This window comes from Xyrauchen texanus, chromosome 29 (assembly GCF_025860055.1).
Source record: "Xyrauchen texanus isolate HMW12.3.18 chromosome 29, RBS_HiC_50CHRs, whole genome shotgun sequence".
In the NCBI taxonomy this organism is placed as follows: domain Eukaryota; kingdom Metazoa; phylum Chordata; class Actinopteri; order Cypriniformes; family Catostomidae; genus Xyrauchen; species Xyrauchen texanus.
The window spans coordinates 20,759,496-20,903,674 of NC_068304.1; the positions used below are offsets into that span (position 1 = coordinate 20,759,496).

General features: G+C 39.0%; 4 protein-coding genes across 7 annotated transcripts; all 4 read left to right on the top strand.

Annotated features, from left to right (window-relative positions):
- Positions 1-13,211: 13,211 nt before the first annotated feature.
- skor1b (SKI family transcriptional corepressor 1b) lies at positions 13,212-20,223 on the top strand. 2 transcript variants are annotated; one of them, XM_052097677.1, is made up of 8 exons: positions 13,212-13,395; positions 14,240-16,001; positions 16,565-16,661; positions 16,757-16,867; positions 16,947-17,021; positions 17,546-17,620; positions 18,885-18,959; positions 19,725-20,223. In XM_052097677.1, exons 2-8 carry the CDS (start codon positions 14,250-14,252, stop codon positions 19,820-19,822), a joined length of 2,283 nt encoding a protein of 760 aa, XP_051953637.1. In that variant the 5' UTR covers positions 13,212-13,395; positions 14,240-14,249; the 3' UTR covers positions 19,823-20,223. The 2 variants fall into 2 exon arrangements, with proteins under 2 accessions (XP_051953637.1, XP_051953638.1); XM_052097678.1 differs by having other exon boundaries at positions 19,728-20,223.
- Positions 20,224-25,684: 5,461 nt separating this feature from the next.
- Positions 25,685-67,513, top strand: LOC127622675 (E3 SUMO-protein ligase PIAS1-like). 3 transcript variants are annotated; one of them, XM_052096699.1, is made up of 14 exons: positions 25,685-25,707; positions 50,227-50,659; positions 58,139-58,223; positions 58,556-58,603; positions 59,832-59,922; positions 60,233-60,367; positions 60,500-60,605; positions 61,207-61,280; positions 61,842-62,002; positions 62,357-62,487; positions 62,671-62,860; positions 64,310-64,449; positions 64,799-64,839; positions 65,000-67,513. In XM_052096699.1, the coding sequence occupies exons 2-14, from the start codon at positions 50,230-50,232 to the stop codon at positions 65,315-65,317; spliced, it is 1,950 nt and encodes a 649-aa protein (XP_051952659.1). In that variant the 5' UTR covers positions 25,685-25,707; positions 50,227-50,229; the 3' UTR covers positions 65,318-67,513. The 3 variants fall into 3 exon arrangements, with proteins under 3 accessions (XP_051952659.1, XP_051952661.1, XP_051952660.1); XM_052096701.1 differs by having other exon boundaries at positions 62,695-62,860; XM_052096700.1 differs by lacking the exon at positions 25,685-25,707 and adding an exon at positions 38,770-38,916.
- A 19,379-nt stretch (positions 67,514-86,892) lies between these two features.
- morf4l1 (mortality factor 4 like 1) lies at positions 86,893-93,447 on the top strand. The gene is made up of 12 exons (XM_052096702.1): positions 86,893-87,051; positions 87,761-87,807; positions 88,134-88,201; positions 88,358-88,444; positions 88,734-88,814; positions 88,945-88,970; positions 89,327-89,415; positions 90,268-90,369; positions 91,072-91,160; positions 91,292-91,464; positions 92,340-92,424; positions 92,513-93,447. Exons 1-12 carry the CDS (start codon positions 87,012-87,014, stop codon positions 92,595-92,597), a joined length of 972 nt encoding a protein of 323 aa, XP_051952662.1. The 5' UTR covers positions 86,893-87,011; the 3' UTR covers positions 92,598-93,447.
- A 1,118-nt stretch (positions 93,448-94,565) lies between these two features.
- uacaa (uveal autoantigen with coiled-coil domains and ankyrin repeats a) lies at positions 94,566-122,178 on the top strand. Its single transcript, XM_052096697.1, has 16 exons — positions 94,566-94,779; positions 98,102-98,229; positions 102,533-102,621; positions 102,755-102,819; positions 106,286-106,343; positions 106,877-106,947; positions 107,079-107,185; positions 109,137-109,318; positions 110,278-110,315; positions 112,047-112,127; positions 112,242-112,269; positions 112,386-112,426; positions 115,751-116,761; positions 117,669-117,785; positions 120,885-120,950; positions 121,082-122,178. The coding sequence occupies exons 1-16, from the start codon at positions 94,744-94,746 to the stop codon at positions 121,151-121,153; spliced, it is 2,190 nt and encodes a 729-aa protein (XP_051952657.1). The 5' UTR covers positions 94,566-94,743; the 3' UTR covers positions 121,154-122,178.
- Positions 122,179-144,179: the final 22,001 nt, after the last annotated feature.

Below are 144,179 nucleotides of genomic sequence, written 5' to 3' on the forward strand. Positions count from 1 at the left end.
CTGACCAATGTCTTCATACATGCAAACTTCGGCTGTTTCTGAATATTCATACTTCCCTACTATATAGTATATCAGAATCCTCAGTATTCTTAAAAGAGTAGATGAGAAATACTCTGATGACTTACAATATCCAATATCTTCAACTAGATAACATACTATCCCCTAATGCCACGGGGGCTGCAGAGACAACAAAATCAGAATGCTGAATTTAAGAAGAAAAAGGGTGGAGAACTGTGTGTCAAGCGGCTCATTTCAAATACAACTGCTAACTAAACAAAGAAAGATCTTTGTATTTAAATTGTGCTTGTTTAACAAAACCAGAGTCAATTATGTTTGCTGTTGTTGTTGTTACTATGTGATATATTCAGGTCACCAGACAATGCCCTTGTTCCTGTATGAAGTATGCCTGGGAATATATTCATACTACTCACCCGCATGTCTAAAGAACAAAGTTTTTTTTTTCTGGCCGAGAAGTACGTTCTTCATCAAATGCAGTACATACACTGACAGTATGTGATTTGGGATGCAGACTTTATATAACCAGATATCATTATGGACCAGATTAATATGATGAAAATCTTATTTTTATTTATAGGGTGAATACCAGTATATGCTGCACTTTTTGTCATTGAGATTAATGGCAAAATGCGTGTCACTACACCTGTCTTTATTTTGGAATCTGTCTGGCTGTTACCTGTTCTCTTCAAAAACCTTTACTAACAATACATTATCTAGACTGTGATTATAACCCAGAGGAAACAATGGTTTTAACTATCTCCAAGCTCTTCATCAAGGGCAAGTCTAAATAGTGCCATTATTACTTTCTGTTACTTGTCAAGTTCTTAATATTGCACCACTGAATGTATCTGTTGAGAGAAGCAATTATTGTGCTTAAAATTGAGACATAAAGCGTGATTTAAAAAATGTATATGTTTATTGATCTTAATTAGTGCAAAGCTTGTGGTACTATAATGCAAATGTGTGTGCGTGTGTATTGGGGTACATTTATTTATTTTATGCATCAAGGGAATGTGAAACACAAGATCAAATCAATCAAATAAAATCACATAATTGTCACACTACCATGTAGGTAAAATTCTTGTGTGCAGTTCCGAGCAACATAGCAGTCATGACAGTGACGAGACATATACCGATTACAATAAACAACATACTTACACAACACAATTTACATATCAAATGTACACATACTTACACAATAATAATATACAATGTACAGTAAACAATTCACACAATATAGAATACACATACAATAAAAAATAAGAGTATATAAAAATATATATACAGTAGTTGTATTGTGGAGAATAGAATTATGACAGTCCAGTGTTAGATATAAGATTAATAAAGTGCAGTGCTGATTATTGATCGTGAGAGATCAAGTGTTCAAAAGTCTGATGGTTATCATCAAGAGATGGTTATCATGTGTTTGTTGGTTGGTGTTTGTAACAGCTGCTGTTTGTAGACCGCTGGCCTTATTTACACAAGCTGGTTGCCTTAAGCCTGACATTGGCCTGGTCATTAGAGGACCAATACCCATCTCTCCAAAGCCATTTATAGTCCGGCCCTCACATGCATAATTAATCAAATGCTAACAGGAAATTCTCATCCTCTCTCTGATATAATCTCTTCCTTTAACCAGGGTCACTGATAAAAGTTTTTAAAAAAAGACACTTATTATTGTATGTAAAAATAATTTTCATGAACTATTTTGTATTGATTACATAAAGTACTGGTTCACCACATATGGAGCAATAAGAGTCCCATCAATTAGAATGTAAGATATAGAAGATGTAAGAAGGTGTCAAGATTAGTGGTCAACCGATATTTCGCTGAGGCCGATAAATCAGCTGATATTATGACTTTGTAAAATTATCAGTATGGGCTGATAAATTTTCCCCTTTGGACGATTTTTTTTCTTGAGGGCACAGAAAATCGACATGTAAACGTCCAGTCACAGTTTGTTTTGTTGTTACGTGCATCGTGTTACAACAATAATAGACCGGTGTGCAACGCAATGTCATTTAAACAGTCCGCACTTCAGATCTGCAGCAGACATGTTTGAGCTCATAATGTTGAAGTGCTGAACTGTTTCATTATCCCTCTCTCTCCTCAACTGTTGACTGTAACTTTTCTAATGATAAAAAGAAAATATCAATCAAACTAATACAAATCTTCCTTTGAAGTACATATATTAACAGTCTCTCTTCAATAGGTCCCTGTCACTTTTCTAATGATAAAAAGCAAATATAAATAATGCTTCTATTATATACCATCTGCAAATATGTGTTAAGTGAATATTTCACTTAAACCGATGTAATTCATGTACCTCGTGAAAATCCAGCATTTTCTTCCCTTCAAGCACTCACCTAATATCTTCTTCCTATGCACGTATTATATCAGCCAGAATCAAAAACTTCAGGATCAGGATCAAAATGTCATCTGATTCACAAATCATGACAATCCAAGCAGGAGATTCAGGCCATTTAAGCTGTCAGGAAATTGCTGCTGCTTGCTGGATCAGCACAAACTCAACCAAAGTCTTTGAAACAATAAGTCAGTCCACTGTCGGCCATGTTTGGATTGCTCTCAGGAGGCTATTTCCAGTCATGACATTGCAGCTCCTATCTACTTGAATGAAGAAAGACAAAAATCTCCAAAATGGTTTGTCAAGATTACAATCAAAGAACATATTTCAAATCAGCAGTAAAATCTGACAATATTTGTATCATAAATGGAGTTTCTTTACCTGAGATTACGCTAAAACAAAATGCAATTTTTCCAGCATTTATAGCTAATGTGCATGTGCTTTCTCGAGTTGATTGACAGGGGATGTCTGTACCTAAAAGGTGATTGGCTCTTTTACCTGTAAGGCGGGAATTTCTATCTACATCCGTTGCCTGCAGTTGGGCTTTCTGATTTCTCCCATTCATTTTAATAGAAGTATAAATAGTTTTGCTAAATACTCTCTGGTGCAACCTCAAAGTAAAAGTAAGTAAATGTCTTATTCAATATGCACTGCAATTGGTTTGATACTGTATTTTTTGAGAAAATGCGATTGCTAATGTGGACATACCATCCATGGTTGCAGATCAACTGTGTGTAGTGTTATGTCCTTCTTCCTAATATATTAACAATTTCTTCATGTGCAAATAAATTACTAAAATTTGATGACTAAACAGAAATCAGAAGAAACTATCTACCATTTAAAATACAATGATATTTTAACATTTGTATCCTTTTTAAAAGTTAAGTTTTTGTGTGAATTTGAGTAAATATAGTGCTAAATAATAGTTTATTATTTTCTTTAGCAATTTTATGTGTGTTATTTACTACAATAAATTGTGTGATATCGCCACTGTATCGACCACCCTGCTCTCTGGATATCAGCATCGGCCATTAAAAATCCCATATCGGTCGACCATTATTCAAGATATAAGAATATGTTTCATTATGTAAGCACATGTGTGTATGTTTGTTTAAGTGTGTCACTTCAGCCAAACAGCATAAATTATTATTTCAACCTGGTCTCATAACAAGTTCTAATAATAGTATGAAATGGTGAAATCGTAATAAATCATACTTGTTGGCTCATACCAAACACATAACTTTTACTCCCATAGAGAAAAATAAATGAACCAACACACAATACTATTACAATTTTCCTAAGTCTTACCCCTTACTCAAACCTAAACCTAACTACAGTATCATACAGTGCCGAGGAAGAAAGAGGAACAGCAGATTTTTGAGTTATGATGATTTTTCCTAAATGCAACCCAAAACCTAAACCTAATTGTGAAGTCTAGCCCATTACCCAAACTCTAAACCTATGATTTTAATAGGAAATAACTTTAACATACCACAGAAGAAAGAAATTATCAGGTTCAGAATGAGGCGAGGAAAGCATCCTAGGTTATTTACATACATCAATCATTTTTGTATTCCATAAATAAAGATGGAACGAGTTACCAAATATGTTCATAGATGTTTCCTATCTTAAAATAAAGTGTCTTAAAGTCAAGTCATTCAATATCTTATCACCATCTAACAAAAATGATTACAAGTAAAATATGTTAACCATCCTAATAGCAGGAGTTAATTCAGTACCACTCCTACAGGGAAAGATGACGAGGAGGACGAAGAGCAGATGAGGCAGTGGCCTGGGTGCTCAGTGAGGATAGCCAATGGCATCACCCCCACACAGTTGCTCCACTCTGCATTCATATAACCCCTCTAGAGCCTTTCCATCTGTATGGAAATGCAGCCTCCACAGCTGGAATCCGGCTAAGCACTGTCCTTTTACTAATAGTTATTAACTCTGTGGACTACCACTCTGATAGACCCTGCTAAACAAGCAAGTCGCATCTTTATGGTAATGCCCTGCTATAGCATGCCAGCGCCTTGGGCGGTGCACGGGCCCAGGCGTCGGATTTCATTACTATAATTCCCATTATCAGTGGCTGAGAATCATTCTGTGATTGGCACTATTGGCTAACACGCTGAGGTGATGGAACTGCCTTACTGAGGTGGTTCTCTTTTTCTGGTATAATATTCAGCATGAGTATCTATGGCCTGCAAAAATCAATCAAAAATGAGGTCAGGAAGTGCTTTTCCAGATAATCTCTTTGAAGCTAAAGTGTGTCATTTTCTGATGCTAAAATACTTTTCCCTACCCCAGCTTAATATGCAGAGACAACTATAAGTAAGCGATTTATATGTTGATTTCTCTGAAAAGTGTAACACTCAAAACATTGCTCTATTTTTTTGAGCATCCTGTCAAGTGAGATTGCAACTTGGTCTCATTTTGAATTCTGTTACTATACTTATTGTTTTGCTACATGAGTTTTGTATGGTTCTTTTCACTTGTTCCACACAAAATGCTATCTTATATCATCCAAAAAAAAATTACTATAGCGATACATTTTAAATGTTTGTTTTACATAAGCAACTACATTTACAATTTTTTTTTGAGTATGATCAATTTGATAGCTCAATTTAAATAGCATTGCACTTGTAATGCAATGGACTGTGGGGGTTTTTCACCTCACATTTTCTTTTATAACACTATCAGTGAGGTTTAAGGTTTATGGTGGGGAGGTCAGTTGTTTTAAAACTCGATAGAGCATTAAACCAAGTTCACCCAAAAATGAAATTTCTCTCACATTTACTCACCCTTATGACATCCCAAATGTGTATACTTTCTTTCTTCTGCAGAACACATACAAAGATTTTTAGAAAAATATTTCAGCTCTGTAGGTCCATACAATGCAAGTAAATGGGTGCCAAAATTTTCAAGCTACAAAAATCACCTAAGTCAGCTTCAAAGTAATCCATAAGACTCCAGTGGTGAAATCAATGTCTTCAGAACTGATATGAAAGGTGTGGGTGAGAAACAGATCACTTTCACATTCTTCTTCTCGTGTTTTTGGTGATTCACATTCTTCGTGTATATCGCCCCCTACTGGTTAGGGAGAAGAATTTAAAGCAAAAAATGACTTAAATATTGATCTGTTTCTCACCTACACCTACAATATCACTTCTGAAAATATGGATTAGAACACTGGAGTTGTATGGATTACTTTTATGATGCATTTGTATGCTTTTTGGAGCGTCAAAATGTTGACACTTATTCACTTGCATTGTATGGACCAACAGAACTGAAATATTCTTCTAAAAATCATAATTTGTGTTCTGCAGAAGAAAGAAAGTCTTACACTTCTGGGATGGCATGAGGGTGAGTAAATGATGAGAGAATTCAAATTTTGGGGTGAACTATCCCTTTAATCTTATCTGTTAGGGAGAAAATAAAACTAGCTTTTAGCACCACATAGTGGACACTTCACCTCGAAACTAGCGCTATATGAACCCTGTAATGTAACAAATTTGGCCATAATCACATTATATTAATGAGATCAGTCTGTAAAATTGCCTCAACCTTGCCTCAGTGGCTTGAGTTTGGGACAGACTGCCTTTTTGACCAACCAATGGCAGACGAGGGAGGTGTTCAGGAAACCTGTTTAAAAAGTATAATTGTTTTTTGTATTCTGTTTAGGGACACTAGTGGCACACAAATCAAAATGTTAGGGAGTTGTTGTAAAACCAAAGAGTGATACATATAAAAACTATGAACGATGTTACTATAAAGATTTTAATCTGTGAATTAGGACTGTGTGTGTGTGTGTGCATGCATGGTCGCTTGTGTGATTGAAGAATGATTGACAGCTGTGGTTGTGTGTGAAAGGGTTCCCTTTCCTCAGGATGCCCTCACTGTCACACTGCCTTTTAGCACCTTTGTTCCCATCTTCTCTCCTGAGAGCAGGTCTCCGCAGTGGCAGATGAGGCCCTGCTTGTGACAAAAGGGTTCTCGTGCTCTTGGCTGTTGCAAAGAGACTCAGACACACATACACATATTGCAGATAACCTCTATAATCCCCTTCAATACATGATATAAATTCAAAAAGCAATTGAAATGTGTAGATTTGTGATACTCTGGCCAGATAAAAAAATGCTACACACATTTTACCACACTACCCTTTTCATAGCTGCTGTTCTTTCTGTTTCAAACACACAGCTCTCTGCCATTAAGACAAAGGTTTATGCTTTGCAGCAAGTGTGTGTGTATAAGAGCTGTTGAGGCTGACAGGCAGATTTTTAAGGGGGAAGATGAGCATAAGGCTAGGAGAGGAGTGAAGTCTTGTTTACACATTAGCAGGTTGAAGGAACTTCTGCTTTTACTCTCAAATCTCTCTTGCCACCACACCCCTGAGATTTCACGACATCTTTGCCTGTTACTGTTTCTTTCAAGTTTGTCATTCAAACACACTCACGAATACACACAGCCAAAGCCGAGTTGTGACTCTTTTGGTCTCCTGTTTGACCTATACTCACTGTATGGCATTTGAAAAACTGTTGGTGTAAAGCTAGAATAGAATAGAATAGAATAGAATAGAATAGAATAGAAGCCTTTATTTTGGTCACACATTATACATACATTTTTGCATACATACAGTGAAATGTATTTGTTTTCACATATCCCAGCTAAGCTGGGGTCAGAGTGCAGGGTCAGCCATGATATGGCGCCCCTGGAGCAGATAGGGTCAAGGGCCTTGCTCAATGGCCCAACAGTGGCATCTTGGCGGTGCTGGGGCCTACACTTTAAGGAAGCTACTGTGCTACTCTACAGCACAATCAGTTAAAAAGAGACATTATTCCCAAAATAAAAGAGCCAGTGCTGTGGAACTGACATTGGCCATGGCCAGCAGTCTGGGAGCTTTGAGCTGCATTTTACTTTCATGGGAATAAAACTATTAGTATGTAAATCTGTAAAGTCCCCATTATTATACTGACCCTTTTAGCTACCACTCTCATTCTGCCAATCTACTCCTTCCTATTTCCCCACTTAGCACTGCTTGTGCCTTTCATATGTCATATCATAATTCATACAGCCCTGTTATGTATTGTGCAAGTCAATATGCATAAACAGAATGTGGCATAGCTTGTCTACCTGTTTGTAATGTATGAGTATGGACAATCTTATGTAAATCTTTGTGCTTCTCACTCTTTCAGAAACACACACACACATACACTGCATCTCCCAACACCATCTAATGAGGTGATGACCAACCACTTGTTATAATTGCTTTAGACTCCTTTTAATTTTCAAGCTTATTAATCATATGTAGAGTTATTTAAAAATGCATAAATTAATCTTGGATTAAAAAGCCGATCAAAGCCTCAAAACAATTAAAGAGTAAGGTGAGATTTCCCCAGGGCTAGCAGTTTTATTTTAATGGAGTGTTCAGATGATTATCACAGTTTGATGTGCAGGCTGTGATTAATGTAGGAACACTTAAATGAGTTTTTCTTTCCTTCAGTCTTGTAAAGGTAAGCATGATCCACATAATGACCCTCCTGATTCATCTCTGAAAAACTTTCTCCTTTTCTTGCTGTCATCATGTAATAACAAAGGCTGAAATTTTGAGCTCTTCTGAGATTCCTTTATAATTTTTCAAGTCATGTTGACCATCACTGAATCAAGATAAATGGACATTCAAAGGAGCCAACTGTCATTACAATAATGTGTCTGGTTTGTCAGGTGCGAGGTTCAGTTTTTTCTACTTCTTCAGGATTTTCTTCATCTTAATGTTCTGAAAATTGGTCTGATTTCATGAATCATGAATTAATGAACCATGATGCGATTCCTATAATTCCAGTAACCAGCACAGGATTCTTCATTAACTTTTTTTTTTCTTTCATCTTAAAGGAAAAGATGTTTCCTGTTTAAAGCTACAAGACAAACAATGTGCATGCTAACATGATTTTAGTGTGATAAAATTACATGCTAACCTTTTCTTTGTAAAGTTATAGCCAATTTTACAACTTCGTTGCCATGACAACATAATGCTGCAAACCCTGTAATCCCGCAAAAATGATTTGAACAACTTTACAGCTCAAATAATGCACAAGTTTTAACAAAAGAGTTAATGTACGTGGTTTTATGAAATTACAAGCTTCACATTTCTGCCTTAAAACCCTCCAAAAATTGGCTCCATTCACTTCTATTGTAAATGCCACACTGTAAATTTAATTTAATTTTTTAAGAAAAAGAGGGACGAGTCACAAGTCAAAAATTCACTTTCGTGGTTGTCAACATTATGCCACAAATGCTCCTTGAGCGTAACTTCTATTGAACCTAGAATATTCCTCAAATAATGGCAAGGTTTAACAATCCCAAGTGAACTAAATAAATCCTGTTACTCTCACTTGTTTTGTTTTGTGTCTGCAATTTAAAATCTTCTAGTGGAGTCTAAGCACAGTGACCCTGTGTCAAGGGAACCAAGAGTGACAAGTTCGTTTTAAAAGCCTTGTTTGTTGTGTACCTAATTTTCTGAGTTGACAAGTAAAATTACCGTAGCTGCCAGTCACAAATGGGCAGCCCTACTACATCACCAGTTGACCCTACCCTGACCCTTACAGACATACCGGAGGAAAGAGAAAAAGCAGCTTACAAACCTATTTGTGCGAGCACACTTATCAATAATACAGCGGCCTGGGTCATGGACGTCCAGAATGGAGTTCATGCCATCTCTCATTATTAGTTTCCTAACCCGTTTGAACAGCAACACTAGTCCACGTTTCGTTGTAGCCTACTGTAAATCCACTCGTCTTCAATAAACCCCTATATGAGCACCACATTTTCAGTTTTACAAACTATTGACCCAATCTGATTAGCTGACTACGTCGCCATTCACCACCACACAACCTTGTCATTCGCTCATTTGTAGTGCAGCTGTTGCGTGTTTTTGCGTTTATATTGTGCACATCCTTCACTCTTCAGTCCACCTGGGTTGACACCACGTGCTATCCCTCATACACAATTACCGCGACGATTTTATCAATGTCCAGTAATTAAAATGTCACCGTTTAATTTTCTGGCCACACCAATCCTTTTGGAGCAATCCGCCTTTAATAAAGGATCTAATCGAAATGCTATTTCCAAGTGAAACAAAAAAAGCGTTGAAACGCTGCCCAAGTGTGGCGAGCTGGTGGGGATCGATAAAGGAGAAGAGGATTGATTTGTCCCTAAAATTAAATTTATTGGGGTCATGGTTTAATGCTGACACTTCGTAGAAATAGAGTCTTTACTCTCAAACCCGATACTGAGGCGAATTTGTAATTGTTTTAATGCTCGTATTTACATGTTTTGGCTTGTGACTTTTACAGAAAGTTGCATGTTGTCTATTTTATCCCAAGGGTTATTAACATATCCAAACATGATGTCTAGAAGGAATGAATAAAGGGTCACTGGAACCTCCCGGACGCTTTACAACAACTCAATACGATTTCTGTAATGTTCGTGTTCTTAATTGTAAGTATGCCAGCACGTTCAATCCAAAGTAATTAACCTTGAAATATTGCGTTTTTGGTGCAGGCCTATTTTATTTTCCCCCACATCGCTTCAATATTACAAAATAAAATTCAAATTTTAAAAATTAGGAAATTCCTAAAATCTAAAGTTATTAAATCTATTTATAGCTAATGTGCGGATGGATATTTCAAGCTAAACAAACTCACAAAATCGTCACATGGGCTTTTAAATGTATAACGTCACATTCGTCTTTAGTCTTGTTGGTGCGATTTAGAATTCCTAAAATTTTCTGGGAAATTCTTGACATCTGAAGTTCAAAAATATCCTTTAAGCGATGGATTAATGTACACTCACTCAAAGTTTAGCAAGCTATATGCTAAGTGTTTCTGAAGCTCATTAGATGAAATAAAGCCAGCGCTTACCACACCGTTTTGGCTTTAAATGGCCAAATCTACGAAGTAGATAAAATACTTGGAAAAGTGTGGAATCAGTGAGTAGCCTATTGAATGCAGTTACGAAAGACAAATCTAATAAAAATACAGTCAATTCAAAACAAACGTGTGACTGTTAGACTTGCTTAGCCTACTATTTTTATGATAATAGATTATAGACTAATCATTGCTTGCGGTTTAATTAGCAATTTTTTTGGAGGGACACCGACGTGCTTGTTTAATAATGAGATAACATACGGACGTCAGCGAAAAAACACACTATTATTTCTTAATTTTTTTAATTTAGGCCTATATGTATTTATTATTAGTTTGGTTATTAATTATTATTTTAAGCGATGTTGAACAACTGCGAGAATAATGAATGGTTACTCACTTCACTTTTAAATCTATATTCTTTCGCAAAAAGAAAGAAAGAAATATCACCCACCTAAATGAATTAAAGCGATGAACTTTGAGGGGCGCTGTCTGCTGTTCCCCATAAAACGCAAATCATCAGAAAATGTTTTCCTCGAAGACATCAGATTCTGCGCGCTTGCAGATGGATCCTGAACATGCAGTTTGCTCTTGATTTTGTGGTATAATGTTCTATTTGTTTTTTAAACGTAGCCTACCGCCAATAATGCATCTCAATATAACAATGTAGTTATATATACACCCACATTGGTTAGTGCAATTTTAAACTTCACGAGTGAGTCTGTCTGGAAGATATTTTTGACATTTAAAATGATGTCATGCAATTGAGATCTTAAATAAATACAATGACAGCCTGTGAATATTTAAAACATCTCAGTTATTTAAGTATTTATTAATAATAATAATAATAATAATAATAATAATATGTATTTTATACGTATTTAATTTGCCTTGTTATTACCTTAATGTAGTTTTATTTGAGTATGGAGCTTTTATTTTATCAGGGTTTTTTCACTATCATCAGTAAGGCCTATAAATACCTTGGTATTCTGAAATACTATTAAGTGTTCTTTGTTCTAGAATGAGGTCTCTAATTTAACGATTAACAAAAGGGCTAAATTAAATCTCGTGTGAGGTGTCGGATTCCCGTACCTGCCCTGAATCTAACCATGACGCATGAGTAAAAGAAATAATGGATAACAATATGGCATTCAGCTCGGTCCCTTAATAATTTAAAATAAGTGAATAATTACAGTCCAAACTGGTAATTATTGTTGGCGAGAAAGAAAGTCTCTTGCCTGTGAAAGTCAATAGCACTGGGTTGGGTCGCATTACTTCAAACTCCCTCCCTAGGTCCTCCCTCTGCTATCAATATTGCAAAAAGCGTTCGTTTTCGGATCAGAGGCATTCAAGAGTCTGTCACGAAATGTTGAACAGCTACGTCCTAGAACTGTGACGCTAAAAGATAGATAAAATTGTAAAAAAACAAAACAAAAAATCAGGTCTTTGCGTCATGCAACTGGTAATCTTGTATTCGTGTATATAAGCCTCAAACAGTGCAAGTTTGTTAGATTTGCTGGTTCATTTAGATTTGTAATGCATTTTATTGGTGGACAACACATCCATTATATGCCACTATTTAACTGGGAAAAATAAAATTTTGGATTCCATGTAAAATACAGCCTAATCTTGATTTAGCATTTTATCTGAAATATTTAAAGGTGACATGCCTTTTAAACAGATTTCAGAGCATAACGTTGTGACTACGCTTTAGTGTTTAGAATGATCCCTCTTAAAAGTAAAGTTAACCCGTGGGAACTTAAACATATGCGGTCGACAGCACCCCCCTAACCCAGACCGATCCAAATAGCCCCCGGAGACGATCATTGCTTAGCCTAAATGTCCCCCGGCGCCATGCAATTTAATAACAGTATATTGTTTATTTTTAAACAGACACTGAATTTAAATGAAAACGCTCGAAGCTATTTTCTTATTTCACCGTTGTTTATGTCATCGTTTCTTATTATTCTTATAGCTCGAATGTTCTCATACACAACCAAATTAATTATTAAACCACGTTATAAAATAAATTATCTAATTATTTGAAAATTGCATTGTATTTGGAGAGACATGTCTAACCAATAGCCTACAAACACATTGATCCTCGTCTATGAATTGATATCGTCCACATGGGCTGTGAGATAGAAGACATTGACACCTCTGCACGAGCTCACTGTAGTGTGACGGTGGTCATTGACTGGGTTGCAAATACTTAACATCATAACAGTATCCCTGAACGACTTGGCCTAGAATAGATCATTTCTGCTTTTGTTAACGTTTTGTTAATAATAGCTTTAATATGCTCCTAGACTTAATCAACTGACTCTTATAACCGCGTACACGCGGTAGCTTTTTTTGTTGTAGCCTACATGGTAAATTAGCCTTCTGATCTGTGATGAGGGGTACGATTTTTAAAAGCCCATCATGCAAGAAGTAGATTAACCAATATTTGTGAGACATCTGAGAACATTTAAACAGGTTCTGATCCATTTAAACTTACACCAACGACCCGTTTTCCTCATCACAATAATTCCCAAATTCAAAAGCACTTCCTATATAGTCCTACAGCATATCAATTCTTTGTAAATGCCACGCACGCCCCCGCACACATGCACACAAGCAATCACTTTCGTGTGTTAAAAGATCACGTGGTGAACTTTAAACGTCTCCAGGCCTCAATGACAGCACTGACTCAATGTCGTTCCCATTGGTCCCGAAGGCAAATAGTTAATGTAAATATGCTGGCGCTAAGTGGGGGTGCCTCGCCATTAGTTTAGCTGTCACTTGAACGCTGTCGAATGTCTTCAGTGGTTGTGTCGTTGAGGTCCGCACTAGCATGTGGTCACCCTCTGCGCGAACCTCAACACTAGTCGCGGGAGAGCCGAGTAGAATGCAGGTCCACCCGCTCTGATAGACCTGATAGGAAAAACCCGAAACAAACGCTCGTGGACATTTCATACCTGATCGACGGGAATCCAAGGAGTCTGATAACCTGAGCGCGCGGATAGAGGACGGATAGACGGTTTCCAATAGGCTACGCGTTTTTCATCAACACATAAAAGGCACTTCGCGTTCTTCTATAAAAAGGTGAGATTTGTCTCTTAGAAATGATTGTTTCGGTTGCTCATAATTGTTCAGCGACAGATGAAACAGAGGAAGAACTGCGTAGTTAAACAACCAAAACGCTTGTCCAAATGTCGCTTTGTTTTTAAGTTAACGCATGCGTAGCTTTTCTACAAATATACATATTATTTTTACTTATTTGAGCAGATTGTGGTGAATAGGCGTAAAACGCGCAATTCACTGGTACAGTTCTGAAAAATATGGAAAAGAGAAAAGGGGTTATGATGAAAATATCTTAATTATAGTTCGTTTGGCTTTTATTAATAGATGATTGACCTAAAGTCCATCCATAATTGGCTCATTCTAATTAATATATCGTCTTATAGTAGTTAATACACGTTTGTTAAGCTCTTTGACACAACATTTGTTTACATTTTTAAAACACTCTTTAAAAAAAAAAAAAAGAAAAAGTTGTACTGTAAACATACACAGGGTGTAAGTATAGCCTACCTAAATTAAAATGGGCCAAATACGCACCACGAGAGAATTTCGAGGCAAAAAAAAAAAAAAAAGATGATCTCATTATGTGTACAAAAATCTTTAGGCAGATAACTTGGATAATTGAAGCCTGACGTAGCGGCCATTATTTGTGCATCAAATCCAGAAAATAGTTTGCATTTTTTGAGTGTTAGTTTCTTCTTCTTGACATTAGCCTATTATTATTATTATTATTATTATTATTATTATTATTATTGTAATTGTAATTATTATTATTATGTTTATCGTTCTCAATAAAAATGCTGTTACAAGTCTTGGTCTTTGATTTACAATAGTGTCCTTAAAATGTTCTTTGTAACCTTCTTCGCAGATTTCCAGGAATGGAATCTATCCCAAATCAGCCGCCGGCTGGAAGAGACGCCAGCTGTTCGCCGAACTCTAAACAGGACCTGCAGTCTTACACTGGCCCAACACTGAAACCGAACCAAGTCAGTCAGACGTCTTTATATGGAATACCGATCGTTTCACTCGTGATTGACGGCCAGGAGAGACTTTGCCTGGCCCAAATATCCAATACTCTTTTGAAGAACTACAGTTATAACGAAATCCACAACCGGCGTGTGGCCCTGGGCATCACCTGTGTGCAGTGCACCCCGGTCCAGTTGGAAATTCTCAGGCGCGCGGGGGCAATGCCCATTTCCTCGAGACGCTGCGGAATGATCACAAAGCGAGAGGCCGAGAGGCTCTGCAAGTCATTCCTCGGCGCACACAGCCCCCCGAAATTACCAGAAAATTTCGCTTTTGACGTGTCACATGAATGCGCGTGGGGCAGCCGGGGTAATTTCATCCCAACCAGGTACAATAGCTCAAGAGCGAAATGTATTAAATGTTCCTTTTGCAACATGTATTTCTCTCCGAACAAGTTCATATTTCACTCTCATCGCATGCCGGATTCCAAGTACACACAACCCGACGCTGCGAACTTCAACTCGTGGAGGAGACACTTAAAACTGTCCGATAAAAACTCACCGGATGACGTGGCCCATGCCTGGGAAGACGTAAAAGCAATGTTCAACGGGGGCAGCCGCAAGAGGACGCTGCCAGTCGGCAGGTCTAGTAGTTCATCCCCGCTTCGTACACAAGGACCAGGAGGTCAGCCCCAGGGGGGACCATCTGAGGTGCCCCACAAATCTCTCCGTTGTGAGGATGACAGAGGGGCCGTCACCATGCCGAGCAGCATCCGTAGTTACCCTGTTATTCCAGTGCCCAGCAAAAGTTTTGGGATGTTACAGAAAATCCCACCACCACTCTTTCCACATCCATATGGGTTTCCAGCATTTGGATTGTGTCAAAAGAAAGACGACGGTGTGATGATCGGAGAGCCAAACAAAACAAACCTGTCAGGTGTGTTTTGGCCGAGCGCAAAGGACACAGCATATCCCTCCTTTCCGATGTTTTGGCCCACAGCAGGCAGCCTGGCCATGCCAACATACCACCATGCCCAACCTAAGCCTCCATCTGACGTGTTATGCGCCAGACAGAGCGATCTAGATGTGTCTGAGCAAAGTGACCGAAGCACGAGCACTCCCAAAGACAGTCTGCTTGAAAACGAACGCTGCTCCAGCACTCAGTCTACCCGGAATGAAGAGGATAAATCCGGAGACGAGAATAGGTCAACAGAAGGGATGCCAGCTACTCCTAGAAAAATAAGCTACATATCAGCATTCAGGCCAGTTGTTAAAGATGTTGAGAGCATCGCAAAACTATATGGCAACAGGGGTCCATATTCTGGTCCCCGATCTGGCTATCTTTCACCAGATTTTTTGAGTGAAAGTTCCAGCTATAGGTCAGTTTCTCCTGATGTAGACAGTGTGGACGACCCGGATGTGGATGTGGAGTCACATAAGGTACACGAAGATGACGAATGTCTGCAGCTGTCTGTGGATGACCGGCGGAGTCCCCCCGGGTCGACCGTTGAGCTAAGCGAGGGGGTTGAAGTTCAAGAACAAGAAAACAGCCAAATAATCAACATGAGGGATCTACATTCGGTCAAATCAAGCGAAACACGGCAGTCAGACTTGGAGAGCAACGGCAAGTCGTTTGAGAGCAATAAACACACGACGCGCTTTGAAGTGAGTACACCAATTCCTCTTGTTTTGTACTAATAGCAAAGATATCCTCAAATATAATTACCAATCATTTTAATATTTTCTATATCAACATATAAATCTACAATCCACTTGTAGAAAATGGAAATGTAATTATGAAACCTGTCTATTATAACAGTCTTAACCAATTGTTTAGTAAATATTGTCGATTTAATTATTTATTTATTTATTTATTTCCCTTTTATATATATATATATATATATATATATATATATATATATATATATATATATATATATATATATATATATATATATATATATATAACCTAATAATGATTACAGTTCATTTATTGCAACGATAAATTGTTGTGAAGATAATTGCTTTGCTTTTTAAATCTGCCAATGATAAGGATTTTCATAATCTTAATTCTTTAAAGATTTAGCCTATTTCATCTTAATAGCGGGGGTTCTACAATGAATTTAATGATCACATTGACATCGACCCACTAAAGCCTCGAGAGGGTATATATAAATAAATAGTAAAATTATAGATAATTGCAAATAATTGTCTGCTTAATTTCACAGGTGTATGCGCGTGAAAGAGACGAGCATGTGCATCAAATGAGCGCCTCTTATTTTGGATCAACGACCACTTACCAACGCGACTCGATCGAGCCGAATGGTAGGCTTATTTTCATTTAATTTCTTTCTTTAAAAAAATCAAAAATAATAATGCTTATTAATATGCTGTATTTCTAACTATTTATTTGCCTATAGTTAAAGACGCGCATGAAGAAGAGCCTTCGTCGACAGTGGAGGAGATGGAACCCAAAATTCATCAGGACCAAGCCATCCTCCCCGAGGAGCGCCTGAAGGGAAACAAGGATGGTAGGTGCCGTTTTCTCTTTTGCCGAAATTAAACATTAATCTGATGATTTTCATAATTATGTATTTGTTATTTGTGCAGATGAGGAAGCAATGCGAAAACCCTCCGGCAGCAGGAAATCCTTGATTGATAAAGACATAGAGAACATGGCCAAAGGTATTTTACGCTTTTTTGAATTCAGGAAAAAACAACAATCTCCACTTGGAATGCTCTTTTTTTTTTCCTTTTCTGTGAGCAGCAATTATTGTTGTAAATCACAACGAACAGACAATCATCCATTTCAATTATTAACAAAATGTAACAAGATTGCTAATTGCCAAGGGGTGTGTGCTGTTGTAACTGATCTACAAGCTTGATTATGGGACTACATGTAATGTCTAAAATACAACCCATATGCCTAAATAGATTTGAAAAAATCACATAAAATAATAAAACAATTATATTTTTCAAGTGGTATAGGCTACAAGTGTGCATTACCACAGGTCCACATATATACAAAAACAGAAGAGAAAATAGTTACAACACAAACATTCACAAATTTGTATTTTGGTACCTATGGCTTCAATGACACAGCAGTTTCTATAATAAAGGATGGTATAAACATTTAGCTTATTGTGGCAAGTGAGAGTACTTTTAATTTTTTTTTTTTTGACAATCCTCCTATTTATTTATTTTAACAGAGGAATTGCAGAAACAACTTGTGGAACAAGTTGAGCTTAGAAAAAAGTTGGAGCGTGAGTTCCAGAATCTAAAAGGTAGGGTTTTTATATGATATTCTTTTAATATATAGTTATATTCTAAAATGTAAAAATATATAGGGTGCTTTACAAAATATCAGCACAATAGCCAGTTCTCTGATAATGCTGTCAAAGTCATTTACATTGGAGTTCAATAAAACAGATGCTTTTTATTTTTTTACCAAAGCAACTTGCAATGAGTCATGCTAAAATGTCATTGATGGAAATGTAGTTTTCTGTGTTTTATTTTTATTCCTACAAACTGAATGTTCATTTTGTGACATTGCGTCATTTTATAAAATAGTCTTAATATATTTTTTGAATACATTCTGTATTTTGAATTGATCTAAATGGGTATAAATGCATTACAAATTAATAATTGTTTTATTGCAAAAGATGCCAAAAAGATTTTAACAATCATTTGGGGTTTTAAAGCTCAGTCGAATAGAGTTGCACCAGTCAAACATAATGCACATGAAGTCTGAAATTTGCTAAAATTCATGACCTGTGGAAAGATTTTGATCAGCTGAAACAGAACTGTTTAGTGTTATGTGTGATAACACTGCCCACCCCACACCTCTTAAAAATGAATAAATAACAACTTGCATACAGTGAAGTTTGGTGCAATATGCTGTGGAGCTCCTTTTCGTCAGCAAGAACTTAACATCTTTATCAAATAGAAGCATGAATAATATAGAAAAAATGCAAATATAGCAACAGAACCAAAATACTGAAGCTTGTTGAAAAGTTCAGCAAGTAAACAGAAGGTCAAATTATTCTTGATTCATGCAATGCCCATGATTTCACCCCATGATGTCATGACTGTAAAGTTGGTTGTGCACAATTTTAACTGGGACTGAAAAACAAACATGCATACGGCATGTTTTAGTTTGTTAATTTTATGAAGAATAGATAAAATATAAAAAAGTGTGACATTTCAATAATTATTAAATTGAACTATAATAAATTAGTCAAATTACAGAATTTGTTATGGGTATAAATATTTTTTTGCATATCACTGTATAATTAAATTGTTTGTAAACATTTATGTTGTATATATTGTCATAAACATATTATTATAAAAGTTTGTCATTTGTACGTTGTAAACCTTTATGTTGTATATACAGTGATGATAAACATATTATTATAAAAGTTTTTTCCGAGATAGATTTTCTTAATTTAATATGCTCAAAGTAAAACATAAATGAAAATCGCTCTAAAGCTGTACAATTCTAATGACATTAATTTCTAATATTGTATTTACTTCACTCTTTCTTCTTAGACAGTTTTCAAGACCAAATGAAAAGGGAGCTCTCATACAGGGAGGAAATGGTGCAGCAACTCCAGATCGTTCGAGGTAAGCGTTCAACATCTTATTACGTCTGTTAACATCCTTTAAAGGCTTCTGTGGTCCTTTCTAAAAAAAATACTGCATACCATACCAGATTGTGTCCAGGTGCATACCGAAACATTTTTCACTGCTGTGTAAGAGTGGCATAGACAGAGTATTGATTTAGTTTGTCAGCTTCTGAAGTGCGTGCACTTGAATGCCACAAGAGCCCATTCACAAAACAGAACCAGTTTCAAAATGTGTAGAGGAGAAGTAAAGAAACTGGCTTTTAACACCTGAGATATGCTTTATCTCTCCTGCTCAGACACTTTGTGCAGTGAGTTGGACCATGAGAGAAAGACTCGTTATACTATTCAGTAGAAATTAAAAGGTAATTGATTCTGGCAAAGGCAAGCAAATGTTAGCGTTTCAGGGGAACTAAATTACTAAAAACCTTTCACTGGGAAGTGTGGAGAAATCCTTCTGTGCAGCAGTGTGACTTAATTAAGAACCGCAAACTTAAATATTTTTGATAAGCTTTAACAGCTAGATTTGTGTTTTATTCATATAAGGTTGGTTCCATAAATGTGTGAGTAGAGCAAGAATTGAGCCATGGTGTGTTATTCAGCGTGCTTTAGTAATTATTATAAACAAGAATTCTTGTCCTTGAATGCATTTTCTGTCTTTCTTACTCCCTGTTCCTCTTTATAACCCCCACACACACACACACACATACACTAACACAATAATATTCCAATTTTGTTTTAAACCATCCATCCACTTTTTTCCCAGAAGCTCACGACGCACTTCACCATTTTTCGTGTAAGATGCTGACACCTCGTCACTGCACTGGGAACTGCACCTTCAAGCCTCCTCTTTTACCACCTTGATGAATACCCATTCAAGTCAAGAGTGATCTATAGAAAAACTGTTGTGTCAAATAAAACATACTTTTTTCTCTGCAAAACACTGTCAACCTTTAGACCTGGAATAAGCAAGTGTGTACTGTAATATTTTAGCTCTTACACTGTAATAAAGTCATTTTCATTCACAGAAGTGTTTTTAGACTCACTGTATGTACTGAATAATTTATATAAAGTTCTAGAAAATTGCATTATATTAAAAAAAATTGTCGTTCCATTATAAATATTATCATCAGCTAGAAATCACTGGTAAATGGCTATGTGCAATGCATATATTTGTAATGTATCCCGTGATACCCTTTTTGTTAGTGATATGTTAGGACACACTGTTTAAATTAGATGCTACTATGTTTTTTTATTATTTTATTTATTCCATGTCCATGTTTGCTGTATATTCTCATCTGCAACTTTGTAAATTATTGATGTAAAGCACTTTAAATTGGCAGCCCTAATTACTCAAATGTGAATTAAATGATCTTGTTTGAGAGTCAGTCGTTATTTAGTCTATTTCCATAACAATGAACCACATTTGCTTCTGTGTTATTCACAGCTCCAATTTTCCCCTGGAGAGGGTGCAGCCCAGTGAAGTGCAGGGTGTTCTTGTGGTTGTTTCATGGTACATCAGACAAATGAACTACTTTTAAGTGTTTTTAAAGAACAACGTGACCTGTATATCGGGATCTTAGTTTATTATTTAATTGAATATGACTGTATTTATGTTTACATTGTATCATTATGACAGTTTTGATCATTTCAGATATCAAAGAAGGTTAGTACTCTGCAGCTGAGAGGAAGTGAATGCAATTATACGCTTTGTCGTCTATATGCTCCTCTGAGTTTACTACTCGTTTACTTGTCCATATTGAAGGGGTGGATTTATGATTCCCCCACCCTTGTACTGTCTTAACCTTTCATTTTTATTATAACTTCATCTTTATTGATGAGTTGAATACATTTCTTAAATGTTTTTATTATTATAGAATCAATAGTTAATTGGTCTTCTTAATCAAGTGCATTTATATGTGTCATGATTGTAATCATTTATTAGTTTTATAATTTAGTGTGTATTTATTATTTGAGAGGTGACTGATGGTCTGGCCTATGCCAAGGATGCATATACATTATTCACCTATTAAGCCTGGGTTTCAAAAAGTAGATAGGCACTTATGTAGTACTTAATTTATTGATCATTGGATGGTTCAATTAATCACAAATGAAAGACCTTTTCGTTTTTTAATAGTAAATTTTGATCTTATGCTTTTTGTCTCATGCTCAAGCATGAAACACGTGTGAGTATTAAAATATTTTGATTACTGCACTGTAAAAAATATCTGTAATTTTAACGGCAAAAGACTGTAAAAATGCTACAGTATAAAAAAACATGAATTGGTTAACAAGTAGTTACCATAAAATATACATTAATTTTTTTTATATATATATATATATATTTAAAAATACAATACATTTTTTAGATGTGAAAAGTATGATTTTTCTGTATAATTAATGGAACAAATTTATATTATGTTTAACAAAAGTACTTTTTGCGTGTAAACATTTTACAGTAAATTATTGTTAAAATAACAGTGAAAAACAATAATTGGGCATTCCCAGAATTCCCTGCATGACCCATCATATTTCATTATATTTTATTGGAATAGTTATGTTTCTTCTTATTTCTAATATCAGTTATGTAATTTGGGGTGCTCTGTGTTATATTTGATGTAGTTTATTTAATGTTTATTGCATTATTTTAATTTCACACGTGTTACCATGATGGTGTTTAGTGTTTGTGTGAGTAACACTGAGCACTATTGGTGAACTTCATGTCATCATGTGCTCTTCTGTCATTTTTATGTTGATTAACAATACCTGATAAAGTAAAAAACAGATTTTTACAGTTTTAGAAGGTTAATATATTAAGTTTATCATTTAATAATATAAACGACAGTATTGCACTATACAATATACCGTAAAAACAAATGTTTTAAACTGTGAAATTTACAGGTTGTTCTTTAAATTTGTTTTGTAAAATGGTTGCCAGGTTTTTTTTTTTTTTTTTTTTACAGTGTGTCCATTAAGTGAAAGGATAGTATTTGGGGTGAAAAGCCCCCAAGTTGCAGGGGTGAGGTGAGTAGATTTGTTTCGGAAAATGTTCAAAATGGGCTCATTGACTGATCCAATCACAATGAACGTTCATTTGTTTATAGAAAACTTTTTATGAAATGCCAAATATGACTGAAATTAACAGGAAATGGTGCACCCTCTTCTAGTTATTTTGAATAAACCTTATCTTAATTTGTTACTCAAAAAATAATTTGGCATTGTCTTTAAAAACACTGCTGTTTTGATGTATCACATATTTGAAAAGGTTTCTCAAACCTCATACACACACTGGCGGCCAAAAGTTCGGAATAATGTACAGATTTAGCTGTTTCTGAAAGAAATTGGTACTTCAATTCACCAAAGTGGCATTCAACTGACCACAAAGTACAGTCAGGACAATACTGGTGTTAAAAAAGCACCATCACTGTTTGAAAAAGTCATTTTTGATCAAATCTAGACAGGCCACATTTCCAGCAGACATCACTCCAACACCTTATCCATGAGTAATCATGCTGAATTACTAATTTATTACTAGAAAATCACTTGCCATTACAACAAACACAGTTGAAAGCTATTTGGTTCATTAAATGAAGCTTAACATTGTCTTTGTGTTTGTTTTTGAGTTGCCACACTATGCAATAGACTGGCATGTCTTAAGGTCAATATTAGGTTAAAAATGGCAAAAAAGAAACAGCTTTCTATAGAAACTCAACAGTCAATCATTGTTTTGGAGTAATGAAGGCTAAACAATGCTTGAAATTGCCAAAAAACTGAAGATTTCACACAAAGGTGTACACTACAGTCTTCAAAGACAAAGGACAATTGGCCCTAACAAGGACAGAAAGAGATGTGGAAGGACAGATGTACAACTAAACAAGAGGATAAGTACATCAGAGTCTCTAGTTTGAGAAATAGACGCCTCACATGTCCTCAGCTGACAGCTTCATTGAATTCTACCCGTTCAACACCAGTTTCTTGTACAACAGTAAAGAGAAGACTCAGGTGTTCAGGCCTTGTGGGAAGAATTGCAAAGAAAAAGAAACATTTGAAACAGAAAACATAAAGAAAAGGTTTGAGTGGGCAAAGAACACAGACATTTTGGCAACAGATAATTGGAAATGAGTGTTATGGATCTTAACTCCATTGAGCTTTTGTGGGATCATCTAGACTGTAAGGTGCGTGAGAAGTGCCCGACAAGACAGACACATCTATTGCAAGTGCTACAGGAAGTGTGGGGTTAAATGTCACATGAGAATGTGGACAAACTGACAACTGGATTGCCAAAGATCTTCAAAGCTGTCATTGCTGCACATGGAGGATATTTTGATGAGAACACTTTGAAGTTCTGAAGATTTTTTTCAAATTGTAATAGTAATTTTTCACATTATAAATGTCCTGACTATATATTTTGATCAGTTGAATGCCACTTTGGTGAATAAAAGTACACATTTTCTTTCTATATGTGCTCATCATCTAGAGAGAAAGAAAAAAAAAAAGACTGAATTAGTTAATTAATTACTCAGCCTTCCGAATCTGCAAATGCATTTACAACTCAGTAAAAACGAACAGGACGAAAGTCACAATAAAAGGTGTGAGTCTGCCATCTTGTGGACACTTTTTTTATAACACGCTAAAATAAGTAGGCTATTCAACGGAATCATTTTTGACACGGTATAAAATATTCTTCGGAACTGCCTCGACCAAGCATTCAAAACGATATTGACATTACAACTTATACGCGAATCCAAATATACTTCCAATCCTATTTACCTCAAATATCCAAACAGAAACATTCTGCTTCCTATAATGACCCAAAATAGTTCATTTTGTGCCATTACATTAATTACAAAGCATGCTCCTCTTGTGGCAAGAATCATTTGAGCTTCACTTTTTCTTTATTTTTTTCTACATTAAAAATGGTCAAATGAATGGAGGTTCGTGTAAACAGAACCTCAGCAATAAGTGGTTCAGGGGTGCGTTCCTCCAAGCCTGGATGAGTCATGTGTGACTAAAACAGACTAAACAAAACGATACATGTTTACAAATTGTCCAAACAACACTAAGGTTTAGTTCAGCCCAAAATGAAAATTCTCATCATCATTTACTTAGCCTCATGCCATCCCAGATGTGTATGACTTTCTTTCATCTGCAGAACACAAATGAAGTATTAAGAAGAATATAGCTCTGCATGTCCTTACAATGCAAATAAATGGTGGCCGGAACTTTGAAGCACCAAAAAATACACATAAATGCAGAATAAAAGTAATCCATATGACTCCAGAGGGCTAATCAATGTATTCAGAAGTGATATTATAGGCGTGGATGAGAAACAGATCAATATTTTAATCAACTAGCCTATAAATTATCCTCCCTGCCCTAGGTGGTGATACTCACAAAGAATGTGAATCACCAAAAACAAAAGAATAAATATTTGAAAGTAAAAGTGGAGATTTATAGTAAAAAAAAAAAAAAAAAAAAGACTTAAATATTGATCTGTTTCTCAACCACACCTAGAAGATATCACTTCAGAAGATATTGATTAGACCTCTGGAGTCGTATGGATACTTTTGTGCTGCCTTTACCTGCTTTTTGGAGCTTCAAATTCTGGACACCATTCACTTGCATTATATGTACCTACAGAGCTGAGATATTCTTCTGAAAATCTTTCTTTGTGTATAGCAGACAAAAAGAAAGTCCTACACATCTGGAATTGCATGCGGATGAGTAAATGATGAGAGAATTTTCCTTTTTGGGTGAACTGCTTATCCTGAAAGCAACAGTTGAATATTTATGTGGAATAGAATGAACACGTTTTTTGTAGGAAAAACACTTTTATTTTTTTATTTAGTTTTTTTATTTTCTTTTATTAAATATTTCTAAATTAAATATGATGGAATTTTGTTATAACATTGAAATGTAAATCTTAAATATTATTGTTTTTTTAGTGAAGATGTTGATGCTATGAAATAAAAGGTTATTCAGAATCAAAATCAGAATGAGCTTTATTGCAAAGAATGCTTACACAAACAAGGAATTTGTACAAACAATACAGCAACAAGACAGAGATAATAATAACAATATATAGCCTATTTACGTATGTAGCTACAATATACAAATACAAATCTGTTACATACAGAAGCAAGAGAATGTAATGGCAGAAGGTATGTTGGATAAATATAAATAGACTAAGTGCGTCGTGCACATATTTATTGTGTGTGTGTGTGTGTGTGTGTGTGTGTGTGTGTGTGGCGTGTATTTATCACTTTGTGGGGGACCAAATGTCCCCATAAGGATAGTAAAACCCGAAATGTTTGACCTTGTGGGGACATTTTGTCGGTCCCCATGAGGAAAACAGCTTATAAATCATACTAAATTATGTTTTTTGAAAATGTAAAAATGCAGAAAGTTTTCTGTGAGGGTTAGGTTTAGGGGTAGGGTTAGGTTTAGGGGATAGAATATAAAGTTTGTACAGTATAAAAACAATTATGTCTATGGAAAGTCCCCATAAAACATGGAAACACAACATGTGTGTGTGTGTGTGTGTGTGTGTGTGTGTGTGTGTGTGTGTGTGTGTGTGTGTGAGTGAGAGAGAGTGAGTGAGAGAGAGAGATCACGTCTTCCGCGCGCTAATTTTTGAACTAGTGAGCGAGTAACTGAACGTTTGAACAAGCGCGCGTCCAGGTCACGTGCCAACACTCTGATCACGCCTGCGCCAGAGAAACAAGATGGCGGAGAGTGCGGAATTGAAGGTAAAGTGTAGCCCTCAATTACTTTCAATACAGCCTTTATTTAAGCTCTTTTTGGCGGTGCTTTTCATTCCACATAGTCCCTTGATTGCCAATAGACGGGTCGAAGGGCCATATTAGATTCAAAGGCGTTTTATGAATAGTTTTGAGCCCGGTTGGAGGAACAGTGTTATTGTTGTGATGGAGCCAGTTAGCTGCCAGCTAACCTGTACAGTTGTCTGCCGGTCTGCTCGTGAGAAATGATCACTCCTGGAGCAAAGTTGGGATATTAAAATTGTAATTCCTCTCTTTACGTAAGAAATGGTGTTTAAAATTTTCCATAGACCGTCTGAGCAGTCAGTTGCAGGTGTGAGGCGGCATGTGGGTGGTGCGTAGGCTGCTAACAGGCTGAAGATTCGGTGCTTTGACAGTTAGGATTACTGTTAACCGTCTATATTTATGAATACAGACCAGTGGTGTGCCTGATAGTCTAGACTTTAGAGAGTTGCCTGCTTATTAAGTGTTTTGTAAATGCTACCTTTGTATTTTGTCGTCGTAGCCGCGTATTGAACTTTCGAGTCGAGTGTATGATGCTTAAAAATGCTGTCTGTGAATGCAGAAAGTTCACCCACACACAGCCTTTTTCTTTGAGTTTTTCTGTGATTTAAGCAAATTTTGTGAAGGCAGCTTAAAGGTGGTTCCAGTTTGTGGATAAGCTGTCGGGTTATAAATCTGCCATCGAGCAGTTGATGAGACAAGACAATCCCAGTATTAACCGAAACCGAAATATTACCCGTTACTTATAAAAAAGGACGTGTTCGAAATAAACGCATACAGTTATGTAAGTTATTTGCTTAGATGTGCTGTTTACATGGGTGATGTCTCGGTTAAAGATCTGAAGTGTAAATGCACCTGTTTATCCTGCGGTGAGACAAGACGTGAAGATACTTTATTATGGTTTCTGTCATTGTTTATTTTGGGACCAAAATAGGCCCCTGAATGATGTGACTGCTCAAATTCCACACCTTTGTACTCTTGTTAAAAATCACAACATAGATCACTTGAAATATTAAACTGCCTTTGGTTTACTGTTTGCAAAGCATCTCACAGATATTTTATCAGGTGTTTATTAATTTATTATACTGTTGTGTTACTACGCATCTACAGGTTTCATTGTAGGATTCAGCATAATACTATGAACAAACATTTAATTCTGTCATTTAAACAGATTTCAGGTATAGTGTCTATCAGTGCAATTTCATTTTATTGTTAATGTTTAAGGAATATTCCAGATTCGATACAAGTTCACCTCTATCGACAGCATTTATGGCATAATGATGATTACCACAAAAAAGTAATTTTTGACTCACCCTCCTTTTCGTTTAAAATAAGAGAAAGCAAGGTTTCAGTGAGGCACTTACAATGGAAGTGAATGGGGCCCATTTGTGGAGGGTTTAATCTTTAATGGCAGATATGTGAAGCTTACTTTATAAAACCACTTACATTGGCTAATTCTTCTGTTAAAACTTGTGTATTATTTGAGCTTTAATGTTTTCACAGTAAATTGTTGTTCACAGCGTTATTTTGTCATGGTAACAATTTGTAAAATTGGATGTAATTGTTCACAGAAAAGGTTAGTAAGCTATTTTATAACACTAAAATCATGTTAACATGCATAGACTATTGTTTACATAATTTTGCGATACTTTTTAAATGTTTTGTTTTCTTGGGCTTCTTATGACATTTGGTGTGGTCTGTTACACACTAGGGTTGGAGTGGTGTACCGGTTTCACAGTATACCACAGTTTGAAAATTGACGGTTATCATACGGTACATTTGCTTATCTACGTTATTGAGATTAAAAATGCAACCGGGCGGAGAATCTCACATGCGCATCTCCTTTCCTCCTCGTCTGCCTGTCAGACTCATTTGTGTTTACTTGTGGATTATAATGTTATACTTATTTTGTGCAATCTGGCAACCATTCACGGGAGTGCGCTTTTTATATCTCTCGCTTTCCCCTTTGAATAAACTTAGCAATCTGTAGTGCAATATTCTGCTAAAGGAAAAGTGTTATATGGCCACTCTGTGTCCATTCTTGAGGCTGCTTGTGATCTTTGGTGCTACCAATTTTGCAGGTAAACCTTCTCAGTGATTAAAATAAATATAGAAGTAGATATCGGTCGGCATCATTGACACACTGAGGGGTAATCACTGACATGCGAGCAAAAGCAAGCCAGAGATGAATATGTATATGTATTATTTATTTGTGCAATTTAGAAGTCCCTTCGCACCTGTATGTTAATCTAACTCTTGCAGTAATCAGTCATGCAGCCGTTGTTATTCTGTTGTGTGCTGAAAGTCAAACCATCGAGGAGACCCACATCATGACAGTTTTAGCATGTAAACGGTTAAAGTTTTAGAAAAAAAACAAGTAAATTCGCCTGCTTTGCTACAAACATGAAAAGTTCTATAAATTAAATTTTTTTATTTTTATTAAAACAGACCCCTGATGTAGTGTTAAATTGAATAATACATTAATAGGGAAGTAGAGATGGTAAAATACATTTATAAACTCAGCCTTTATTCATTTTTGAATGCCTGATAGAAAAGTATCTACCTTTGTAGAGCAATACAATACTTTAGGCAATTGTAGAATAGTCCCATTACTCACAGATACACTTCAGAAAATTGAGTACACAACTATTTCTGGGCTTAAAAGTTACAAAAACTAAATCAATGCAGAACATTGTATCTCAAAAGTAATACAATGTGGCCCCCTATGCACTACTTAAAGCCTGATGTGGCCCCTTTACCAATTTAGTTAAAAATATTAATAATTACAGTCACCTTTACAAATTAATTTCATGATTGTACATGAGTAAAAGTATCACAAAATGTTATAGTTTCATTTTAAATAATCTAAAGGTAGAATCTATTAGACCTCATTTTATATCAACAGTGGCAGTTGCATCCGGAAAGTATTCACAGCGCTTCACTTTTCCACATTTTGTTATGTTACAGCCTTATTCCAAAATTTATTAAATTCATTATTTTCCTCAAAATTCTACAAACAACAGAACATTGTATCTCAAAAGTAATACAATGTAATGAAATAATGACAACGTGAAAGAACTTTGTTTGAAATCTTTGCAAATTTATTAAAAAGAAAAAAAGAAAAAGAAATCACATGTACATAAGTATTCACAGCCTTTTCTCAACACTTTGTTGAAGCACATTTGGCACCAATTACAGCCTCAAGTCTTTTTGAGTATGATGCTACAAGCTTGACACACCTATTTTTCGGCAGTTTCTCCCATTTTTCTTTGCAGGACCTCTCAAGCTCCATCAGGTTGGATGGGGAGTGTCGATGCACTGCCATTTTCAGATCTCTCCAGAAATGTTCAATCGGGTTCAAGTCTGGGCTCTGGCTGGGCCACTCTGAGGAATGGCTTCCGTCTGGCCACTCTACCATACATGCCTGATTGGTGGAGTGCTGCAGAGATGGTTGTTCTTCTGGAAGGTTTTCCTCTCTCCACAGAGAAACGCTGGAGCTCTGTCAGAGTGACCATCAAGTTCTTGGTCACCTCCCTGACAAAGGCCCTACTCCCCCGATCGCTCAGTTTGGCCGGGTGGCCAGGTCTAGAAAGAGTCCTGGTGGTTCCAAACTTCCATTTACGGATGATGGAGGCCATTGTGCTCATTGGGACCTTGAATGCTGCAGACATTTTTCTGTACCCTTCCCCAGATCTGTGCCTCGATACAATCCTGTCTCGGAGGTCTACACACAATTCCTTGGACCTCATGGCTTGGTTTGTTCTCTGACATGCACTGTTAACTGTGGGACCTTATATAGACAGGTTTGTGCCATTCCAAATCATGTCCAATCAACTGAATGTACCACAGATGGACTCCAATCATGTTGTAAAAACATCTCAAGTATGATCAGTGGAAACAGGATGCACCGGAGCTCAATTTTGAGTGTCATGGCAAAGGCTGTGAATAGTTGCGTACATTTGAGTATTTGTTTTTTTGAGCATCTTTCTCTGGGAGAAACCTAGGTGGGTTAAACCGCTTTCTTTTAATCCCTTAAAAAGTATAAGGAAATCTGCATTCTTGTTTACTTGATGTTTACATCATGTTTCAGAATGCCGCTTTCTGCAAAAAATTCTGGAATAATCCGCTTTCTTAAGTGCATGTATTTGTGGTCACTGTTACCCAGCTTTTTGCATTTTTTGAAGAAAAGGAGGGATAAGTCGAATTCAATTTTGGTGGTAATCAACATTATGCCACAAATGTAATAGTTCACCCAAAAATTAAAATTCTCTCATTATTCGCTTTCACTGATGTCATCCGAGATGTGTATGACTGTCTTTCTTCAACAGAACACAAGATTTTTAGACACATTTTAATGCTCTGTAGGTCCTTTATAATGTTAATAAACCGGTGTTATCAGGCTGATGGCTATTTGAAAGTCCAAATGTCACATTTAGGCACCATACAAGCAATCCACATGACTCCAGTCGATCAGTTAATGTCTTCTAAAGCAATCAGTATGTTGGTGTAAGAATAAAATCGATAATCAAAACGTTTTTTAAAACTTTTAAATGTAACACATCTGGGATGGAATCGGAGTAAGTTAATAATGAGAGTATTTACATTTTTGGGTGAACTATTACTTTAAAGCTGCACTACGGAATAGGGATGGGCACGAGTACTCGGATGTGACAGCAATGATTGATCATGAAAACAATGATTTATGGTGATCATACATGATGTGACTTCTTAATTCAAAATCCAGTGACTATTACATGACAACTAAAAACAAACATTTCAAAGAAGGAGCTTATTTTTTATTTTTGATATTATGTTGTGATTTTGAGGGGTGCATTGATTGCCAGAGACGTCTCATAGCAACAAATGTGATATACGACGCTGCAGTGCTATCGTTATGATAGTCAAAGGAGTGTAATTAAGTGTTTTGAACACCTATCTCTGCAAAACGTTTGTTAAACACACATTATTTTAATTTAATGTATGAACTTTGACTCGTTATTGGATATTAATTAATAAAAGGGAATGTTTGTTACTGACTGTAAAAGTGGCGACAAATTTGCATGACAGAACACACACCTGCATCTCGATGAAATGGGAGTTGTAGATTTCCGCACGAATTTCAATTTAGATGTCAGACAATGTATCATTCCATTGCACTTTCCCCAATTGAAAGGTGGAAATTCAGAATCTCCGAGTTGAATGGAATGCTTCATGAGTCATCACAGTAACAACAATATGCAGCATCGTGACTTTCCCCACAGGAGCAAACACTTGTAGAGACACACATACACACCCAGTTGCGTGACAGTGGACTCAACGCGCTGAAGCAATGTACAGCAGGCGAGTGTTTCAAACAGCTAGTCATAGTGCAGCTAATTCTGGAACAGAATGCAGCATCTTCAAAACTGAACTTCAACTTAACACGCATATTAAAAAAGCAATGGTTATGGCATCTCCTGTTAAGCCAACCGTGATTTGAAAATAGACAGTTCAGGCAGGCACTAATAAAACTGGTGCGTGCTTCCTAAGATTACTATGGTAACCTGATGGAAGAACAGACAGACGGGAGTTGTGCACATTCGTTCATTGAGTTGGGCAGCGAACATTCACATAATGACAAAATACGATGCAGTATATTTTGATTAGCAATCTTTTGTGCTTTTTGTTACAGATTATTTTATAACAGCCAAAAAATAAATAGACGATACACTGGAATAACAAGACACAATTCAGTAGCCAAAGATGTTTGTCAGACATGTTATTATATATACTAGGGATGTGCATCTCCAAAACTGAGGTCGATGCGATACGCATCTCGATGCATAGCCAACGATACAATACATTAAAGATACATATGAAGCAGCTACCGATGCAATACGATTCACCCCATTACGATGCAGAGTGATCCGATTTCGATTCAACACAAATGCGATTCAAGCAGTACGATGCAGTGGGAAAAAATATGATGCTATGCAATTCAATATGGTAGGCTTTTATTTCTTTGGTTCAGACAGACAGCAAATCATAAATTAACTTAAGTGCATTCTGACTTCTAATGCATGGACCTTTCACAAAAAGGCCTTTGTAGTGCAAAAAAAAAAAAAAAAAAAGATAAAATAAAACCAGATGTTCTTTTCCTATTGTGTCTTGTTACATTTTAACAGTTCACACATTTAACAGTGAAACAATTTAAGGATGCTCAGGGATAAATAATGAAGAAATGTTCCATAACTTGCCAGCAGACGAATGTGCTTTCATGTCGGTGCTTCAAGTGTTTTGTTAAATTAGTCGAATTGCCTGTATATTTTATAGCGGCATGACATATTTTACAAACTGCATGGTTTTATCAAAATCTACATCTCTCATATAACACCCAAAGTGTTTCCAAACATTGGATTTGTAATTATTTGGTGGAAGATACAGCTCTGCCTCTGACATTTTAATCTATATTCTATGTCAGGTTGGCCCACACTTTTATGCGAGATTATCTACTTTTAAATGACAAACTCAATAAGATCTACCAACTAAAAAAAATGCTTGTTGGGACTGCTGCATGTATCCCTACCCTGAATTCATCTTCTAATTAATAATAATAAAAAAGATGATGTTCAATTTTGATATCATTCAGTTTTAACACTAAACCCAAAACACTTACAGCACAATAGATTACAATAGCCAGGGCATTTACCTTATTCTGATGACTTGCACTGAATGGAATCAGACATTGCAATAATCCGGGCAGTTGCTGCTGGTAGCTTGTCTCAAACACTACTAGATTTGCAATTTCGCGCTCTGTTCTCAGAAGCCCTTGGACAGCGCAAACCTAGTTGTCATGGCAACTGAATAAACAAAAATCTCATCTGGTCAAAATTTACTCATTAAGTGCAAGTCAGACAGAAACTAAAAGAAGGAAAGACATTATATTTGTTTTTTATAAAAATTAAATGAAAACACGTTTAAATTTGTGCGATCTACCAGCATTGCCTTTGCGATCGACTGGTCGCAATGCCAACTTGTATCCGATGCACACTTTTTAAAAATTGATGCATCACATCGTTAACTTTTATGCCGATGCACTGATGCGAATCGGTGAATCTTGCCATCCCTAATATATACACAGTAGAGGTCTGCTCTAGCTTTAAAATGAAACCTGAAAGTACCCGCCCCGAACGATACTGTCAGATTCTAAGCCGGAACCTGAAATCGCTTACTATCTAATTTCTTCTCCTAGCAAGTTGGGATGTGTGAGACTAGTCGACTAAACGGTTCTGATGCTGCTAGTTGACACTGGAATATAGTCGGTTAATATTTCCGCCCATTAAACTGATCAACATTTTTACACATTTACTCTTGGCTTAATATATTTTTACAGCGGCTGCGAGACTTTTTATCAATTTTAAAACAAGATTTGATCAAGTGGTCTACACCAGATGCCGTATAGGTCACGCAAATCTGACCCATGCCTTTTTGCTTAAAGGTGAAGACCCAACCCTATGTATGTTTTGTAATATTCCCTTATCTGTCAAACATATTTTACTAGATTGTCCTGGTCTTAACACAAGTAGAATGCTCTTTTATGAAGTTACCTCGTTAAAGGACTTATTTAATGAGATTGTGCCTGAAAAGGTTTTGGATTTCTTATCATATATTAATCTTAAAAAAAATATTGTATAATATGACTTGCTATTTATATTTGTTTTGTTTTTATTGTATTTATATGATATTTGTTTTTGTAATTGAATTCTTGCCATGAAAATAGCTTTGATTGCTGACATGGCATTAAATAAAACATACTACTACAGCGGCTGCGCTTAAAAGGTTGCATATTTTAAATAGAATTAATAATACAAATATTATAAAAAAAAAAAATAGGATATCTGGAGCAGAATCCAAGTTTCATTTCACCTCAGGCTGTGCGTGCTTTTTCCCTCTTGTGGTACGCAGGAAAATGTCCTCTCGCTAGACAAGCAAGCTCAGCAAAGTACTGTAGTTATGAAATCCCTTTGGTGTTGATGCGGGAAACAGACTATGTCAACATGTTAATTTTACTCATCAAAAAATATATGCTTTAGGCAAACTATGCAATTTTATTAATCTGCTGATTAAGGAGGCCATTTTTCATTTTTTCTCTCGTAAATTTGGCTTAGCCTACATGTTAATTATTTTCAACAATGTACTGACTGTTTTAATATGTTAAGTAACTTTTACTTGGTGAATTCTGTTTAGAACAGTTGGTCCTGCACTGTTCATTCAATTTTCAATAAATATGCCTGTTAAATATTAGCTAATGTTAACGTTGACAGTGAATGTGTGTCATGTTCTATGTTTAATGCACACTGATCATAATTCAAGGCCAGCACAAATAAATGCCCCTTTTCAGTGGATTTAGCATCGGGTTTGGAATAAAATGTTATGGGCCGCATAAACATTTTTGGACAGTTTAATGAAGGTTTGTTTATTTTTAGACTAGTCGTCTTCAAACATCAGTCTTTTGTTTAAACATCAGTTAAATTAGTGATTCTGCACATCCCTACTAGCAAGTACTGTTGCTATAGGCTATATTTTATCTAAGCATATAGGCAACATTCGTAACAGTAATGAAATAGTAAACATACACAGTTCTAACAAGGCACAGCAGCCACTTAGTACACTAGTAGAAGGGAAAAAAGTAATTGACTTATTGTTTAGGCCTATTTGCTGAAACTTCACTTGGTGTAGAACAAACTGTAATAAATTGAAACAATGCAGCAGTCCCTTTTTGGTGCAGAACAATCTGGAATAATATGAAACACTGTAAGAGTACCTTCTTTGCAGCCTGAACTTGTTCAGATTGTTGAATCTTTGTGACAACTGCACTCAACAGCCCGGGTCAGGTTGCAAACCTGTAATATAGTTATGTCATTGCCCCTCGAGTACTCGACGAGTAAGTAGTCCAAATACTAAATATTTGACCAAAATGACTAAAATGCCCATCCCTACTATGGAACTGTGTGCTCTCTAGTGACATATGTGGTTGAAACCTAAAGTTGCAAGCAGCTTGTACAGGAACAGTTTCTATGCATTTTTATTACAGGTAAACTCTTATTACAGTACTCTTCTGTGCAGATGAATCTCATGATTGGAGGTTACCTGGACATTCAATATCAGACACGTGTCAACGAAACGCACGGCTGAGCACCGCGTGCACAGGCCAAGAAAATCTGTTGGGGCTGATGACGTAATTTGCATCTAGCGGTTGACCGATATGGTTTTTTTAATGCCCAATTCCGATATCCAGAGAGCAGGGTGGCTGATACAATGCCGATATATCACACATTTTAATATAGTAAATAACAAAAATGTAAAATTGCAAAAACTCTTATTTAGCACTATATTTACTAAATATCTTACAAAACTTTTACTTTTGGGTATATAGCAATTTCTTCTGATTTCCGTTTAGTCATTAAATTTAGTAATTTATTTGCACATGAAGAAATTGTTAATATATTACTTAGATGGAAATAGCAGTACACAGAGTAGTACAGCATCCATGGATGGCATGTCAACATTAGCAATCGCATTTTATCAAAAAATACACAATCAAACCAATTATACATACAGTGCATATTGAATAAGACATTTACTTATAGTCTCTCTCTCCTCAAAAGTTCCCTGTAACATTTACAGGTTTTACTCATTTAAACGGATGTAATAAACCAACCTCAAACAACTTCAGCAGATCCAGCATCTTGTGGAGCGCTCATTAATCTTCTTCTGAAGTACGTATTCCAACAGTCTCTCCTTAAGTTCCCTGTAACTTTTCTAATGTTAAAAGGCAAATATCAATAAAACTTATATTATATGCCATCTACAAATATGCAGATATCTAGTTTAAAAAGATGTCATACACGAACTTCACGAAAATACATAATTTTCTTCCCATCGAGCGCTCACCATATTCCTCTGAAGTGCATATTCTATCAACCAGAATAAAAAAAGATCAGGATCTAAAGTTCCTCTCATTCACAAATCACGACGGCCCATTTGTGACAATTCAGGTAGGCGATCCAGGCCATTTAAACTGTCAGGAGATTGTTGCTCGCGCTGGATCCGCATGAGCATTTGAGTGCAACTTCAAGGTGCGTTCAAGCTGCGTATGGTTATGATGTACTCCGTCAATTTGCTCCAGATCAGATTTTTTTTTCCCATCTGGATCTTTAAAGGGGACCTATTATGCAAAATTCACTTTTACATGGTATTTGTACATAAAAGTGAGTTGGCAGTGTGTGTGCACAACCACCCTACAATGTTAAAAGTTCACCCACTCCTCTTTCCTATATTTCTATTAATCAAAAGCAGTGTCAAAATGAATGGTTTTAGTTTCTGCTCTAACGTGACCTCACCTTAGAGCAAGCCTCGCCCACGACTAGTGACGGACTCCACCCTATTATCATAGATCCTCCCCACACACAGTCTGCCATTTTTTTCCACTCTGGAGCAGATACAGTGAGAAGAATAATGTCTCGGCTTTGTAAGCGTAACGCCTGTTTCACACATACTCCGTGTGCAGTGCGTATGCGGTGCGTATACGGTACAGGAGCAGCATGCGCTATAGTACTTTCACATATGCTGCGTTTGCAGTGCGCTACTGATCCGCAGTTTCTGTGTGCCACAAAATCAAAAATGTGTAAGTAATTATGATTTTAAATCCAAACGTTAACTTTGACATTGTTTAAGACATTGAAACAGTATGAAAATTACTTTTAATCATTGTGATTCTTTGTTTTACATGTAGTTCGAGTTGAAGAAAAGCTATCGCGCTATATCTGTTGCTAAGGAGAAGAATGAGATGCATTTGCGTTCACTCTGTCTTTTTTTAGGGTAAAAAAATTATATATGATGGCATTTTGCAACTTTTGGGACTATAATCATACTTTTTTGTTTTTCTTGACCCTGTAATTTAGTAACTGTAGAACACGTTAACTGTAATTATGCGTATATGATGAAATTATTACAGTTTCTTGACAATCTATGTCTATTTTAATGTGAACAATGCGCTGCCACTTTAATTCAGTGCGGTGCAGCACAGCAAAAATAGACTCGGTCCGTAAACCATCGCTGCACTGCTGTATACGCACCGCAACTGGAACGGATCGACGGACTGCATCCGCGTGCAGTGTAAAAGCTCTAACCTGTTAACATGGGTACGGAAAAAAATACGCACCGCATATGCACTGCAAACGGAGTATGTGTGAAATGGGCATAAGTGTTCTGTTGTTGGCTGTAAAAGTGAACACAAGATTCTTAATTTACTCCTGGCATCAGAGCCACTGAAGACGCAGTGGCGAAGTTTAGTTTTTGAAGGAAATGTGCCCCAAAACCTACAAAATATTTTGTAGGTTTGAGCAAATAATTTTACACCAGACTGCTTTGTGAATGAGTGTCAATATAAAGCAGGATTTTCAAAAAATTTGATTCTCAAGCATGGATCAGAACCAACTGTTCAAGTTCAGCTTTATATCCTGAAGATGTAAGTTTCGCACTTTGTATTTTGTGAATGTTTGCAAATCGCCTTTCTGAATGTGCTTGTTAGCTGATTCCACGGATAATGCAGCTAAAGTTACCATTGTCTCTGTTTGTATTCACGGAGACCAGATATACACTCACCTAAAGGATTATTAGGAACACCATACTAATACTGTGTTTGACCCCCTTTCGCCTTCAGAACTGCCTTAATTCTACGTGGCATTGATTCAACAAGGTGCTGAAAGCATTCTTTAGAAATGTTGGCCCATATTGATAGGATAGCATCTTGCAGTTGATGGAGATTTGTGGGATGCACATCCAGGGCACGAAGCTCTTGTTCCACCACATCCCATAGATGCTCTATTGGGTTGAGATCTGGTGACTGTGGGGGCCATTTTAGTACAGTGAACTCATTGTCATGTTCAAGAAACCAATTTGAAATGATTCGAGCTTTGTGACATGGTGCATTATCGCCATAAAGGGATGGACATGGTCAGAAACAATGCTCAGGTAGGCCGTGGCATTTAAACAATGCCCAATTGGCACGAAGGGGCCTAAAGTGTGCCAAGAAAACATCCCCCACACCATTACACCACCACCACCAGCCTGCACAGTGGTAACAAGGCATGATGGATCCATGTTCTCATTCTGTTTACGCCAAATTCTGACTCTACCATCTGAATGTCTCAACAGAAATCGAGGCTCATCAGACCAGGCAACATTTTTCCAGTCTTCAACTGTCCAATTTTGGTGAGCTCTTGCAAATTGTAGCCTCTTTTTCCTATTTGTAGTGGAGATGAGTGGTACCCGGTGGGGTCTTCTGCTGTTGTAGCCCATCCGCCTCAAGGTTGTGCGTGTTGTGGCATCACAAATGCTTTGCTGCACACCTCGGTTGTAACGAGTGGTTATTTCAGGCAAAGTTGCTCTTCTATCAGCTTGAATCAGTCGGCCCATTCTCCTCTGACCTCTAGCATCAACAAGGCATTTTCGCCCACAGGACTGCCGCATACTGGATGTTTTTCCCTTTTCACACCATTCTTTGTAAACCCTAGAAATGGTTGTGCGTGAAAATCCCAGTAACTGAGCAGATTGTGAAATACTCAGACCGGCCTGTCTGGCACCAACAACCATGCCATGCTCAAAATTGCTTAAATCACCTTTCTTTCCCATTCTGACGTTCAGTTTGGAGTTCAGGTTATTGTCTTGACCAGGACCACACCCCTAAATGCATTGAAGCAACTGCCATGTGATTGGTTGATTAGATAATTGAACTGGTGTTCCTAATAATCCTTTAGGTGAGTGTACATATATATTAGGGCTGCAACAACTAATCGATAAAATCGATAATAATCGATTATGAAAATCGTTGTCAACGAATGTCATTATCGATTAGTTGGTCTGCTTACGTCACAGGGAGCGTTTACTGATGACGTCACTTTCATGACAACAGTCACACGCGAAATGGCAGAGAGTACAAATCAATCGGCGGCAGAAAAAGTGTAGCCCCAAGTCATCTAAGGCATGGGAGCATTTTACATTAAATGCAGCAAAGAAGATCGTTACCTGCAAGTTATGCAAAGCTGAGCTTGTGTGGCATGGAAGTACCACAGTGATGCACGAACACATGAAGAGGAAACACGTTGGTGTCACGGATGAAGGTGAAACAGCACGGTAAGCAAAAACTGTATCCTCATTATATGAAGATGTGAAAATGGTATACCCGTAAAACTTCAAATAATAGCCGGGCTTTTATTTTCCCAAATCGTCGAACTGCACCGGCTTGTATTTGAGACAGGCCTTTATAATTTAGTTGAGATTTTGTTCATTGAGATGTTGTTCCTAGAGTCTCTAATCTCTAAAAATCTCCAAATGCTCCACGATGAAACTGCGGTCTTCCGACCTTTTACTATCGTGTCAATAGATTTTGATTAATATGCGCGAGGAGAGAGAGCAAGACAGCTCGTGTTGTTTGAAGACGTGAGAGAGCGGCTGCGTCGGGCTCTCTCTCTCTCTCTCTATGCTGCCTCTCTCTGCTCGTTTTAAGCCCTGTCAAGTGCAGCAGTCATTCTATTCTACATCAATCACCCGATTAAAAAGGCTTTGTCGGGAAAAAAATGCGTAGCTCTACTACGTTCACAAGCTTGTTTTCAGTCTTTCTATATTTAATTTATCAATATATTCTTATAATTCATAAAAATTAAATGAATTATATATTTGAGATGTTTTTTGGAATAGTGAATAAGAAACATGTTCGTATGAACAACACTGAACAGTGACAGTTTTCCTCTTCTTCTACATTCTACCTCTGTATAAAACAGTAACATTTGTTTGTTTGTTTATTATTTATAATTTTGATATTTCAACTAAATCTGCTGCTTAATAGTTTATATGAGCACAACTCAATATTTTGTTTTGTTTATTTATATTTTGGATATTTAAGTTTTACTGTTTAAAAACTGGACAAACTTTTGTGTTTTAAGGTTTAAAATGTCCAAATTAAAGATTATATTAGTAAAACTCAATGTGTGGCTTTTGCACTTTTTAAAGTACACTTTTACACATAAATACACTGATTTAGGGTTTTATTTTGTTACAAAAAAAAATCAAATTGAATTTAAAAAACTTTATCCGATTAATCGAAAAAATAATCGTCCGATTAATCGATTATCAAAATAATCGTTAGTTGCAGCCCTAATATATATATGTATATATTCATACTTATATATCTGAACTCCGGTATTTATGCTGTCAGTCATATTGGTTCTGACTTATTGTTGTTGTAGTATCAGAAGCATGAGCTGTAAAGGCACAGCCCTCTTCTGGAAAGGGGTGGAGAGCAGCAGCTCATTTGTATTTAAAGTGATACACGAAAACAGCATGTTTTTGATTCCACCCAAAAGAGGTATTTACAACATGGTATAATAAATGATCCGTGGGGTATTTTGAGCTGAAACTTCACAGACACATTCTGGGGACACCTGAGACTTATATTACTTCTTGGAAAAAGGGGCATAATTGGTCTCCTTTAAGGAAAAGGAAAGTCTTTCCATCACATATATATTGTATATTATCTCGATCCACTCTTCAACCATAGGTTGAAAACGGCTTTAACCATTTTCTTGTAATTCTCTTTTTGCTTGCTGCAAAGAATCATTAACCTTAGTTTCCTATAATTGTCATCCCACCCATCAAATTAAATAGTATAATGATTTACAGTTAAAGGGAAATATCCTCCTAAAACAGCTTCCAAGTTCTTTTGAATCCCCTGCCAATAGGGAATTAAAACCTGACATTCCAAAACAAATATGATAATGGTTAGCTTTGTTTGCTCCACATAATCACCAATAGCCTGCACCTTTACCCTGCTATTTCTGCTGAGATGGTGTGAAAAAAAACCTAATAAAAGTTTTCCAACTGAATTCGCTCCACATTGCTGAGCTTGTAGATTTCCATTGCGAGTTACAAATTTTTCCCCAATCTTCTCCGGAGATAGTCAATTTTCCCTCCTGCCCCCATTTTTCTTTAATGTGTAATGAATTGTCTGGTTTGGATTGAAGAAATCATCATACTTGAAATTATTTTATTACATGAATGGGTTATCTCTGCTGATAATCTTTTTAAAATTATTATTCCTCTCTCAGCTGTTTTTAATACTGATCTGATATTACAGTCAATATAATGTCTTACTTGGAAGTATCTATAGAAATCATTCTGTTGGAGCCCATATTTCTCCTTTATGGATTCAAAACTTTGAAGTCTACCCTTGCTGAAGAATGCATAATAATTTGAAATTCCTTGTCTAGCCCAGATTCAAATGTTCTGTTCTGTTTGGAGTGAAATCAGTGTTAAATGCACACTATCTTAAAATGTTTGATGTATCTCCTAAGCCACATCATTTCTCTGTCTCATGCCAAATGTTTAAGTTTGTTTAATCAACCATTCTATTCCTTAGTTTGTTATCAGCAATCAAAGTAGCTAATGGAATTCCATTCATCATTGCACTTTCTTTATCCACCCATGTTGGACAACTCCAGCAGACTAATGGTCTCAATTGGCTGCATAGCAGTATTGTCGTAAACAAGGGAGAACTGACCCACCTCTTTCCTTAATTGCAACGTTTATATCATATTCTAGGTTTTTTACCCTGCCACACAAATCTAGATATTCATTTATCCCATTCCATGAATTGTCGATTTGATATTTCTATTGAAAATGTCTAAAAGTATAATAATTTTGACTTCTTATAAATATGTTTTTTTTTTTCAATAAAGTTCTTGTTCTTTATATAGAAAAAACATTTCACTGAGTCAAAGGCTTTCTCTGCATCTAAGCTCAGCAGAGTTGCCTCCATATTGTGCTTTTAGATTCCTCTAATTACATGTAAAGTCCTTCTGATACTATCCTGAGTTTGCCTTTGACATAAAGCCAGTTTGGTCTAGATTTAATGAGGTTTGGAAGAATCTTGTCTAATCTTCTGGCTAAAATGGAGGTGAACAATTTATAATCAACGTTCAGAACACTGATTTGCCGACAATAACTGCATTCCAGTTTATTTTCCCCCTCCTTTGGAATGACTGAGATAATCTCTTCTCTCCATGAGGGTAAAATTTCCTTTTTTTTGTACTATTGCATGCTCTTAATAGAGTTGGGGCCAATTGTTCAAACATAGACTTGTACCACTCCGTGGGGCAGTTGTGGAATGGCCATTGGGAAGTTTGGGAATTATCCCTGTGGGCCAGTTGTGAAACAGGGCTGAATAGGCTGCGAAAGCTGAAATGCAAAGGTTAATTTGTTTTTTGTTTTCTCGATGAAAGTCCCTAAGAATTAGATCCAGATCCACATTTTCTCCTGGTGATCACATGAAGTTTCCCTCGTGGTTGCTTGCTTGTGGGTCACTGTGAGAGCGCATACCCTCATTTTCGTATATTCCTGCAGACTATGTAGATTTATTGGTTTTACACCTAGTTTCCATCTTACGTCCCCTTTTCTTTTTCAGTTTTGAGTAACTTTAAACATTTCAGGGGGCTTTGAATAATCTGTCTGCCGATCATAACACTGTCTAGGACCCAATTTATCCCCAATATTAATGACAGCCCTTTGCCTAAAGTCTGGGTCTGGGGAAAAATGAAATTTGAGTGCCTAATACGTCACACATAAAACTCTGAACCCTCAACCAAATTCTTGGATCTTAATACACCACTGTAAAGGGATCAATGGAAAGGAGGAGGCGAGAACCGGCTTGACGATATAAATAATAGTTTTAATGATAAACTTAAAAGACAACATAAACACACACGACGGACATGTCCGTTAACGATCTCTCTCTCCCGCACGATCCTCTGCATTCGACCTTTATCCCTTAGAGGCTTGATTAGCCTACTACGAGACTGGGTGTGTAGGATCACGACCCGGCCCCGCCCTCCGCCCTGCCACAACCACCAAAAAATTCCTGATTGGCATTGCCAGCAGGTGGGTGTTTCTTTAAGACCAAGCCTATACAATCTAGAGGGGGACCAATAGAAACAATGTCAAATCTTAAATTGCATTTTGTCTAGCCCTGCATCTCTAAATGTAGACTTGACATTTATTAGAAACCTGGCCCACACTCCCTCCTCCAATTCCAAGTTTAAATCTTTCTCCCATTATCATTTGAGAGAAGTTGAAGCTCCATCCCCCAGACTCTGAATTAGTAGGGAGTTGTACACTGATGCCTCATGACCTTTTCCAAAAGCAGTAATCACCACTCCCAGAGTATCTGCCACTTTAGGGGGGTGTATGCTACTCCCGAATGTAATACAGAGCAGGTGGTGCAGCTGTAAATACCTGAAGAATTGAGACCTGAGAATCCCAAAATGTTGAACATATTTTCAAAGGATCTCAACACTCCACTCTCAAATAGGTCACCAAGCGTATTAACCTCCCTCACAATCCACTCTGTCCAGCTTAAAGGGGACTTATTAATACATAACTTTGGGTTCAGTCATATGCTCGAGGCAACATTTAAATAAATGTCCGAATTAAACACTCTGGACACTTTTGTCCATACCGCGTGCAAATGCGAGAGAACGGGATGCAACTTAACTGCTCCGGTTAGTTTGATAGAAAGACTTTGCAATGGCGGAATAGGGACAAGAACTTCCTGTTCAATACAAAACCGGGGAGGGGCTCTCTCAGGTGGAAGCGGCCAATGAACCAAATGTCTGGGACCGAATGCATAATAATAAAACAAAATCTTGGGTAGGCCTAGCCCACCTTTGTCAATCGGCCTATGCAACTTACTGAAATGTAATCAGGGACATTTAATATTCAAAATGAAAGACTTCTGTATGCTATCAAATTGCTTTTAATAAGAGAGGAGGACATCTATAGGGAGATATTGTAGCAGGTAGTTGAATTTTGGAATACAATTAATTTTAATAGCATTAACCTTCCCAATCATAGATAAATGTAATGAAGCCCACCTGCCCACATTGCTTGAAAACCTTTTTATTAAAGGGTCAAAATTACTAAATCACACACATTTGCTGGGAATAAAATACCCAAATACTTAATGCCCTGTTTGGGCTTTGTGAAACACAAACTTTATGTCACTGTCAATACTTTTGGCCATGGCTGTGTATGACATGCTTTGTACGGAGGCATGCAGTCTCGTGGAACATGTCTTCTGAATTTTAGTTGTACAAAAGCACGTTCACCTCGAACATATATTTCAGTGATTACTATCATCATTATAATTGTTATTTTTACATTTTATAATTCTTTTATGTCTTCATTTGTTTAAGTAATTTTCCGGCTGCATGTTTAGACGGATTCTTGCCTGACGGTAAATGGAAAGGTGGTTATTTATATAGACTGTATATTATTTTTTTGATCTCTTCATTGTTTTAATTGCTTTTTCGTTTCATTTGGAGTGCAGTTTGAATTTAAAAATGTATTTGATTTAAGTTTTAGTTTTTTAAATATATTAATTTAATTTTCAATTTAAATAAAATAACTTAAGGAAGAATATTCACCGATCACTCAGCCTCGGGGTTTCCGATGTAATTGGATATTGTAATTTTTATATATAATATATATACACTGTGCATTTGGGAAGTATTCACAGCACTTCACCTTTTCCACATTTTGTTATGAACCAGCCTTATTCCAAAATTGATTAAATTCATTATTTTCCTCAAAATTCTACAAACAACACCCCATAATGACAATGTGAAAGAAGTTTGTTTGAAATCTTTGCAAAAAACACATGTACATAAGTATTCACAGCCTTTGCTCAATACTTTGATTAAGTAATACATTTGGCACCAATTACAGCCTCAAGTCTTTTTGTGTATGATGCTACAAGCTTGGCACACATATTTTTGGGCAGTTTCTCCCATTTTTCTTTGCAGGACCTCTCAAGCTCCATCAGGTTGGATGGGGAGTGTCGATGCACTGCCATTTTCAGATCTCTCCAAAGATGTTCAATCGGGTTCAAGTCTGGGCTCTGGCTGGGCCACTCAAGGACATTCACAGAGTTGTCCCATAGCCACTCCTTTGTTATCTTGGCTGTGTGCTTAGGGTCATTGTCCTGTTGCAAGATTAACCTTTCCCCCAGTCTGAGGTCCAAGCGCTCTGGAGCAGGTTTTCATCAAGGACATCTCTGTACATTTCTGCATTCACCTTTTCCTCGATCCTGACTATTCTCCCAGTTCCTGCCGCTGAAAAACATCCCCACAGCATGATGCTTCCACCACCATGCTTCACTGTAGGGATGGTATTGTCCAGGTGATGAGCGGTGCCTGGTTTACTCCAGACATAACGCTTGCCGTTCAGGCCAAAGAGTTCAATCTTTGTTTCATTAGACCAGAGAATTTTGTTCTGTCTACAGACAATTCCTTGGACTTCATGGCTTGGTTTGTGCTCTGGCGTGCACTGTTAACTGTGGGACCTTATATAGACAGGTGTGTGCCTTTCCAAATTATGTCCAATCAACTAAATGTACCACAGGTGGACTCCAATCAAGTTGTAGAAACAGCTCAAGGATGATCAGTGGAAACAGGAAACATGTGATTTTTATTTTTTTTTATATTATTTTATTTATAAATTTGCAAAGATTTCAAACAAACTTCTTTCACGTTGTCATTATGGGTTATTGTTTGTAGAATTTTGAGGAAAATAATTTATTTAATCCATTTTGGAATAAGACTGTAACATAACAAAATGTGGAAAAAGTGAAGCACTGTGTGTATGCATGAATGTATGTGTGTATGGATGGATGGATGGATGGATGGATGGATGGATAGATATCGTGAAGGAGGTAACAAAGCAAATGTATTCACACACTTGACGTTTTTTCCCAGACAACAAAACCGGTAGAGAATGTAAGGAAGTAGGTTAGTTTCCAAATAGATGTTGGCCTTCATAACTCTTGTAAAGGCATCTTTCAATAAGTTTAACACGCATTTTAGTTGCACTGAATCATTTCCAGTTTCATAGAATTTTTAGTTAAAATAAATCAATAATAAAGTTCAAAGTTTGAAATCAAGGTGTATTGCTTTATTGTGTTGGCTTAACCCTAACCCTGCTTAATTAAAATTACCCCATAGTACCACCTAGTGTCCAACCAGCAGTTATACTGGTGTTCATCAGTTTCCTGTGTTTTTTTTAATTTTTTTCTGTTACCAACCGATTAATCAAAACCTGGCCAACCAAGGCTCTTCTCATTGACTATTAGGGAGCAGCCCTAGTAGTTTGTTTTATAGAAATCATGTTACATCTTAACATTGTAGTGACATTACATTTACACATTTTACACTTCGTTTTACCTGAGGTTACCATGGTCTTGTAACATATACATACCACTGTTAAAACTATAAAAACTATGGTACATTTTCAAAAGTGCAAATGCAAAATAGTAAATTAGCTGCGAGCAGCAATTACGGGGCCAAGCACCTATATGGCCTACAAGACCCATAGGTCCCACAAAGTGGCTATGTATTGTATTGCAAATGCACACTGGTTTGCCAGTCATCCTAAGCAAGGTTCGAACCTATACCTTTACATATTATATCTTTGTGCACAATCCACTGCATCATGCTGCCACCAAAGGGACATAGCAACCTGACAGTAAGCACAGCCATACACAATGGCTACCATGATCAGTTTTATATTGATTTAAATTTTCAACAAAGAGGAAAGTCAATATACGATTAGTCCTGCAACCATTCAGTAAGCACTATACAAAGGGCTCCAGTACAACAGAAGTCAACCCATGGCCTTCTGAACAATAGCCAGGAACTTTACACACTGTGTCACTTTACTTTGCCGACTGATTGCAAAGAGACATGCCAAGATCAGATTCAGCACACAGAACAGTTAGTTATCTTTTGAACTATAGGTGACACTGTCTCCAGACTGCTCAGGTACCTTCAGGATGTGATATCAATGATGCATACCAATTTTTGTGTATATCTCACAATGCATTCAAAAGATATATATATGTTTTTAATAAGAACTTAGGAAAATATGACTGGTTTTGTTTGCCTTTAAATTTTTAAGAGATTACTGAACTTGAATTAACAAGAGCCTGATGAAAGGAGTCCAAATTGAGTTGTACTGACAGAATTATCCTAAATAAATTAGGTGTAAACTTTTTTCCTCTTTTAGATGATAGCCTATAGAAAACCTTCCTGTTGTTGACACAAGTAAATTTGCATCTGCATACCAACTCAAAATCAATGACCTTGAGAATTTCACTGGGGTAAAATATACAATATTTTTGGTAATTACAGTTGTTTTTGTAATATAATAAAAATATCACTTTTATTATTAGTTTATGTAATTATGTTTTTCATTTTGTGGGCCACAGACCCCGTACCCCCAAATTAGGTGCTGGTGCCACCAAGTGTCAAATTTGGTGGCAGCCACCGCTTTCAAACGATACTCTGTACATTTTTAGTTGTATAGCTTGAAATTTTGTTGCAAATGGGAGCGATTCCTCTCATTGTAGTAGAGGGTTGTACAAAGAGTAAAAGATCTATCTTAGTGGGGATTTAAGAATTAAATATTGAGATTATTCAAATTAAGATTGCGTTGCATCGGAAAATCTATATTTTTACTCAGTCCTGACCTCCATCATCCATCCATCTCATACTCTGAGCTCCTCATGGATGACTGAGCTCCTCACCCTATCTCTAAGGGAGAAGCCCACCACCCTTCTGAGGAAGCCCATTTCGGCCACTTGTACTCGCGACCTAGTTCTTTCGGTCATGACCCAGCCTTCATGACCATAGGTCAAAACCTGGCCAACCAAGGCTCTTCTCATTGACTATTGAACAAAAATTGACCGGTAGATCGAGAGCTGTCTTCCGGCTCAGCTCTCTTTTTGTGACAACTGTGCGATAGAGCGAGTGCAATACCGCCCCCGCTGCCCCGATTCTCCGGCCAACCTCCCGCTCCATTGTCCCCTCTCTCGTGAGCAAGACCCCGAGGTACTTGAACTCCTTCACTTGGGGCAATACCTTCTTCCTTACCCGGAGTACGCACTCCATCAGTTTCCTGCTGAGAACCATCAGTCCTATCCTACTAAAAAATATTTGTTTATTGATAGCTGAAAACGCAATTAAAATAGTTAGCCTAATAAGCAAACACACAAGATATGCAAGGGTTTGTAAAACTTGGTGGTTGCTCCATTTCTGCAGAAATCTGCACAGATTCTGTGTGGGCCTGGTCATGGGTTCTTCTTAAACCACCAATTTTCTGGGCCTCCACATGTCTCCTCTTGGTATACATTGAAGGCTATTCCTCACTATGATGGGATGAGAGCAAAGATCTCATTATCTGTCTGCAACAGCAGTGAATCTGTTTATTTGTGTTGAGGGAGAATTAATAAGGAGTGTTTGTGTCTATATGTGTATGAACATTCCAGTTGGCACTTGGCAGTAAACTGAGGAAGGGACTCTGGTCTCTCCGAGTTTGAGAAATATGAGCCTCTGTGGTTCTCTTGTTTTCCATGGAGCTGTGCTTCACTGCTTTTGTTGTGAAAGCTCACTGGCCCAGGCTCAGGCTTTACATTACCCCTCCCCCACTATCTCACCCGGTTCACCTCTATGCCTTCCCATTGATTTTAATAGAATCCAAATGCTGGCTACCATCAACATATGCCTTTTTAGTCTCAGAATATCAAAGATCGACATCCCAGGCAAGGTAAAGTCTGCAATTCTACTCACTACATCTCATCTCACCCCACATCTAGGTGTGAATGTCCACACACACATGTTCAAACTCAAGTTAACCACAAACTTAGTGTTTATGATGGATATCTTAATTATAGTTTTGCATTGTAAACTACACAAGTGCAAACATCCAAGCTCAAACATCCAGCTAATTTCTCCCTCCAAATTTTTATATGATCTTTATTTGACAATAACCTAATTGTATTTTCACTGACTAATGCCTTGTGGTCTGTATGATAACATTGCCTACAATCCTCAGCTTCTAATGTATCTGGCTTATAATGAATGCTTGTCTAAGACTAAGCCTGAGGCTAATTTAGTCCTAGCCGGTCTATTTTGTGTATACGGCATATGCATCATAGAAATTAACTACATTAAAAGACAAGCACATTCACACTACTATAATTTGACTAAGGTTTACTGACTTTTAAGAAGAAAGTAAATGGTGACTATGATCTTTGTCTGTCAGTTGTTGTAATGTCTAGAATTAGGTTGCAAAATCTGCTCTTTATTTTTTTTTTTTTGTAACCACTCCACAGATTTAATATTAGCTAACTTAAGCTTTGTGCATGACGCGAGTAATTTTTCCAACAATTGTTTACAAGACAGACTGTTTCACTTTTAATTGACTATCCTAATTCCAGTTGGTCAGACGTTTACATACACTAAGGTAACTGTGCCATTAAGCAGCTTGGAATATTTCAGAAAATTATGTCAAGCCTTAAGACAATTAGCCAATTAGTTTCTGATAGGAGGTGTACTGAATTAGAGGTGTAATATGATGAAAGAAATAAAAGCTGAAATGAATAATTCTCCTATTCTTGGGACATTTCACATTCTTAAAATAAAGTAGTGATCCTAAATGACCTAAGACAGTGAATGTTTTCTACAATTAAATGTCAGGAATTGTGAAAAACTGAGTTTAAATGTATTTGGCTAAGGTGTATGTAAACTACCGACTTCAACTGTATGTGTTTGCGCCCTGTGTATTTTTGCTCTCGGTATTGTCAAAGATCTGTCTATGTGAATCAGCTGTGCGCATTGTCAGTATTTAGTTTCAGTTTTCATCAGCATCAAATAAATGAAGAAAAAAAGTTCTGTCTCTCCTACAATGTGCATCCGTTTCATAATTTGTTAAGATTTCTTTGTGTCAAGTTTTCCCTATGCTGACATAGCGCTGTTCGGGCATAGTAAAGTTTACATAATGTGGCTTGAACTGCCAGATGCATTTACACGTGACCGAGTTCTGTTTGGAATGCTTCTCAAACCACCTCCAGAAGTAGTAAATTTGTGTTTGAGGGCATTTACACTTGGTCTTTTCATGAGCGGATAGCTATCCAATCAGCAAAAACACACGCGTCATCACGAGGAGTGTAATGTAAAACTTGGTTGGGTCGTCCACACAGTGCAGTAGTATACAGACAGGAGAACCTAATATTGGCTCTGTACTGGTATTTTTGCACAATGACAATAAAGTTGAATCTAATCTAATATACACAATGTATAGAATGAACAATATCTAAATGCAAAGGCCTACAGGATAAAAATTGTACAATATACAGACTACCCACAAACCACAGTTAAAAAATCCAATACATAGTCTAATGTGCATATTACAGGGTAAACAGTTGAGTGTTTGGTTACAAATGTAGTAGAAGTTGCCATAATAATGTGCTTTATAAGATAATTAGATGATGTGCTGTCTTAAATATTGCTTTTGGTAGTCGCATAAATACTCTGTTTCTTGTCTTCTTTGTAAAAACAGCAAATGGTGATGAGCCTCCGTGTCTCAGAGCTTCAAGTTCTTCTGGGATATGCAGGCCGCAACAAGCATGGACGAAAACATGAACTCTTGACCAAAGCGCTACACTTGTTGAAAGTCGGCTGCAGCCCTGCCGTGCAAATGAAGATCAAGGAGCTCTACCGTCGGCGCTTCCCCACCAAGATGGTGTCCCCGACAGACCTCTCACTTACTGGCATTCACTCCAGTTCTGGAGGAGCTTCTGCAGGCCTAACCCAGCTGGGATTCAATAGGCACGGCTCACCCTCTCTACTACCTGTTGCACTGCTTGGGCCAAAACATGAGCTGGGCCTGCCCCACCTGCCCTCTGCCCTTCACCCAGTACATCCAGACGTTAAGCTCCAGAGGCTGCCCTTCTACGATGTGCTTGATGAGCTGATCAAGCCCACAAGTTTAGGTGAGTAACATGGGCCTCTCTTGAAGCCTTCCCCTTCCCCCAATGTTATGAACATAAATGTACTCTTCCAAGTGATTTATGGCTTATCAGATTGGACAAGGGCCAGCTATTCTATATTTAGTCATCCCCCTCATGCTAATAATAAAAGAGCATATCAATGGAAAGGATGTGTCATTTAGCACAGAGTGCTCCTGAGAGGCTGTGTTAAAAGGATAGTTCACTCAAAAATGAATATTCTGTCATTATTCATCCTGGCCAGTCTTTTACTTATAATGAGAGTAAAGGGTGAAGAGATATTAAGCTCAAAAATGCTCCACAAAAATCACTATTAAAAGAGTCCATGCAACTGTATTTATTCCACTAGATAACAAGGGGTGGGTAAAAATATTGTTTTTCGATTAATCACAATCTTCAGCTCATCATTTTGAACAGATTCGATATTGATTCTTAAATCACAAGATCGATCTTTCAGTCAGTGCGCAACCCTCTACTACAATGAGAGGAAATCACTTGCATTTGCAAACAAATTTTGTACTATGCAACTAAAGTGAATATATTTGGCAACTGGCTGGTAAATGTTTACATTTCACTCACCAGTAATTGTGTAGTTTAGATGTGAAGTGCAGCGAGATCCTTTCACAGTGTGTTGAGAGTAAAGCCGTTTCGTGTAATTTGTGTCCAAGACGAGATCCACGTAACACATTTGTCATTGAATACCCTTTCGATTCTTTACAGTAAGTTGTTTAAAAAAATTTTTATTCTCATCATGAATCGCACAGATGAGGTAAAGCCTTTCGAGTCCTCTAGTTAATGCGCTCATTTAAAGGCGCTGTTTACAGAAATGCTGTTTTTTTGTTAGAGACAGTACCAGCTTTTACCACTTGTTCAACAAATCAATGTAAACACTTGTAAAAAATTTACAAATTATGCAATATGCAAATATGTAACAAAAATAATATATGAAAAATGTTATTTAGTGATTGAATACATTTATTTGTCCATTTTTAACAAGCAAAAATGTGAATAAAATTATGAAAATGTAATAAAACAAAATTAATATTTTCCAAATGTACCTAATTAAAAAGTCCCCTGTATAATTAACAGCATTAGCTGGGAGATAATTGTGTTTATATGTAAACAAAAGGGACATTTTAATTGAAATAAACCCATATGAATCGAATCGAATCGAATCAAGAGCTATTGAATTGTATCAGGAAATCTATATCAGTACCCAGCCCTATATATTACTGTGCGTGTGTGTGTGTGTGTGTGTGTATGTATGTATATATATATATATATATATATATATATATATATACAGTGAGGAAAATAAGTATTTGAACACCCTGCTATTTTGCAAGTTCTCCCACTTGGAAATCATGGAGGGGTCTGAAATTGTCATCGTAGGTGCATGTCCACTGTGAGAGACATAATCTAAAAAGAAAACTCCAAAAATCACAATGTATGATTTTTTAACTATTTATTTGTATGATACAGCTGCAAATAAGTATTTGAACACCTGAGAAGATCAGTGTTAATATTTGGTACAGTAGCCTTTGTTTGCAATTACAGAGGTCAAACGTTTCCTGTAGTTTTTCACCAGGTTTGCACACACTGCAGGAGGGATTTTGGCCCACTCCTCCACACAGATATTCTCTAGATCAGTCAGGTTTCTGGGCTGTCGCTGAGAAACACGGAGTTTGAGCTCCCTCCAAAGATTCTCTATTGGGTTTAGGTCTGGAGACTGGCTAGGCCACGCCAGAACCTTGATATGCTTCTTATAGAGCCACTCCTTGGTTATCCTGGCTGTGTGCTTCGGGTCATTGTCATGTTGGAAGACCCAGCCTCGACCCATCTACAATGCTCTAACTGAGGGAAGGAGGTTGTTCCCCAAAATCTCGCAATACATGGCCCCGGTCATCCTCTCCTTAATACAGTGCAGTCGCCCTGTCCCATGTGCAGAAAAACACCCCCAAAGCATGATGCTACCACCCCCATGCGTCACAGTAGGGATGGTGTTCTTGGGATGGTACTCATCATTCTTCTTCCTCCAAACACGGTTAGTGGAATTATGACCAAAAAGTTATATTTTGGTCTCATCTGACCACATGACTTTCACCCATGACTCCTCTGGATCATCCAAATGGTCATTGGCAAACTTAAGACGGGCCTTGACATGTGCTGGTTTAAGCAGGGGAACCTTCCGTGCCATGCATGATTTCAAACCATGACGTCTTAGTGTATTACCAACAGTAACCTTGGAAACGGTGGTCCCAGCTCTTTTCAGGTCATTGACCAGCTCCTCCCGTGTAGTTCTGGGCTGATTTCTCACCTTTCTTAGGATCATTGAGACCCCACGAGGTGAGATCTTGCATGGAGCCCCAGTCCGAGGGAGATTGACAGTCATGTTTAGCTTCTTCCATTTTCTAATGATTGCTCCAACAGTGGACCTTTTTTCACCAAGCTGCTTGGCAATTTCCCCATAGCCCTTTCCAGCCTTGTGGAGGTGTACAATTTTGTCTCTAGTGTCTTTGGACAGCTCTTTGGTCTTGGCCATGTTAGTAGTTGGATTCTTACTGATTGTATGGGGTGGACAGGTGTCTTTATGCAGCTAATCGACCTCAAACAGGTGCATCTAATTTAGGATAATAAATGGAGTGGAGGTGGACATTTTAAAGGCAGACTAACAGGTCTTTGAGGGTCAGAATTCTAGCTGATAGACAGGTGTTCAAATACTTATTTGCAGCTGTATCATACAAATAAATAGTTAAAAAATCATATATTGTGATTTCTGGATTTTTTATTTTAGATTATGTCTCTCACAGTGGACATGCACCTACGATGACATTTTCAGACCCCTCCATGATTTCCAAGTGGGAGAACTTGCAAAATAGCAGGGTGTTCAAATACTTATTTTCCTCACTGTATATATATATATTAGGGTTGCAAAGGGGCGGGAAGTTTCCGGTAAATTTCCATGGGAAGTTAAGCTGGGGAATTTTGGAAATATTCCATATTAGAAACTTTCCATGGGAATAATTGGAATTATGGGAATTTAGGGGAACTAACTGGGAATTAATTGTAATGTAATCGATCATTGTATCATATCCAAGCATAAATATAAACAGAAGTCATAAGAAAACATCCATGCAAAATGTTTTCAGCAGATATTTCAACAGATTTATTTGTAAGTAGAACAGAACAAGTTTTAATTATTTTACTGAACAATCACTTGTTTCATGGAAGAACAAAAACAGGAATATTGGGTTAAATATTACTCATCCCCCAACCCCACTCAATCAAAAATGCACCCCCATCCAAAAATCCCCACAAAGTCCCATTCAAAATGTTAAATGAAAAAAAAAACCCTTCTCCCTCAAAAACGTCCCATTAAACATGCAAATCTTCTTTCAAGCAATCCTCTGCAGTTTTGCTCAGTCAGTGGGCTCTTTGTGGGCCTCATCAACATCCAACAACACGTCCACTTCCTCAACTTCCAACTCTTCCTCTTCAGTGTCACTTTCCAGCCTTGTTGAGGATGGCTCTGTGTCAGGCTCAAAGAGCCTTAGGTTTGCCCGAATGCCAACCAGTTTTTCCACTCTTACATTTGAGAGCCTGTTGCGAACCTTTGTGTGCGTGTTCCCAAACAGGGACCAGTTGCGCTCGGAGGCTGCTGATGATGGTGGGATTTGAAGGATGATGGAGGCCACAGGTGCAAGGGCCTCAGATCCACAAAGTCCCTTCCACCAGGTGGCTGCAGATATATGCTGGCATGACTGCCATATTCCATCCCCTTTCCAAATGCCTTGCTTTGTTCGATACTTTGCCAAACTGCCTAGAACTTTGCCTTTATCAAGACCCAGGTGGTCAGACATGGCTGTAATGACCGCGTAGGCACCGTTAATTTCTTCCCCAGAAAGTATGCCCCTGTCATATTTTGGGTCCAGCATGTACGCTGCTGCATGCACCGGCTTCATGCAGAACTCCCTCCGCTTTTCCAATGACTTGACCACAGCCGTTTCCTCTGCTTTCAGTAGTAGGGAAGTGGGCAGGACTGTCTGGATTTCTTCTTTGAGTTCTGCAAAAAGGCACTGGACATCCGATAAGATGGCGCCATCACCCTCTATCTTCGCTATTGCTGCTGCAATAGGTTTGAGGATTTTCTGACTGCTAGACACTCTTTCCCAGAACACATCATCTAAGATGACCTTCTTTATGTCACTGTCGATGCCTGCAGACTGGAATATGGCCATCTCTTGCAGAGACTCCTTTCCCTCCAGAAGGCTGACAAACATGATAACAACGCCACCCCATCGCGTTATGCTGGGGAGCTTCAGTGTAGTACTCTTGTTCTTTTCCTTTTGCTTTGACAGATATGTAGCGGAAGCTACTTGTTTGCCTTTCACATATTTCACAACTTGCTTTGCTCTCTTGTTGAGGTTGTCCATTGTTTTCAGTGCCATTATATCTTTTAAGAGAAGATTGAGTGTATGGGCAGCACAGCCAATAGTAGTTATTTGAGGGTAGGTCTCCTCCACATCTGCCCAGGCAACCTTCATGTTGGCTGCGTTGTCAGTGACCAGTGCAAAAACCTTATCTGGTCCAAGGTCATTGATGATCACTTTCAGCTCATCTGCAATGTATTGGCCTGTGTGTCTGTTTTCCTTTGTGTCTACACTCTTGTAGAACACAGGCTGAGGAGTGGTGACTATGTAGTTAATAATTCCTTGTCCCCAGATATTGGACATTCCATCAGAGATGACTGAAATACAGTCAGCTTTGACAATGGTCTGCTTGACCTTTGTTTGAAATCGGTTGAACTCTTCATCCAGCAAATGAGTAGACAGTGCATGTCTGGTTGGGGGAGTGTATGCTGGTCGGAGAACATTCAAAAACCTCTTCCAGTACACATTGGATGGCAGCATCAGGGGTGAGCCAGTTGCATAGACTGCACGAGCGAAACACTCATCTGCATTTCTCTGGCTAGCTTCATCCATATAATCAAAGAATCCTCTGATGCCAGAGGGACCAGGAGGCCTGGCAGGAGCAGATGAGAGGGTATCTGACTCTGATACAGCTGAAACAGATTCATTTTCCCCTGGAGTGGAACTCTTTTTTTCTGCATGTGTTGGGTCTTGAGGAAATTTTTTGCACTTTGCAATATGCTGCTGCATTTTTGTGGCATTCTTCACGTATGTCTTATCACAATATTTGCACTTATATACAGACTTCCCTTGTACATTAGCTGGTGTAAAATGTCTCCAAACATCGGATGGTGTACGTGGCATTTTTCTGTAAAATAAGCTTGTAAGAATACTAATGCAATGCAAGAGCTTGTAAGAAAGAATACTAATGAAATGGCATGAACAGATACATAAATAGTAAGGCTAGCTAAACAACTGGAATGATCTTGAAAACATATTGCAGGAGGCAGAGAAAAACAGCCACATGAGGTAGCTAGCATCTGCCTTATGTGGTAAATAAAGTTATGCTAGCTTATTTAGCATCTAACTTATCAGCATTGCTACTAGATGAATACATTTGTATGTGATACTTGCAATTTAAACATTTAATAAATATATTTCCCCATAATATCATCAAAACTTACTTCACTTTGTTTAGTCCACAGGCTCAAATGTGTGCCTTCAATAGTTTTGTGCTTTGGGCTTCTGTACATGTGATGGAGGGATGTACAGTGCCAGTAGGGGGTGTGGTCTCAATAGCCATGCAGTAAGCAGTGTTCTATGTGCATGTGATTGAGGAATGGCATGGATATTCAAGTGTATTTGAATGGCATCTGTTTGTTTTAGTCAAGATTATGCTAAAATATACTTTCCTCAACTATATTTAAGTTCCTTATGAAGAGCCAACCCTCAACTTTGAAAATTCCCACTTTATTCCTGTTTATTCCCATAAATTCCTGTTAATTCCCTTAAATTCCCATTAATTCCCATGGAAAGTTTCCATCTTTGAAAATTCCCAGAATTTTGCAACCCTAATAAATATATATATATATATGTATGTGAACATATTCCAAGTTTTCTGGGGCCAAACAATAGTGTTTCCATTTTTGCTTTGTTAAAGTTCTCTTTTTAACAGTGTATTTTTTGTTTTGTTAACAGGTGTCTTCCTTTTCGATGGTTTTGGTCTTGATTTTCAGATGTTTGGAAAAAATGTCTTAGTCCTCTCTCTTTGGAAAATGTTTAACATTTAGCGTTTTTTGTTTTTTTTTGTTTAGTTTCCCAAAATCAATATATTGAACCAGTTAGGCTGATCTCGTTGTTTGAGTCTTTAAGAGAATTATGCAATGTTTCCATATGTTGCTGGGGACTATGTGGCAGCTTAGCTAATTTTGGAATGTCGAGCCAAGTTACCTTATTTCAGGTTTCCTTTCTCTATAAGCACTCTTGCAGAGATCAGTTTGAGTGCAAATTGCAAAGTAATAACTGCATTTTCTATGCAGTTTCTATGACCCTGTAAAATTAAATTGCTTCTGAAGCATCTCTTCATTGCACAAGACTTCCAGGAAACACAATGGTCCTTACATATCTAGTTCAAGCCCCCTCTTATTGAAATATCTTGCACTGTTATAACAATAATTGCTGAATTTGAATTTAATTGTGAGTTGAGAGAGCAACCAGTGTTTCCAGGTGTTGATGAGTCTTTTGTGCACCAGAAAATTGGCTCACTGCCTCCTTCCTGAACAGTAAAAATTAATCATCTTCCAGCTTCTCGCTGTTAAACTCTCACCTTCAAGTGGAATAGATTTGCCTCTCCACATGGTTACTCAAGTGGTCAAAAAATCGCACCTCATTTCAGTCAAAGGTCTCTGTCATTGAGCTCAGCCATCTACGTGTGGAGCATCTGTAGAGGTGCATATAGAGCGCCCTCTTATCTCTCTCTCATACCTAAACCGCTTGCTTCATTTGAGGGGATTGAATTATGTAAGGCAGGGTTATTTTTGGCTCTGTTATACAGTTTGGCTTTATACTTGACTACAAGCGTTTCAAGTTGATCCAAAGAAAAGTGCCAGCAGCCCTGTATCTGAGACGTTGCATTGCTATCAATTTGAGAATTAACTTCCTGCTGGATTTTTCATGAAGCTTTTAAGTAAAGTTTTTAATTTCAAACATCATCTCATTCATTGCTCGGTCAAGGATGCTGCCATGAAATATAGAAGACAGTGTACCCTCACAAAGCTTGAAAATCTTGAAAAAGAGAGACATTCTGAACTTTAGTATTTACATTTTTTTAAATGTATTTAAAGTATATTTTATGAAAATGCACAAATCTAGCCATTGTGCTGCACTAGCGGCACGTACATTTCTCACTCCGTCTCCAGCTCAGCCTGGGGAAATCTTTCCTTCCAAGAGCTATTGTCCTTCAAGTTTTATCACTTCAGAATTTTATAGTGTTATGTTAGTGGTGCTCGAATTCCCTGTCTTTCCCAACCGTCTCCTATCTTGTTTTGTTTTACAGCCTCTGACAGCAGTCAAAGATTTCAGGAAACGTGTTTTGCGTTTGCACTAACGCCTCAGCAAGTTCAACAGATCAGCAGTTCAATGTAAGTGTGGGGAGGGATATTGCATGACATAGTTTGACACTGTAATGTCCCAGCTAATTTTGATTTTGGAATAAATTAGTTACTTTAGCCAGTTTCATTATCAGAACTGAAAAGCTGGTGAATTTAAAATGACTGTCAAACAACTGATCATGTATTGTTATAAACCTTCCTCTTGAACCAACATAGAAGGCCATAGTGATATACTAGTGCATATCAAAGGGTTTTGGTGCTTCAAATGTGCCTAAGCAGTCCTGCAGAATGTTTGGTATGCTTTTCTGTCCTACACTCTCTATCACACATTCCTTCTCTCTCCCACACTCTTGTCGCGACAGGGACATCTCTGGGACCAAATGTGACTTCACTGTTCAAGTACAGCTAAGGTATAATAATCATAAAATTATTATTCAACCTGAACATCTACAAAAAATGTCTGGAAGAGAAATCGAAATAAATACTTAATCACTAGAGTGTACTTTTTTGGCTGCATTTATTTGTTATTGTTTTGTGTTATCACAATATCTTGTTATAATGTATTATGTTCTATTTAACATTTCCAAAGAGCAATCTTTTTTTCGTAAGTAATGTGCATGCCATTGAATATTGACCTGTTTCATGAGACCCCACTGTTTGACCGCTCTACCATGTTTGTGGCCAAAATTCCAAATACCCTCAGTGTGCTGCACTGTGGGATGCAACAAAAGCAACAACATTTTTGTTTTATCTTTTTAGTGACACGACTTCATTTCACTCAAGACAAGCAGTGACAATGGGGGAGAACATGGATAAAACAATTGTTGGTTTTTTGCTAATTTATTCTGACATGTCAGTTATCTGTACATGTGTCGGTAATATGTATAAAATATTCGGGTCTGATAAAATTAAACAGGATATGCACATAGAACGATGTTTCATTCATAACATCCAGACTATATAAAGGCATGTCATGTAACAGAAATGAAATAAAAAAGCACTATAATATCAATATATAGTAATTGTTTAATATGTTATACTAATGCAAGTCAAACGACACATCACAACAGGATTATAAAGCACTTTATATGCACCAACAGGCTACAATGTAAAAATATTAGTAATGTACACTAATATACATACCTCGGTTGCTTTCTGTGTATTCATCAGGAGTTAAAAGCAACTCTTACATTCATACAGATTGGAGCATCACTGACGTTTTGTAATATTGTGACCAAATCAGTCAAGAAAACAACACAAACATTTGTAATTTCTGAATGAGAGATGTTTAAAATAATGTACCAAAAAGTGTGTGTACCTGATGGTCGCTCAGACTCACCGGCATACGAAATGTATAATTTATAACATATTAATGTCACATTTGACATATTTGTGCTGTCTTCAGACCTTTATACACATTTTATGAGACTTGCCATGGATAAAAGCCATTTGTGAGGTTTCCTTGATATAGAAAAAGTGATGTCACTGAAACGGGTCAATTGCATATTTTAATGTGTTTTGTCTAGTTTCTGATTGTCTGTGCTGAAGATAACGTACCTCCATCTTTGTTTTGGTTTCTGATAGTCTTTGAAATCTTTTCCACATATTCCTAAAGGAATCTCAATGCATGTTCTACAGGTTTTGCTTATCAGAGACAAGTTGTCCTCAGGAAGACCATTTCCCACCCAACCTTTGTGTGAAAGTGAATGGAAAACCCTGTAACCTCCCTGTGAGTCTGGCTTTGTTTTCAGTCATAAATCAGCAGAATATTTTCTAATTTATGATGAATTCTGTAGTTAGAGGCAAAGAATAGCATATAACTATATTTTTGCTATTTATAAAGTTTGATAGAGTTTGCAGAATATTCAAGTTGTCACTAACAACCCCCTATTAAGTGTGCAATTAAATCAAACCTAATTTGAAAACCGGTAATTTGCCATGGGTTTTTGTAGAAGAGTGTTTACAATCCATTGTTTTTATAATTTAAAAGTTCTGTTGGTTGATGTGATGGCTGTGTAACTTGTTGCTTTTTGTTTTAGGGATACCTTCCTCCAACTAAAAATGGAGTGGAGCCAAAGCGACCGAGCAGACCCATCAACATTACCTCCTTGGTTAGATTGTCTACAACGGTCCCCAACACCATTGTTGTGTCATGGACATCAGAAATTGGGAGGGTAATAAATGCTTCTGCCTCTGAATCTGTATTTAAAATGATAGAGGGCTTCTTGATTTGATGTCTAAAACTGAAATACCATCATCATGGTGCTCAGAATGTGTTTCTAATAAGCACTGTGTTGTCCATACAGAGTTACTCTATGGCAGTTTACCTGGTCCGACAGCAGTCCTCCACTGTTTTGCTACAGAGACTACGGTCGAAAGGCATTAGAAACCCAGACCACTCTAGAGCACTCAGTAAGTTTACTCTGAGCTATAACAGGTGAATTGTTTTTTGGGCCCTTACAAGGCTGAATATTACCCAAACAATTGCAATATTCAGCATCCTTAGTCATTTTTTATTTTAATGCATTTTATTCTTCAACATTATTCTAAAACATATTTGCACCCATTTAGCACATGCAACTGTTCTTTAAAATTTTGCTACATTTTACCCATGTGTGGATTTTCTTTGGAGGTAGTCAATGTCAGAGAATATTATAAATAACTATTACAACTTTGATATCTTTTTTTGCACTGGGTTTGAACATGGGGGAATTTAAGGTAACATCCACACAAATCTGTTTTAGTTTATAAACAATGTTTTCAGTTTTATAAATTCATTGATTTGCAAAGTATGTGATTGTTAATAGCACTTCCCAAAGTTTTTTTGGTGGAGGAAAACACCATTCCAGCATTGATGTGAGACATAATCATAGCAAATTAATGCGTTTTCAAGTAAAATGTATAAAGTGGCCTTAGAGCTATTCAAGTGAAGTGAATGGTAACATGTGAAAATGAAATTATAATTGATGTTTGAAAACTGTGATGGGTTGTGTGTCCTGTGCTTCCTCTTTAGTCAAAGAAAAGCTTACTGCCGACCCTGACAGTGAGATTGCCACCACTAGCCTGCGAGTCTCCTTGCTCTGTCCGGTACGAAATGGACCTTCAATCCTGAATAAATAATTTTTTTCTTCGCAAAGGGTTTCTGTTCAACCTTATAGTCTTTCTTTAGAAAAGATTACATTGATAATTTTGTCATATTAATGAAATTCTGCTTTTCACTGAGCCCTGGTTATGACATTCTGGCTTTCAGTATTGTGTTCATTAGAATTCAGTTAATTTCAGTGCTGGAGTATAGATCATAAACCAGCAATTCAGGAGTACGATACTACAGTATAATCAATCATTATTCAATTGTAAGATTTATCAAGCAGGGATGCAAACTACTCCCCTTTTGGCTAAAGTCACCTTTTTTCTAAGCTAATTTGCCCAAGTTGTCTGATAAATATTTTTATATTTTATTTATTATAATCACTTGAAACAAGTACTTTAAGCTTTAAAACACTTAAATACAACAAACAAATCAACTGAAAATATACTTCTGGAACACCTGCTATGACTTTTTCACCTCTCATGAGTTTTTTCCCTGATCATGTTAAAAAGCAATATGTGTGCTTCTAATGTATACTAATATAGTGTGTAAATGCACAGCTCGGAAAGATGCGGCTGACGATTCCCTGCCGAGCACTCACCTGCTCACACCTGCAGTGCTTTGATGCTACACTCTATATCCAAATGAATGAGAAGAAACCCACATGGGTGTGCCCGGTCTGCGACAAGAAAGCCCCATATGAGCATCTTATTATTGATGGGTCAGTGCTGCTATTACCTTTCACTCCTATGGTCACTAATTCTTCACCTTTTTTTTGTTTTCACCATTTTAATGACCTTTTTGTTTTCTACTAGTTTAGTGGTTCTGTGGTGGACAAATACATTTTTAGTTCTAGTAAAAAATTTTCCATATCCAAATGTTCCTCATACAAGATGAGGTAATAAAGGCTGCATGCATCAAAATTACTAAATAATTAGTGAAATGTTGCTTACAAATATTACTTTTAAGGAAGAAAAAAAAGTTTCATGTCACCTACCAACATCCTTTCATATTGAAGACCTGCAATGGTTTGAGTTTTTTTTTTTTTTACTTTTTGTGTTTGTTTTGTGGCCAGATTATTCATGGAGATTCTGAGCAGTTGTATGGACTGTGATGAGATCCAGTTTAAAGAGGATGGTAATTGGGCTCCTATGAGATCCAAGAAGATGGTACAGGAAGTGTCAGCCTCGTCAAACGGTATTGAAGGTATAATTGCAAAGCCTTAAGTAGCTGAGTCAGGGAGACCATAAACGGTCCTTTAGTGAAAAGTCTAGACATTGCATAGTACAACTTAAATGTTGGAGAACTTTTAAGTAGTCCACTTTGCTTAAGATCTGGGGGTATTGTTTTTTTATTTGTTTTTTTTATTATGCTGCTTCTGTCTTTCAGACTCTTGTCGTTCGGTTGTGTCAGCCCACAGAAACAGTTCGTCCCACAGCAGTAATAAGGTGGAGGTGATTGACCTGACGCTGGACAGCTCCTCAGATGATGATGATGATGATGATGATTACAATGACGAGCCTCCACCTAAAAGAGCCTGTCCATCCCTATCACCCACCTCCCCACCTGTCAGCAAAGGGTAAGGATTTATATTCTCCATATGTTTTTGTTGTTGTTTGTTTGTTTTTTGGTACTAGAAGATCTATTTAGAACATAATGAAGTGTTATTGGTTAAATTAATGAAATACAGTGTGCAATAGTGCAAGAACCTGCTAGGTGATTGATACCACGACTTGAGCATTGTACATACTTTATATATTGCCTTTATATATTGTACATACAGTGCACAGTGAATATGACATTTACTCATTTTACTTTGAAGTTGCTCTCCAGCTAGCAACAGTCTCCTAACAGTTTACACAGGCTGGATATATGAGTGCTGAATTTGCTCAAGTTTTGTTTTTTTTGTTTTTGTTTTTTTTTTTTTCCCAATTTGGAATGCCCAATGTGCTCTAATTCCTCGTGATGGCGTAGTGACTCACCTCAATCTGGGTGGTGGAGGACGAATCTCAGTTGCCTCTGTGTCTGAGGCCATCAACCAGTGCATCTTATCACGTGGCTTGTTGAGCGCGTTACTGCGGAGACATAGTGTGTGTGGAGGCTTCACGCACAACTCCCCACGCTCGCAACCGAGAGCGAACCACATTATAGTGATCACAAGGAGGTTACCCCATGTGACTCTACCCTCTCTAGCAACCGGGCCAATTTGGTTGCTTTGGAGACCTGGCTGGAGTCACTCAACATACCCTGGGATTCAAACTAGCGAACTCCACTGAGCTACCCAGGCCCCCCGGATTTCAAGTTTTGCGTTTCGTGAATTACATCTGTATAAATAAGGTATCAGCATATTTGCAGATGGTATATTATAGAAGATTTATTGATATTGGCTTTTTTTATAATTCGACAAGACAGTTAAAAGAAACAGGGAACTGTTGAGGTGAGAGAGGGAGAATGAAACATATAAGCAACTTAACATTATCAGTGCTTCTCAATCAGAAGGCTGGATATCTCGGATGCCACGTCATCAAGCACCGTCGAAGGCCGTCTCAATTGTGAGGACACTTGGAAGGTTCGCTGCCTTCATTTGCCACATTTTGGAGGATGCATCAGGGGCATCCTGCATGGCCTTCACTCACCCACAATCCTTTGCACAATTCAGATTAAAAAAAAATCATTTTTATAAAGAAAATATCAGAAAACAAACAGATGTGCACCCTCCTGGTGACATTTCTACAAAGCAGTTGTAGTGGTTCACAAGTTATTTATTTTTGAAACGTTCATGCCGTCACCACAGAGGTGGAAAAACTTTTGACGTAGCCATGTGGACTTACTAGACCATCTCAGTCATAGCGTTGAATGCTATGGAGGAGCCTAGCCTACAGCCTCAAATTCTGGTCTATGAATGGCACAGCCTCACTAGACTGCAGCCTTTCGTTTGAGAAGTACCCTATGAGCTCAGACACCTGATTGATCAGCCTCTGCGATTTATTGGTCAACCACTATTCCTAATTATGTTTTTTCTCTGCAGAGTGTTAAATCTGCATCATCAGGCATCTCCACTGGCACAAGCTCAAAGCATGCCTGCAGTGGAATCTAACTACATTCCTCCCCCCCCTCCTCTCATCCAGGACTACCGTCACTATTACCACACTCCCAGTGATCTATCAGGTATCAGCATCATTACACTTATATAACACTGTCAATTTTTACTTTTAACTTATCAGGCTTAAACTACACTGTTAAGACCCTTTCACATGACTCAATTGATCTATGTTGCCCATTGTATTGAATGTGTTTATTTTGAAATGTATTGTTTAATCATTACCAGTTCGGTAGTAGCAACCCTTTACATTGTGATGAAATGGCTTATGTTGTCATCTCTCCATGTACTGTCTATAACACATTTGGATGCTGTGTTTCTCACTTTCCCACTGATGTTTATGACATTTAACAGTTTTAGTGTTCAGTGGAGATGATCTGCAGGTGATAAAAACAGCTTCTCCTTTCTTTTCTACAGATCTGAATTTCTTCTCATTTTTACAAGGGGACAATCACCAGGTGGGCAGCAAAGCATTGCTAGAGGGCAGCATTGTGCATAAACAAGTGTCTATATCTTAACGCATTAGGTGTCTTATTACATTGAATGGATGCATTAGGAACCTGATTTCAAAACATTTAACAGCAATAGTCTAAAGTTGTTCTCCATCCCCCTCTGCAGCATTATAACATGGTCATGGCTGCTGCGGCCGCTGCCTCAGCCTCTGCATCAGCATCAGACGACCATGAGCTGCTGCTAAACCGCTTCATGCCCTATGGTTCCTCACAGCTTTTCCTGGAGCAGTCGGGGACACCTGCAAGCAGCTCACTAGTGCCTGCTAATGGCAGCGGAGGCAGCAGCAGTGGAAGCAGCAGTAGTCTGGTGTCCTCCAGCAGCCTGAGAGACAGCCACCCACATAGCAATGGCTCCCGCTCGCGCACTGATGCCGCTGCCTCCGTTATATACGGCTCCATCCCTGATGTAATTTCACTGGACTGACCACACTTGGGCGCCATACAAACAGACTAGCCTTTATCACAAACAGCAGGAGGGTGAAGCAGCAGCTTTGTGCACTCATTAATAGGATTTAGACATGAATGAGGTGGAACGCTGGAAAAAAAGAGAACAAAGACTTTTGTAAAGAGAGCTGTGTACAGAGAAGAAAAATCTATTTTCGGTTTTACTTTTGTATATAAACAATAGAACGCTGCCTACCCAGTGAGTGACTTCAGTCGGTATTTTCTCCATGGATACTGAAAATGTTTTTCACTGATTTCTGTTCTGTGATTATCTTATTCTATACCTTTTATACTTTTTTGCTATTTTATTTCACCTCAAATAATTATTTTAGTCACAATAATGGAAAGGCAGTCATCTGTATAATTATTTTCCTGTCTGGTCATAAGACTCTTTGCCCTCAGCCATTGTTTGAACGATGAGGGAACATGATATTATTTAACGCCATTATCCTGTGCAGGTAATTTATTATTGCTTTTAAGTTATGTAGGATGTATGCTGTACAGAAGCATTCCCTTACGCCAAGACAGAGTCAAGCCACGACATGCTTGAAGAGTCAACGGAGGTCATGTCTTATTCCTTTTGCACATTCTCTCTCATCCATTACCACATGAAGTATCCAGAAGTAGAGATAGGTTTAAAGAAAGCAGTGCCCAGATTTGTTGGTTATTATCGGAGGTGAACTCTGGTTCTCACAATCTTATGTTCTTTAGATGTTGTTTGTTTGTACCCTCAGAAAATTTCAGGCACTATTGCATACCTCATTAACACAGAAACCTTACAGAGGTGTAACGGCACATGTCAGCAGACCTTCAGATATTTTGAAACTGTATCTAATTTTGATACTTACATGTTAGCCTCATTTTTATAAGCTGGTCGCTAGTTTCCAACTATTACACACTCATTTTGTTTGGCAATTTAAATATGCACTCAGTGGACTTAACAATTTAGATTTTACTCCGGTTGAATCCAAGTTGTGTAGCTTCCTTAAGAGGATATAATTGGAACAACTGCATTCTGACTCTGTCAACTATGATGATTGAACTCAATTGCATCCTTTTTCAATTTGGTGTCTGGTGTCTTCTGTCTTCTCAAATGGCCCATTTTAAATTTCGAGAACATAATGTTTCCTTGAAATGTCATTTTCTCAAGGTCTGCATATCCTCCCTGTCAAAAGCCTAAATAGGCTACAACTAAGATTGGAATCAACTGTAATTGAAACATCATACAACCATTATCATTGAGCCCCATTATTTAGCATTACAGATTTTCAAAGTGTGTTTGAAAGGTGACCTTAGTGCTACCTAGACATCTGTGCTGTCTGTTTTGTCTGTATAAAATGTAATTTATTTATTTTATCTATATATATTATATTTTTACTATTTGTTTGATCAAGCATTACTGTCTTGCATTTATTTCTTAATTATTTGACAAGCTCTTAACACTTGCTTTGCATTGTACAAGTATTTAATTATGTGTCCATGTCTCATTCTCTCATATTTGTACTATATGAGACACCTGAGGCATTAATTCCACAATCTTACTTGCTGTGTCAGTTTCAGCTTTTGTTGAAATTAAACAATTTAAAGGATAAAAGCCAGCTGAGTGTGCATATCCTCTAGCTCAGTTATTTTTAATGACCTAGGCATTGAATAGTAATGGTTATCCATTGATCTTCCTCCATTAAAGAGGTTGTGGCACAATGTTGGGTTTTGATGAGTTGGCACATACTTTAAATCACAGTTTAAGATTTGATTACAGCTAGCACACAGAAAAGACCACTAACTTTCCTTACTGAATGTTTCCAAGTGATTTAGAACAAATGTTCAACTAAGTTTCAAATTAACAATTGGCCATAAACACTTTTGACATTCTTTAGTACTGAAATTATACATTTCACATGCCCCCTGAATCGCCACATCTGCCTTCCCTTGAAGTGTACCACTAGACAGTCAGTCCATAGCTGTACCAATAACTGGCAGCATGAACTCGCTGCCTTAAGTTCTTCCCTTACTGTATGTATGCTATGAGAGAAACCTTTATGTACAGGAAACCAATACCAGTTTGTATAAAAAAATTATATTAATTATTTATTATTTCAATTGGGATACATTATTTACCTAATGAATGTTACTTGTTTATGTAGAGAGCGATTTAGCTGTAATAAAACAAATACATTAAACCGTTTCTTTTTCTGTCTTTTGGGCTCTTCGCTTGACCTGGTTGTAGAATGAAAGTAAGTTATTTTAAATGTTCAGTGTATTTAAACCTGCAATAACAATGTCTCTCATTGTTATCTCTGATTAGTTGCCACTGGTGACCTGTCTATTAATAATAGCCACTTTGCTATTTTATTTCTCCCTTCTGATGCCCACTGTGTGGAATGCATCTTTGCGTATAGAGCAATTGACCCGCTGCTGTCTTGTCAAAAGTCTGGTCAATCTTTGCATTACATGGGCTTTTTTTTTTTTTTTTTTTTCTTTTCCCGGAGTGACCAACGTGGCTGGGGAGAAGCTCTGTTTACTGAAGCGAGTTTCCCGCAGGACACTATTGGCTGGCCTTTTATCATCTGCAGAAAATTCTGGTTGCTTTTGATCTGCCTATGTTGATCCTTTCCGTGTCCTATTTGTCGCTTCTGAGATTTGTGAGAAAGCGAAGTCTGAATAGATGCCATTCAAGGCGAATGATTCATGTCACTAAATCTGTGACATTTGTGTTGTGGTTCTTTCATTCTTCCTCAGTATTTTACTGCGGTCAAGCCAGCCGCCACTTCAAAATGAGCGGTCAAACTAGCCGCACCTATATTTCGCGGTGCACGTACACTGGTTATTGCGGTATGACCGTTAGAACTAAGGCAATTTCACATGCATTAATTTATTCTGTCTGTCTGTCAGAAAGAAAGGAAGACAGAACGAAAGAAAGAAAGATTTTAGCACACCTCACAACCTGTCACTGCATGATATATTGAAGTCCAAAATAAGAACCCCCCAAAGACTCATATATTACCTTTTTTGTCCATACATTCAGAAAATCATAAAAATAAAAGTCCTAGCTTCCACAGACCAATTTCACCTCAGGTGGGGAGGACACCTTCTCAAGGTGTGAACTACAACGTTTCAGGACATTCTGATGTTGAATTCCAAAATAAGAGCCCCCCAAACTCGAATATTAGATGTTTTGTTTACACATTCAGAAAATCATAAAAATAAAAGTCCTAGTTTCCACAGACCAATTTCACCTCAGATGGGGAGGACAGCTTCTCAAGGTGTGAACTACAATGTTTCAGGACATTCTGATGTTGAATTCCAAAATAAGAGCCCCCCAAACTCGAATATTAGATGTTTTGTTTACACGTTCAGAAAATCATAAAAATAAAAGTCCTAGTTTTCACAGACCAATTTCACCTCAGGTGGGGAGGACTCCTTCTCAAGGTGTGAACTACAATGTTTCAGGACATTATGATGTTGAATTCCAAAATAAGAGCCCCCCAAAACTTACATATTAGATGTTTTGTGTACACATTCAGAAAAACATAAAAATAAAAGTCGTAGCTTCCACAGACCAATTTTACCTCAGGTGGGGAGGACACCTTCTCAAGGTGTGAACTACAATGTTTCAGGACATTCTGATGTTGTCTTCCAAAATAAGAGCCCCCCAAAACTCGAATATTAGATGTTCCCCTTCTGTCGCTCTCTCCACGTTGTGTCAGAGAAGCAACACTAGGGGTCTCTCTTGAGCGCCGATATCCACCTCTGATCTATGAAAAAAGGCCAATGAGAGTTGGCAGCCAGTATTTGCATGTCCTGCCCCTGGACATACGGGTATTGAAGTGGAGCAAATACGGGAGTTCATTCAGGATTTTTCTGAGGAGCCGGAAATGGTCCGGCCTCAACAGTGGCTCGGCTCCGTGACGTGGCGGGGGAGACACAACGTCTCGTTCCCTCCATCAGGGAACGGAGGTTACATACGTAACCTAGACGTTCCCCTTCTGTCGCTCTCTCCACGTTGTGTCAGAGAAGCGACACTAGGGGTCCACTTATAAAGTGCCATGCACTGAGCCGTGTACGTGAACTGCTAATACAGGAGTGAGCAGGTATTCTTACGTGCAGGACGACCAACTGTATCAGGCTTCAAGTACCCTTCCCCAATGCCCCATTTAAGCCATCAGACTCCAGCCTGGCTGGGCCTCTTTTCTCTCTATGTTTCTCGCATAGAGCAACTACGGCCGGGGCCCTTACACGCATTGAGGGAAGGGGGTCTTAGCCCTTCTTTCAGGGCAGAGAAGACCCTGCGGAGGCCACACCTACCCAGCAGGGGAGGCAAAAATTGGCAAATACATCAGATGGCCTAACTTAGGACCTATGTGGAAAAGTTGGTGCGGTGGTAGACCCAACCTCGTAGGGGGGGTAGCGAACAGCACGGCGACCGAGGCAGCTGTAACTGCCTAAGGGAGACACGGGGGTCCGCTCGTGAGGGGACAGTACCGTGGCATTACACACAGGGGGAGTCCGAACAGGAGGCATTACATGTGGAGCACCTCTACATTTACATTTACATTTACATTTATTCATTTGGCAGACGCTTTTATCCAAAGCGAATTACAAAAGAGGAAGAACATCAGCGAATCATCTTAGGGAGACAGTGGTACAAAAAGTGCCATATTACAAAGTTTCACTATCATCATAATAGTATACCGGTTAAGTGCTTTTGGAAAAGATGTGTTTTTAGCCGTTTTTTGAAGATAGAGAGTAAGTTAGCTTCCCAGATTGAGTTGGGAAGGTCATTCCACCAGTACAGGGTAGCTTGAGGTACCCGCAGTGGCTTGGGTCGGCGAGTTCCTACGCTGAACTGCGGACCCACGAGGGCTAGGTAGGAGTCAACCAGCGACCCGAAGATGGGATCTCCTTGGAACGGAGGCGCACTGTTTTCCCTCGGTTGAGAGAAAGGGCGCTAGGCACAAGCGATTCACCCGGTCAGATCGTCAGCGTGCTACCGAGTTCTACGGGCTCGGACCTGAGAAAACACGGGACGATACTGACTCAACTCGGAGATTGTAGAATCTCGAAAAAGTGTTAGGTGTTGCCCAGCCCGCTGCTCTACAGATGTCTGCTAGGGAGATGCCCCTGGCCAGTGCCCACGAGGATGCAACACCCCTGGTGGAGTGAGCTTGAACCCGCAAGGGGGGGGCACAGCCTTGGTGTGATAAGCTAATGAAATGGCGTCGACAACCCAGTGGGCAAACTTCTGTTTGGAGACAGCGTTCCCTTTCAGCTGTCCCCCGAAGCAGACAAAGAGCTGCTCAGAGCGTCTAGTGCTCTGTGTGCGGTCCAGATAGATACGCAAAGCACATACTGGACACAGCAACGAAAGGGCTGGGTCTGCCTCCTCCCGGGAAACACTTGCATGTTCACTACCTGATCCCTGAAGGGTGTGGTAGGAACCTTGGGCACATAGCCCGGTCGCGGTCTTAGGATCAAGTAAGTGTCTGCCGGACTGAACTCCAGGCAAGTGTCGCTAACAGAGAACGCTTGCAGGTCCCCGATCCTCTTGATGGAGGCGAGCGCGATCAGCAGGGCGGTCTTGAGAGAGAGGGCCCTGAGTCCAGCTGAATCTAGCGGCTCGAAGGGGGGTCTCTGGAGGCCCGTGAGGATCGACCGAGAGATCCCAGGAGGGGAACAGGTTAGGCCGGGAGGAGTCAGCCTCCGGGCACCTTTTAGAAACCTGACAATGAAGTCGTGCTTACCAAGAGACTTGCCATCTACCAGTATCGTGGTGAGTCAGCGATGGCGGCGACATACACCTTGAGGGTGGAAGGGGACAGCCTCCTCTCCAGCCTCTCCTGTAGAAACACGAGCACTGACCTAACCGCAAGCACTTCTGTGGGTCTTCGCCTCGGAAGAACACTAGTATGCTGAACAGACGCCACTTTAGGGCGTAAAGATGCCTGGTCGAGGGGCTCTGGCTTGGTTGATAGTATCTATGACGGTCGGTGGTAGGTCGGCTAGATCTTCCGCGTCCCGCCCAGGGGCCAGACGTGGAGGTTCCAGAGGTCTGGGTGCAGGTGCCAGAGCGTGCCCCATCCCTGAGAAAGAAGATCCTTCCTCAGGGAATTCGGCCAGGGAGGGGCTGTCGTGAGGAGCGTGAGGTCCGAGAACCAAGTCCGGGTGGGCCAGTAGGGGGCCACCAGAGTGACTTGCTCTTCGTCCTCCCTGACCTTGCATAGCACCTGTGCAAGAAGGCTCACTGGGGGAAATGCGTACTTGCCGGGAGGCAAACAGGTCTACCTGGGCCTTGCCGAACCTGTCCCAAATCAGCTGAACCGACTGTGGGTGGAGCCTCCACTCTCCGCCGGGCAAGCTCTGTCTTGACAGCGCGTCCGCTACCGCATTGAGGTTGCCGGGGATGTGAGTGGCGCACAGTGACTTGAGTCGCTGCTGGCTCCAAAGGAGGAGACGACGGGCGAGCTGTGACATGTGGAGGGAGCATACTCCGCCTTGGCGGTTTATGTAGGCTACCACCGTGGTGTTGTCTGTCCTGACTAGGACGTGATTGCCCCGAATTAACGGGAGAAACCTCTTCAGGGCAAGAAAAACAGCCAGCAGCTCTAGGCAGTTGATGTGCCAGCGCAGCGGGCCTCGGTTCCACCGACCTGCGGCTGCGCGTCCATTGCACACGGCGCCCAACCCAGTTTGGAGGCGTCGGTTGTAACCAGAACGCGTCAGGACACCTGCTGCAAGGGAACTCCTGCCCGTAGAAAGCAGAGATCTGTCCAGGGTTTGAAGGCTTGGCGGCAGGCAGTGGTAACTTTCACGCCAGCGTGCCGCAGCGCCATGCTCGCCTCGGACTCGAAGTCTGGAGCCAGTGCTTAAGTGGTCTCATATGCATCAACCCCAGCGCACGGCCGCCGTGGAGGATGCCATATGCCCCAGGAGCTGTTGGAAACGTTTTAGAGGGACCACGGCGCCTGGCTTGAAGGAAGCGAGGCATTTCAGCACTGACTGAGCATGCTCGTTGGAGAGACGTGCTGTCATTGAGACTGAGTCTAACTCCAAACCGAGAAAAGAGATGCTCTGGACTGGGGTGAGCTTGCTCTTCTCCCAGTTGACCTGAAACCCCAAACTGCTGAGGTGCTTGAGCACCTGGTCTCTGTGCGCGCATAGTAACTCTCGCGAGGGGCCAGAATGAGCCAGTCGTCGAGGTAATTGAGTATGCGTATGCCAGCTCCTTGGAGCGGGGCAAGAGCCGCCTCTGCGACTTTCGTGAAGACGCGAGGGGACAGAGACAGGTCGAAGGGGAGGACTTTGTACTGATATGCCTGGCCGTCGAACGCGAACCGCAGGAAGGGACGATGTCGAGGGAGAATCGAGACGTGGAAGGACGCGTCCTTCAGGTCTACCGCTGTAACCAATCTAGATGCCGGACGCCAGATAGAATTTTTTTCTGGGTGAGCATTGTGAACGGGAGTTTGGACAAGGTCCGATTGAAAACTCGCGAGGTCCAAGATCGGTCGTAAGTCGCCGCCTTTCTTGGGTACAACAAAGTAAGAGCTGTAGAAACCCTTCTTCGTTTCGGTTGGAGGGACGGCTCTATTAGCGCCCTTGATTAAAAGGGAGGCGATTTCTTCACGCAGGGACTGAGCATGTTTGTCGTGCACTGCGGAAAAATGAACGCCCACGAAGGGGGCGGAGACCTGGCAAACTGAATTGCGTAATCGAAGTCGAATGGTCCGGTGCAGCCAGCGCGACGGGTTGGGCAGTGAAAGCCACGCCTCTAAGCTCCGTGCTAGGGGCACCAAGGGGACGAGTATTTTGTACGCATCCGGGCGGGCTTCGCAGCGGTGCGGAACAGGTAACACGGCGTCGGGAAGCAACGTAAGGCCCCGAGGCTCTGGTGCTGAGAATAAACTCAAAGCACTTACCTTGCTCCGTGCACCCGCAGGGGTGGGTTCGTGACTGAGGAGGAGGTCTGATGCTGGCGCCCTCAGGACTCGCCTGAACCGCCAGCCGGGAACAGTCGTGGGGCTGAGGGCGGGGCACCGCGCCCAGGGAGCCGGGACTGTTGAGGCCTGAAAGTAGAGTGCCATGAGAACGGCATTTGCGGGCCACATGACCCAGAGACAAAGGAAATAGCTCTTTTATTGAGAATTTGGGTACCGCAGCCCCTGTTGAGGGGTGCGGCAAATGAAAAAACACAAGATTCTCTTCCGGCCCTCCACCGGGGACGGAGCGGTCTTACCACCTCCGGAGCTAACTTCTTGAACTCTGGGTACGCTTGTCTCAGGAGCTCTGGGAGCCTTCCGGGTCCTCGAGGGGGTCCATGAGACAGGGGGCGTACACTTCCCGCGGTTTGCTCGACGCCGGGGCTGAGAGCTGGGCCCGGGTTGAGGTGGAGCAGAAGGTCTTCTGGCCATGGGAGGACGCCCTCGGCGAGCATACGGGGCATGGGCCCCCCCCCCGTGCATGTTTTGCAGTGCCTTGGCTTGGTGGACCTGCAGGAGAGCCATGGAATGCCGGGCGGAAGCGGCGCGTCCGGTAGCGCTGTAGGCCTTTGCGGTCAGCGAGGATGTTGCTCTACAGGTCCGGGAAGGGAGTACAGGGTGGCCCCGCCAGGTGGTAGAGCTTCTGGGGCATAGATGGAGCGCAACAGCCCTATCCACCTGGGGAATCGCCGTGACCGGGGGGGGGTGCAAGGCTGTGAGCGGCGCCCAGCACCCAGGAACCAGTCGTCCAGCCGTGATGGCTGTGGGGAGGATGGAGGGTTCCAATCCAAGCCCACGCTGTTGGCTGCCCGGGAAAGCATATCGGACATCTGTGCGTCGGCCTCTTCCTGGGCATGCAGGCCCGAAGGCGGCAGCCCAGAGGAGTCCTCAGCATCAGATACCACAACCTCCGATTCCGCGGCGAACTCGTCTGCTTAAATTCCCGTATGTCCGGGGGCGGGACATGCAAATACTGGCTGCCAACTCTCATTGGCCTTTTTTCATAGATCAGAGGTGGATATCGGCGCTCAAGAGAGACCCCTAGTGTTGCTTCTCTGACACAACGTGGAGAGAGCGACAGAAGGGGAACATCTAATATTCGAGTTTGGGGTCTCTTATTTTGGAAGACAACATCAGAATGTCCTGAAACATTGTAGTTGACACCTTGAGAAGGTGTCCTCTCCATGTGAGGTGAAATTGGTCTGTGGAAGCTAGGACTTTTATTTTTATGATTTTCTGAATGTATGGACAAAACATCTAATATTCGAAGTTTTGGGGGCTCTTATTTTGGAATTCAACATCAGAATGTCCTGAAACATTGTAGTTCACACCTTGAGAAGGTGTCCTCCCATCTGAGGTGAAATTGGTCTGTGGAAACTAGGACTTTTATTTTTATGATTTTCTGAATGTATGGACAAAAAAGGTAATATATGAGTTTTGGGGGGCTCTTATTTTGGAAGACAACATCAGAATGTCCTGAAACATTGTAGTTCACACCTTGAGAAGGTGTCCTCCCCATCTGAGGTGAAATTGGTCTGTGGAAACTAGGACTTTTATTTTTATGATTTTCTGAATGTGCAAACAAAACATCTAATATTCGAGTTTGGGGGGCTCTTATTTTGGAATTCAACATCAGAATGTCCTGAAACATTATAGTTCACACCTTGAGAAGGTGTCCTCCCCACCTGAGGTGAAATTGGTCTGTGAAAACTAGGACTTTTATTTTTATGATTTTCTGAACGTGTAAACAAAACATCTAATATTCGAAGTTTGGGGGCTCTTATTTTGGAATTCAACATCAGAATGTCCTGAAACATTGTAGTTCACACCTTGAGAAGGTGTCCTCCCCATCTGAGGTGAAATTGGTCTGTGGAAACTAGGACTTTTATTTTTATGATTTTCTGAATGTGTAAACAAAACATCTAATATTCGAGTTTGGGGGGCTCTTATTTTGGAATTCAACATCAGAATGTCCTGAAACATTGTAGTTCACACATTGAGAAGGTGTCCTCCCCATCTGAGGTGAAATTGGTCTGTGGAAACTAGGACTTATATTTTTATGATTTTCTGAATGTGTAAACAAAACATCTAATATTCGAGTTTGGGGGGCTCTTATTTTGGAATTCAACATCAGAATGTCCTGAAACATTGTAGTTCACACCTTGAGAAGGTGTCCTCCCCATCTGAGGTGAAATTGGTCTGTGAAAGCTAGGACTTTTATTTTTATGATTTTCTGAACGTGTACACAAAACATCTAGTAAGTTTTGGGGGGCTCTTATTTTGTAATTCAACATCAGAATGTCCTGAAACATTGTAGTTCACACCTTGAGAAGGTGTCCTCCCCATCTGAGGTGAAATTGGTCTGTGGAAGCTAGGACTTTTTCTGAATGTATGGACAAAAAAGGTAATATATGAGTTATGGGGGAGGGGGGGGTTCTTATTTTGGACTTCAATATATCATGCAGTGACAGGTTGTGAGGTGTGCTAAAATCTTTCTTTCTTTCGTTCTGTCTTTCTTTCTTTCTGACAGACAGACAGACAGACAGAATAAATTAATGCATGTGAAATTGCCTTAGCAGGAATTAACTTGTTTTAGTTCTAACGGTCATACCGCAATAACCAGTGTACGTGCACCGCGAAATATAGGTGTGGCTAGTTTGACCGCTCATTTCGAAGTGGCGGCTGGCTTGACCGCAGTTACATTTTGGGGTGTGTTGGTCAAATTGAACGTCATTCAATGGGACGATGCGTCTTACATTGTCCTTATGTATTCCCAGTGTCCGCTTTCTTAGCGCATATCATATATTAATGCATTATGAATAAGCATGAACAATATTATTTTGAAATTTTTTTTAAAAAGTTGTACTCCTTAAAAAATGAATTGTCATTTTGAAACATATTTAAAAAGAAAAGAAAATCATGAATACTCACACGAGATGAAAACTCCAGTCATATCAGTAACCTAATAAAAGTTGTTTTATTCTACATGTAGAGGGTCCTCTCATAGGGGCTGCAATGTTGGGATCACATGACCAGCGGAATACTACTGGCTTATTCTCAGTAACCATCCTGTTATTGGACACTTTCACTCATGGATTCAATTAATCATGGCTGACTGTGAATAGTGAAATTCTACAATGTCAAATTTCTTATGGAGAACATCTTATGAAGTTTTGTGTTCCTTGCCATGGTCGCTTTCTGCTTGCTCACTGGGGTTATTTATTATTATATAATAATTATTATTTAATTACTTATTTTTAAACACGATTAACAATCGTATTTTATCTAATTACACAATGATGATTCATGGAGATTATAGACATTACAGTTTTATCGTCTGTTAATGCCTGATCTTCTGTAAAGCTGCTTTGAAACGATGTGTGTTGTGAAAGGCGCTATACAAATAAAATTGACTTGACAATGGCATCGGTAAGTCAAAACTTTTGCATTTTATTGATGGTGCATCAATGCCCTTATGGTGTCAGTGTAAGTCCAAGACAACATAGTAAATGACCGAGTGCACCTTTAACGAGTTGAACCTAAATGTAAAATGTGACTACATTTTTTAATTTAAAATCAACTGTTCTCTGCAGTTCACATCAGGTTAATCTTGTCAGAAATGTAACAACATTAACCTTCAGTTGTAGCCATTCCTTTAATTGAAAGGTTCACTGTTAAAGGGGCATTCAGAAGTTCTCTAGCTCAAGTGTTTCCCAACCACTGTGCCGTGAAAGACTGTCAGGTGTGCCATGGAAATTATCAAATTCCTCAAAAAATAAATGCATGAAAATAATAATTTCAGGGATCCAAACTCCTCACCTTTCGATGAAATTAGCCGTTTTGAAACAATAATCGGTCACATTTGTGATTGTGAAGAGCAACGATTAATGTGTAAAAGTGACTGATATTTATATGTGTTAAGGGTTTTTCACATGACTCACATCAGCGTTTACACCAAAGGTTTTTTCACACACATTTTTGCTTCACCAATAATGTTTTTGAGCAGGGCTGGACTGGGAAGAGAAATCAGCCAGGATTTTACAAAGCAACTGGCCCAAAAGTTGAGAGTGGGGGTGTTCGCTGTCCTTTTCAGCATATCGCAGCGCCGTTTTGTGGTCCGTATTGCATAATGAGGCGGCTCATTTTATCTTATCTCGGCCCTTATCACGGCCGACCCACCAGCCTGCTCGGTTCTCCCGATGGTCAGTCCACCCCTGATCGGCCCCAAAGTGTGTCGGCCCACTGGGAAAATGCCCGGTATGCCAGATCACCAGTCCAGCCTGGTCTTTGAGAGTAGTAAGCAACAAGAAATATTTCAAAACTGTCCAAATTTGTGAAGTGACATTAAATGTCTCATAATTCATTTGAAGTAAATATGACCTTAAAGTTTCCTAATATCAGAGACCCCATTATTGAACTAATTTAAATTCACCAAGAAAACGCTTGGACCTAAATATAAACGAGTTATTTGATCACTTTCTGCTATCTAAGCAACTGCAAGATTTTTTTCTCTTACAAATAGATGTTTTCAATGTTTATTGTGCACATCTCCTGCTTTTTTATGTGGCAAACTCGTAAAATTGCCCCTCTGTGATGCATTCTGCAAATCTTGTCATGTTAAGAGCAATGCGGCGCTTGACGCCTCGAATTGACTCATGTGAAATGCACTTTACAATGACGAAAGAACATTATTAATACTCAAAATTATTATTATTTGTCTATTGTTGTGGTCTTTTCTGAGAAGAGCCAACTGTTGTTGAATGGGAGTTAAATCTCCCGAAGGCCAGTCTGCCCCTGATCGGCCCCAATGTGCATCGGCCCACCAGGAAAATGCCCTGTATCCATCATTAAATGTTCTATATTAAATTACTAAAAAGTCCTAAAAGAGTCTTGTATTTATTCTCTCTTCTTTTTTATGCATATTGTTTTCACTCCATGTTATGGAGACGCCCAGCATTCCAGTGAGGCCCCTGTGAGAGCCTTGTATACTTGTGTATTCTGAATCTGATTAAGATTCTGATCTTTTTTCCCCAGTAGGGATTGCAGCAAGTGTAGTGATAGAGACAAGTGGTTGGGGTATAGTTAGTGGGAGACGTCCACATTAACTGGATAAGAACCCCACAACCCGTGACAGACACCTGCATCAATGATTGATACACTGTAAAAAGAAAAATTCCTGTTGTTTTTACAAAACAAAAAAGAAAAAGAAACAACAACAAAAATCTGTCAGCTGTGGTTGCCATAATAATTATGTAAAAAATACAGTAAAAATATAAACTTCAGAACAACCTGTACATTTTAGTTTGAAACTGTTGTAATTTACATGACAATGGCACTGTATAATTAAAAAAAAAATTACGGTAAAAAAACAAAATCATAAACTTGATATTAACCTTCTGAAAATGTAACAATCTGTTTTTTATTTTATCAGGTATTGTTAATCATTGCAATAATGACAGAAGAGCACATGATGACATGAAGTTCACCAATAGTGACTCTTCAATGACAATGATCATTAAACATGTAGAGACAGTGCTCAGTGTTACTCACACAAACACTAAACACCATCAGGGTAACACGTGTGAAATTAAAATAATGCAATATACATTAAATAAACTACATCAAATATAACACAGAGCACCCCAAATTACATAACTGATATTAGAAATAAGAAGAAACATAACTATTCCAATAAAATATAATTAAATATGATGGGTCATGCAGGGAATTGTGGGAAGTTATAGTTTTTTTTACTGTTATTTTAACAATAATTTACTGTAAAAAGTACATAATACTCTTGTTAAACATAATGTAATTTTTTACCATTAATTATACAGGAAAATCATACTTTTTATATCTAAAAATATGTAATTTGTACAGTATTTTATTGTAAAAACTATTGTATTGTCTTTTAAAATAATTTAGCATTTTTACAGTCTTTTACCATTAAAATTACAGACATTTTTTAGAGTGTAGGGAATAATAGTTAGAATATCTTGTCAATTACTGGTGTTATTATTTCGGCCTAGTATGGTGATCTTGTGGTTGAGGAAACTGCAGTGTTGCATGAAAATATATTTTTGTTATTAATAATTTTTTTTATTCCATTCATAAGACAAACACACACACAACATAAAATACGACACAACCCGACACCAGCACGCAGTACAGTGGTCACCAACAATTGGAACATAGTTTTTTTTTAAAGCCAAATATCCACTCCACTTCCTGTCAAACAAATCCCATTTTCCCAGGCTTCTTTAAATCACCCCCTTGAATGCTGCCACCCCACCCATTTCCCCACACCACTCAAAAAATGAGGGTCCCCCAGCCGACTTCCATCCCCTGAGGATGTTTCATCTAACTATTTAAATGTCTATCCCCAATATTAATGACCACCCCAAGATACAGAGTCTGGGACAAAATTTAAATTAAGTGTCGAGTACGTCACACAAATAAAGCTCTGAACACACAACCAAAATCATGGCTTGTGTCCCTGTCTACTAATGGGCATCGCCAGCAGGTGGACGTGTCTTTAAGACCAAGCCTATACAATCTAGAGGGTGTCCAATAGACTCAATGTAAAATATTATATTGCATCAGACACATCCTTGCATCTCTAAATGTAGACATAACGTTTTTTAGAATCCTGGCCCACACTCCCTCCTCCATTACCAAGTTTAAATTTTTCTCCCATAATCTCTTGAGAGAAGTTGAAGCTCCATCCATCCGACTCTGACTTAACAGGGAGTAAAGAACTAAAGAACTGAGATCTGGGAATCCTAAAATGTTGAACAATATTTTCAAAGGATCTCAACACTCCACTCTCATATAGGTCACCGAGCGTATTAACCAACCTAACAATCCACTCTGTCCAGCTGATAGAGGACTTATTAATACATAATTTTGGGTTCAGCCATATGCTCGAGGCAACATTTAAATACATGTGCGAATTAAACACTCTGGACACTTTTGTCCATACTGTGTGCAAATGTGAAAAAAGGGATGTAACTTATCTTCTCCGGTTAGTTTAATAAATAGGCTTTGCAATGGCAAAATAGGGGCAAGATCTTCATGTCCAATACAAAACCAGGGAGGGGCTCTCTCAGGTGGAAGCGACCAATTAGCCAAATGTCTGAGACCGAATGCATAATAATAAAACAAAATCTTTGGTTGGCCTAGCCCACTTTCGTCAATCGGCCTATGTAACTTATTGATATTTAATCTGGGATGCTTACATTCGAAATGAAGGACTTCGCTATGCTATCAAATTGCTTGAAATAAGAGAGGGGGACATCTATAGGGAGATATTGTAGCAGGTAGTTGAATTTTGGAATACAATTAATTTTAATAACATTAACCTTCCCAATCATAGATAAATGTAATGAAGCCCACTTGCCCACATCACTCAAAAACCTTTTCTATTAAGGGGTCAAATCACACAAATTTGCTGGGGTTAAAATGCCCTACTTGGGCCACTGGAAGGCACCTAGCTGAAAAGCCGTTACTGTGCAGTAGGCTGTCAGAGCCAATGCTTCGGATTTAGGCCATTTGACTCTGTATCCTGAGAATTTAGAAAAGGAAGTTAAAATTCTGTGGAAGCAAGGCATAGATCTAGTGGGGTCGGAGACGAATAATAAAATATAATCTGCGTAAAGCAAAAGTTTATGCACCACACCTCCCGCCACCACCCCTGGAAAATTATCGTCCTTTCTTATCGCAGCTGCTAATGGTTCCAGGGCAAGACAGAACAGTACACCTGCCGGGTGCCCCTATTCAGAGGAAGATAATCTGAAATTAATCAATTTGTTTGTGCCACTGCTACCGGCTGTCTATAGAGTCACTTAATCCATCCAATAAAAGTATTCCCAAACTTAAAATATTTATAAATCTTAAAAAGATAATCCCATTCTACCATATCAAAGGCCTTTTCTGCTTCAAGTGTGATGGCAGAGACCAGAGTCAGATCATTCGTCACTGACCACACGATATTAATGAAATGCCTAATGTTATCAGAAGAGCTGTGCCCCAAATAAACCCACCTGATCTAGATGTATAAGAGATGTCAGCTTTATTTTATTGGTTAGCCAAAATTTGTGACAATATTTTTTTACATCTAGCTCGATCAGGGAAATTGTATGGTATCTCTTACATTTACTTGGATCTTTGTCCTTTTTAAGAATCAGACTGATCCGGGTTTGTGTCATGGTTGGCGGAAGCTTTCCATTCTTTAATGATTCCATATAAACTTCTAACAAAAGTGGAGCCAGTTCTGTAGCATAAGATCCAAAAAATTCAGCGGCAAAGCCTTAGGCAAGGCCTTAATTACCTCGCCAAGCTCCTCCAAGGTTATCTCAGAATCAAGAGCATTTTTTTGCTCAGTCATCAGTTTATGGAGTTCTAATTGTTCCATAAAATATATAATATCCTCTTCAGTAGATAAAGACGTGGAACTATAGAGATCATGATGTAATTCTTTAAAAGCATTATTAATATCAATGGCCAAGGTAAATATTTCACCACCAGCAGATTTCTGGGAATGGTAGAAAAAGGGGAATGGTAGAAAAAGACTCTCTCTGCTTTATATATCTAGCCAAAAGCTTCCCTGCTTTGTTCCCAGACTCAAAGTATGACTGCCTTGCCCTGAATAGCCAAAACACCCCCTTCCGCAACAAAATAGTATTATATCTGTGTGGCAGCGGGGTGTGGTCAAGTGCCTGTCTGGAGAGAGGGAAGCAGTAAGGGCACTTACACCTGAGCTAAAATTATGCCCAACACCTGTCTCTTATTCCAGTGAGCACGGGGAGAGCGGATAAATCACCCACGCCACCAGCACTTGAGAGAGAGAGAGAGTCTGGGACGCAAACTGATAATTGTGACACTGATTTGTAAACAAGCTGTGATATTATTGTGAAGCTGTGTGCAATGCAGAGCGCCCATTAAAGATCCTTACCTTGAGAGGAGCAACTCGCCTTCCTGTCCTCCTTACCCTTCTTAACGTTTACACTGGTGCCGAAACCCGGGAACTTCAAAGTACGCACCATGGAGTCCTCCCAGCTGGCCGAGATCCTCCAGTCCCTTGCTGGGATGCATCAGACACACCAACAGTCCCTGATTGAGCTGTGCCAAGACCAGGATCAACGGTTCTTTGAAATCCTGTGGGCTCAAGCAGAGGACCGGCACGCGATCCGGAACCTCCTTGGCCAGGAGAGAGCCCGGGCTGCGACCCCCGACATCCGCACCCAGCTGCCCTTACCACTTCCCTCTCTCCAGACGGGCACTTGACCACACCCCCGCAGCCACAATTTGTATTTCAATCGAGGCCATCAGAGGACATTCAGCACTTCAGCTCTGCATCTGCACTTTTAATATTCCCTTCCAACTCCATGAATTTTCGTGCTTTGGATTTTTTGATGAATGAGGCATACTGTATGATCCTGCCCCTAAGAACTGCCTTAAGTACCTCCCATGCCACGCCCACAGAGGATACAGAGGACCAGTTGGTCTCCATATTAACATTGAATTCAGGATTTTGCAAAAGGGTTACATTAAGGTGTCAACTATATGATTTATTTTATGTGGCAACACCTCTAAACTCACCAGGGCATGATCTGAGACAAAGATGTTTCCAATATAACAATCCACAACAGATGAAATGAGGGACTTAGATATAGATTTAAATAGATTTTAAAAAATCTAGAATAAATCTTATGGACTGATGAAACAAATGTATAGTCCCTACCAGATGGGTTAAAAAGTCTCCAAATATCTGTGAGACCAAGATTTTTACATATCCCGTGAAGCATCAATGTTGCTCTAGGGGGCTTACACACATTTTCTTCACTATGATCGAGGACTGAGTCTATCAATAGATTAATGTCTCCTCCCAATATTATATCATGAGGGGTGCCAGCGGCTTGCAATATCCCTTCAAGGACAGTCTGAGTGCCCTCAAATGAACTCTGAAAATGAACTGTCAGAACTGCAATCTCATATCAGTATGTTTAACTATTTGTTTTACATTCTTTTCACTAGAAAAACCAAAAAGATCAAGCAAAAAGTTTGTTTCCCAGTGCAAATATTCCCCATGTTTTGACCTGTGTATACTACAGAAGATGTTTGCTCTTCAGCTGTTTAGTGTATATGTTATTAAAATGTGGTTCTTAATTTATCTTTAGTCTGTTTGAAACATTTGAATTGTAGATGCTACTTAACAATGTAATGACTCCCCTGCTCTTACTTGAGCCAGCACTAAAGAAAACATGTCCACGGCATATCTTCCCAAATTTTTCAGCTTCCTGCGGGGAAAGAAGAGTTTCTTGAAGAAACACTATATCACATTTCTTATGTATAAGAAGATAAATATCTTTCCTTCTTTTTATGGGGTGAACCAACCCATTCACATTCCATGTGGAGAGAGACAATACACTCATACTAATATTTGACATTTTGACATAAATAGACAAAAAATAGATTTCAGAACACATTCCACATTAGTCCAACAATCAAACCCCAAACTTACCCCCAAACCAAACAAACAGAAAAATATATATACAGTGAGGAAAATAAGTATTTGAACACCCTGCTATTTTGCAAGTTCTCCCACTTAGAAATCATGGAGGGGGTCTGAAATTGTCATCGTAGGTGCATGTCCACTGTGAGAGACATAATCTAAAAAAAAAATCCAGAAATCACAATGTATGATTTTTTAACTATTTATTTGTATGATACAGCTGCAAATAAGTATTTGAACACCTGAGAAAATCAATGTTAATATTTGGTACAGTAGCCTTTGTTTGCAATTACAGAGGTCAAACGTTTCCTGTAGTTTTTCACCAGGTTTGCACACACTGCAGGAGGGATTTTGGCCCACTCCTCCACACAGATCTTCTCTAGATCAGTCAGGTTTCTGGGCTGTCGCTGAGAAACACGGAGTTTGAGCTCCCTCCAAAGATTCTCTATTGGGTTTAGGTCTGGAGACTGGCTAGGCCACGCCAGAACCTTGATATGCTTCTTACAGAGCCACTCCTTGGTTATCCTGGCTGTGTGCTTCGGGTCATTGTCATGTTGGAAGACCCAGCCTCGACCCATCTTCAATGCTCTAACTGAGGGAAGGAGGTTGTTCCCCAAAATCTCGCAATACATGGCCCCGGTTATCCTCTCCTTAATACAGTGCAGTCAGCCCTGTCCCATGTGCAGAAAAACACCCCCAAAGCATGATGCTACCACCCCCATGCTTCACAGTAGGGATGGTGTTCTTGGGATGGTACTCATCATTCTTCTTCCTCCAAACACGGTTAGTGGAATTATGACCAAAAAGTTATATTTTGGTCTCATCTGACCACATGACTTTCTCCCATGACTCCTCTGGATCATCCAAATGGTCATTGGCAAACTTAAGACGGGCCTTGACATGTGCTGGTTTAAGCAGGGGAACCTTCCGTGCCATGCATGATTTCAAACCATGGCGTCTTAGTGTATTACCAACAGTAACCTTGGAAGCGGTGGTCCCAGCTCTTTTCAGGTCATTGACCAGCTCCTCCCTGTAGTTCTGGGCTGATTTCTCACCTTTCTTAGGATCATTGAGACCACACGAGGTGAGATCTTGCATGGAGCCCCAGTCCGAGGGAGATTGACAGTCATGTTTAGCTTCTTCCATTTTCTAATGATTGCTCCAACAGTGGACCTTTTTTCACCAAGCTGCTTGGCAATTTCCCGTAGCCCTTTCCAGCCTTGTGGAGGTGTACAATTTTGTCTCTAGTGTCTTTGGACAGCTCTTTGGTCTTGGTCATGTTAGTAGTTGGATTCTTACTGATTGTATGGGGTGGACAGGTGTCTTTATGCACCTAATGACCTCAAATAGGTGCATCTAATTTAGGATAATAAATGGAGTGGAGGTGGACATTTTAAAGGCAGACTAACAGGTCTTTGAGGGTCAGAATTCTAGCTGATAGACAGGTGTTCAAATACTTATTTGCAGCTGTATCATACAAATAAATAGTTAAAAAATCATACATTGTGATTTCTGGATTTTTTTTTTTAGATTATGTCTCTCACAGTGGATATGCACCTACGATGACAATTTTAGACCCCTCCATGTTTTCTAAGTGGGAGAACTTGCAAAATAGCAGGGTGTTCAAATACTTATTTTCCTCACTGTATATGTGCATTAAAATATATGCAGATTCATCCACAACACTGTCCTGAAGGAGTTCTGCTACACAAACACACTCCAGCCGCTAGGCGGAACCAGCACAAAAAGCAACAAAAAAGGCGCTCAGCTTCCTCGGACGATCAAGTGAATGTTCAGTGAATCGGTCCACTTGGCTGCAACGTGAAAACCTCAAAATAAATTACTCAGTCCATTGGCTTTATGATGGATATTGCTGGCTGTGGGCATGTAATTTACGGCCACCCTTAGCATCTATTCTCAATTTTTCCGGGAACAACGTTCTGTTGATGCAAGAGTTTCTTGCATTTCTTGAATCGATCACATTTTTTTCTTGTTGAATTCGTAAAGTCTGGGAACAAGAAAATGCTGTGGTTCTTCCAAGAAAGCCTTCCTTTACTCCTCGCCTCACATAACATGAGATCTTTATCAGATGATCTCCGAAATTTGGCCAGAATTATTCAGGCATGTCTCCCTCAGCGGATCACCTAGCCGGAAATCTGTGAGCTCCATCACTTTCCATCTTATGGCCTGTTATGTCGAGCAGACTTGGAATGAGGAATTTCACCATATCCCAACCTTCTTCATCCTCAGGAATTCCAACAATTCAGACATTATTCCACCAGTTACGATTCTCCAAATCCTCCAACGTCTCCCAGACGCGCTCCAAATCCACCTTGATCACAAGCGGATTAGCTGCTAATTGCCTCTCCGATGACTCCAGATAACTGATCCGTTTCTTGACATCCCCCACTCTTGTAACCACCTCAGTGAATTTCATCTTCATGGCCGTGATTGATCGACATATTACAGCAAGAACCTGCAAGTCAACAACGACCTTCGTCAGCATTGTCAACACGTTCAACATTTTTCACTGAATGTCCTTCACTTCTCTGGCCTCTGGCCAAATCGGCTCCCTGGCTTGCGGCCTGCTGCTCAGAGGTATCAGCTTGAGCACGTAAGTGTAGTTTAATGTCTACAGAGCCCGAGGATTTTGAATTCTTTGACATATTGTCTGCCAAGAACAGTTATGGATCAGGGTGTATCGAATTTCAGCAGTTTAAAACATAAAAAGTATTAAAACTAGCAAAGTGCACAGAGCTCGCCGTTCACACGTCCGAACCTTGCATGGCGTCACGTGACGCACTGAAAAGATCTTTTAAATGTTTTACTCAAATGAAATGTTATAAAGAATCAGCCGAAATGACATAGTAGTTTTGCATTTGAGAATTCTTTGTTTTGAGTTTGGACTAACGATGATTTTACGATTATACTTATCAGTCCCTTCCCCCAATCAATTATATCTAAATATGAAAGTATTTTACTTGAAAACCATAGTGCACAAGTTATGTCATTCTCCAAAGGGGACTTGAATGAATTGTGTTCATTTTAGCAGTCGCCTGACAGGGGCGCCAAGAAAGTGCATCATTGTAGCAACGCAGCGCAGCGCCTTCACCCTGTGTGAATGAAATCGGAGCTGGCGATGCCTGGATTTGATTTTCCAGCTATTTTTATTGTTTAATCTGTGAATGGCGCCTAAACAGGACCCTAAACCTAAATTTCAAGAAGGTAAGAAACCTCGTAAGAAAGCTATGTCTCTTCGAATGGAGCATCAGTTTGCTCAGTGTATCCTGTGCAGTGGAAGCGCGCGCTGCCTCCGCACAATGGCGCGCATCGCCTCAACAGCGAGATGTTTATGAAAACAGCCACGCAATGCTAATGGTTTCTTTTACATTCTGTAGATTTATTCGTTTAACCGCCAATGCATGTAATATTGAATGACAGAGTTTTCCATTATTTGTGGCAGCCTTTATAAACGTAAGCAGCTAAACAACTCATTAGCTGTTGTCAGTGTAGCCCGTTAGCAGGCCTTGTTTACACAATTCTCGCATCATAGCATAAAGACGGATTATTGGAGTCCTAGCGAGATTAAATCTGATTTACTATGTTAGAAATGTCCCCACAGATATGTTTTAAAGATATTCACATCGCAAATAAACACATTGTAAGCAATTGGTGCAGTACACTGATATTTAAGACTGCTTCACAGAACTGCAGGAAATATTAATGCATGAATTAGTGACTATAGAGTCTCTTCAAACATTTCTTCCCATTTCAGTAGCTTTATTATGTGTCTTTCTCGGGGGGTTGTAGCAAAAACAGGCACCTTGCAAACTGCACAAATGCTCTGCAGATTTTCACCATATACTTGATCTTGTTCTCATACACTTCTTAACAGTGCTCATTACACATTGTTTTAATTTCTGATGCATTTCAGGTGAACGAGTGCTGTGCTTTCATGGGCCATTGCTATACGAAGCTAAGGTATCTGAATGAATTAAGCCTTCAAATGCCTGTTTTATATTTTGATAGCAATAACAGGAAGAGATATTCACGTTTAGTGTAAATGTACTGCCATGTTTTTGATGTACTGGTTTTGTAGATCATTTTCTATATTCAGTCAAATCACTTAATGATAAAGAGCACATCATTTGGCACTATTTAGTGCAATTTCATAATTCTTAAAGCAAATGTCAACGTTATTTAAACTCTCCCCTTTTGTTCACTTTTGTTGTCTTAATAATTTTGCGTTTGACTATTTGATCTGTCTTTCTCTGAAAGATGTACATATTTCATGTCTCTCTTTGCAGTGTGTAAAAATCAATATCAAGGACAAACAAGTGAAATACTTTATTCATTACAGCGGATGGAATAAGAAGTAAGTTTCTGTAGTGCTTGCAGTATGATTGAGGTAAAATTAAAGCTTCACAAGTCCCTTATATTTTACTTTGAAATGGTAAAATGTATGTCCAACAAGGACAAACTTACAGTTTGATTAGTTAATTTAAAGCGTGTATGTTCAATGTGTTTCCAGTTGGGACGAATGGGTTCCTGAAAGCCGTGTGCTCAAATATGTGGACAGTAACCTGCAGAAACAGAAAGAGCTTCAGAAGGCAAACCAGTGAGTTACACAAATGAATAGTTCATGATTACAGTGCTTAATACTACTCTTGTGAACTCGTCTAATATGAAGAAGATTATAAAATGGAAACAATTGATTCATGGCATATACACACACATTTCAAACAAATAAAATCAAGTTAAAGGTATATGAATGCAAAGAAAACTTCCACACCGTTTTTCTCTTTCATCGTTATTCCAGTGGCACAAACAGTGGTGTGTGATGTGTATCATGTGATGCTCGTTTGTCTTTCAATAAGAGTTGTAATGCAAATCATACTGTTTTTCAGAGACCATTATGTTGAGGGAAGGATGAGGGGTGTCGCACCAAGCAAGAAGATCGCTGCTGTGCAGCAAAAAAATGTAGATGTGTGAGTGCTACTTTGCATGAGTGCCTCAAATGAGCTCTGCAAATGAACTGTCAGAACTGCAATCTCATATCAGTTAGCTGTATGTATACTGGAATATGCTTAACTATGTGTTTTACATTCTTTTCACTAGAAAAACCAAAAAGAACAAGCAAAAAAGTAAGTTATTTTTCCCAGTGCAAATATTCCCAATGATTTGACCTGTGTATACATGTTTGATCTTCAGCTTTTTAGTGTAAATGTTATTGAAATGCATATGTAAATGTATCCCCTGTCTGTACAAATGCTTTATTTAGATTTGTTCAGAGTTGGATACTTGTTAGCGGACACTTTATTAAATTTCAAGCAAGATTATGCCTTTTCCAATCATGCTGACAAACAGATACAATTTTTTAGGATAAAAGCGAAGGAGAGTTTACTTTTGGTTTATCTTGGTTTATAAATGTAATATGTAGCGGGACATTAATGGTGGGCTGTTGCTGATAACACGCTTTTTCTTGCATTTGCTTTTCTAGCACCAGGGGCTGGTGAAGGTACCAGCACTGGGGACATGCCTCACCCCCCACGCAAGAAGAGGGCACGTGTTGACCCAACAGTGGAGTGTGTATGTAATTTTAAAGCCTGTTCAAAACTGAATGTTGGGGCCAATATTTTGACATCATCTTTTTTTTTATGTTAAAGTTGGTGTTTTAAAGGAATAGTTCACCAAAAAATTTTTTAATTCCCTCATCATTTACTCACCCTCATGCCCTCCCAGATGTGTATGACAGACTCTCTTCTGCAGAACACAAATTAAGATTTGTTTTATTTTTTAAGAATATCTCCGCTCTATAGGTTCTCACAATGCAAATGAATGGTAACTAAAACTTTGAAGATCCTTAACTTAAATGCAGCATACAATTAATCCACAAGACTCCAGTGGTTTAATCCTTGGCTTCTGAAGCTATCCAATTGGTTTTGGGTGAGAACAGACCAAAATATAACTCATTTTCTCTTTAAACATTGACATCAGTAGACTCCTTGGGGATCATGATTTTAAGCTTGATTCCTTCCTAGCACTATCTAGAGCTCTTTGCATGCACCAAGCTCTGGGAAATGTATTTGAGCTTGAAATCTTGATCATGCTTAGAGATTGCAATGGCAAGATTTATAGTGAAAAGGAGTTATATTTTGGTTTGTTTTATAGTCGTATGGATTACTTTTATGCTGCCTTTGTGTGATTTTTGGAGCTTCAACATTTTAATTACCATTTACTTGCATTGTATAGACCTACAGAGCTGGATATTCTTTTACAAATCATAATTTGTGTTCTGCAGAAGAAATAAAGTCATACACCTCTGAGATGGCATGAGGGAGAGTAAATTGTCATTTATTTTAATTTTTTGGGTGAACTATTCCTTTAAATATAAGTTAAAATGAGGCTGTTTGGAGTATCCAAAACTGGTTTTGCTTACAGGAGGAGACTTTCATTAACAGAGTAGAGGTGAAGGTAAAAATTCCCGAAGAATTAAAACCATGGCTGGTAGATGACTGGGACCTGATTACTAGACAGAAGCAGGTAACCTCAAACCACCTCATGTGTTCAACCTAATCCAAATCTGTAGTCTCTTATTTGGAGCCCGTATATTGTGTGGCTTATTATTATATAATAGCATTGTTCAATATTATTTACACTAAGGCAGCATAGTTGGAATGCTCTGTAGAACAACTATGCAGAGAAGAGACAAAATGTATGATTGGGTTACACTTGTTCTTTCACAGAGGTTGTCAGCAATGACAATACAAGTGGCATCTCTACTGCCACTGAATTGTAAATAAATCCCTTGCGGAAATAAAAGATGGATCTCGTATACATTGGACCAACCTAATTTCTGCATCGGGATACTACCAAAATACAGTATTGCTGAGAAACAAGTTGTTAAATAACATGTTGTTGATTAAATAAATTTAAGCCCAGCTCAACAGTTCATAATACCTTAGCCAATTCAAGGCCCCACCTATGTGTTTTGCAAAAGTTTAAGTAAAACATGGTTATGATGGGTGTGGGTGATTGCATGTCTCCAGTAGTTCATGTGTTGTCATTGATACTTCCTTTGAAAATCCTCTACAAATAACTGGAGTATCTGAATTGAGAGTAATGTAATACATTGGTCATCTGAGTTTTGTAAGATAATGTGAAATGATGAACAGACATCAACTCAAAATGTGTTCCATACATGTAATATGGAAATATTTATGCAGTTTATCTTCATTTGTTTAGCTCTTCCACTTGCCTGCTAAAAAGAATGTGGATGCAATCCTGGAGGATTATGCAAATTACAAGAAATCAAGGGGCAACTGTGATAACAAGTATGTTTTTCTCTTTGAAAATTCTTTTAATTATTCTGTTAATTGGAATCCCAGTTGAAATTCTTAAACTCTTTTCAAATTGTAGTGTCTTTCTAACAAGATACTCAGCCATACTTGATGTCTTTACTCAGAGAATATGCAGTGAATGAGGTCGTCGCTGGAATCCGTGAGTACTTCAATGTCATGTTGGGCACACAGCTTCTCTACAAGTTTGAGAGGCCGCAGTATGCAGAGATCTTGGCTAATCATCCAGACACATGTATTTCTCAGATCTATGGGGCACCACACCTACTAAGGCTATTTGGTAAAACTAAAATGCTTATTGTATTTTGAAACCTACCTTTAAAAATGACTTGTCTCTTTGCTTTAATATATTTTAAAAGATTCAGAATGTTTTGTCTCTTTGCTTTAATATATTTTAAAAGATTCAGAATGTTAACTATCAACTTTAAATACTACAAACTGTAAGAGAGTGCAAATGATAATAATACATATTTAATATTAAATTAAATGTAATCGTGGAAACGTAACAGCAAAGAGCATGATAAAGGAAGAGTCCACCCAAAAATGTAAATGCTCTCCTATGAACTATTTAGCATCTTACACCCTCATGCCATCTTGGATGTGTATGACTTTCTTTCTTCTGCAGAACATAAATTAAGATTTGTAGAAGAATATCACAGCTCTGTTGGTCCAAACAATGCAAGTGAATGGGGACCAAAACTTTGAAGCTACTAAAAGCACATTAAGGCATCATAAAATTAATCCATATGACTCCAGTGTTTATATCCATGTCTTCAGAATTGATGTGATGAATTGTGGTTGAGAAACAGATCAATTTTTAAGTCCTTTTTACTATAAATTTGGTGGCGATTGGCACAAAGAATGCAAATGACCAAAAGCAAAAGAAGAAGAATGTGAAAGTGGAGATATATATATATATATATATATATAAGGACTTTCATTTTTATCTGTTTCTCCCCCACACTTATCATATCGCTTCTGAAAACATAGATTCTCTTGAGAGAGCTTCAATTAGTGGAAATGTTTTGTTTATTCACAGTTATTAGGTAGTTTCCACAGTGTATTGCTTATATACTGTATATGTACAGTATATACAGTGAATATATATGTATATGCTTTTGATCGTGTGATAATGTGTCCTTTGATGTTTGGCAGTGAAAATTGGAGCAATGCTGGCCTACACACCTCTGGATGAGAAGAGTCTAGCCCTACTTCTCAGCTACCTGCAGGATTTTTTAAAGTAAGTGGAAATAGATTTTATTTATTTCTTTTTTCTTTGAGAATATGTGTGTGGGTGTGTTTAGTCTAAACTTTTATTTTTGATTTAGGTATTTGGTGAAGAATTCATCTTCTCTGTTCTGTGCAATTGACTTTGAGGTTGCACCTCCAGAATATCACCGCAAAGCTGTCTGAGGGCAAAGACAGTGAGGATGTATAGTTTTATGTTCTGATTACCATTTTTTTTTTTAGTATATTTTAAAATTCCTTCATCAGACTTTAGTGCTCACAACATCAGTCAATAAAAAGCAGGTTCATCATTTGGTTATCTGTAATCCAAGGATAATGTCTATTTATCTGGTATTCCAGATAATCTACTGGGATTCTGGATTAATTCTGAATCTTTTTGGAAAGCTGCTGGTAATTGCTCCCACATTATTGAGGCATATTTTTGGTTTATGTAATATTGATAAACAGAACCTAGTCATATATTGTTGAAATGCTGCATCACTTGTGTTTTGGTTACCTTTTTTCTTTTTTACATGTCTGTCAATAAACTCAGTTATGACTTCATTCTTACACTATTTTAAACCTGTATATTTAAATTATTAGAAAGATACATTTTGCACCCTCTGACATGAGTAGCCCAGCTTTAAATAACATGACAGTTGAAAATCTAAAGCGTTTTTTTTTTCCAGAAAACTAATAACACGGTGCAATGACTAAACTCCATTTGGGAGCAAACAAAATTTAGGGGCAGACATTTGGTCTTTTGGAACAGGGTTGGCTGCTTAAATTAGCGCAGATAAGCTAGAGCCATCCTAACTATGAAATGGCAGTCTTTACCCCAAGAACACATCTCTGCTTCTACAATTAAAATGCATTAAACAACTGTGTTCAGAGATGCTGTACTATGGCAGAAATGAATGTTTCTTTTTACTTATTTAGAGATTGTTACATGTTACCATATATAGGATGATTCATAGGATATGATAAACACGTTTGAGTGACTCCACACTATAATAAAGAGGTTGTCAAGCAAGAGCTTCAGGTTGTAATTACAGAATACGTCTCATATTATTTGCTTAAAAGTAAGAAGTAGAATAGAAGCTTTTATTGCTACACAGCAAGTCTGGTGGAAGTTATTGTAGGTACAGTAATGTGATAATGTGTGAAAGTGCACATGAGCAAATGTTTAACATATTTAAAAAATGTTTAATGGAATATTCTGGGTTCAATACAAGTTAAGCTCAATCGACAGCATTTGTGGCTAATGTTGATACCACCAAATTTAATTTAGACTCATCCCTCTTTTATTTTATGAAAGCAAAATCTGGGTTACAGTGAGGAACTTACAATGGAAGTGAATGGGGCCAATCTGTCAACTTTACTCACTATTTTAAAAGTATAGTAACAAGACGTATGCATGATAACACGTGTGTTAAGTTATATAACATTTTACAACTCTGTTGACATGAAGTAGTGCTGTAAACCCTATAAAACGTAAAAACGATTATTTAAAACAACTTTATGATAATACATTAGTTTTAATCTAAGAATTATAACAGCTCCAATATATATATATATTTATTTATTTATTTATAGTTCCTAATTATTATTTTTTTTTAAATAGGGACAAGTCAAAATGTTTTTGGTGATCGTCAACTTTGCTGTAAGACACAAATGCTGTTGATTAATCTTAACTTGTACTGAACCCTTAATATTCATTTAACACAGCATGCATTATTCAGTACAATACAAAACACTACAGAACAATATACACTATACAACACAGTACAAAGAATTCTAATTTTGAAGATTTAGCTGAATATCAGTGGTTTTAAAGCAATAATGCACAATATGTGAAGAAAAACACAAAATAGAAGAGAAAGTGCTAAATCAGTGTGTATGTATAACAAATAATTGCTCTTTGAAATCATACGATTTTATAAATATGTGCATATTTTTAACCAGACACTGATAACGAAAGTATTTGCAAGTATTAAAACAGGACAAGCCTGCTGACTATATTCCTAAAGCTGTATCCAAAACAAACAGTCATTGTCGAGCTGGTTTTGCAGGCATCTATAGAGTCTGTGGAATCTGTGCAGCCCACAAATCATGTGAATAAGATTTTCTGCAGTACGACCTTCATACGGAGACTCCCAGTCCACGGTGATTGGCTGAATTACACATTTTTCTGACTATTGGTTCATAGGAGTGTAAAAACCTTGTAACCGAGGGGTGGAATGAGGTTTACAGACAAACTTTCTTTGTCAGGAGACGCAAACTTGGACTTCTGGACAAGTGAACGGGGCTTAGTTACTGTTATTCTGGAAGTATGAAAAGTTTAAAGCAGCGACTTAAGAAAAACGAGGTAAACATTAGTTATACTAGATTTTCGTATAGCCTTTCAACACATTGCTGGACCTATAACATGTCCTGAAAACTGAGTCTGCGTTATAAGAATGGGGCTGTGGTTGTAAGTTGCTTATTGTTTTGCTTATAGTCAGGCATGTTTATGTTTGTGGCTAAAGTGAGAATAAGGACCGTCTCTGCACGACTCGCGATTTAGTTTATCAGATCACCTTTAGAAATAAGACGCAGTTCAAAAGTTAATGTATGTGTTTTTCTTTTTAAGCGCTGCGGTATTTCACCACGTTTCGCACGTGCTAGACTTGACTGTGTAGTAAAACTTGTGCACTTGATATAAACATTTAATAATTACCTCAAACTCAGTTTTCCAAAATCGTCCATAACTTAAGTAATGTGATTTTATTTACTGCTCGACTATATCAAAACACTTATTTCGCTGTATACCGAAATGTCAAGCTACTGATCAAAACAATGATTTACAATAATGATGTAACAATGTTGTTTTCTCAGGCCTGTAAGGTCGTTGTTTTGTTACAGTCTGTAGGGCATTAAAGGGATAGTTCACCCAAAAAATGAAGTTCTCTCATTGTTTACTCATCCTCATGCCATGTAAGATGTGTAGCCTATGACTTATTTTGTTCTGCAGAACACAAATTATGATTTTTATAAGAATATTTAATCTCTGTAGGTCTATACAATACAAGTGAATGGTGACTAAAACTTTTAAGCTAGGGTGACCATATTCTGGTTTTCTAAAAAGAGGGCACCTTTTTTTTTCTTCGCCGGGCGGGATTGGGGTGTGGTGGAATAATAGTGTTCAAACTGTGTTACTATGAATGCAAACTTTAATACAGTGAAATTGACACTAGCATAACATAAATATATATAAATAAATGCAAATTTCCAACATTCTTTTGAATGTCCATGTACTAAAATAAAATATTTGATGCCATGAGTGTACCTTCATTTACTATTACTATTATTTTTAATGGACATGGAAAATGAATCAATGTGATGACAATTTTACCTTGTCGCAAAAAGTAGTCCGTTAATTTACCTGGTGAACTTTCACCTTTTGCTGACCCTTTATGCTTCGCAGAGCTAATGTGTTCTTCTAAATCACACCTTTATTAGCTGACACATAAGTACCAGCTTTACATGTCAAACATTCTGCTTCCCACGGATCTCGACCTGGACAAAAACATGGGAATTTTTTGTGCAAATTGTCTGTAAAATTGCACTTTCGTTTGGGCATTGTTTCCACTCAGCTGTCATTTGCTGCTACTGTCAGTGTCAAGCAACTATTTGATGTCGAACACAACAGAGCTTCACGCGGAGAGATTGACACTCAGGAATTTGGCCAATAGTTGCTGCAAGCCTCTTATAATCGACCAATTGGTGTGCGAGAAGGCGGGACTTAAACAGAGGGTTTAACGCAAGAGAGTTTAAAGCAATGCAAATATGTGCGCGCACACAATGAATTATTAGACCAAATGCACATTATAATGCAATTAAAGCCGAATCCCGGACATTTTCGCAAATTTAGAAATCGCGTTTTTAAGGTCCGAAAAAAAAGATGACATATCCGGGAAAAAGAGGGCGTATGGTCACCCTATTTTACGCCCCAAAAAGTACAAAAATTAATCATAAAAGTAAACCTATCAACTCCAGTGGTTAAATCCATGTCTTCAGCAGCAATAAGATAGGTGTGGGTGAGTAACAGATACATATTTAAGTCCTTTTTTCTATAAATCTCCTCCTTTGACCAGCCCCGGTCAGTAGGTGGCGATATGCAAGAAGAATGCAAATTGTCAAAAAAGAAAAGAAGAATGTGGAAGTGAAAGTGGAGATTTATTAAAAAAAAAAGGACCTTTGATCTGTTTTTAACCCCCACCTATCATATCTCTTCTGAAGACATGGATTTATCAATGGAAGTGGATTACTTTTATGCTGCCTTTATGTGCTTTTTGGACCTTCAGACTTCTGGTCAAAATTAATTTGCATTGTATGGACCAACAGCTGAAATATTCTTCTACAAATCATCATTCATTTGTGTTCTGGAGAAGAAAGTCATACACATCTGGGATGGCATGAGGGTGAGTAAATGATGAGAGAATGTTCATTTTTGGGTGAACTATCCCTTCAATCTTTTTGGTGATCTAAGGCTATTAATGAGAGGCTGTCAAACATTTTCAAAGCTTCTGATTTAATTCTAAATCCTAGTACTGTAAAGCTATTCAGGATCTGTACCACATCTGCTCTCTAAACCACTATCATTCAGTGTAATACTAACTGAGCTTTGTGGCAGGGACTAAAACCTGTTCAAGGAAAGAAAACAAACCATTGTTTTTTAGCAGAATGTAACCGAAAACAGGAACTAAATCTCTTTTAACTGTTCTGGAGTTAATAATCTTTTTTTTAAATGCTGGTAACTGGTTATTAACAGGTTAATTTTGTTCTGATAATTTTTTCACGTAACCAAAGACCAAAGGGTTTATCACAGTACATTTTTCGGAATTACACCACTTCCTGTTGCCACCGTAAATTAGTCTTATTAGCAGAACATAAGCATGTGCTTTGATTCTGAAGGACACCTCTAGTTTAAAAACCAATGTTAAAAAATAAAAATCATTCGGCCCGCCAAAGGGGATGTTTAGACTAAAACTGCCCACGGAGTGTGCGCGTGCATGCAGTAGTGAGATTTAGGCTATTCATTGAGTTTAGGTGGCCAGATGAATATTTGAAATATGTTTGAGGAAATATTTAATTGAAATATTACATTTATTGAAAAGACATTTCTTCATAAAAAAATGAATAGCTTACTTTTACTTATTTTGGGAAAGGCAAGAAAAAATACTGTTTCTGCTCAGAACGCACCAAAGTGAAAAACATTATTTTTTTGTCCCTGCTTTTGGTGGGATCCAAAAGTTGAAAAGTCACCCAAAAGAAACACAATTAAAAATCAATAATTTGCTTAACTTGAAAATTGTGAAACTTAATGATTGTGCTCTATTTCTTGGTAAAAAATCACATAGAAGAACGTCGGTAACTTTGTACAAAGGTCAGATATCCTTGTTTGCTTTCAGTGAACAAGATGCTCTTATACTCTCAAATTCTTATGCAATCCCAAAAACTTCTAGCAGGAAATGTTTGTATTAAATGAGAGAAGAATATATAATTGAAAAATAATAGTAGTTATACTTTGCTCATCTTTGATTATGATCTTTGACATTGATGATGATCTTCGACATTGGTGTCTCACAGTCATTCTGTGTGAATATTATGTGTTCTGATGTCTTATATGAGCCTTCTGTCTGTCTCAGAGTACAGAATGGGGAAAGAATGATGAGCGTCTGATGAAAGCAGTGGAAAATGGAGATACAGACAAACTTACAGTCATACTCAAGAAAGGAGCTAACCCTACCAGACTAAACCCAGAGGGCCATTCTGCGTAAGTGTCCCACTCAAATGTCCCCTCTTATGTTATGCTAAATAATTTTCAAATGTCCAAGTTGTCGTCCTCTCTTCTCAATATCAAATAAGAATATTTTTGTATTACAAGTCTTTTTTAATTCTAAATTTAGTCTCCTCCTTGTTTCTGTGCAAAAAACTATTGACTTCATTCCTGCACTATTTTTCTAAGTGCAAGCTCTATAAAGGGCTCTGGGTTCAAGTAGTCTTGCAATCTTTGATTTGACATGTGCAATTCAAAAACATATCTCTTTACTTCCTGCCTGCTGGGACTCCTGTGCTCACATTCTCTCTGTGCATTTCATCTCTTGTCTCTTGCCACCAAAGATGGCTTTATAATAAAAGTGCAGATGTCCAGGCGAGGGAAGGGATTTTGTTGGCCCTATTTTGGTGTGTCCTCACCCCCCCCCCGCAATGCACAATGCCTTGATTGTTGTTGAATTTATTTCCAGTAACTGCTTCTGAATGGAAAGTTGGGAGTCTGTCCAAGCTCTCTAGTTTTGTAGTGTTTTTCTTTTCGTCTTTAGAATTTCTTGGATGATTATGACTGACACATGCAGACTGACTGAAGTTTTAACTACTTGAAAACAAATTTGGAGGCAATTTCACCCTAATCACTTTCCTGCAGTGGTCCGGTTTAGAGATCATGCTTTGTTTAGCCTTCTTTTATTGTTTGCCCTAAAGGATAAGCTACCTAGCATGCTCTCTTTGCTTTGTGAAGTGTTTTGTTTTCCTTCACTGTGTAACTGACAGAGGTATGCTACTGCTACCACAATCGGTAATGAGATCTTTGGAGGACCACATTCTTGAATACTGATATTCTTTTATATGGTTAAGAAAGGTAAACAAAGCACACAAATAAATACATTCTGAAATATGCACCTACAAGAGGTGTATGATCATTACGATTTCTTCATAATCAAGCTCAAATTATAAACTTTTTTTTTCTAAAAAAAGAAAATTATAGGCGAATAGATGCTGCCCTAATTAGCCACATTAGTTTCAGCTGGTTGGTCTTTATATACAAATACTGATCATTAGCATTCTTCTTCTTCATTGAGACTTCATTGATTTTTGACCTTTAACACAGAGGAAGTGGTGGCTATAGCTGCACATAACCTATGAACTATTTAGCATCTCTAAAATGAGAAGATGACCGTGTATGAACATTTTTGTCCACTGGTGAATGTTTTTTTTTATATATATATTTTCTGTCACATATATCTTTTTATGATCAGATTTTATGAAAGAAACATTTTTGAGAAGAGTTATATCAGTGAGTTAAACATATTGAATAGATTGTTTGAGGTCTTGTTTGCATTGATTTACAGTGCAGTAAACAAATGGAAACAAAAGTTCTCATGTTGTGTTGTTCAAGACACAGAAACCCCCTGGAAAGTCTGATTGTTTCCAGTCCCATCAGCTCCACATGCTTCCACAGAACTATAATACAAACCAGAATCTCCACACTTTCAATTAACTTTGAAAACGGCATTCCCTACCGTTCCCAATATTAACGCTTGCTGCTTCTCTGCCATTTGGTTTAGATATTTTCTTTTAGACAAATAAAATAAAAAGGAAATTACAAGCCTTTAATGAGTGTTTCATACCCGAATGGTTAGATAGTAGCCCATCACAAGCACAGTGTGATATCCCATTTACAATGGAGCCATAGAAGACGTGAAAGAAGTTCATAAGGTGTGAAAAAGCAGGACATGAGAAAAAGCAGAGCATGTCAATGGTTTCAAGAGTAGACATCATCATAAAAGCTTTCTAACAATATAAAAGTTTAATTAAATAGCCACACTGCTGTGATTATAATGTTTATGGGAGAAGATACCTGTTGAAACAAGTTGTGCATTAGTGAAAAATCCGATATATTGACATGGCCGATCAATCGGCCAGTGTTTGGCCGATAACTGTACCCGATTGGCCGATTGACAGAAGGGATCATGGCACCTTATTTAATTTCCAAAATCTACTGATAGCTTTTTCAGTGGATAGTGCACATATTATGCTAGTTTTCAGTCGCTTTCAGCAATTTTGTAGTAAATAGTGACCAAATGTCACAGTTAGCTGATGAGGTTAGAAAATCAGGCAAGAAACAAAGTATTCAAAACAGAAAGGGTGAACTGAAGAATTTTACTAGGATCTTTCCTTCAAAACAAAGTACAAACAAAAAGCTCTTCAAGGAGAGCAAAAAAGACTTGACAACATGGCAAGTGGCTAAATAGTTGCTTCTAACTGATGAGTATATTTACAAAGACAAGGAAAAAAACTCAAATTATGGAAGCCAACAAGATAATAATGGGTGCATTCCATTCAGTAGTGATCATGCCTATGTCCTATTGAATGTGTCTGTGAGAGCTTTGGAAGGCTTAATGGTTTGGGGCTCAATAATAACGTTCATTTGGTACTCAGATTTAAGTCATTTTTATTGGGAATTTAGTTTGAAGCTATCTTACAGTATGACTATCATGATTTTTCTCACTTCGAAGTGCCTGTCAGAGGCTGATATTTCCTGTTTGGCATGCAGGAAATTAGTCCCAGGTGAAAGGAATCGTCCATTGGAATGGAGTTACTTCCTAAAATCACTCAAGGGTGGATGGTACTCCCTGGTGACTTGGATGATTTGTGACAAATTAGTTTATCTTATTTGCTCTCTCTAAATTGTATTACGTAAATTGGCTTTAAATCGACCATCGGCCACCCTGCACTCTAGATATCAGCTTCTACCATTAAAAAAACCCTTATCAGTTAACCACAAGTGTGCAGTGTTACATACAGCCTAAAAACATTCCGTTTTGCTATTGTAATCTCTTCCTGTCACATGTTTTTGGAAAGGGCTTGTTATTTATTGGGTGTGCCAGGCATCTAGACAGGATTTCAGTCATATTCTGCTACATGTTTATGTATTATGTCCTTGTTTGTGTTTTCTATCACTTAAATGGTACTATTTCCTTAACAATACCTTTAAGCTGCTAGTTTGTTTCCTGTTGAACACATAGAATACAGTATATGCATCTCATGTCGAACCACTACACTTTTCAATAGATCTACATCTCAAATTCTTTGAGGATTATTTACCTTTTTGCTATAAAATCGGTTTAAACTTGTTTAACCTGATAAACAGTGTTTATACTCCACTCCTGTCTAGTGTAGTCTTATTCATCCTTCTTCTTACTTCTTACTTCAATAGTTTTCAATCAATAACCAATAAATTATTATTGCATTAATAATCGCTGAAGCATCATGACTGCTTTGTGATTAGGCTAAAGGAGTGGTTGTATCTTTTTTTCTTTTGAAACAAGCCTTGGCTGCCATGTTATTGCATGTTTCTATGTGTCTTAATACATCATCATATCATAGGCAGATTGGCTTATGTTGTAATTATAAATGCATATTTTACATCATGTTAGCCACTGCAAATTTGTGCTCTGCCATAAATACTAATTATATAAAAATGATGTATGTATTTCCCAGTGCTGTGACCATTTGAAGATCCAGCATAGCTGTTACTGGGTCAAATTGCTCACACATGACAAATCACAACTCAAGACTCGCAATTTGCTGTTTGTGACTGAGAAGGAGAGACATGGTGACAGTGAAATCATTTTACAGTGGCATGTTCAAATAAAATCTGTGGAGGATGTCATAAAGTTTCAGGCATTATTTGAGATTACGTTGCAGTAAATCTGTGTTAAAGTAGAAAAGGTCAAAATTACCTGCAGCCATGGAGTCGTGAGTTTGAATCCAGGGTGTGCTGAGAGACTACAGCCAGGTCTCCTAAGCAACCAAATTGGCCTGGTTGGGGGCAAGGTAGAGTCACATGGGGTAACCTCCTCGTGGTTGCTATAATGTGTGATTCTCTCTCTCGGTGGGGCATCATGGTGAGTTGTGCATGGATGCCGCAGACAATAGCGTGAAGCCTCCACACGCACTATATCTCTGGGGTAATGTGCGCAACAAGCCACATGATAAAATTAGCAGATTGATGTTCTCAGACGTGGAGGCAACTGAGATTTGTCCTCTGCCACCCGAATTGAGGTGAGTCACTATGCCATCATGAGGACTTGGAGCACATTGGGAATTAATCATTCCAAATTGGGGAGAAAATCACACACACAAAAAATAAATGACCTGCAGTAGCGTGGAAGAGATACATAATATTTTTGACAATAAAGAGCAACATTAATTATTATTAATTGCTGTAAAGGTATGGCTGTGTAAATGATAACATCAGTAATAAATATAATAATTATTTTCTTAAATTGTCTTTTAAGGTTTCATGTTGCTGCTAGTAAAGGCCTCATAAATAGTCTAAATGCTTTCCTGGATAACAGTGTCAATGTGAAGGCAGTAGATGTTGCCGGTAAGATTTTACTACTTTTTTTTAAATAACTGTACATGCGTACAAACTCATATAAAAGCTTATATTTCATGTAGAGTTGGTCAGCATATGACATATGTCTGCTTGTAAATGTCATTGTTGTTCCTCTATGCAGGTAAAACAGCTTTGCATCTGGCTGCAGGAGGCGGTCATTCCATGTGTTTGCAAAAGCTACTGCAGGTACCATTCACTGAATTCTCCTAACAATCACAGGAAGAAAAACTAGCATGGAACTGCTCTTGAATGACACAGTGTTGATGGAAAAACAGCCCTGTTAATGATTGCTTTGCCAAATATTGCTCAATGCTTTCTTTTTTGTTACTACACTTTCCTACCATGTTTTTTGTTTTATGTGTTAAGCCCTTATTTTTTGGGATCCTCCTTTGCTTTTAATCTCCACACAAAACTGCGAGCTTAAGGCAGGGCTGCAGCAATTTACTGCTCAATTTTGTATCATAGCAACAGTTTTCCACTCACAAACATAATTAAGAATGTGAGGTGTTTTATCTGGTGTGAAAATGTACATTTTCTGTATTCTCAAAGCTTTGATTTGAATGCAGTACTAATTAAGAAATTTATGGAAATTATTTGCAATGGAAATTTAGTTGCATTGATATAACAAAAAAAAAAAAAAACAGTTAGAAGTATTAAAGGGAAAAGTTGAAGGCAAATAAAATGATGCTTTCCTAAAGTGTTCAGTGTGAAAAGGACAATAAGGTAATTTGCATGTATGATGAGAGCATGCGCTGAGAGATATTACTGCAATTTACATTATCTTCAATATATATGTGTATTTAGCGGTATATGTAAATGAGCAGAGAAATAACTAAATTAGGTTAAGATGTGGTGTACATTTTTGTAGATTTGCAATTGCATTTCTTTTGTTCCAAAACTGGTTTTGCCTACATTGTTGGGACCAGCCAGTGGTCCCTATAAGGAAAATATATTTAAAAGAATCTAAAATCTTAATAAAAATGTGAAAATGAAAAAAGGTTAGGGTAGGGGTGGGGTATACATATTATTAGGTATTTTATTTATCAATATTTATTTCCCCAATTTTATTCTCCCAATTTGGAATGCCCAACTCCCAATGTGCTCTAAGTCCTCGTGGTGGCGTAGTGACTCGGTCTGAGACCGTCAAGCTGCGCATCTTATCATGTGGCTTGTTGAGCACGTTACCGCGGAGACATAGCGCATGTGGAGGATTCACGCCATCCACGCACAACTCAACATGCACTGCACCAAGAGCGTACCACATTATAGCGATCACGAAGAAGTTACACCGTGTGACTCTACCCTACTCTACCCTCCCTAACAACCGGGCCAATTTGGTTGCTTAGGTTAGGTTAGGTCAAACTACACAATGATGACTCATAGACATTATAGACATTACAGTTTTATCTTCTGTTAATGCCTGATCTTCTGTAAAGTTGCTTTGAAATGATGTGTGTTGAAAATGTGCTATACAAATCACAGCCTGGGATCCGAACTAGCAAAGTTCAGGGGTGGTATCCAGTGTCTTTACCACTGAGCTACCCAAACCCCCTCTAGGTCAAACTTAATATTAAGCCTATAACAATATATTTATATTACACTTATCAGCCACAACATTAAAACCACCTGCCTGATGTTGAGTAGGTCCCCCTTGTGCCTCCAAAACATCCCCAACCCGCATCTCAGAAAAGTATTCAGAATAGTATTCAGAATAGTATTCTGAGATGCTATTATTATCACCACAATTGTACAGAGCGATTATCTGAGTTACCATAGACTTTGTCAGTTTGAACCAGTCTGGCCATTCTCTGTTGACCTCTCAATCACAGAAGTGCCCCTCACTGCATGTTTTATGTTTTTGGCACCCTTCTGAGTTAATTCTAGAGACTGTTGTGCGAGAAAATCCTAGGAGATCAGCAGAAATATCCAACCAGCCCATCTGGCACCAGCAATCATGTCATGGTTCAAATTACTGAGATCACATTCTTTTCCCTTTTCTGATGGTTGATGTGAACATTAGTTGGAGCTCCTGACCCGTATCTGCATGATTTTATGCACTATTGCCACACGATTGGCTGATTAGATAATCGCATAGATGATTGTTTATGTCAGATGGGCTGGTTTGAGTATTTCTGTATCTGCTGATTAACTGATTAACCAGATTTTTGATAACTTTGCAAATTTATAAAAAAGAATATACTAAAATATCACATTGACATAATTATTCAGACCCTTAACTCAGTACTTAGTTGAAGCACCTTTGGCATTGATTATAGCCTCAAGTCTTTTTAGGTATGATGCGACAAGCTTTGCACACCTGGATTTGGGTATTTTCTGACATTCTTCTCTGAAGATCCTCTCAAGCTCTGTCAGGTTGGATGGGGATCGTCGGTGGACAGCCATTTTCAGATCTCTCCAGAGATGTTTGACTGGGTTCAAGTCCGGGCTCTGGCTGGGCCACTCAAGGACATTCACAGAGTTGTCCCTAAGCCACACTTGTGTTGTATTGGCTGTGTGCTTAGGGTCATAGTCCTGTTAGAATGTGAACCTTCGGCTGTCTCTGAGGTTCTGAGCACTCTGGACCAGGTTTTCAATAAGGATATCTCTGTATTTTGCTGCATTCAGCTTTCCTTCAACCCTGACCAGTCCCCAAGTCCCTGCTGCTGAAATACACCTCACAGCATGATGCTACTACTGCTATGCTTCACCGTTGAGATGGTATTGTACAGGTGATGAGTGATGCCTGGTTTCCTCCAGGCATGACGCTTGAAATTGAGGCCAAACTGTTTAATCTTCATTTCATCAGACCAGTGAATCTTGTTTCTCACAGTCTGAGAGTCCTTTAGGTGATTTGCACTGTGGAGAGGCTTCCGTCTGGCCACTCTGCCATATAGCCCAGATCATTGGCGTGTCGCAGTGATAGTTGTCCTACTGCAAGTTTCTCCCATCTCCACACATGATCTCTGGAGCTCAACCAGAGTGACCATCAGGTTCTTGGTCACCTCTCTTACCAAGGCCCTTCTCCCCCGATTGCTCAGTTTGGCTGGCCGGCCAGCTACAGGAAGAGTCCTGGTTGTTTCAAACTTCTTCCATTTAATAATTATGGATGCCACTGTGCTCTTTGGAATCTTTAATTCAGCCACATTTTTTTTGTAGCCTTCCCCAGATCTGTGCCTCGACACAATCCTGTCTCTAAGCTCTGCAGGCAATTCCTTTGACCTCATGGCTTGGTTTTTGCTCTGATATGCATTTGCAGTTGTGTGCCTTTCCAAATCATGTCCAATCAATTTAATTTGCCACAGCTGGAATCCAATCAAAGTGTAGAAACATCTAAAAGGTAATCTAGAGAAATGCGATGCACCTGAGCTAAATTTCAAATGTCATAGCAAAGGGCCTGAATAATTATGCCAATGTGAAATTACATTTATTTTCTTTTTAAGTAATTTGTTATCAAAATAACAAAGTTATCAAAAATCTGGTTTATGCTTTGTCATGCATGTGTGTGTGTGTGTGTGTGTGTATAATATATAAAAAATATATATATATTTTTAATACAGTAGATATACAACAGAACTCACTGGAAAGCCCCCACTATGATAGAAAAATTAGCATGCCTTTGACAATTATTATTTTTAATTTTTTTGTCCAACAGTGTAAATGTCCTGTGGACAGCACAGACCTGCAGGGACGTACAGCTTTGCATGATGCAGGTGTGTAGATTATTATTATTAATATTAAGTTGTAGACACCTATTAAACATTATTATTTTGCATAAGTCTATTATACATCTTTTACACATTAAAAGTAGTTCACCCAAAATTATAATTCTCTCATAATTTACTAACCTTTATGTTGCTCCAAAATCGTATGACTTACTTTCTACCATGGAACATGAAAAGAGGCCTTATGTATGTGGCTGCCAAAGTTCAACATTTTATAGACACGTCTGATTAATCTGAATTTATTTAACTGACATGCTAGATATTTTATCTCTGTTTTTAGTCTTGATGCAACTAGCAAGCCTGCAAGAAATCCACAGTGTAAAAACATTGTATGAATACCAATGTACTCATAAAAGTTAGTTTCTCTTTTTGTATATTGGGGGTGAGTCAGATTTATTGTTCTCCTTTAGTACAGATCTTTCATTATGAATCCTACAATAACTTGCATGTGTTTACATAAGGAACAGATAAAATATCTAGCTGTCAGAATTGTTTGGAAGATTATGTCTTCTGTTTTTCAGCATATGTAGGCTGCAAAGCAGTCATCAAAATACTCTGTGACAGCGGCGCATGTATTGATGCTCTTGACGAAGTAAGTAAAATAGGTTTGTAAACAGCCATTTATTTTAGACACTGAGTGAGTGAGAGAGAAAATTTCATATTGAAATTGAAACTGAAAATGTGCTGCAAAGTATGTTACATTGTCTTTTCATAATTTTTCAGAATGGTAGGTCTCCACTATTGCTAGCTGCTAAGATGTGCCAACCTGGAGCATGCCAGCTGCTAGTGCAGTATGGGGCACACACTATTCTTCAAGACAAGCAAAACAAGTAAGGGAAAACTTTAGAAAAAAATGTAATTACTTTTCCTGTTCCTCTGCTCCGTATTTGAAATGATGTATATAGTGTTTGCATAGACCACAGCTGTATAAACAATGCCAGAAGATCAGCCTCTATGATGCAGAAGAGATCAATAGAGAAAGATAATCACATTTAAATTACAGATTTAGATTGCGTTCCATTTTGTATACTTATATGAATCAACCTGCACACATATGACTTGAAAAGGGTAGTTGCAGTGCAGCAAATCTCTGAAGTGTCCTTAAAAATCCATCTCATACATCTACTGTAGGAAGGTATTCTTTTAGAATGCAGAAAGCAAAAATAAGCAATGGTGAAGTGCATAGCACACTGATATGCATTGCATTCATTCTCAATTAAAGTACAGCAACAATGTTGAGGTCCATGATTAAAACAAACACACATAACAATCCTTAATATCAGTAAAGGATGGAGAAATGCCTTCTTAATGACTAATGTGTTCTCAAATCAGATGGGGCATTTTGCTAAATGTATTTTCAGCCTTTACTTGAGGCAAAATGCAATGGCCATTACCTTTCTGAGACCCCCACGTGACTGCTGTGGGAATTTTCCATTTCCATTTTTTATTTGAAACAAGTAGCACCTAATAAACAAGCAAAAAAACTAAATTAATTAATAGTTTTACTAAAAAATATGTCCATATATGAGGACAGTGGGACTAAGTTGTGACATTTTAAGTAATGCCAAGCTATAGAAAGTCAGATTTTTTTTTTCATCAAATAGTTTGTGTCCAGAAGTGTTGGATGTTCATATTTTTGAGACGTTATAGACATTACAGCTGATTTTCTATAAAGCTGAATAAACAATTGTTCTTCAAAGTAATGGCCAGCATCATCAAATCACTGCCAACCATGTAAAAAAAAAAATTGCAATATAAAATTATGAATCTATATGCTAATTATTATTGTCCCGTGTCTGCCAATCATGTTGAGTGGTCCAAAAATCATCTGCACCCTGAATCTGAACTTTTGGTCGGATTTTAGGAGTGAATGCAGTGAGGTGCATAGAAAGCTATATGGTACACCCTTGCTTCCTATTTAGAGAATTACATTTTAGTGGCTTAAAGCAAAGCCAAAATACAACATCCACACATGTGGATGTGGGGTTGCACAAGGTTACAGCTCAACAAGTAGTGAAAAAGAAGTTAAAAGGAGTGACAGAAAAAACTATGTTAAAAGGAAGGCCAATGGTGGACTGCAAAGTTCTAGTGGCAAGAATCTTTGTTACATATTAGAAAGTTGTCTTTCCTTAAGAAAGTAACCAAATGCATTAAAATTGAATGCAACATTTTGGAAGTTTTGAAAGACAAATTTTATCAACTTAAAAATACTATTTTAATCTATTTACATCCCTAGTTATTAACAACATTTAATGCTCATTAAATTAAAGCAACAAGTTAGGCATTTAAAATGGTTCCGTGTTTTAACCCAGCATTCAGTCAGTTTTTCTTTGTTATATTTTCACTGCTCAATCTGGATAAATTCTTTCAAGATAATGAGAATTTAAAGCTAATGCATTGGCAAAGGCAAAATCAAACAGACTTTTGTTTTCATGAACACATTCTCATATTTTTAATGCTCTGTTTCATTTTCTATTATGAAAGCAGTAAATGAAAAATTAATTACAAAAACAATGTTCTGCCTTAAACTGAAATATCTTTTTGATTAAAACATTGTTGAAAGCCAAGATGTTTTTTCTCCCCCGAAGTATGTTTGGAGCTTTCGGTTAATATGTCAAACAATGAACTACTTTTTGTGAGTCATACAAAAGCTGATACAATATTTTTTAAGCCACAGATGTGAGCCTGGGTCATAAAGTCTGAATGACCTCTATAGTGCTGTACTGGTGATTTTCTTGGCTGATTGTTCCAGCTGTATATGGTTATGTGTGTTCCCTCTAGAACAGCACTGATCCTAGCTTGTGAGAACTCCTGTAAAGAAGCTGTGGAGATTCTCCTGAAGACTAAGGCAGATATGTCAGCAGTGGACATCTTTGGCCATGATGCTTACCACTATGCCAGGCTAAGTCAGAACCAAGACTTGATTACACTTGTAAAACATGCTTTGGAAGCATCCACTAAAGGTAACACTTGTTTTTTTATTGTCCACAATGCTTAAAGCAGGAACCACAACAAGTGTCTCTGGTGTAACAAACTAAGTTTTAGTGAAGAATATTTAACTGTTTTTCTATTTATTTTCCTCTTACAATTTATGTTGCATATTAAATCTCCCACAAGCCTTTATTACGATTACTTTACATGCTCTTACAGGCAGCAGACTTGACCATTAGAAACATGCACACAGTCATTTTAGGACAAAGGCAGTCATGTGAAAAATAGCTTAGGCCTACATTTTCAGATCTAGTTCATCTAGTGCTCATATGTTCATCCCCAAAATAGTACAAACAGTATAACAGAGCTTCACACTGAAAAGAAATCAGTTTTAACTGGTGACCATTGTACATTGTGTCATACAAACCTGGATATTTCCAAGAACTGTCAAACTGTTGAAGAGAAAGGTCATGTGAGAGTTTGTTTCAAGCAATATCTTTGCTTTTCTTAGATCACTTGGATCCCATACTTTTTTTGAGCCATGTGTTCCCTCAGGACTTTCATATGGGTTTTTATGATGGCAGTTATGGATTTATTAATAAAATAAGGTCTGTAGCAAACATTACTTTTATGTTGTAGAACAAAACATCCATGGATCATAAAGTAATGTTTACCACAGTCCTTATTTTACTAAATACTTGAAATTCCTGACGAAACCCATGGCGAATTAGATTTCTGGGTTCGCCTACAAATTGACGTCACTGCCAAACACCTCTACAAAGTGCATAAAATGGTTGTCATGTATTTGACCTTGGTACACTTGTATTTCCATCAATGATTCTGTAATTCCAGTAAACATTCTGTAAATCAAGACATTTACATATTAAAATGCTCATTAGAAAAATTTTACATTTAGATGCAGAAACATCACATGCAGTATGTGCTGAAACTTGTGCAATAACCTTTCTGCACATTTTGTTTTCTTCTTCAGCAAAAGAGACTGCCACAGTTCCACAGAAGAGCAAACAGGTAACATTGGAGTTAATGTGTTTGGTTTAATCATGATTATTTGAAATAACCTTGTTTATTAAATTCAAATGACTTTTTTCCACCAAATAAAGGAATTTTAAGTAAAGTACTGACTTTCCAGTACAGTAGTGCATTATGTGAGCACTCCAAACAAACTCCATCTCAGGAGGTTTGCGCTTCTCTTGCAATGTGAGTTGTGAACCCAAAGTGCAAAAACTGAAAATGAAATCCTGACAACCTTGCAATGGCATCTGAAAGTGAGGAATTTAGGACAGAAATATATTACTATTAGAAAATAATACTGTAATATTTAAAATAATAATAATCATTTTACTTTACTATAATTTTCACCGACACATTACTGGAAAAGTTTTAAACTCTTGTTGCTAGGTATAATTTTAGTTTGTTTTGAAAAGCGGATCGAAGATAAATAGTCGAAGATACATATTTGAAACATTTGCAAATATTTTAATATTTAAAATATTAATATTCATTTCATTCAGCCATTTGCTAAATTTGTTTACAAATAGTTGCTTTTAAGAAATACATTTCTTGTTATTCATACATAACAAACAAAGGTAGTTAAAATTTTGCCAATAATTTGTGTTAATTACTTGTTAATTTCATAATTGTGACAGATGTACTTGTGTGGTATGTTATGCACAGTCAAGTTCAAGAAGAGGCAGTTAGCACAAGACACTGAAATCTTGGCTTTGCTTCGATTACACTAACCCTATCGGTTTGTTGATCGCAGTAAGACATCTAGAGTCTCAAGCTTCAATCGCAGTGTGTTTTAATTAGCACATTCCTCTTAGCCTATGCTGCCACTTGAGAGCGATCTGTGTGCTGTCTGTGTCTCTTGCATGATGAAAATCAATTTGGCGATTATGTAGCATATGTTTGGTTAATTTGACCATAGGGAGATATGAAAGAATTGCATTTATTATTAATAGGCTCATTTGGATTCTTCTACTCACTTGAGATTGTGAAAACAAATGGAATTTTCTGAAGGCTGTGTTATCATAGAGTTTGCTTAGATTAATGGAATGAGAATCATTAGTTTTGCATGTTGTATTAGTGCTGATGAAAATTGATTTTGTAGACATCAGATGTGAGGAAGTGCCTACACTCTAGTCAGAATACAGATGTGAAGAAACGTCCTTGAGATGTCTCTATAGAAAGTATCTATATTCTGTTGTGTTAAAGAAATATGTTTTTGAACACCTACAATACACCCTGAATTTTGTTGAATGTTGCATATTTAAGAGTTTATTCACAGTGATGAATGCTTGCATTCTAGACTTCCATTTTAAGTGTATTTCTTTCATCCTCAGTTTGTAAAAACAAATGGAAAGTCAAATTTATTTGTCTGTGCGATGTTAATCAGCATGTCACAGATAAAATAACCCATCATTTTCCTGTACAGGGGTTAATTCACTAAACATTCAAGATGTTTTTTATGCTGTATTTTAGCACAAAAATATTCACTAACCAGTTTAACTAGCTGCCATTAGTGTGCAATATTTTAAATAAGTTATTGTCTTTAGCACAGACAATACTTTTTTATGTGAATAAAAATCATTATCTATGCACCTTATTCATGGCAGCAGTATTTCATCAAATGATGATTTTAATACGGAGGAGAGCTTTATAACAGGGCATATTTCCAGTCGATCACACTTTCTGAAGAAAAGTTTTCAATTATAACAATGTTTTTCTTCAAATTTTCAGTCTAAATCCTCATCTGGAGGGATTGGTTGGGCCAAAGCAGGCTCAGTCAAGATGGAGAAACTTTTGTCAGAACCAATCACAGTGAGTTGATATTTGATAAGTGTTTAGCTATCAGCCTGATATTTACCTGTAGCTGATTGTGGCCCTGTGATTAGGTGTGAATGCCATCAGTAAAGTGTTTTGTCTAAATTACAGAGGGAACATAGCAGTCGCTCCACTGAGGGTAAGTGCTAGGACATGTTCATGTTTTGGAAACATCAGGATTGCAATCAGTCTAATCAAAAAGGCTTTCCAGGCCAGGGCTTTAAAGTTTTGAACATGTTTTTTTTTTTCCTTAAGGAAGAGATGCCAAACAGAGTCATAATTTGGATTCCTCACAGGTACCTTGACTAACCTAATTTGACCCTCTGCCTCTGCAGTGTTCACTCAAGGAGAGTGGCATTAATATGTGTTTTTAGATCTACCCTTCTTTTTAATTTAAGAATGTGACCTTAATAACTTCATATTTTGGCCTTCCTTTTATCTGTCAATTACATACATTTTACATTAAGGTAAAAATTCCCATGTAACCTAGTATAATATGAGCACTTTTTCTGAAAGAATGGAGAGATTAAAGGACTGAGTTATCAGTCATATTTTATTTCCCATTCATTTCAACAAGTAATGTAGTTGAGTCCTCTCTATAATGTGAGCACTATTTAGATTTTCTCTCCTTTTTCTCACAAATTTGGAATGCCCAAACCCTAATGCGCTCTGAGTCCACGTGGTGGCGTAATGACTCACCTCAATCCAGGTGCAGGAGGACGAACAGAGGTGGGTAGAGTAGCCAAAAACTGTACTCAAGTAAAAGTACAATTACTTAAAAAACATAATTACTCAAGTACAAGTAAAAGTACTAACATAAATAATTACTTGAGGAAGAAAGTATCCAATTAAAAGAGTTTGTTACTTTCACAAATTACATAATAGACGTTTACTCCCCTATATTCCATTACATAATACACATTGAACATGTACTACAGAATTATTATTATTATTAATAATAGAAATTCTGCCATCATTCACCATCATGTTGTTCCAAACCCGAATTAATTTCTTTCTTCCATGCAACACAATAAGGAGATATTGTTGTATCAGAATGTTTGCCTGAGTCACTATTTACGGTCAGTTAATGTTTTATATATATATATATATATATATATATATATATATATATATATATATATATATATATATATATATACAGTGCATCCGGAAAATATTCACAGCGCTTCACTTTTTCCACATTTTGTTAGGAGTGGCTACATTTTCATAGCCATTCCTTTATTATCTTGGCTGTGTGCTTAGGGTCGTTGTCCTGTTAGATGATGAACCTTCACCCCAGTCTGAGGTCCAGAGTGCTCTGGAGCAGGTTTTCATCAAGGATGTCTCTGTACATTTCTGCATTCACCTTTTCCTCGATCCTGACTATTCTCCCAGTTCCTGCCACTGAAAAAAATCCCCACAGCATGATTCTGCCACCACCATGCTTCACTGTAGGGATGGTATTGGCCAGGTGATGAGCGGTGCCTGGTTTCCTCCAGACATGACGCTTGCCATTCAGGCCAAAGAGTTCAATCTTTGTTTCATCAGACCAGATAATTTTGACAACGATACAAAGCAAACAGCCAAGATAACAAAGGAGTGGATACGGGACAACTCTGTGAATGTCCTTGAGTGGCGCAGCCAGAGCACAGACTTGAACCCGATTGAACATCTCTGGAGAGATCTGAAAATGGCAGTGCACCGACGCTCCCCATCCAACCTGATGGAGCTTGAGAGGTCCTGGAAAGAAGAATAGGAGAAACTGCCCAAAAATATGTGTGCCAAGCTTGTAGCATCATACTCAAAAAGACTTGAGGCTGTAATTGGTGCAAAATGTGCTTCAACAAAGTATTGAGCAAAGGCTGTGAATACTTATTTACATGTGATTTTTTGTATTTTTTGTATTTTTAATACATTTGCAAAGATTTCAAACAAACTTCTTTCACGTTTTCGTTATGGGGTATTGTTTGTAGAATTTTGAGGAAAATAATGAATTTAATCAATTTTAGAATAAGGCTGTAACATAACAGAATGTGGAAAAAGTGAAGCGCTGTGAATATTTTCCGGATGCACTGTATATTGTGGCACTGATAAAAAAATGTAGACTTACAAACTGATGTCATAAGAGCCCAGTTACAGAATCACCCTGAAAATCTCATTACACAGAAAAGCCCACGTTATAATTAGAGCCAAAACTTACCTCAGCGTTTCACTTTGAAGAGTGTGATGCTGTTGGACTGATTACTTGAGTGACAGTCTCATCACTCAAGTGGGAGCGTCTCATCTCGTGCAGCTGTGTACTTCGCTGTCCTAAAAGTCCCATTCAATAATCTCTCAATAAATTACACCCTAATTCAAATAAACCAAGTAATGTAATGACAGTAATGCCACACATTGTAAAGAAGTAAAAGTTAAAAAACAATCATTAGAAATGTACTTGTGAGAGTAAAAAGTACCCACTTTTAAACCTACTCTAAAAATAAATTTTTCCCCAAAAAGTTACTCAAGAAAATGTAATGCGTTACTACCCAACTCTGAGGATGAATCTCGGTTGCCTCTGCATCTGAGACTGTCAATCCGTGCATCTTATCACGCGGCTTGTTGAGCACGTTACTGCAGAGAGCTAGTCTCCGCTGCATCCACGCACAACACTCCACACGCCCCACTGAGATCGAGAACCACATTATAGAAACCATGAAGAGGTTACCCCATGTGACTCTACCCTACCTAGCAACTGGGCCAATTTGGTTGCTTAGGAGACCTGGCTGGAGTCACTCAACATGCCCTGGATTTGAACTTGCGACTCCAGGTGTGGTAGTCAGTGTTATAACTCGCTGAGCTACCCAGGCCCCCAATGTGAGCACTTTTTGAAAGAATGGATTAAATGACTGTATTCTCATTAGATATTACCCATATTTTATATTTCATATTTCATCCCATTCTCATCAGGTGAATGAAATGAAAAGTTAGTGAAAATTTGTTTAAAGGTGAAGTGTGTAACTTTTTCAATGTCCAAGTACTTTCTCCAAGCCCAACTTAATATGCATAGGCAACTACAAGAAAGGCATTTGAAGTTTAATTCTCCCGAAAGTGTAAACAATGTGGTTCTGTGGCAAAAAATTGCTCAGTTTGTTTGAGAATCCTAACCAACCCTCCACAGCTGTTTGGCACAAGCCTATCTGTTGAGTGTTCAGGAAACCTTTTTTAAAATAGTCATTATTTTGTGGTTCTGTTCGGTGCTGCGAGTAGAAATTACACACTTCATTTTTAATTTGAGAAACTAAAGAGTATCTCTTTAAATTCATCCAAAATGAAAATTCTGAAAATGTACCCTCATGTTGTTCCAAACATGATGACTTTCTTACTTATGTGGAACACCAAAGGAGATCTAGTTACAGTCTCAGTTACCATCCACTTTCATTGTATGGAACAAAGATGCAATAAAAGTGAATGGCTGAGGTTGTCAGAACCTAATATTCTGCCTAACATCTTCTATTGTGGTCAATTTAAGAAAAATAATCTTCCAGTTTTGGAACAACATGAGGGGAAATTTTCATTATATTTGAAATATCCCTTTTAACATTCTTATACCCTCAACATTATCCTTGTTAATAATGCAGGTCAGGCATGCACAGTCTGCTTCTGCCCCAGTCAGATCTGCTTCCACATTAGTGGACTTATTGCCTGGTGAGGTGGAGGCCCTTCGGAGAGAACTGAGAGAGTCACGGAGAAGACATGAAGCAGCAGAGGTGGAGGTGCACAGGCTGGATACAGCAATAGCCCTGCGTGGTCAGGAGTATGAAGAACTGAGGAGGAGCAGTGAGCAAGCTCTGCATGCGGCCCATAGCCGGGCATGGGAGCTGGAGGAGGCCCTGGATGAGGTGCAGAGAAGAATGGCAGGCTCTGAGACCCGAGTAAGGCAGATGCAAGCTCATTTAGTGGCTGTCCGAGAGCACCTGGTGGAGGAGCTGAGAGTCAAGCTTCAAGAAGCCAAAGGCCAGCGTGAGGCCGCCACAGCTGAACTGGGGAGAATGCAAATGGAGCTTAGCCATAGCATGAGGGAGGTGGAGCAGCAGAAGGAGAACCAGAGCTCCCTAATGCAGGAACTTAGCCGGCTTTCCCAGGAGCTGCTCAGCAGAGAACAGCAGATAAACAAATTAAGGTCCAGGTTAGCAATGGTGGAGGCACAACAAGCTCAGATGTTGTGTAAGGAGGCCCAAACCCCATCAGAGTGGTGCTCCACCGATGCGAAGAGTACAATTACTGATCTTATCACAGAGATATGTGAACCGACCATAGATCTAGAGAGATACATCAGCAAGGCTGAGCATGTGGCTGCAACGAGCTTGCTAAACAATGCACTGCAGCAGGCTGAAGCCAGAGCTGAGGAGGCTCTGCAGAAGTACCAGTGTGCCCAGGAGGAAAACCAGAGCTTACTGAGAGAGCTCCAAGAACAGAAGACTGAACTGGACACCATACAAGAGGCCCTGCATGCCAAGTTTGTCCCTGTGGCCTTATTGGAGGAAAAGGAGAAAAAGGTGGAGCAACTCCGACTGGCCCTTGAAGACATGGAGAAGAGACAAAACCAGGGGAGTGTGAACATCTCAACCAGGGAAGAAGGGGATGCTCAGGTACTAAGTGAAGGGTGCAGGAGTGTATGTACTGTTGAAGTACCAAGTGAAATACAGTCTAATCAAATGTCTTCTTCAAAAGAGAGTGACAGAACAGAATGTTTTGTCATTAGAATTGCAGAAAAAATATTCAGCCAACTGAAATGAGCAACAGAACTGAAGACCAGCAGAGCATATCATCTGATTAAGTTACTAAATTCTTCAGTTTTATTTTTTATATCTGGATTATCTGAAGTTTGCATTGAGACCATGCAAAATCCTGATATCAAAGCAGAGGCTAAATATTTAGGCCTAGTATATTTTTTAAAAGTATAATATGACAAATACTAAACAATTGAATGATTGAATGTTTTTCACTTTTTTCACATTGAAAGAGGATTTAAAGACACATCCAAGAAGATGTAGTCTAGTGGTTAGGCTAAGATTAGAGGTGATAACTGAAAGGTTGTTGGTTCAACCTATAAAAGGGTTCCAGTGGTCGTGGAAATCTGGAATAATTAGAGATTTTAAAATGTAGATATCCAGGTCTAAAATATTACAAACAAAAATATATGAATAGCATCTTAATAACTCCATGATCAGTTCTATAGTGAATAATTTGTTCTTCTATGCTTTAAAAGCTCTTTAAAGTGTTAAAGGTAACATTCAAGGTATAACACTCTTTGAGTGCAATCTTTATAAAATTATTTCTTAAGTTAAAACTCTTATCCAGTAATCACAAAAGACTGGAAAGTAATTGAAATTCATTGGCCAAAAGGAGTGGGAACCCCACTCTAAGGAGCCATCCTTGGGCAAGGCACTTAAATCCAGGTTGTTTTTGGAGATTGACTATGTATTGAGTGTACAATACATCGTCATGTGTCATGTTTGTGTGGCAGCATTCTGTATTAATAACACATATTCTCAGTCTCAGAATTTAGAGGTGTTGATGGAGCATGAGGGGGCTCAGGGCAGCTCCTGTGAACACCCACATTCAGACTGCTCCCTCCAGGCTCAGGTCTACAGCCTACAACAGCAGCTAGAGGTAAGTCACATTCAATACTCCAACCTACAGAGCTGTTTCTTACAGCTTTTTCTGTTTTTTGAAGTTCTTTGAACTGGTCAGTACTCTTGAATGGCCAGCAGGTTGTTAACACAAGGCCTTGTGTTACTAGTTGAGGTTACTAGCAGTTTTAATCACTCATATAGTATCAAAACATTCTAAGTAGCTGAATTCTGAGTCAGGCTTGATCTAATAAGATTTTATTAAAGGGATAGTTCACCCAAAAATGAAAATTCATTCATAATTTACTCACATCATGCCATCCCATGTGTATGAATTTCTTTCATCTGCTGAACTCAAATGAAGATTTTTTAAAGAATTTCTCAGCTCTTTTGATCCACACTATGCAAGTGAATGGGTGCCAACATTTTGAAGCTACAAAAATCACATAATTCAGCATAAAAGTAATCCATACGACTCTATTGGTTAAATGAATGTCTTCAGAAGTGAAACGATAGGTCTGGGTGAGAAACAGATCACTTTTACCTTCTATTTGTATTTGGTGATTCACATTCTTCATGATTTTCACTCCCTGCTGGGCAGGAGGAAGAATTTCTAACCAGAAATGACTTAACTATTGATCTGTTTCTTACACACACCTATCATATCTCTTCTGAAGACATGGATTAGAACACAAGAGTCATATGGATTACTTTTATACTGCCTTTATGTGCTTTTTGGAGTGTAAAAAGTTTGGCACCCATTCACTTGCATTGTGAGGACCTACAGAGGTGAAATATTCTAAAAATCATAATTTGTGTTCTGCAGAAGAAAGTCATACACATCTGGGATGGAATGAGGGTGAGTAAATGAAGAGAGAATTGAAATGTTTTGGGTGAACTATCCCTTTAACGCTAAAGTGTGTGCATGTGTGTTTTTTGATGTGTGTTTTATATTAAAATACTTTCACCTATCCAAGATGATAATCTCTATTGAAAGCATTTATGGCATAATTTCAAATCAAGGTTATTCATTTCTGTAGTGGGAGAACGAAATACTAAATGATAAATATGAAAATAAATCAAATGAAAAATGCTCAATTCTAAATGAACAACCTACAGTAATTATTTGTTGACCTAATTCCTGTGTTTTGATTTTTCTTTACGTAAAAAGCCCTTTTCCTGAATCCTTGCGTGCATGTTCAAATGTATTTACTGGCAGGAGTTGTAATATTGGATATCATTTTGTACAGGCAACGTTACTAAGTAATTCCTGCCGCAGCATGTGCATTTTAAGTCTAGGCCATCAGTGCAATTCATGCCATTAAGAAAGCACAGTTTCACAATGAATAGATGCCGTATGCCCATCATACATTACATGGCAGTCTACTAATAATACCAATTGACATTTTAAAAACACGTCCACACACAAAAGCCAGAACCAAGGAGTCTAATACCAAGAAAAAGCTCTCTAATAATATTTGCAATAAAAATTTTGCTTGCAATAAATTTTGTTTCGTCAGGGTACACGGGTACTTCTCAAAACTTGATCTGACACTGAATGCTCAAGCAGCCTAATTTACATTTAGAAAACTCCTAATGTTGCTATAACAATGCAAAAAGCACTTACCAATTTGCTTAAAATGAAAATAATTTTATCAAAACCTTTCCTGTTAAATTAATCAATTCCACAATCATACAGAACATCTCATGTTTTTAAATCCATTAGAATCTCTTTCTCAGTGGTGATGTTGCAGTGACAGCCGACTCGTCAGCAAGATCTCACGCTCTTTGCTTTCAAATTACGTACATCACTTAAAGTGTGGTTGGGTCACTCAAGGCCAGCTAGAAGGGCTGGACTGGGACATATCCTAAATACCATACCCACCAAAAACAAATAAATCAATCTGATTGGCTGATGAATCTCAATCTGACTTTAGATGCCTATTCACTGCAGTGTTGAGGGATTCTGTGGAAATTCTGAAGGCCTGATGGGGTGAAGCTCAGACTCACACACTGCTTCGGGCATGTGATTGGTGAAACAGTTGTCACATTTTGCTTGTAAGCATTGAGGAATATATGCTGATTGGATAAACATTTAGTTTTTGCTATTTGTTTGTAGATGAATTAGGAGTGGAAAGCGATTAAAAATACATAGACAAAAAGGTCAATGAGAGTGAAAGGATGACATTTTTTTATTTATTAGGCATGTTACGCCAGCAAGGGAGGCTTTGCTAGCCCTGAGAAATTGCCACAGAGTAATTCTATACCACTGGTCACATGTTGACAAATGCGTTTAAGTCTTGTGGCTTTACAGATGTATTTTAACCTGAATTGTGCTGTCAAATTCCATTGTAAGTACCTCATAAGTACTTAATTGTAACTGTTTTATTCTTATTTTATTATTATAATTGTTTTTTCTTTCATTTCTTTAAAAGACTGAGGGAGAAAGATTGAACCTGGAATGTTCATTTAACAGGATGTTTAAGCATAAGTTAAAATCATCACTTTCCTAAACTGAATTTTCTTTATTAGTAATCTATTCTGGAGTAATATTTCTGAAATATTCTTACTTTGGTGAATCTTGTATATGTTTTTGCTACATTAGAGAAAGTACAGCACCTTTAAATCCACCCTCAGACCCCAGTAGAGTTGTGCTTTTGTTCAATGGGCATCTTTTGTTCTGCTCCAAAGGGTTAGAAATGGGCCAAGATGTTACAGTTACAGTAGCTATGTCTCTAAGCAACAAGAGCATCAGTGTAAAATAGACAAACACACCACCCTTTAAACATTACACCGGTGGCTGGAGAGGCCTTCACCTTGGTTAACTTTGCAGAAAATTACCTTGCATCAACTTCCTCAATCCCACGGTGTAGCATGAAACTGCCTTGTGGTAATGGTAGAAAGCGGCAGTGACTTATCAAAAATAGCATTAAACATAATTCACTCTCCAAATATATTTCACCTTTCACTTTTCAAGTGCTGTCTCTTTTTTCCTGATGCTTTTACAGTAATCCAGCAATACAAAGCACTTTATGACATCATGATTATAAATTAAATGTGGGTTTATGCATTATTCATTATACTTTAGTACCTGATGTGAAAACCAATTATGAACTTCATGTCCTCTTTTCATTGCTAGGACTCTGAAAAACATTACAGACATGTACTTTCAATATATCAGAAACGATTGCTCAGTGCAGCACAGGTAACATGTTATTTCCTTTTACCTTATATAATGTATATTATGTTATTTTCTGATGTGCTAACATGTGTAGTTGTTCAAAAGTAAACCAGATGCCAGGTGCTTATTTAAACAGTTGTGGTCTTATCTTGCAGGGTTTCATGGATGAAGAGGCCAGAGTGGCTCTGCTTCAGATTGCCAAGATGAGAGAGGAGTGTGTTTGTTGAGCACATAATTGTGTGTGTGTGTTTGTATATACTTCTATGTTACTTAACAATGTTTTTCTTTTTCAAAAAACAAAGACTAATTTCATATAATTTAGATTTTATGTATGTTTAAAAAAATTTAGCATTATATCATGGGCAGATTTAACTGTGGTCCTTTTTTAACTAAAACAAATGTACTGTCTATAAAATGTTCTGATTTGTGCAACAGTTAGTTCTGGTCCTCTAATTTGCTTGTCTGTCTTCGGAGCAATGCAGACAGGCTTTGTTGCTTGATGACAAACAAACTTGATACATTAATGATTTTGGTATTATTTTAATTTAAGTATTAAAGTATTTTAAGTTACTCGATACAAACTTCTTCACAGAACTGTATAAAAGCAACATCACACTCACAATCGTGCCAAAAAGACTGAATCACAGCTTTGCTGATACTCAGTACTGTACAACAGCACTCTTATGTGATATTGCCTAAATATCTAATCTTGTTTTTGATGAGGTAATGACTTTGGATGAGCCAGTCTTACTATGTAAGGCTTCTCAAACAACACATTGCAATTCCATTTGGTGCCACTAATTATGCAGAAATTACACACTTTACCTTTAAGATGTTCACATTTACACTTCAGTTCTTTCATAAACCACTCTCAATTATTGAACTTCAGTGGACTGCTTTGATATAGTTTGTATGGTCCATGACAACAGCTCCCTAATTTCAGTCTGTTTAAGGGACCAGACTGCCCTCTTGTGTTCGGCACACTCTGGCTGCCTTTCCATGAGAAATCGTAAAAGGGTTTTTGAGTTCTCCAAGAGTAAATATTTTGCCATGAAGCTCAGTGTCCTGGAGCAGAGTCGAGTGTGGCAGTCATCTCTGATGTCCTGAAAAAACTATGAAGTGTGGTCTAGGGTTACTCAGTGTTTTGTATTAATAAGACTTAGAAGAATGGACATCTATAAATTAGAAGACGCTGTTTGTGTACTCAATTAAATCTATCTGTTGTTCTCTGAAAAAAAGCTTCTTTTAGTTGTGTATTTTTTTCAAAGAGAAGCCCTTACAATAAACCCTAATACACAGTTTACATAAACACTCAACATATGGTTTTGATTCCAGAACTCAACAGAGAAATGTGAGACTTGATGCTAAACATTCACCTCAGCGTAGTCATCCATTAAGACTTTTATTTGTGCTAATAGGATTTATTGTCTACACCAAGGCCCACACTTACACAGACCTGTTTTTTCCCTTCCAGAATGAACTGACTGTGGTTGTTGGGGTTTTATTAAGTTCTTGACCTGGCTGTTCATGTTTTAGCTATAGTCTATCAAAGCCTTTTGGCACTGGATTGATGTTTAATTCACTGAAGTCTTAAGACGTTCAACAGTAATGGAACATAATACCCCATTAAATTTGAAAGGCCACCCTCGACCCTACTCACACCCCAAACCCCCACCGTCCACCTCAATTTGTTCACTTGAGACCCACTTCCTTGCATGGCTTTTATTGTCTCTCATATTTAATAGAGGAGTGAACCACAACATTGGTTTCAAGTTTAGTTTTTTGGCAGTTGGATCTGTCTAAGCTGTTCTCAGTAATTATGGTGAATACTTTTCAATGTGCCTGGAATTTTTCCTTTAATCAGTTTTCCAAAGTACTAACCAGAACCAGATGCTTGCTTGGTTTTTCTCATATTACTGTGTGCTTAAAGATCACAGCATGGTGAATGATTTTAACAATCTGCTAACAAATACTGACTGCTGATGGCCTAGACTCTCCTGAGAGGTTGTGACCTCAGTAAGAGATGCTGATTGTAATATCCCTCTGCACTGCTCAAATCCATTTGAAAAACAAGTAGATTCCCACCCTCTAAATTCAAAACATAAACCATATACAATTTCAGAACTTTCATGGAGTTTACCATATGGACATCAGATTTTGACCCTTATACACTCTAACCTTAATCACATTTCTTTGCTTACAACAAAGGTGAAGCAGTTTAGCACGAACATGAGGACACAAAAATGTATTCCTATCTCTTTATTGGGCGTTTGACTGGGCCAGGGTCATTTGCACTTTTCCTGCTCCACACCTGTTGAAACATGCTAAAATATATTTTTTTTATATAATATACAAATATTTTATAAAATATTATTATAAATATTATTATTTTATTTAAATAGTGTTGAATACATCACATTTATAAGTATAATTTAATTAATTAGCCCATTTAAATGGGTTAATGGATCATTTATTTACAGAATTTGGTACTGTATTACCATTATTGGAATTTAATTAGAATAAAAATATAATGACAATAATGGGAATTGTTACTTAAAAACGTAATAATACTCAAAAGTAATCCAGACGCATTATGGTTGTCAATAATAGTTGCTGAGATGAGACCGGAGATGTAGGATTATATGCAGGCTTTAATAAAAATTACAGTGAAACAACAAACAGGAACTCAAAAACAACAATCAAAAAAACTGACAAAGGAAAGAACAAAACTAGAGGGTATTTATAAATACCCCCCTTTAAAGGGCAACTTCTGGCCCCCCCCCAAAGATAACTGAGGAGGGCAGGAAGATACAGGTGAGGAAGGGGACCCGGAAGATGACCAGCTGGCTAGGGAGGAGACCCCAGGGTAAGGATTGGGTTGGGAGGCCAAAGGGCGGGACTGGGTCGGGTGGCTACAGGCCAGGACTGAGTCTGGTGGCCTGGGGGGTCAGGTGGAGACCACTGGAGGAGGGGTGGGCAGAGCCACTGAGTCTCTGGAGGAGTGGACGGAACCGCTGAAAGAGAAGTCTCTGGGGAAGAGGGCGGAACCATGGAAGACTCTGAGGGTGGAGCCTGGAAAGGCTCGACAAAGGCAGTTGGAGCAGTGGGAGGCTCAATGACAGCTGGCAACGACTGGGGAACGACCTCCGTGGTCGTGAGCACTAGTAGCGACTAGGAAGAAGGTGTCCTTTTCCTTCTTTTCTGGACAGCTGGGAGCGTAGTCACGTGAGCGTGCGATGCCTCAGGCTTGGGCGCTGGCTCATTGGCTGTGGGCGCCATTTCATTGACCATGGCAGGCATGGGCGCTGACTCATTGGTCGTGGCAGGCATGGAGCAAGGAGCTGTGGAAGGCTTGGAGCAAGGAGCCGAAGATACAGGTTTTGGCCCGGGGTTCTTGCCATAATACACTGCGTAATGGGAACGCAAAGTTCCAGAGCCTTCTCCACATTCACAGAGGGTCCAGTGAGGATCAGCTAGAGGCCTCAGTTCCTTTAGTGCACTATTCAGACTGGTCCGGAAGAAAACCACCAGAGAGCGTTCTGGATAGTGCACTAAATTAGCTAAATTTAAAAACTCACGAATTTGATCCTCAACTGGACGGTTCGTTTGCTTGAGTAGCAGAATTTGGACAGCCGCTAGGTCCATGGGGGTCAGTTCTTCTGTTAAGAATAGTTGCCGAGATGGTACAGGAGATGTAGGATTATTTGCAGGCTTTAATACAAATTATGACAGTGAAACAACAAACAGGAACTGAAAACAACAACAAACAAGGATTGACAAAGGAAAGAACAAAGTTAGAAGGAATTTATACATAGAAGGACTAATGAGGGAATGGAAAACAGGTGAGAACAATGAGGAACATGTGACAGTGATGAGGGCAGTGCATACAGGGTAACGTAGTCCGGGGGAAACCCTTCAAAATAGGTCCTAGGAAACATGAGGAAGAGTGACTGTGACAATGGTAATCGTGCGAGTGTGAGCTTAATTGTCATGAAAATAATGCCAAAAATCGTCAAATAGGCTTAATTTTCTTTCAGCAATTTTGTTTCTTTTTGACTTTGAGGTGAAATTGCATCCTGGATGTCTCTCAAAGAGCATTGATCTAAGTCTATGCATGGTTCATTAAAGAAAGGAACTGATCTTAGTTCAGCATTCTTAATCTATGGATTGTTTTAATACAAACCTCAATAACCTGTGTCCAGGAAAACAGCACCAGAGAAAATTATTTTCACTTTAAATGGCCTCAAAATATTGGGCATTTTGTTTCACAATATTATCAAATGTCTCTCCAGAATACTTCAGTCATTGTGTCAGTATATCTGTCTCTGATCATGCCAGCCATGTTAAAATTAGTCCTGCTGTGGTAATTGAAGTGCTGCTTAGAGCTTTGTGACATCTGAGTTGAGTGTTGCATCAGTGTTTTCCACCCTACTTATGCATCGGTTAACCACCAATGGATCAAGGTCCAATTTTGTCGCGTCCTTGCACAAATTGCACATGCCTGGCAGAGAACACATCCCACATCCACACATCTCACAAGGCGTTGACATTCCCCAATTCTGTTATAGACTCACTGTAATGGGAGAAAGAGTGAGAGAGCACTTTGGATTTCACTTTTCGGTCTATTCAACCCCAAACCCCCAGAGTGTGAAACACTGGAACATCAGAACCACATGGTGGTTCTATATTTAAAGCATCTCAAGTATTTGTGAGGGCTGTGGGTTACACACTCTGCTGATAGATACACTCTCTACAGAAATGTTGACAATTTTTATTCTAGTCTTAATTATGTGAGATGATATTGTTTTCATCCTGTCAGGTTTGTGCCTGTTCCACTGTAATGCTTTAACAGCAGGGTTTCTGTATTAGTCTTTCCACTACATTTCTCTCATTACATAATCTACACAATGAGGAAATAATCTGTGAAATCCTCAGAGACCTTGTTAGAAACTGTCAAGACCAAGACATCTTTTTAGAAAAGGACTAGAGAGAAGCTAAAGCACACTCTAAGAGCATCTGTTAAATGTCTTAAAAGACCCCATGAAATCAAAGTTTTGCTTTTTTCTGTTTGCTTTGTGGCTATCTATATGTTAGTGTTTCTTCTAAGTATATGCATTTAAAATGTACATTACAAGAAAACTGCATTCATCAAACTACCTGGGTCTATAAGTGTGAAATGCTCAGGCAAACTAAGTGTTTGTAATATGTCATAGACATATTACAAAAGATTATGCACCTATTTAAAAATAATAATAATAAAATCTTTGTTTCTTCTGCTCTAGCTTCTATACTACTGTAGTTACTACTGGAACTTGGCAGTACAAGACAAATTGCTTGTTATGTTCCTCATTTCTAAGTCATTTTGGATAAAAGCATCTGGTAAATGCATGCAAATGAATGACACGTGTCAAACATTGTTTTTTCATTGTAAGTTCATTGATTCCCCCCAATAATTCCCCAATGATTAAGTTGAAAATTACTTAATGGCCAAATGTAATGACTAACTGGTGAACTCAATATGCCTCTGTTGACAGACTTTATCTAGCACAGGGCTCCCTGTGCTGGATACATTTAGTTTGAAAACACATTTGAATGGCTGTCAATGGGGAAACATGCTTTTTGACCTCATAGAGTGTAGTTCCAGTATCTACCAGCAGGGGCTAAAAAGGACCTGCTAACATGCTAATACCTGACAGATAAAGACCAAATGCATTCTTGCTCTTAAAAAATCCTAAATGCAGTGCAACAGATAGATAGAACATAATGCAGGCATCTTGAGATGCTTTTTTAACAGCTGAAGTTCATTTTAACTAGGTGGTGAAAAAACTCTGAGACACGGCGCAACGATCAATCATATCTGTCTAGCGCACATGTAAAAACAAGTAAGCAAAATGCATTCAGTGTGAACGGCCCCTAATGACATCAGATTTATGGAATTGTTTTTTCATTTAGATCGAAATTGTTTGATCTGCATCACAACAACAATCTGAATGATTTGTTTACAAATCTGACTTATCCGGTTTACAAGTTTAGGGGTACTTTCACACTAGCACATTTGGTGTACCCTGGTTCGAATGACATCAAAGTTTGGTTAATGTGGATGATCTGAATGTTGTTTTCTGAACTCGGGTGCACCTGAGTCCACTTGTAAAGGTGCTTGTCTCTAAAGGGGGAGGTGGAGGGGGGAGGAAATGATCTTGGGTTTGTCCAGTTGAACCAAGTGTGAAAGCACCTTTACTCACTTATATAGCACCGCTCTAAAGAGTTGTATTATCAGTGAAGAAAGTCATGTGGGTTTGGAACAACTTAAGGGTGAGTAAGTAATGACTTTTTGGATATGGAATTTTTGGAAGAACTATTCTTTTAACATTAGACATTAGTACACACAAATATTTTGTCGGTTCTGATCTGGACACTGAACCTTGTTACCTGATCACCTTTATTTCAACACATCCTCTAATAATTCTTTCATGACCTGTGGCAGCTTGACTTTGAAAAGTGTTGGGGTCTTTTAATGTGGTTGTCAATGCTTCCCTAGAGCACCATTTAGTGGTGGCATAATTATACAGTTGACCCAGAGCCAAAGTCCTGCAGCTAGCTAGTGTTTTTTGTGTGTGTGCGTGGTTTGTTTTTTATGTGTTTACATGCATTTGACTGATGATCATTTGTATTGGAAAATGCCTTGGCCACAGAAAGGGGTTGTGGTCTCCATCGTCCATTAAAACTTGAAAGATCAAACCCTTCTCCTCCAGAGGGAGGAATCCGCAAGATATAAACAGCCTGTAAAATGGAAAACTACATCTGTGTTCATTTGTTTCAGCTAGAGATGGCCACATTTGGTAATCCTTAGTCTAAATGATTTTCAATCGCTGAGATCAGAGGGTAAAAAAAAGCAGTGGAGAGATGTGGAAATCCTCTGCCCTCATCTTATTTACTCACTTCTAGCTCTTACTTGACTTATACATCATCTCATTTGTCTTAATGTGTTTAAGACATGTTTTGAGGGTTGTCTAATGGTTCAATGGAAGCCATGCACTGTTTGAGAATTGAAAAACACTTCTCTTGGATAGAAAAAAACAACAGTGGGGCCTACAGAGCACCACAATCTCCCCCACTTGAATTGTATTGAAATGTTAAATATTGTGACAGACTGAAAACGTATCGGTTACCTAACGTAACCTCGGTTCTCTCTAGATGAGGGAACGAGTATTGCGTAAGCTAGCTTACGCTACGGGAAAGATTCATCTTTTCTGAGATATTGAAGCCAAAAAATTATCCTTAATTTTGTATCCATTGTCAACGGAGTGCGGCAGCTGCAGACCTTGAGCGGGCTAGCTAGCGAGCTCATTGGTTGCTCTGCGGCAACTGCTGCAGCCTATAGACGAGCTTGGGCGAACTCGCATCCAATAAGAGGCATCCACGGCTCACTGCATCAAAACCCGCCAAAAGGGCGTGACTAGAGTGCATATAAGCGTAGTTCATAGGCTGGAACCCTGGTTTTCATTGACTGAAGCGAGAAGTCGCCGTGGCGCTGAAAGCACGGCCGGCTACGCAATACTCGTTCCCTCATCTAGAGAGAACCGAGGTTACGTTAGGTAACCGATACATTCTCTTACGAGAGGTTCTCTCAGATATGTAAGCTAGCTTACGCTACGGGAACCCATTGTCAACGCCGTCGCGCCAAGCATCCACTGTATAAGCCCCAGGGAATTAAGGGGAACCCGGGGAGCCCTTATGAGTGGGGAAATAAGATTTGGCCGGCAAGAATGCGGGTCAGTGTTTGTGTAATATATAAGCACATAGTGGGAAGGGAACGACAGAGCAGCGGTGCCGGTCTGTGTGGAATGTGTCCCATCAGTGCAGCTCACCAGGGGAGCTGTAGCGTATTAAACCGCTAGTAGTTTTGCCTGCAGAGCGGGCACTTCCATATTGTAAAATCTGACAAATGTGGAGGGGAAGTCCATCCCGCTGCCACACATATGTCGTGAATGGGAATCCCGCTGGACCATGCCCACGAGGATGCCATGCCTCTAGTGGAGTGAGCCCTAATGCCCAACGGGCATGGCAGGTCTTTTGACGCGTATGCAGCAGCAATAGCGTCCACTATCCATCTAGATAGTGTCTGTTTCGAGGTGGCGAGACCTTTGGTGTGCCCTCCGAACGAAACGAAAAGCTGCTCAGAGCGTCTGAAAGCGGCGGAGCGCGCAGTATACAATCTCGGTGCTCTGACTGGGCAAAGGAGATTGGCGTCGCGTTTGCTATCGGATGCTGGTAGCGCCGATAGGGAAATGACCTGTGCTCTGAAAGGAGTACCGATCACCTTGGGAACATAGCCGTGTCTAGGTTTTAAAATGACCTTGGAGTCACTTGGTCCAAACTCAAGACACGCAGCGCTGACAGACAGCGCGTGAAGGTCTCCCACACGTTTGACTGATGACAGGGCAGTCAGAAAAACAGTTTTGAATGAAAGGTATTTCAAATCCATGGATTGAAGTGGTTCGAAAGGGGGGGCTTTCATAGTTTCGAGAACTATAGAAAGATCCCAGATAGGAACCGATGGGGGGCGCGGGGGGTTCATCCTTCTAGCTCCCCTAAGGAAGCGGATGACCAGCTCGTTTTTTCCCCATGACTGGCCGTGCAGGGGTTCAGCGAACGCCGCAACGGCTGCCACATACACTTTGAGCGTGGATGAGGATCTGCCCTTATCCAGCAGCTCTTGTAGAAATAGGAGCAGCGACGACACCCCACATGTCCGCGGGTCCAGGTCTCTGTCGGTGCACCATTTTGAGAACATAGACCATTTTGACGCATAGAGTCTTCTTGTGGAAGGGGCTCTAGCGTGTATAATGGTATTTATTACTCCTGGCAGAGCGACGGGTAGTCGTTGATCACCCACGCATGCAGCCTCAGCTCTGGGTGGGGATGCCAGATTGTGCCGCGAGCTTGAGAGAGGAGATCTGCTCTCACCGGGATGGGCCACGGCGCTGTCAGTGACAGCTGCGTAAGCTCCGGAACCATGTCTGATTCTCCCAACGCGGGCTATGAGGAGCACCGAGTGACGCGTTTCCTGATCCTCTGCATTACCTGTGGCAATAGCGATACGGGGAAGGCGAAAGCGGCGCCTGGGCCAGTCCTGGGCCAGCGCTTCCTCGCTTTTCGAGAAAAATATCGGGCAGTGAGAGTTCTCTTCTGACGCAAAGAGGTCTATCTCTGCTCTGCCGAATACGTGCCATAACGTCTGGACTGTTTGAGCGTGCAGGGACCATTCCCCTGGGGGAATATTGTCTCTGGACAGTCTGTCCGGCCGTCGTTCAGGTGGCCTGGCACGTGCGTCGCCCTCAGCGAGCGCAGGTGGCAATGGGACCAACTCAGTATCCGTTCCGTCAGATGGAAAAGGTTCCTGGATCTGACACCGCCCTGACGGTTTAGGTAGGATACCACAGCTCTGTTGTCCGAACGGACCAGGACGTGGTGACCCTGAATGACCGGGAGAAAGTGCACGGCGCTGCATCGACCGCTATCATTTCCAGACAATTTATGTGAAGGAGCTTTTCCTGAACTGACCATAGGCCGAAAACCAGAGAGCCCTCACAGACCGCGCCCCAACCCGTGTTGGACGCGTCTGTCGAGATGACTTTTCGGCGAGATACAGCTCCCATTGTCACTCCTCGCTGATACCACTCGGCCACTGTCCAAGGCTGCAGAGCTGAAATACAGGTCTGAGTCACCTTGATGGGCTGGCGGCCTGTGGCCCAAGCCCGGCGAAACGCGCGGGTGCTTAGCCAATGCTGAAGCGGGCGCATGTGCAGTAAACCCAGCTGAAGTACTGCTGCGGCTGAGGCCATGTAACCTAGCACTCTCAGGAATTTCTTCAGAGGTGTGAGGCTGTTCATCTGAAAAGATGCGGCTAGTCGCTGAACACGGCGCGCGCGATGTGTAGATACGTGAGCCGTCATTGCCACGGAGTCTAGTTCTATCCCAAGGAAGGAAATTGTCTGACTGGGCTGTAGTGAGCTCTTGGTCCAATTGACCGCAAGACCCAAACTGTTCAGATGGCTGAGGAGAACTGCTCTGTGAGACAGAAGCTCCATATGTGACTGAGCCATAATCAGCCAGTCGTCCAAATAGTTCAGAATTCGCAAACCCTGACTCCGCAGGGGTGCGACCGCCGCATCCATGCACTTCATGAAAGTACGGGGTGCTAAGGACAGGCCGAACGGAAGGACGGTGTATTGATAAACCTGGCCGTCGAAGGCGAATCTCAAGAATGGCCTGTGAGGGGATTTATCTGAATCTGAAAGTATGCATCTTTCAGATCGAGAGAAATAAACCAGTCCCCCTGGCGCACATGCGCGAGGAGTTTCCTGATTGTAAGCATTTTGAACGGTCTTTTTGCAAGCACCCTGAGATCTAATATGGGTCTGAGGCCGCCGTCTTTCTTGGGAACAAGAAAATAACGGCTGTAAAGCCCCGACTCGCTCAGAGAGGGTGGCACTTTCTCTATGGCCCTTTTGCACAGAAGGCTTGCTATTTCTGAACGAAGCATGCACGCTGATTCCGTGTTCACAGTGGTTTCGAGCCGCGCTCTGAATCGAGGAGGGCGGCGATCGAACTGTAGCAAATAGCCCTGTTGTATTGTGCTTAACACCCACTTGGATATCCCTGGAATAGCTTCCCACGCTTTGAAGCATAACGCTAGAGGGTGAATGGCCAATTCGCTCTGATTGCCGCACACAGAGCGCTGAACAAAATGTGTGAGCGCGCTTAGTGTGTTTATGCATGATTGCTCGCAGACAGCATGAACAGGCTGTTTTGTGAGTGACTTCCGATTGGAATGAATGGGGAAAGAGTCACATCTGTTACGTGATGCGCAAGCATAGTCATGGGCACGGGACTTACACACAGAGGAATGTTTGCTGGCCGTGTAACAGAGCCGGCAGAGAATGGGCACGCCGCGACGTATTCGTGGGCGCATTTATTGACTCTAGCGCTCGAGCGGTTCAGTAATCGCTTTATGTGAGCGTGCTCTGGTGGGGACACGAGACATGCAGTGCTTGTGTGCAGAAGTGAACACTGGATTGTGGGCACGCTTTCTACACATAGGGCTGGTCGTGTGACAGAGCTGCCAGAGAATGGGCGACGCGACGCATTTGTGGGCGCTTTCATTGACTCTGACGCCGAGCGGTTCGTGAATCGCTTTATGAGAGCGTGCTCTGATAGGGGCACGGGATGTGTTATGCTTGTGTGTAGGGGCTGAACACAGGGTTGTGGGCACATTTTCTACACATAAGACATGTTTGCTCTTTACAAGATTTATTTGGGTCGCCGTGAAAACGGCGCTTGAGTGCAGGCAAGCGGGCAGTGTCACCGCTTGTTGGCTGCTAAATTCACCACTGCAGTAGCCTGAGAGACGGGGACTGACAGGGGCTAAGCTTTGACGGTGGTCCGCCGCGGCGGACCGAGCCGCCGCTTGTTCAACAAAGCTAGGAGGACTTCGGTTGTTCAGGTTTCAGCACAATCTTAGGCCGAGGCCCGCGGGGGCGGTGGTCTACGGCGGCTGTCTGAGCCGATCTGGGGCGGCCGCCCTGTCGGCGCTGGGAAGTCTGGCTTTGTTGAGCTGGGCGCTGTGAAGATGCTCGTGCAGGAGGCTGGTTACGTGGGCGGCCTGCAGAGGAGCTAGCGTGGCGAGGCAGGAAGAGATTCATGGCTTGGGTGGCTTTCTGGACTTCCGAAAACGGTCAACAATGCCACTTACCGCGGAACCGAAGAGACCGGACGGAGAGAGTGGCGCTGAGGAACGTGGAGCGCTCAGTTTCTCCCATGTCGGCTAGCGTTAGCCACAGGTGTCTCTCGGTTACAGTCAGCGAGGCCATGCACTTCCCTATAGCTTGGGCTGCAGCTTTGGTGGCGCTGAAGGGCGAGGTCCGTCGCGCTCCTTAGATCTGTAACAGCCTCTGGGTGCCTGCCTCTCTCATCCCACTCCGAAGAAGGTCCGCTTGGAGGATCTGCAAGACGGCCATGGAATGCAGAGCAGATGCGGCTTGGCCGGCGGCGGAATAGGTGCGGCCAACACAGGCGGAAGTAGTTCTGCAGGCCTTAGACGGGAGCACTGGTTTAGACCGCCATCTCGCGGAGGGCGGGCAAAGGTGTGCTGCTACCGAATCCTTGACCGGGGGGATGGAAGAGTAGCCCTTCTCGGCGGCGCCGTCCACTGAAGCAAGAGCAGTGGAGACGTGGGATCGAGTCCTGGCCGAGAGATGCGCGTTCCACGATTTAGAGAGCTCGGCGTGGAGTTCCGGCAGGAAGGGAGCGGCCCAGGCCGCAGCGCCAGCAGTGACGGCTTTGAAGAAAACAGCCGTCGAGTCTGTTGGGAGCCTGCTCAGGAGGCGGTGACCACTCGAGCCCGAGGCGGTCGACGGCCTGTGTGAGGAGGCGTATCAGTTCCCCTTCGACTCGGCGCTGGTCCTGCTGAATTCCTGGGCCGTTGAGGAGGCTTGTGACCACTCCTGCTGTCCGAAGCCATGATGGAACAGCAGCCTTTGTCCTCCGCCTAGCTCTCCGAGGTGGCAGCAGTGCGGCCGCCGGCGGCAACTGCGCCGTCCCGGGGCGGGAGGGTGAATGCGATGCTCGAGGGAGGGGCTCCGGCGAGACAGACGCTTCTAAAGCCGGTTCCGCAGCCTTTGGGAGCGGCGCTTCTTCGGCGCTGGCGAAACAGAAGGCGGCGGCAGCTCGGTTTTGCATACTTCGAAGTCGAGCCCGCAGGGTCGACATCGGAAGCTCCTCGCAGAGGTCGCATCTGCCGTCAGCGAGGGCGAGCTCTGCATGCCCCAGTCCCAGGCAGAGAGCGCAGATGATGTGTCGGTCTCCGGCGCTGAGAGGAGCGCAGCATGAGCCGCAGGAAGTGCGAGGCATCTTTAAAAAGACGCTCGATACTCTTTTGTGAAGTTCGCTGAGGAACTTAGCTTGCTCTAAAAAAGGATATGTCGCCGGATGGGGTTGCTCGCAGGATGGCTGAAGGTGGCGAAGACGGCCGGCTTCTTCGAGCGCTGTCCACGCTTGCTAGATGCCCCTCGAACGGCGACGCGGCTTCCAGTTCAGAGATGCGAAGAGCTTCGCTGAAGAGATGAAAATCAGGGTTCCAGCCTACTGAACTACGCTTATATGCACTCTAGTCACGCCCTTTTGGAGGGCTTTGATGCAGTGAGCGCTGGATGCCTCTCATTGGATGCGAGTTCGCCCAAGCTCGTCTATAGGCTGCAGCAGTTGCCGCAGAGCAACCAATGAGCTCGCTAGCTAGCCCGCTCAAGGTCTGCAGCTGCCGCACTGCGTTGACAATGGATACAAAATTAAGGATAATTTTTTGGCTTCAATATCTCAGAAAAGATGAATCTTTCCCGTAGCGTAAGCTAGCTTACGCAATACGAGAGAACCTCTCGTAAGAGAACTATACCTACCATTTGAGATATTAATGTGCAAGATTGGCTATCACTCAAGTAGCAATAGATCAAGGAGCAATTAGGGGATATGTGTCAGTCTACAGCAAAGACATCAGCGTAATTGAGCAGTGAAACTCTATACTGCATTAGAGATGTATAGTTTGCATATCCTACAGTATATCACCTTAAAGCAAACCCTAAAGAACACTTTCTATCACATGATTGTCAATAGCAGTGAAAAGATGAAATTATAAATGTCATAAAAGAATAAGTGGTGGTGGCATAGTGGGCTAAAGCACATAACTGTTAATCAGAAGGTCGCTGGTTCGATCCCCACAGCCACTACCATTGTGCCCTTGAGCAAGGCACTTACCTCCGGGTTGCTCCGGGGGGATTGTCCCTGTAATAAGGGCACTGTAAGTTGCTTTGGATAGAAGTGTCTGCCAAATGCATAAATGTAAATGTAAAAAAATAACACAGCTCACCTCTAGGTGAATGAAGAATTGGGCCTTTTGAAGTACACGTGGGTGTTTCAAAGCTCTTTATGGACGGTTTTGAGTGTTTGAAGAGGGAAAATATGCTTGATAGTGCTCTCTCTCTCTCTCACGTCCTCTCTCTCTTTGTCTTTGTCTCCTCATTAGTCTGCATATGGAGTAAAAAAACACTCTAATGCCACCTTTTCGTCTACCCCTTTCATCTTGGATCCTCTACAACTTTGTATTACTCTGAACCTCCTGTGATCCTGAAACTTTGATTGAGCCTTTGTGCTACAAATTTGTCGGTGAATTGAAATGCAGATTCACTGATTAGTGACTTTAGGGGTAAAAAAAAAAAAAGAAAAAAAAAAAAAGTAATTTGCTTGAGATAGTGATTATCCACCTGCAACACACAAGAAAGTATTACCTTAAAGATATACTGCTTGTGAATTAATATAGCGTGTGTGTGTGTGTGTGTGTGTGTGTGTGCGTGAGGGAGGATATAAGGGTTTACCATCCCGCTTGTTGAAAGAAATGACAAAATCAACCTCCTTTAAAACAGTCATCACCACTTACACTCTCCTTTAGATCAGTTGTGTTATTACGTTAAACATATTCATTTTCAAATGAAAATTATCTATCAATGAAAAATAACAAAGTGCTACATAATAAAGCAACTGTTTGTTAGTTTTGCGCACCTTTGCGCAACAAAAATTACGGTAACACTTTACACTTTACAATAAGATCAAATTTGTAAACATTTCTTTACTACATTAGTTAACATGAACAAAATTATTATTATATATTATTAATCTTGGTTAATGCTATTTTCAACAATACTAATACTAATACATTTCTAAAATTAAATTTGTATTTATTAACATTAGTTAATACATTATGAACTACCATGAACTAACAATGAACAATAGTATTTTTATTGGTAATTAACATTAACCACGAAAAATGACTGCACATAACTCCACATTATAAGGTTGCCTCCCCCATCATAGGGTTCCCTTGAATCATTGTAGTAACCTACATATAGAGTTACCCCCCACCATTGCGTTACACCACAATTTAAGATTACCCCGCCATCATAAGCTTGCCCCACCTAATAAGGTCACCTCCCCCAACATAGGGTTACCATCAGAATTGTGTAAATTACTCAAAACATTTATTAATTACTAACTACTAATTCCATCTTACAAGGATGAAAATACAAGGATATACATGAAACTTTTCTTTTAATTCTTTCTAATAAATAATATAAAATCAAATAAATTATTAATGAACTGGCCAAATAATTAAAGGGGGCAGCATTAAATTAGAAAACATATATTTTAACATTAGACATTACATTTTTATTTAATTTAAATGATTTTTTTTTAATATTATATAATATAATTGTTTTATATAGAATTGCTTTATATTCTATAAAGTATTTAACACATTACATTAGAATAACTACATAAATTACTGAAAAATGAGTAATCCCTTACTTAAATTTTTTCAGTGAAGTAATTTAATTACAGTAATTAATTACTTAGTAATGCATTAAACCCAACTCTGGTTACCCTACACTGTAATGTTACCCCCATCATCAAATGGTTACCCCACATTATGACCCCCATCAAATGATCACCCTACATTGTAAGGTTGCCCCACATCATAGAGTTAAACATGAACATTTCCTGTTGTTGGACTAATGCTTTGATCAGTTTAAATGCACAGTTTAATTCTTCTGTAGAGCTTCTCCTGGTGTAAACATTTTTTTTTATTATTTCTCCGTGTATTCCAGTTGTATTCTAGAGAGACTACTTGGCCTTGGCTGGAAATGTAGGCTATTTGCCATACTTTTCTCCAGCAGAGAGCAGGCTTGTATTGAAATAAGGCATTTACAAGCGTCAGCATGTCCCCTGGAGGAAGTTTCTATCTCTCCAACAGATGGCGCTCTCAAAAGATCAAGCACCTTTGTATGGCTGTGTAACAATAATGATTATCTACATGGCATATGAAATAACGATGCATTATAAATGAATCAATCAAGTTTTTAAAGTAATTAGTTCAGACTGAAAACAGAAACTCATAGAGATATGCATTTGAATGCCTATTACATTACAAAAAGGCAAAAGAAGGTGCAATATATAAACAACAGAAATATTCCCCATTGTGTGGTGAGGTTCTGTTATCTCTGCTGTTTATGTGCAGTTAAGTTCTGTACTGTGTGTACAGATAGCTGAGGTGCAGTGGAGAGTGGAGACTGAGAGAGTCAGTACTTTGGCCCCAATGTAAACCATAGACCTCAGCACTGTCGGTTTGCACATTGACAGGCTTCACTCCCTGTGGGTTTGGCTGGAGGTGGCCTAGAATTGACCCACAGCTTGTGGGCGCTCAGGGGAGGCAGGGTTAGTACTTTGGCGAAGTGCAATGTGGATAACAGTGTGTGAGTTAGCAGAGCTGAAGTTCCTTTCCCACACATTTCCACTGAGGTTACAGCTGGGATTCACTGAATATTTTTTAAGCATAAGAGCAAATTAATAAGTATGTGGTTTGGGAGGAAGGGCAAACATCTGTAGGACTGTGTCCAAGTATACTAAAGAGTATTAAAAAAATCATGTTTTTAGTCCAGTGTATATATATATTATGTGACCTCACTTGTGGTTGATCTGAATTTTACTGATCGTGAATGTCTTTAAAAGCTGTTTCTGGAGAGCTGAAATAGCGGCAGAATTTATTGAACAGTTTAGCCCTGGACAGGAGCTTTGTTCGCAGGAGGGCAGTAATCCAGAATGTGCCCTCCTTTGCAGATTACCAGAGAGGCATGCTGAAAAAACACTGATGTCTTCACAAATATTTACCCTGCCACATCTGCTGAATTTATTGTTGTAAAATCCCTGCACTGTTAAGCGCTGGATTGGAGTGTCCAGATGTTCCTAATAATGCTGCTAGCTTAGCTGTGCTGGAGTAATAGAGGTGCCCTTGAGCGAGAGCGGTCCAGCATCAGCCTCTTCTGCCACAAGCTCAGCCAGATTAGAGTAAACTCTGGAAGGCTGCTTTATTAAAACAAGCTTGGTTGTGGTCAGGGCAAAAGAAATAATTAGACAAAATTAAAATTCTACTATTTCCAAACTCAAAACTCTCTTTTTTTTTCCATGTAACACAAAAGTTGAATTTCTGAAATATATCCTGGCTCAGAAGTTCCACAGTCTCCTTTCCAAAAGGTTACTGGTTAGAACAAAACAAAAGAACAGTTAATAACGTATTTTTTTAAAATGACAGTACTTTGTGCTAATGGGTGGGTGAAATGCCAATCGCAGAGTTGGCAGATCTCGCAAGAGAAACAAGTGACCTGGTTTGGAGAAACAAGCCCAAAATAAGCCAGATGCCTCACCAAAATAAGTTAAAATAAGCAATACATTTGTTTCCTGTGTGGTGGATTGATCGGCATAGAAATCCTAACAAGCAGTTAATTAACAGTGAAGTATAATTTTATTTACAGATCTGCTTCTCAGTCAAAACCCAGCAGCATCAAATCTGTATCAATGAATCATATCTAACAATAATTCAGTGAAGACTTGGAAACAACTGAGAAATATACTTTTTTAACTCTAATAATGTTTTCCTTGTATCTGGATTAGCCGTGCATGTATACTGTATGTAGTATTTATAAATAGCCATACAACATCCACAAGAGGCAGCTAGCCAAAGAAATGTGTGATGCAGCAGTTTCCTTCAAGATCAAAGCACGTTTAATTTTTTCAGGCAACATTTAGTTCCGAAAATGTACTGTGATAAACCCTTTGGCTATTGGTTTCATTAAAAAATTATCTGAACAAAATTAACCAGTTACAACCGGTTACCAGATTTAAAAAAATTATGCTTTTACTCTGGAACAATTGAAAATAACATTGTTCTGGTTTCGGTTACGTTCTGCTACAATTTAATTTGTTTAAATGTTTCGTTCCTTGAACTGTTTTTAGCCACTGAATGAAAGTAAAAGAGGACTAGGTCTGTAGCTCAATAATATTTTAGGCCAAAAAGTCTGTTTCTCACACAAAGCTGTTATTTTACTTCAGAAGACTTGGAATAGAGCTCACCAAGGGTGGCGCTATAGGGCGCTGTGCTACCCTACATGTGCTTCAGCCCGAAAGTAGCATCTTGTAGTGATGTAAGAATGAACAGTGCTTATCAAGTTGATACTAAAACATATACATTTTGTATATTTTAACAATGTATTTTAAAATTGAGTTATGATACTTGTCTTTTTACTGTAAGGATAACACCAAATTCAGACTCAATTATGTATACACGCACTGTATACTTAAGACATACGTTGGCAGCAGCTTTACACATATAATGTATGCGCATGCAAGGAGCGTTCGCGACATGCGATTGCGGCTGTGTGTCTGGTCAACATTCCTGTCCTGGTGAGAAATTGGGAACTGAGTTGAGCAAGTCCATTCAGATGAAGTAAGTACCAAATATTTAGATATATAACCCTGAAAACAGAGTAATTCTATATACAGACGTGCTTGAGGAATTTGTAAACTTTCCGCCACAAACAAGAACATTAGCGTTTTTTTTGCAAAACTCTTTTATTAAGACACGATGCAATAAACCTTGCAAACATTGGCAAATCTAGCAACTATTTTCTCCTACCTCTTGTAGACTATTTACAGCCTGCTAACTTCAAAACTAACTTTAAGCACCCAATGAATCAGGGATATAAAACTGTCCTAAACTGTACTAAAACTTGTACACAATGTAAGTCAAATTATGGAAAGTCGAAAGTCACAATGTAGTGTTTTTTTAAGTAAATGCCATTAGAAGCACACAGTTTCTGATCTTCAATCGTATCCGAGGATGATACAAAAGTTTGTGGGACCTTTTAGTTTTAGTTTCAGTAATATTTAAAGATTTACTATAAAAATAACATCTCACAGATATAACATTTAAAATTTATTCTTTTTTCAATATTTCATTTAAGGATGGCACCATACCTATCTACAGAAATAAAGGCTAATCCCTGAATATCCATTCAAACTAGAACCGCCACTGGAGCTCACAACCACTTTTATGATACCGTATGGTACCTTTTTGTCATTTTGGAGCTTGACAACCAGAGGTTGAAGTTAACATGACTTTCAACTGCAGAGTTTTTTGGGCCATGCGACTAAACCTATCACTACACTGCAAACAGTGCAATGCGCTGTCCAAGCGCTGCAAGTGCAGCGTCTTTCGGGCTATGCGAACAAACCTCCTTCACCACTGCAATAGTGCTAATACGCGGTTCAAGCGCTGCAACTGTGGCGTCTTTAGGGCCATACGTCAATCTCCCACTAAACGGCAAACAGCGCTAACGCACCATCTAGGTGCCGCAACCACTCATGTGCCACAACCGTGCCACGTATTTCAGACCATGTGTCTCAGCCTCCATGGCTCTGTAACCCATATTATAACAGGCATACCAAATGAACCATCATCCACCTAGCAATTGACAACAGTCAGACTGTTTCAGGACTTCCCTAAACAGTTCACCATAAGCCTGCATCTCTGCATCAATCAATTTCATTAAAACATAGCCTACCATATAGCCTCACGTCAAATGCCAGGTTCAACCCATTCGTACAGCAGTGTGGGTTCTTGCTTATTTGCAGCATAAACTTTTCACAAGACAACATAGGCTCTTCCTGCTAAACACCACGTGAGTCCATGCTCGAAGATTCATTCCGTTCATCCTACCATTGAATACTGTGCAGGCCCACACCTGCGGATCCAGCCGCTCACAGCTTTGAGCGAGCTCAGTACAATTTAGCATAAACATTCTCACATGAATCATATGCTCTCCCATTGAATTCTGTGCGGTCCCGCGCCCAAGGATTCAGCCCATTCATATCGCAAATGAACATGAAAGCACACATTTGACAATGGCTTGCATATTTTCCAGACACCTTAGTTTTTCCACTCATTCTATTCTCTCTGCCATCCCTCTACCCCTTCCTATTCATGGTCAACTAGAGTGCATTCCTGCGTTAGGATGCATCTGCCAGTCAATCCTGCTCCAGACCCATTCCCTTCTTTACTTTATTCCCTTTTTATTCATCATTCTAACCTCACCCACACGGCTGCCTCAGCAAGTGAATCCGGTCCAAAATACTTTTCTGGATTTTCCTCACTTCCCAGATTGCTTGACGTCATTTACACTGCAGATAGCAATAACTCTCGCTATTCCTTCAAACGCTGCGGTTTCAGAACCCCCACCAGTCTCCATCTATGCTCTCAAATTCTTGCAGAAATTCAGAGCCTTGGCCTCAGAAGCAAACCCGACACCAAACCCCGTTCCTCCCTGTTCAGTACTGAAATTCCCTTAAACCATCCTCAGAGACTCACAATTCCCTGGACTCCATTCTCTAAACCGTTTCCCCCAGAACCCTACAAACCTACCAGACAGCCTGGAAAAGTTTCAAAGATTTCCATCTGATTTATAACCTGCCATTTCCAGATTTTCTCTCCTCTCTGTATCCTCCTTCACCTCACAACTGAACAAAATCTATCAAAGGGTACATAAGCGGCATTTATTTTTAATACATTTTCTGTAAAAATTCTCCCACAATAAACCATCCCCAGATCTCACTCCTCATCAAGGGCATCCAAAAAGCCTAACTCGTTGCCTAAACACTCTTCGTCAACCCAAAAATCCATCCTGCTATTTCGGACTTCCAGATCCTATACGACGACACAATCAGATGCTTCATCAAACAAAGGAGAACAGATCAAACCCAAAAACATCATTCAATTTTCCTTTTCAATCTCCCTACTCCCGTCCAGACCTTCCAATCACTATCACGCTACATACACTATAGAGGATCCCAAACAAGAAACCGTCTTGATCCCCTCTTAGATACAAGCAGTATCTTGATTCTGGTTCCAAAAACACCTCAAATCCATCCTGCTCAAATCCAGAATCCCAGATAAAAAATGCTCAAGCCATTCTTTTTTAATCAGAACCGCAACCACAGCAACACACAAAGGCCTGCCTGATCACCTAATAAGACTACTGGGCCACTGGTCATCTGACTTATTTCTCGATTACATCTGTACCAACCGCCTTCATATCAGGAAGGCTCATCAAGCTCTAATTAACTAGCCACAAGTTCTCATCCGGGGTCAGGGCAATGCTTGCTTCATCCTTGAATTTCCAACAGGCCTGCACCACCGTTTGAACACAGCAGGGGTCCACCCCGGCAAGTCAGGAAGCCCCCATCCCACAATGCAGGACGGGCCCGCCTAAAGCATGCAAGGGCTCTCCCGTTCGAATCACTGCGGGGGTTCTCCCACTCGAATGCCGTGCAAGCTAACTCATGTTTATTTGTATCATGGGCTCTTTTGAAGCGCAGCGAGGAATCCCCGTGGGCTCTCCTGTTCGAAGCTCAGAGTACTCTCCCGGTCAAATGCAGTGAGAGCCCCTGTTCGATCGCAGGTTGGGTTCATCTGTTCGCTGCACGGGCCCATCCCTCTCGCAGAGTTAATTTCTATGCAGCCACAACCATCATTGTCTCTTCAGTGCTTCCGCCTAATTTTCATTCTCCATCTCTTCCTATTCTATACCTCCGAGTTTCCTAACCCCCGAGCGGACCCTAGTGTGAGGCTGCCTCCACTAGCAACCCCCGCTCATTCTATCATACTTTGGCACCTCTGCCCACCTCTCATAGGGCTCAGCAAGCACCTTCCCCTTTCCCAAACTCATTTAATTGCTCCACGCTCCTTTTGGGGGGCAAAAGAGGTATCATAAATGCTTCGTCTCATCTCAAATGCAAGAGGTCTCTTAAAATACAATGACTCTATAGACAACAGCTCACTGTTACAATTTATGTCATCTTTTGAGGGATATTTGTGCTCAGGTCAAGCCTTGAGGCTCAAGCCCTTCACCCAGGACAATGAACCACAAATATTTACACTATTCTCTAAGCAGGATTAAATTAACTTGCAAATTACTGAAATGGAAAAGATTGTCCAGGATATTCTTAAAAAAATCACCTTTTGTGTTTCACGGAAGAAAGTTTAGGGATGGGAATCATAAGGAATTTAACAAAGTGATTCCAGTTCCTTAACTGTTCAATTAACAATTATTTTAGTGCTTTTGAGGAAGAAATATTTGAAAATAAGAAATGGATTCTGGATTTACTGAACTCAGCAGACTGTTACCAAGTGATGAGATCAATTATTTTAACAGAACATATTCTTACAAAAGATTTTTACACAGATTTTCAATCAAGATGTTTTATTCTTTCATAAAAGAAATTATAAAATACCTCTAATAACAAATAACATAATGTGTAACTTTAACTAATGTCAGATCAACAACCATCCAGGAACTTACGAGCACACATAAAACAGTAACAGTTTTTGTTTCATTTCAAGTCAGACATGTCGAAAGAATGACTTGCGCTTAAATATGTTTTTCATTCACTGGAAAGAACAGGCTGAGAAAAGTAATTCCTTCAGGAGGAAGCACTTTTGCGGAATAGATTCAAAAGAACCGACTTATAAGAGTCATTCATTCGGCAATCAGACTACACTGAGCACACTATATGCTTTGTGCTAGTGATTTCAATAGCAGTGTTGCTGAGTGGTCACTTCAGTCTATTAGATGGACTTCAGAGAATGAACTGATGCCAACTCCAACCATAAGACATAGGATACTTCATATGCCACTGCCTGAACCTTGGACTTAAGACAGACCACACCACATATACCGTCCAGGTTGAACACTGATCTCTGCCTGCATCACCTCGGTCTATTGATGGACTACACTCTTGAAATGGAATACATATAGACTATCAATTAATTACCAACAAAACCCTTCATCAGCCAACCAATACGGACAATTGCATCTATGTGAACTTCTGCAGTTATTCTAAGATGGACTTCAAAGACATTAGTCATTAATCGTACAGTTCATAAAAAGTATTTGTTTAAACACTGACTCTTAACACTTAGTTTAATCATTTTAAACTATGAATTGAACTATACATAAGAAATATTGGCATTATATTCATGATATTGGTCAGAGGGGAACTGGCCCCCACAGTGAGTCTGGTTTCTTCTCCATTCTCCAAGGTTATTTTTCTCCATTAATCAACATCTTATGGAGTTTTGTGTTCCATGCCACAGTCGCCTTCAGCTTGCTCACTGGGGTTATTAATACAATTATTATTTAATTACTTATTTTTAAACACAATTTGCAATCGTATTTTATCAAACTACACAATGATGACTCTAAGACATTATAGATATTACATTTTTATATTCTGTTAATGCCTGATCTTCTGTAAAGATGA

Coding starts and splice junctions, on each gene's coding strand:
- morf4l1 (XM_052096702.1), top strand. CDS start 87,012: ATGGCGCCTAAACAGGACCCTAAACCTAAATTTCAAGAAG. Junction 87,052..87,760: donor TAAACCTAAATTTCAAGAAG/GTAAGAAACCTC, acceptor GATGCATTTCAG/GTGAACGAGTGCTGTGCTTT. Junction 89,416..90,267: donor TTGACCCAACAGTGGAGTGT/GTATGTAATTTT, acceptor TTTTGCTTACAG/GAGGAGACTTTCATTAACAG.
- skor1b (XM_052097677.1), top strand. CDS start 14,250: ATGGAATCTATCCCAAATCAGCCGCCGGCTGGAAGAGACGCCAGCTGT. Junction 16,002..16,564: donor AACACACGACGCGCTTTGAA/GTGAGTACACCA, acceptor TTAATTTCACAG/GTGTATGCGCGTGAAAGAGA. Junction 17,621..18,884: donor TGAGTTCCAGAATCTAAAAG/GTAGGGTTTTTA, acceptor CTTTCTTCTTAG/ACAGTTTTCAAGACCAAATG.
- uacaa (XM_052096697.1), top strand. CDS start 94,744: ATGAAAAGTTTAAAGCAGCGACTTAAGAAAAACGAG. Junction 94,780..98,101: donor AGCGACTTAAGAAAAACGAG/GTAAACATTAGT, acceptor TGTCTGTCTCAG/AGTACAGAATGGGGAAAGAA. Junction 102,622..102,754: donor GAAGGCAGTAGATGTTGCCG/GTAAGATTTTAC, acceptor TCCTCTATGCAG/GTAAAACAGCTTTGCATCTG.
- LOC127622675 (XM_052096699.1), top strand. CDS start 50,230: ATGGTGATGAGCCTCCGTGTCTCAGAGCTTCAAGTTCTTCTGGGATAT. Junction 50,660..58,138: donor GATCAAGCCCACAAGTTTAG/GTGAGTAACATG, acceptor TTTGTTTTACAG/CCTCTGACAGCAGTCAAAGA. Junction 62,488..62,670: donor CTCGTCAAACGGTATTGAAG/GTATAATTGCAA, acceptor TCTGTCTTTCAG/ACTCTTGTCGTTCGGTTGTG.